This window comes from Gymnoscopelus microlampas (genome assembly GCF_963454915.1).
Source record: "Gymnoscopelus microlampas genome assembly, chromosome: 2".
NCBI classification, from domain to species: Eukaryota; Metazoa; Chordata; class Actinopteri; order Myctophiformes; family Myctophidae; genus Gymnoscopelus; species Gymnoscopelus microlampas.
The window spans coordinates 38,252,132-38,393,638 of record NC_139939.1 but is presented as its reverse complement, the minus strand read 5'-3'; the positions used below and the strand labels follow the sequence as shown (position 1 = coordinate 38,393,638).

Genomic DNA, 141,507 nt, shown 5'->3' with positions numbered 1-141,507 from the left:
TGCACTAGCTACAATGAATGTAGTACTAAAGTGACTTGCATAATGTATTCTTCCATTTGGGTGGACATTTGCATGATTTCTATATATCGTTGTTGTCGGGAAGACATAAATGAATGCCCTACTTCATCATACAAGAGTGTCACACAAAAGTAGGGAAAATGGCAGATCTATGCGTTGTGAACTTGTACATCGGCTAATTTCACTACTTTTTAAATAATAGTAATACAGCAATGATACTGTGTAAATTATGTGATAAAGATATCTGGAAGGTCTAGATGTGTTGTCTGCATGTTCCATAGCGTAGATATTTGCCATGTCTCCGTGTGCTATCTCTCTATAGTCTCCACTGAATATTCAACTAGGAAATGGTGCAAAGCTGTGTGTGTGTGTGTGTGTGTGTGTGTGTGTGTGTGTGTGTGTGTGTGTGTGTGTGTGTGTGTGTGTGTGTGTGTGTGTGTGTGTGTGTGTGTGTGTGTGTGTGTGTGTGTGTGTGTGTGTGTGTGTGTGTGTGTGTGTGTGTGTGTGTGTGTGTGTGTGTGTGTGTGTGCGTGCGTGCGTGCGTGCGTGCGTGCGTGTGTGTGGCAGTTGTATCTGGTTTGACCGTAATGTAACCTTCTGATCAGTGTTTGGATCTATCATGTATTGTGCAGATCCAAATAAAATAATTTGTGTGTGTGTGTGCATGCGCACGCGTGCGTGCGAGAAAGAGAGAAACATTGTGATTTTGGATTGTTTACTGTTTATGGATTGAGTGACTCATTTACATGTTGATACGCATGTTATAGTGTTTGTGAGAGACAGAGGTGTATGGATGATGACAGGGAAATTGATTAAAAAATCACTGATCAAATATTTTATAAAAACACACCAAAAAAAAGCCTCAACGGGCTTAAAAAATACTTTACTCTCAAAACAAACAAACCAAAGTAACAAACAAAAACAACAAACGTCAACCACACCTCCAGCTGGGCTGTGCACTGTAGTTTGCCTCCCTCTCTGTCAGCCTCTTTCCCCCACAACGGAGGGGGGAGTGAAAGAGAGAAAGAGGAACGAGTCTGGTATGCCATTTGTTTCCAGTGCCACCTGCATGTCTGTTGCTGTGGGATTTGTACCTCCTCAATCACTGACACATGCGGATTACCTGTTCTTAAGGCAAAAAGCCAATACAAGCCACATCTTGTGTGCGAGCAATCAGGCACTCAGATGCAACATATCTCTTCCATTGTAGATAGATCTGTGCAGAGATCGCCAGCTACAATCGTGGCAATTACACTTGTACTTTTTGTGTTATGTCAGTGTAACACCTTTCATGGTGTAAAATCACACAAATTCTAAAACACAAAGTTGTACGCACGACCACAAACATGCACGCCCATATGTGCGCGCACACAGAAGTGAGAGTGTTTCCAAAAAGATTGTTATGCAGTGACATAATACTTGACTCCACTGACACTGTAAGTTGGCCATGTAGCTTGTTGACAGAGCCCATGCAGTGCCCTAGGCTGATACTTGGTAGGCAGATACAAACTCAGGTGCATTCTCAGGTTAAAAGGTCAATTGATAGTTGAAAGAAAGGAGGGGGATAGAAAGAATTTAAGAGATATATCTTTATATACACAATATTGTTATAAAGTGTATACTGTATATACACACACACACACACACACACACACACACACACACACACACACACACACACACACACACACACACACACACACACACACACACACACACACACACACACACACACACACACACACACACACACACACACACACACACACACATATACACACGCACGCACGCACACATACACACATATATATATACATGCATGCATGCATGCATATACACAAACATAAATAGAGAGCAGGAAATGATGCTGAACAATGTTGATAATCTCCCTCAACAGATGACTACTCACCTGGATTACTCTTTATCACAGGTGCAGGTGGAACTCTGCTCCGAAGGAAACGCTTCCTTTTTCATGACCCCCCTTTTCTTTATTCGGCTTTTATGGTTTTTGTCCTGGTCTGTTTGTGGTTTATGATGTAAGCATGTTTGCACTAACTTGCATAATCGCTCTATTGTCATGAACAAAGTGCACGATTTGGAGCTCAGGGAGTTTATTGAAAATGAGCATACTTCAGCTGTGTCTCCACTGACAGGCCTGCATTCAAAAAGATTTAAAAGTTCCGGTTGGTAATCTAAACATAAACAAATCAAATCAAATTTATTTAAAGCACATCCTACACGTTAAAACACATCCTCACAGACATATGGTGGGCCATTAGGAGAGCTGTCCACCATATATTGTTTCTTAACTGCATGAGACACATTGCGGGACAGTGGAAAGGTAGGCAAAGGAAGACAGAATGCCCATCAGCATTTCATCGCAGGCCAGCAGGAGGGAGGATAGTGTCCTTAACCACTTTAAACCTGGCGTCCGTATTTTGGGCATGTCAAATTAGGCGGCAATTCTCAAAGAGACAGGGAAATGATGCACCACTGTATATTTACTACAAACGATAGAAAACGTACCATTCACATGTGAAGATTTGACCTTAGGTTTGCATGGTCAAGTACAGAAGGGAAGACTAAGCACAAGAGAAAGAACAAATTCAGCATTCAGAACAAGAACACATTCAGCATATATGCATGTGCAATTGTGCATGTGTTCATGCACGTGCATGTGTGTATGCCTACATTTGCAGTATGTTTGAGTGCACAGGCGAGGGTGCGTGCGTGCGTGATGATGTGGACTATGCCTGCTCAATCACAGGCGTGTGCACAAGCTCTCATGCATCCAGTGCCTGTCACACATAGACAGAGGCTACAGTAGTACAATGGTTCTGCATGGGTGTGCCTGTATCTGGGATTACAGTCAGAATAGACCTAGAATGCACAGACCTGTTCCACTGGCTTCTATGGCAGCAATTCGCAGAAACCTCTCCTCTGGGATGAATGACAGGCAGGGTCACCTAGTGATTAGACAGACTGTCTTGTAGCCAAAAGATTACAGGTTTGATCCCTCCACCAGACGTAATATCTATCAACATTGTGGGTGGACCTGGTCATTGCATTTATACAGTTTCCCTGAGCAAGAGAATTAGCCAAATGTGTTTTGAATGTCACTGAACTCAGATCTGCATGCTCAGTGTAAGAGTATCAGCTAAATACTGAGAAATTAAAAATTACATATCACTACGACATCAGCATTAAACATCCCACCACGGGCAAAGTCAGCAGAAAAAGTCTCTTGAAGCCCCTTTCCCACTGGACAAAAACCTCACTAACACCCACTAAAAAGGTTACAATTTATTAGCCCAATTGGCAGTGATGGAAACATGACCCCTGGGTAGACATGCACATTGTTGTCCCTTTTCCAGTGCGATGCTGCTAGTTGCAAGATGCAACAATTTTACTTGCGTCCATGTTGTTGCCCCCCCCCCCCCTTAATCACACCAGAGATATGAAACCTGGCCCAAACCCTTAGGTTTAACAAAAGCCTGCGATTTTCAGTTAAATTCTTTGATGTTAAATATGATATTTGCAGACAGTGTTTACAACAAAAAGACAATGAAGGCTACTTCTCTTTGCAGATATAGATATACAGCTAAGCTTATAATCTTAAACCCAATAACTTTCTACATCTGATACAATGTGCAAATAGGCCTGAACTAAAGATTTATTAAATAAAATACAATGAAAATATTAAAAAAGAGTTTTCGTTGAAATTGATGTTCACTCATCTGTTAACCACTTAAGCCCATATACAGTATGGTATAAATAGTATGGTGAAAATAGCCATCTACAAGCTCACAACACATCGTGATGCAATGCATTATGAGCTTAGATCTTCCATTGTCTCTATTTTACTTTTATTATTTATTATTTATTATTATTATTATTATTTACAATTCTGACATTTTTTCAACATTTTTAATGACATGCCCATAGAGATGCCATGAAATCACTAACTTAATTGTTGTCCGGTGTGTTGAAGTGGGACTAAAATGGGCTTGCCACAGTACAGTAGCCTATAACTAAAGTTATTGTTTTAAAAATTGTTCTAACTCAACTGGATGGCAGAGTCCACACCACAACTATAACAACGACAGTGGGGAGCGATATGGTTAAAGTGCTTAGTGTGGACAGCCCTGCAGTATCCTCATCAGATGATAGTGTGTTTGTTTAATGCATGAGTTTTTCTTCCACTGATGCACAGTTTTCATGGCGCACTTCTAGGTCACTGATGATCTACTTTATAAGCTTAATGACCCTTAATTGATGCCAGGTGCGTTTTAGAAAGTCAGACATAACTTGTGTGTGTATTGTACATCCATTTTTGTTGGGGGGGGGGGGGGGGGGGCACATTTGAATGGACTGGTGGATTTGCACACCAAATGTTGTCCATTTCACTTGTTTTGCATGCTGTGCGGCTGCTCCTTAACCCAGCACCCTTTGTCATGAAAGCCCTGTGTTTGGTTCACTGTTGGCTCACACTTAAAAACCCATTGGGTGCTAAACCACTGTAAAGGATTGTTACCACAAATATACAATGCTGGAGAAAGTTAAGGTGCTTCACAGTGCTAAACAATCTTTAGAATGAGTGTTTATAAGGTTTTATCAGGATGAAAACGTGAGTGAGTGTGTGTGTGTGTGTGTGTGTGTGTGTGTGTGTGTGTGTGTGTGTGTGTGTGTGTGTGTGTGTGTGTGTGTGTGTGTGTGTGTGTGTGTGTGTGTGTGTGTGTGTGTGTGTGTGTGTGTGTGTGTGTGTGTGCGCGCATTCGAGAGGGGGAGGGGGAGGGGGGGGGGGGGGGGGGTGAGGACAACCGGAGGCAAATGAGTAACCTCGAATCCTATCATTACAAATCCCTCAAAAGCCAAAAGATCAACATATCGGACATACTAAAAAGTAATTTGGCCTAAATAATATGTTAGTATGGGATTTCGGACGGGCCTGCTGCATCTGAAATCCCATACTAACATACTATTTAGTATGCCAAATGACTTTTTAGTATGTCCGAAGTGAAACTACTGCTTAGTAGAGGTACTAAATAGTAGGCTGAAATTGCATTCTGTGTAGTAAGTAGTACGTATGGGTTTAGTATGGATTTCAGCCATACTAACGTAACCATGGTCCCCTTGCACAATACACAAAATGGCTCCTTGAATGACAATTCAACTTTGACAATTCAGTTAGTTGACTTGACTGACATTATTCCTCAAATTAATTAGTGTACATATAAATATAAACAAGAGTGAGCTATCTATTGTACTCCTCATATTGTCACACAATATCTTGTGTCTGAGACCAGAACATCCTGTGACCCACATTTGGGATCCATCTGACCCACTTGTTAACAAACACAGGACTCTGGGATTGTCTAGGATTGTCATTCTCCGACCTCTCTGTCCTTCACTGTGGTGATGTACTTTGCAGCTGGACATTTCTCTCACCTTAAGTTTACGTTTATAGCAGAGGAACAAACACTGTTTCCAAACCACGAGAGTGAAAATACATTGATATCATACTTGATGGATTGTATGGTGGTAACTGGCCTACTGATATTATTTTACAGTTCATACTATTACAACCCCCCACACACACACACACACACACACACACACACACACACACACACACACACACACACACACACACACACACACACACACACACACACACACACACACACACACACACACATCTTGCCCCCCTCGGGTGCATTATAAGCTTGAGTGACAGAGACCCTCCGAGCAGAGAGCAGATGGAAGCTCAGATCCGGAAACACACTCGGCCTTCCGTTCACTCTGACGTTCTGATGGACAAGCATGACGTCAGACCCCACCATACCCACACATACACACACGCACGCATGCGTGTCAATCAATCAATCAATCAATCAATCAAACTTTATTTGTACAGCACATTTCATACATCAGGCGCAAAAAAACTGCGCTTCACAGAAGGAAAATCATGTGTATGGTGTACAATATACATAAACACAATTTGCAAACACAATACACAATATTCCTTCTACCTGGTGATTACTGCCCCCCAGGTAGTCCTGCCACAGCTTTCCATGAACCTCCTGCTTAAATTAGGCTATACTCTGTCGTATGATGGTTATAAATATGGTGTATAAATCAGACTTTCCTCTCTCCTCTCCCGCCCTTCCTGTAGCCGTCTGACCTGTCTTGCTGCCTCGTTTGTCATCTCCAATCACTTAGTGTTTGAGCGTCTCTGACAGACAGGGGTATTAGCTGCCTCTGTCTGGTGTTGAGAGCTGGGCCTTCCTGCTCAATAGAGAAACTATGTAGGAACGCCACGGGAAAGCATGTAAAAACACACACTGACACACTCCCAGCAACAGCTGTGCGTGCGTCATTGAATGTGCGTGTGTGTAGTTAGGGTTAGGTGTGTGTGTGTGTGTGTGTGTGTGTGTGTGTGTGTGTGTGTGTGTGTGTGTGTGTGTGTGTGTGTGTGTGTGTGTGTGTGTGTGTGTGTGTGTGTGTGTGTGTGTGTGTGTGTGTGTGTGTGTGTGTGTGTGTGTGTGTGTGTGTGTGTGTGTGTGCGCGCGCGTGCGTGTGCGTGCCCATGCGCGTGTGTGAGAGAGAATTCAACTTATCTTGATTTATTAATTTTCTTTGTATGGCTCTAAATTCTCTCTCCGCTCCACCTGAATTTCTATTTTCACATACTTTATCTGATCCTTTCACACTGTTTTGTGTGTGTGTGTGTGTGTGTGTGTGTGTGTGTGTGTGTGTGTGTGTGTGTGTGTGTGTGTGTGTGTGTGTGTGTGTGTGTGTGTGTGTGTGTGTGTGTGTGTGTGTGTGTGTGTGTATGACAGAGAGAGGGAGAGAGAAACATACAGTGGGAGAGAGGGGGGGAGAGAGCAAGGGGGAGAGAGAGAGAGAGAGAGAGAGGGAGAGAGGGAGAGAGAGAGAGAGAGAGAGAGAGAGAGAGAGGGAGAGAGAGGGAGAGAGAGGGAGAGAGAGAGAGAGAGAGAGAGAGAGAGAGAGAGAGAGAGAGAGAGAGAGAGAGAGAGAGAGAGAGAGAGAGAGAGAGAGAGAGAGAGAGAGAGAGAGAGAGAGAGAGAGAGAGAGAGAGAGAGAGTGTTGTGGAGCATGTGGAAATACAGTATGCAAAGCTGCAAAGTACACATTAAAGTCTAAGTTCTGTCGTTTCTTCTACTGAAATATTTGGTAACATTGTTCTCAAAGCAATTGAATGTAGAAATAGTGTGCATAACATTGTTCATATGTATTAAATTAAATGATGTGGAAACAGAAATGTGCATTGTATTGTATCCGGAAAGTTCAAATTCAACCAGGACATTTTCCCAACTTTTATCTGACTCTTGTGGTCTGTATCTAATCTTTCAGTGAACAGCATGCAAGAGACCACAGAAACTATGAACCATGGTGGAGCAGTGGATAGGATACAGGCCTTGCACACAGAAGGTTCTGATTTCAAAACCAACAAGGAATATTTTCCAACTTTTACGTGGCTGTTTCACCTTTATCTAACCTTTCAATGAAGAACATGCAAGTGAACAGAATTAGGAGGAATTACAGTGGTGCAGTGATTGAGATACAGGGCTTATAACCAGAAGGTTGCTGGTTCAAATCCAACAAGGACATTTTTTGAACTTTTACCTGACTCCTGCGCCTTTATCTAATCTGTTAGTGAACAACACGCAAGTGAACAAAGTCAGTAAGAATCACTGGGGTGCAGTGCTTAAGATACAGGGCTTACAGACGAAAGGTTCCCAGTTCAAATCCAACTTGGACATTTTTCCAACTTTTACCTGACTCTTGCACCTTCAAATCCCACACATGCTGATTTGCCATTTCCAAGATTTGATTTCCAGGACTTGAGTCTTGAGGGCGCGCTCCCACCGCACTTTTATTTTACCTCTGGGGCAGAATCTGCCAATGCTTTGTCAATGCAAATGCGTGGATTCTTGGAAAAAATCTGCAAGACCAGGAATCCACGCATTTGCATTGACAAAGCATTGGCAGATTCCGCCCCAGAGGTAAAATAAAAGTGCGGTGGGAGCGCGCCCTGAGTCCCAAGACTCAAGACCCAAAAGAGAAATTTGATGTCTCCGCGGGAGTAATTGGTTCGACTCAAGACCTAAAAGAAGGTGAACTGACTGTAATGATTTAAAATGTCATATACTAGAGTCTCGGGGGGCTACGCCCCCCTCGACCCCAGCCGCGCACGGGGCTCTAGGGCTGTGATGGCGCGCTTATTTTGGGGTACCAAAATGGTGGGATAGAACTTTCCAAAAGTAAAAAAAAAAAAAAAAAAAAATGAAAAAAATGTTTATATGTCTTTTTTACGTGGGGGTCCGCGGACCCCCCTGGAACATGGCGGACCCCTTCGGCTGTTTTTTTTTTTTTCATGAAGGTGTTTGCTTGTTTCTGGCGCAAATGTGGCAACACTGATATTCAAGATGGGGGACCCCCGGGTCCCCTGGGAGTGTCGGGACCCCCGCCAAACATCGCGGACCCTTTTGGACCCCCGCGAAACATCGCATGCAAGAGGTTGCACATGAACTCTGCAGCCGCACTGAGGCGCTCCAACACAAACACTCTGATGCTCCCCTAAATCCATTCCAGGGTTTGAAAATACCCACTTGACAAAGGGGTGACGTGCATCACCGTTCCAATGACCAATAAACTCCACTTCGGGATTTCGCAAAGACCCACAAAAGTGTGCAGTAGTCCACACACACACACACACACACACACACACACACACACACACACACACAGCGTGCTGAGAGCTAAAGGGAACTAACCTCGCATCACCAGTCTTTCCAGTTTCCACCTCGGAGGAAATAAAAGGTAACACAAATGGTGTACACAAAATTTGGTCCGCCTCGCGGTTTGGGTCTCGCTGGGCGGTGGTCGGCGATGACGCTAAGGAACAACATGGCCGACCGTAATGTTGTGAGTTTGTGTTACTTACTTACTTACTTACGCCTACTACCCCTTCTGGGGTATAGGCCGTCAACAAGCGATCTCCAGGCATCTCTGTCTTGAGCTGTTCTCTCCAGTTGGTTCCAGGTCATCTTCATGGTCTTGGTGTCTGCCTCCAGGTCTCTGCGCCAGGTGTTTCTCGGCCGACCCCTTTTCCGCTTGCCCTGCGGGTTCCATGTTAGGGCTTGTCTGATGATGGTACCTGCGGGCTTTCGCAGGGTGTGGCCTATCCAGCGCCATCTGCGTTTCTTGATCTCTTCTCCTGCGGGCAGCTGGTTTGTTCTCTGCCAGAGTTCGTTGTTGCTGATGGTGTCTGGCCATCGGATGTGGAGGATCTTCCGCAGGCAGCTGTTAATGAAGACTTGTACTTTCTTAGTGGTAGCAGCTGTAGTTCTCCATGTCTCTGCTCCGTATAGGAGGACTGCCTTAACGTTGGTGTTGAAGAATCTGACTTTGGTGTTGGAAGTCAGTTCAGTTGAGCTCCAGATGTTCCGTAGTTGCAAGAATGCTGCACGTGCTTTCCTGATTCGTGCTTTAACGTCAGCGTCTGTGCCACCCTGCTTGTCAATAACACTGCCCAGGTAGGTAAAGGCTTCGACCTCTTCCAATGCCTCGCCCTCCAGCGTGATTGCATTGGTGTTGTTTGCTGCATTGGTCTTGAGGATCTTGGTCTTGCCTTTGTGGATGTTGAGTCCCACTTGCGCCGAGGTGGATGCCACGCTGTTGGTCTTCTCCTGCATCTGTTGTTGGGTGTGCGACAGTAGTGCTAGATCGTCGGCATAGTCCAAGTCGTCCAGTTGCGTCCAAGGTGTCCACTGAATCCCGTACCTTTTCTGTGCTGTGGATGTTTTCATTATCCAGTCAATGGCCAGCAGGAAGAGAAAAGGCGAGAGCAGACAACCTTGTCTGACCCCGGTCTTCATTTGGAATGCCTCTGTGAGCTGCCCTCCGTGGACCACCTTGCATGTCAGTCCCTCATAGGAGTTCCTGATGATGGAAACGATTTTGGTCGGCACCCCGTAATGTCGGAGAAGCTTCCAGAGGGTCTCTCTGTCTAGGCTGTCAAAGGCTTTCTGTCAAAAGAGTTTGTGTTGGCCGCAATTAATTATGCTGCGAGGGGGCAGATGTGTGCTGAGCAGTGTGAAGTGGCCTACAGACTGCGCGTAGTCATTCTGCGCGTTGTGGCGTGTGTTGATAGTGACATTGATATGTTGTTTTTGTGTTTATTCCCACACAGTGGCAGGGTTTGTTTTTGGGTTTTGCGTTTAGCAATGTATTATAGGATAGAATAGAAACCCCATTCAAACTTTAAAATGTTCATCCTAATATGGACATGTTTGCCTGAAAAGGGATCTTTGAAATGTTTCATTGTTTTATAATAGTACTCCTTTAAAAGTTCAGAGATTTATAATGGAGGTCGATGGAAGATTTTGGGACCTCAAAAAAATACTTTCACCTAGAAACTCCATTCACAGTTCAAAAATTCCACCTTACTGTGGGCATGCTTATGGGCTCAATTTAGTGCCAATATTATTTTGTACTTGTAAAAAGATTTTGTATTTGTAAACAAATTTTGTATTCGTAAAAAAAATATTTGTATTCGTAAATAAAAGATTTGTATTTCCATTCTCCATTATCTCCATTATAAATCTCTGAACTTTTAAAGGAGTACAATTCTAAAACTATTAAACATTTCAAAGATTCCTTTTCAGGCAGACATGGGGTTACTAGCAGTAAGTATGTAGGATTAGTAGCCTGTGTAAATGTCAGTTTCCGCATTGACAATGCATTGGGCGCTTAAAGTTAAATATCTCCAAAACTACAAATGATTTCAAAGAAAAAATCTCAAGCATGCATGCCCACAGTAAGGTGGAATTTTAAAATTGTGAATGGAGTTTCTAGGTGAAAGTTCTTTTTAGTTTATTTTTTAGGTGCCAAAATCCTCCATCGACCTCCATTATATATCTCTGAACTTTTAAAGGAGTACAATTCTAAAACGATTAAACATTTCAAAGATTCCTTTTCAGGCAAACATGTCCACAGTAAGATGAACATTTTAAAGTATGAATGGGGTTACTAGCAGTAAGTATGTAGGATTAGTAGCCTGTACTCGTTTCCCTTTGCCGCATCCACAATGCATGGGGCGCTTAAAGTTAAATATACAAATGATTTCAAAGAAAAAATCTCCTGCATGCATGTCCACAGTAAGGTGGAATTTTGGAACTGTGAATGGAGTTTCTAGGTGAAAGTGTTTTTTTGAGGTCCCTTAACCCTAACCCTAACCTTCCATCCGCCTCCATTATAAATCTCTGAACTTTTAAAGGAGTACAATTCTAAAACTATTAAACATTTCAAAGATTCCTTTTCAGGCAAACATGTCCACAGTAAGATGAACATTTTAAAGTATGAATGGGGTTACTAGCAGTAAGTATGTAGGATTAGTAGCCTGTACTCGTTTCCCTTTGCCGCATCCACAATGCATGGGGCGCTTAAAGTTAAATATCTCCCAAACTACAAATGATTTCAAAGAAAAAATCTCAAGCATGCATGTCCACAGTAAGGTGGGATTTTTGAACTGTGAATAGAGTTTCTAGGTGAAAGTGTTTTTTTGATGTCCCAAATTCTTCCATCGACCTCCATTATAAATCTCTGAACTATTAAAGGAGTACAATTCTAAAACTATTAAACATTTCAAAGATTCCTTTTCAGGCAAACATGTCCGCAGTAAGATGAACATTTTAAAGTATGAATGGGGTTACTAGCAGTAAGTATGTAGGATTAGTAGCCTGTACTCGTTTCCCTTTGCCGCATCCACAATGCATGGGGCGCTTAAAGTTAAATATCTCCCAAACTACAAATGATTTAAAAGAAAAAATCTCAAGCATGCATCCACAGTAAGGTGGATTTTTTGAACTGTGAATGGAGTTTCTAGGTGAAAGTATTTTTTGTGTTTTTTTGAGGTCCTAAATTCTTCCATCGACCTCCATTATAAATCTCTGAACTTTTAAAGGAGTACAATTCTAAAACTATTAAACATTTCAAAGATTCCTTTTCAGGCAAACATGTCCACAGTAAGATGAACATTTTAAAGTATGAATGGGGTTACTAGCATTAAGTATGTAGGATTAGTAGCCAGGGCCGGATTAGCACTATGTGGTGCACCAGGGCGACATCAAATTGAAATGCCCCCCGCGCGCTTGCGCGGGCGCCGGAATCGTGCACTCGTGCGAAAAATTGGCGGATTTTGTTATTTTATTTTCAGTTTTTGGTTACTTTATTTCAGTTTTAAGGTTAGGGTTATGTTAAGGCTATGTTATTTCATATTTATTAAAAAAAAAAAAAAAAAGTTTTGGCCTATGGGTAATCCGGCCTTGGTTAGGAGTAAGTTTCAGGCAATTTAGAGTTGATTGGTAGTACTTTTTAGTGACATTTTTTTTTCCGCCATTGTGTTACTACCGAACGAAAGTTGGTCACTACCGAAACGAAAGTTAAATCCGAAAAAATCACTAAGTGTGGAGGCCAAAATCGTCCCCCCAAAAACCTGTTAGGAGTACGTTTCAGGCAATTTAGAGTTGATTGGTAGTACTTTGTAGTGACATTTTTTTTCCCACCATTGTGTCACTACCGAAACGAAAGTTGGTCACTACCGAAACGAAAGTTAAATCCGAAAAAATCACTAAGTGTGGAGGCCAAAATCGTCCCCCCAAAAACCTGTTAGGAGTACGTTTCAGGCAATTTAGAGTTGATTAGTAGTACTTTGTAGTGACATTTTTTTTTCCACCATTGTGTCACTACCGAAACGAAAGTTGGTCACTACCGAAACGAAAGTTAAATCCGAAAAAATCACTAAGTTTGGAGGCCAAAATCGTCCCCCCAAAAACCTGTTAGGAGTACGTTTCAGGCAATTTAGAGTTGATTGGTAGTACTTTGTAGTGATATTTTTTTTTTCACCATTGTGTCACTACCGAAACGAAAGTTGGTCACTACCGAAAATAAAGTTAAATCCGAAAAAATCACTAAGTGTGGAGGCCAAAATTGTCCCTCCAAAAACCTGTTAGGAGTAAGTTTCAGGCAATTTAGAGTTGATTGGTAGTACTTTGTAGTGACATTTTTTTTTTCACCATTGTGTCACTACCGAAACGAAAGTTGGTCACTACCGAAACGAAAGTTAAATCCAAAAAAATCACTAAGTGTGGAGGCCAAAATCGTCCCCTCAAAAACCTGTTAGGAGTACGTTTCAGGCGATTTAGAGTTGATTGGTAGTACTTTGTAGTGACTTTTTTTTTTCACCATTGTGTCACTACCGAAACGGAAGTTGGTCACTACCGAAACGAAAGTTAAAACCGAAAAAATCACTAAGTGTGGAGGCCAAAATCGTTCCCCCAAAAACCTGTTAGGAGTACGTTTCAGGCAATTTAGAGTTGATTGGTAGTACTTTGTAGTGACATTTTTTTTTCACCATTGTGTCACTACCGAAACGGAAGTTGGTCACTACCGAAACGAAAGTTAAATCCGAAAAAATCACTAAGTGTGGAGGCCAAAATCGTCCCCCCAAAAACCTGTTAGGAGTACGTTTCTGGCAATTTAGAGTTGATTGGTAGTATTTTGTAGTGACATTTATTTTTTCACCATTATGTCACTACCGAAACGAAAGTTGGTCACTACCGAAACTAAAGCTAAATCCGAAAAAAACACTAGGTGTGGAGGCCAAAAAAAAACATTGTTCCCCCAAACACCTGTTAGGAGTACGTTTCAGGCAATTTAGAGTTGATTGGTAGTACTTTGTAGTGACATTTTTTTTTTCACCATTGCGTCACTACCAAAACGAAAGTTGGTCACTACCGAAACGAAAGTTAAATCCGAAAAAATCACAAAGTGTGGAGGACAAAATCGTCCCCCCAAAAACCTGTTAGGAGTAAGTTTCAGGCAATTTAGAGTTGATTGGTAGTACTTTGTAGTGACTTTTTTTTTTCACCATTGTGTCACTACCGAAACGGAAGTTGGTCACTACCGAAACGAAAGTTAAATCCGAAAAAATCACTAAGTGTGGAGGCCAAAATCGTCCCCCCAAAAACCTGTTAGGAGTACGTTTCAGGCAATTTAGAGTTGATTAGTAGTACTTTGTAGTGACATTTTTTTTCACCATTGTGTCACTACCGAAACGAAAGTTGGTCACTACCGAAACGAAAGTTAAATCCGAAAAAATCACAAAGTGTGGAGGCCAAAATCGTCCCCCCAAAAACCTGTTAGGAGTACGTTTCAGGCAATTTAGAGTTGATTGGTAGTACTTTGTAGTGACTTTTTTTTTTCACCATTGTGTCACTACCGAAACGGAAGTTGGTCACTACCGAAACGAAAGGTAAATCCGAAAAAATCACTAAGTGTAGGGGCCAAAATCGTCAACCCAAAAACCTGTTAGGAGTACGTTTCAGGCAATTTAGAGTTGATTGGTAGTACTTTGTAGTGACTTTTTTTTTTCACCATTGTGTCACTACCGAAACGAAAGTTGGTCACTACCGAAACGAAAGTTAAATCCGAAAAAATCACTAAGTGTGGAGGCCAAAATCGTCCCCCCAAAAACCTGTTAGGAGTACGTTTCTGGCAATTTAGAGTTGATTGGTAGTATTTTGTAGTGACATTTATTTTTTCACCATTATGTCACTACCGAAACGAAAGTTGGTCACTACCGAAACTAAAGCTAAATCCGAAAAAAACACTAGGTGTGGAGGCCAAAAAAAAAACATTGTTCCCCCAAAAACCTGTTAGGAGTACGTTTCAGGCAATTTAAAGTTGATTGGTAGAGACTTTTTTTTTGGTCCCTAACATTCATCGAGCTCTGGACTTAGTAATTTCTTTTTCGTTTCGGTAGTGACACCATTGTGTCACTACCGAATCGAAGTTAAATCCAAAAAAATCACTAAGTGTGGAGGCCAAAATCGTCCCCCCAAAAACCTGTTAGGAGTACGTTTCAGGCAATTTAGAGTTGATTGGTAGTACTTTGTAGTGACTTTTTTTTTTCACCATTGTGTCACTACCGAAACGGAAGTTGGTCACTACCGAAACGAAAGTTAAAACCGAAAAAATCACTAAGTGTGGAGGCCAAAATCGTCCCCCCAAAAACCTGTTAGGAGTACGTTTCAGGCAATTTAGAGTTGATTGGTAGTACTTTGTAGTGACTTTTTTTTTTCACCATTGTGTCACTACCGAAACGGAAGTTGGTCACTACCGAAACGAAAGGTAAATCCGAAAAAATCACTAAGTGTAGGGGCCAAAATCGTCCCCCCAAAAACCTGTTAGGAGTACGTTTCAGGCAATTTAGAGTTGATTGGTAGTACTTTGTAGTGACTTTTTTTTTTCACCATTGTGTCACTACCGAAACGGAAGTTGGTCACTACCGAAACGAAAGTTAAATCCGAAAAAATCACTAAGTGTGGAGGCCAAAATCGTCCCCCCAAAAACCTGTTAGGAGTACGTTTCAGGCAATTTAGAGTTGATTAGTAGTACTTTGTAGTGACATTTTTTTTCACCATTGTGTCACTACCGAAACGAAAGTTGGTCACTACCGAAACGAAAGTTAAATCCGAAAAAATCACTAAGTGTGGAGGCCAAAATCGTCCCCCCAAAAACCTGTTAGGAGTACGTTTCAGGCAATTTAGAGTTGATTGGTAGTACTTTGTAGTGACTTTTTTTTTTCACCATTGTGTCACTACCGAAACGGAAGTTGGTCACTACCGAAACGAAAGGTAAATCCGAAAAAATCACTAAGTGTAGGGGCCAAAATCGTCCCCCCAAAAACCTGTTAGGAGTACGTTTCAGGCAATTTAGAGTTGATTGGTAGTACTTTGTAGTGACTTTTTTTTTCACCATTGTGTCACTACCGAAACGAAAGTTGGTCACTACCGAAACGAAAGTTAAATCCGAAAAAATCACTAAGTGTGGAGGCCAAAATCGTCCCCCCAAAAACCTGTTAGGAGTACGTTTCTGGCAATTTAGAGTTGATTGGTAGTATTTTGTAGTGACATTTATTTTTTCACCATTATGTCACTACCGAAACGAAAGTTGGTCACTACCGAAACTAAAGCTAAATCCGAAAAAAACACTAGGTGTGGAGGCCAAAAAAAAAACATTGTTCCCCCAAAAACCTGTTAGGAGTACGTTTCAGGCAATTTAAAGTTGATTGGTAGAGACTTTTTTTTTGGTCCCTAACATTCATCGAGCTCTGGACTTAGTAATTTCTTTTTCGTTTCGGTAGTGACACCATTGTGTCACTACCGAATCGAAGTTAAATCCAAAAAAATCACTAAGTGTGGAGGCCAAAATCGTCCCCCCAAAAACCTGTTAGGAGTACGTTTCAGGCAATTTAGAGTTGATTGGTAGTACTTTGTAGTGACTTTTTTTTTTCACCATTGTGTCACTACCGAAACGGAAGTTGGTCACTACCGAAACGAAAGTTAAAACCGAAAAAATCACTAAGTGTGGAGGCCAAAATCGTCCCCCCAAAAACCTGTTAGGAGTACGTTTCAGGCAATTTAGAGTTGATTGGTAGTACTTTGTAGTGACTTTTTTTTTTCACCATTGTGTCACTACCGAAACGGAAGTTGGTCACTACCGAAACGAAAGGTAAATCCGAAAAAATCACTAAGTGTAGGGGCCAAAATCGTCCCCCCAAAAACCTGTTAGGAGTACGTTTCAGGCAATTTAGAGTTGATTGGTAGTACTTTGTAGTGACATTTTTTTTTCACCATTGTGTCACTACCGAAACGAAAGTTGGTCACTACCGAAAATAAAGTTAAATCCGAAAAAATCACTAAGTGTGGAGGCCAAAATCGTCCCCCCAAAAACCTGTTAGGAGTACGTTTCTGGCAATTTAGAGTTGATTGGTAGTATTTTGTAGTGACATTTATTTTTTCACCATTATGTCACTACCGAAACGAAAGTTGATCACTACCGAAACTAAAGCTAAATCCGAAAAAAACACTAGGTGTGGAGGCCAAAAAAAACAAAAAAAACCCAAAAACCTGTTAGGAGTACGTTTCAGGCAATTTAAAGTTGATTGGTAGAGACTTTTTTTTTGGTCCCTAACATTCATCGAGCTCTGGACTTAGTAATTTCTTTTTCGTTTCGGTAGTGACACAATGGTGTCACTACCGAAACGAAGAAAAAAAATCTTCCCCCAAAGACCTGTTAGGAGTACGTTTCAGGCAATTTAAAGTTGATTGGTAGTGACTTTTTAAACTTTAAATTGCCTGAAACGTACTCTTTTTGGGGGAACATTTTTTTTTTCCTTTCGGTAGTGACACCATTGTGTCACTACCGAAACGGAAAAAAAATTACTAAGTCCAGAGCTCGATGAATGTTAGGGACCAAAAAAAAAGTCACTACCAATCAACTTTAAATTGCCTGAAACGTACTCCTAACAGGTTTTTGGGGGAACCATTTTTTTTTCGTTTTGGTAGTGACACCATTGTAGTGACACCATTGTGTCACTACCGAAACGGAAAAAAAATTACTAAGTCCAGAGCTCGATGAATGTTAGGGGCCAAAAAAAAAGTCACTATCAAACAACTTTAAATTGCCTGAAACGTACTCCTAACAGGTTTTTGGGGGAACAATTTTTTTTCCGTTTCGGTAGTGACACGATGGTGTCACTACCGAAACGGAAAAAAAATTACTAAGTCCAGAGCTCGATGAATGTTAGGGACCAAAAAAAAAGTCACTATCAAACAACTTTAAATTGCCTGAAACGTACTCCTAACAGGTTTTTGGGGGAACATTTTTTTTTTCGTTTCGGTAGTGACACAATGGTGTCACTACCGAAACGGAAAAAAAATTACTAAGTCCAGAGCTCGATGAATGTTAGGGGCCAAAAAAAAAGTCACTACCAATCAACTTTAAATTGCCTGAAACGTACTCCTAACAGGTTTTTGGGGAAACATTTTTTTTTTCGTTTCGGTAGTGACACCATTGTGTCACTACCGAAACGGAAAAAAAATTACTAAGTCCAGAGCTCGATGAATGTACTACTAACAGGTTTTTGGGGGAACAATTTGTTTTTCGTTTCGGTAGTGACACCATTGTGTCACTACCGAAACGGAAAAAAAATTACTAAGTCCAGAGCTCGATGAATGTTAGGGACCAAAAAAAAAGTCTCTACCAATCAACTTTAAATTGCCTGAAACGTACTCCTAACAGGTTTTTGGGGGAACATTTTTTTTTCCGTTTCGGTAGTGACACCATTCTGTCACTACCGAAACGAAGTTAAATCCGAAAAAATCACTAAGTGTGGAGGCCAAAAAAACAATTGTTCCCCCAAAACTCTGTTAGGAGTACGTTTCAGGCAATTTAAAGTTGATTGGTAGTGACTTGATTTTTGGTCCCTAACATTCATCGAGCTCTGGACTTAGTAATTTTTTTTCCGTTTCGGTAGTGATACCATTCTGTCACTACCGAAACGAAGTTAAATCCGAAAAAATCACTATGTGTGGAGGCCAAAAAAAAAATGGTTCCCCCAAAAACCTGTTAGGAGTACGTTTCAGGCAATTTAAAGTTGATTGGTAGTGACTTTTTTTTTGGTCCCTAACATTCATCGAGCTCTGGACTTAATATTTTTTTTTTCGTTTCGGTAGTGATACCATTGTGTCACTACCGAAACGAAGTTAAATCCGAAAAAATCACTAAGTGTGGAGGCCAAAAAAAAATTTGTTCCCCCAAAAACCTGTTAGGAGTACGTTTCAGGCAATTTAAAGTTGATTGGTAGTGACTTTGTTTTTGGTCCCAAACATTCATCGAGCTCTGGACTTTGTAATTTTTTTTTTCGTTTCGGTAGTGACACCATTGTGCGGGAAGTACTTAATAGCCAGGGGGGCTGAGCGTCGGGGGAATCCGCCTGACGCATGCACGCGCGCACAGCGCACAGCGCGCGTGCATGCGTCCCGTCCGCGCGCGCGCGATTTTTTTGCGGGTTCGGGTCGAAAAATGTGCGGGTTTGGGTGGGTTTTGGCACTTTATTTCCTTTACTTTATTTCGGTTTTAGGGTTAGGTTAGGGTTACGTTATTTAATTATTTTAATTAAATTTAAATGTAATAAAACACATTTTTTTTAAATCCCTTCCCATCACCAGGGGGGCTGCAGCCCCCGTAGCCCCCCCCTTCCCGCGCCACTGGCCCTTACAGTTTCTGAGACAAAAATACTTGAAATCGAGTTTTTTCATTTTCCCATTAAAGTGGATGTGGAAATTTAATGCACTAATAAATTAATATCAATTAAACTATGTAACCAATCTCTTAACAAAATACACGCGCACGATTCCCTGTGAAGCCTGTCATTTTGACATATGGCATGTGGGATAATGAGTGTCCTAGTCTCACACTCAATCAAACTCTGCAGCCGCACTGAGGCCCCTGGACATTACCTGTTTGCTTTCTAAACTCGATCTAGCCTTTGATTGCCTTTCAATAAAACCATATTTGATAGACATAGGTATCACCTACATGTTACTGATTATAGGGAATGTTATATTATTGTAATCCGTTGTTTATTTCCTGAGCAATGGAATTATGTTGCAGCTAAAACTCTTGGGGTTGCAACATGGCAACCCTGTTTGCCATGTTGCCATGGAGACCTATGGAGCTTTATGATTGGGTAGTGGGAAAGGCCTCACGTGATTGGCTCAAACCCGAAAGTGCAGAGTGCCAAAAATAAAGTTTTGCAACTTGTAGAAAGTTTTGCAATCTGTAGAAAGTTTTGCAATCTGTAAATAAACTATCGTTCATTGTAAATATAATTCTACAATTACAACATGTTTAACACATGTTACAAACACACCAAAAATATATATAGCAAAAAAAAAAAAAATATTTTTTTTTATGGACATTCTTACGAATAAAAATCTTTTGCTTACAAATACAAAACTTTTTTTTACAAATACAAATCTTTTTATCACAAATACAAATCTTTTATTTACAAATACAAACATATTTTTTTACGAGTACAAATTATTTTTACGAATACAAATACAATTTTTTTTTACAAATACAAAATCTTTTTACAAGTACAAAATAATATAGGCACTAAATTGAGCCCATAGCATGCATCCTTGAGATGTTTTACTTTGAAATGATTTGTAGTTTTTGAAATATTTAACTTTAAGCGCGGAAAAACATACTCTCCACCATTCCTTCGGCCTGGCGGAGACAATAAACAAACAAACAAACAAACAAACAAACAAACAAACAAACAAACAAACAAACAAACAAACAAACAAACAAACAAACAAATACATAAACTAGAAAATGTGCTCCTCGGAGCACAAGTCTCCGCCATCAGACCCACATTGGTGAGGATTTTTGGTAAGGAATTTATTCCAAGATTGGAACTTTTTCTGCTAATATCTCCTGACTAAATGTTAGCTTGGCTGATGGCACTGATGTCACTTCGAAACATGCAATGCAATGTTTCGAAGTGATTCACCTATTTATAGGTATGTATTTCGTCATGCGTCTCGCTAGCCAATAAAAGCACACCCTTTCAACATATTGTCGCGTGTCACGTGAAGCTTGACCAATGTTAGCTTGGTGGAACCAAAGGAAATCAAACGAAAACATACTCTCCACCATGCCTTCGGCCTGGCGGAGACAATAAATGAAAAAATAATCTGCATGAGGGTGATATTGGTCATTGCATGTACTCCTACGGGCTGGGGCGGCATCTGTCAGCGGGGAGTGTTGGGCGGGAGGAGTAAGACGAAGGCTCTACGTCCTCCCGGTGGGGGTTCCTCACTGGCAGGTGAGTCAATATGATACAACAGCAGTGACAACACATAAATGTGTGTGGGGAGGAATTAAAAACATTATTGGCTACTCTAAATTAATAATACAAATAAAAAATAAAATATAAAAGAATATACGTATATATAATAATTTGGTAGAGAATCATCCCCTAAACCACAGTGTAAGAGACGCTTAAGCACAATATTAGAAATGTATTAATTGCTGTAAATCCTGTTAATGTCATCCAATTACATAAGAGCACAGAGTGATCTATTGAATGATGGGTTACTCAGGGTATAGCCCAGAAAATTGCATGCCTTGTTGCAACCCCTCTGGTAGTGGCAGGTGGATAGGCAAGGAGGAGCCAGGTAGGATAAACCTCTCAGAGCCCCAGGTCATCTTTCTGCACCTTGCAGCCCAGCAAGGTATTTACAGCCTCCACACACTCAGTCATGCAGCCCACTTTCTGAGCATGAACCCAGGACACTGCCTTCATAGCCAAAAGCTGCCACTCATCCTGGGCTTCCATCTTGAAGCCATGGAGCCAGATTAGAGCTAATATAGTGGCCCAAACTTCCTCGGTCACTGGTAGAGGCTTTGGCTTTTCCAACTCCTCATGAGTCTTCCCAAGCACAGTAGTCAGCTCTGGAACTAGGGTCCAGAAACCAGTAGCCTTCTGGAGGGTGATCACCTGGAGCAAGGGGTCTATGGGAGCCAGTCTGGGCTGAGGGGGTTCTTCAAGAGCTAAAAACATGTCCCCGTATTCACTTTGTCCATATTCGTCACTATCATCACACATCATCATTGGTGATGACTGAAACTTCACCACCGTGTCAGTAGGTGATGACATCGTAGGTGATGACATGCACTGACGCAGAGATGAGCAATTACTACCACAGATCAACCAGTCAATTCCTGGAACTGGAACATTTCTGCGTAACAGAGGTCCTTGTACAGCCTCCCCACTTCCTTTGTTGACAGCGATGAAGGCAGTGAAGGCACTGCTCACTCCTGATTGGATGCTAAGTTCCACCACCTTCTTCTTCACTGCTTCATCCTGCTGCTCCTGCTCCTCTCCCTGCTCCAACTCTAGGGAGCGAATCAGGGTCCGAGCCCCCAACCTGTGGACTGTCAATCGAGTGTCCTTGGTAGGTTTGAGACTGAAGCCAAGCTTGTTCTGAGAAGTTTGATCTGCCAGGCTGTACTTCACTGTCACACTGCCTTCACTAGCCCCGGAATTCTCTCCAGTGAGCTGGGCATAAATTAGCGACCTTTGGCCCTGAAAAAGGGTTGTGATGGGTGGAGACAGAGGTGTTACAGACACTCCCTTTGGCAGGTCCCATGAAACAGAAATATCCACCACAGCTGGCTGCAGGGCAAAGCGAAGGGACTGCATCACTTTGGGTTGCAACCTCTCTGTTCCTGTGATGAACTGGGCATGACCTCCTCCCTGCTTGGCCATCCCAGTGATGAGAGCAGAGCTGGTCCCCTCCCCAATCCCGAAAGTAAAGCACCTGTGAGAACAAGCATTGCTTCTCACCAGATCTAGCACTTCCTTGGTATTCTCCACCTCACCATCAGTAAAGACAAAGAGCTGTCTGGGCTGATTGGGAACGCATGGCTGCTTGTAGATGTGTTTGAGAGGCCTTAGGATTTCTGTCCCACCCAGATCAGCAGACATAGTCTTGACCTCCTCCAAAGCTTCATCCATGGTGGTCTGGCTGTACTCCACACTCGCAGGAAAGATGTGGTCATATTCATCTCCAAAGCCAAATATGTTGAAGTAGCAGCCCATTGGCAAGCTTTTCAGTAGCAGTAGCAGTGTGTCCCTGGCACTGCCAATGCGATTTTGCCCCTCAAGCATGTTATTCATGGGACACTGCATGCTGCCAGAACGATCCACTAAAAACAGGAACTCACCACATGAAGCCAGTGATGACATCACATCTTTAGAGAACTCGGGGTACAGGCTCAACATGATCACTGGGTCGCCCATCAGAGAGCCAGGCTTGGCAGAATCCTTTCCTGCCTCTACAATAGCAGCGGGCTGGTGGGCATCTTGCACCTATAATTGACGGCCAAACTCATGGGGCTACACATGTGTGTGTGCGCGGTCTCCACGCACACACATGGCCCAACTAACTCCACATTTTACCCCAAAATTCCTCAATATTCTGCCTCTGAACCGGCTGCTTCCCATACCGTTACTCTACTTCCATGATGTACAATAAATATGAAACGCATTATGCCCCAATACTATGCAAATCTCTTCCCCAGCGCGAAATTCACTTCCGGGTGCTTATTTTGGTCTGACATCAGAGAACCCACATATTTGGGCATAACTGATATAGGCAGCTCCATATATGGAGATGTCTGACACTATCTGACATCACCATAATGACAGGGGCACAGCCATCACGGTCCCATATTTGGGCATAACTGATATAGGCAGCTCCATATATGGAGATGTCTGACACTATCTGACATCACCATAATGACAGGGGCACAGCCATCACTATAAAGGACCTGGATGCCCTGGCCAATGCCAGTGTCCTCAGCGACGCTACCAATGCCACACACGTCCACGTGTCCTCAGCGACGCTACCAATGCCACACACGTCCACGTGTTGTTGCCTTGCAACTCTACTGCACGTAGCCCCTACCCCCTCTACTGCACGTAGCCCCTACCCCCGCAGAGCACACAGAACGACACAGAGACAACAGGAAACTTTACTACGCAGTACACAGAACGACACAGAGACAACAGGAAACTTTACTACACAGTACCCACAACTTCGCACGCAGCCATGGGACCACGCAAAAAAGCTATGCTGGGCAAACGCACACGCAATGCCACTCGCCAGCGTGTGGCTCGCGCAAATGCAGCCGCAAACGCTCTTCAATGTCACAAATACTCTCAACCACAAACTGCATACCACAACATCCCGGCTAATTCCTTTTTGCCCACACACAACTGTCTCCACTTCTCAGCTAACCGCAGTGACAGCAACCGCGCCAGCAGAAGGACAACTCGCTCCTTACAGACGCCCCCCGCCAAAAGTAAGTGCTTTGATTTACCCCATAATCCCTCCAATGCATTCTATCACCCAATCTCTCACATTCCTTTTCCTTACATCTACACAGAATATTACAATTACTATGTTACGCACACATTTCACAACTGCCTAATCATGCATGCTGTCCATCTCTCTCTTCGCAGAACGCCGCTATGAGGACCATCAATACACAACACACTCTCATCCATCACAAAGGACAAAACCAAAGGATAAACACTTCAGAAGAGCGTGGACACAGCCACAACAACTCACAGAAATAGTTGCCTTTCCCACACCTGCAATGGATTGTATCTGCACTTCATGCAAGGCCGTCATGTTCCCCTGGGAAACATCAAAACTTTCAAAAGATCCTGTCCCACTCAAAACCTTCAGTGCCTGTTGCCATTACGGAACAATCCAACTACAGCCATTCAAGGACCCCCCTCCTGCACTTCAAGCTCTGTTTGACAGGACCTCTCCAGAATCCCAACAATTCATGGCCAACATCCGACAGTACAATGGCTTAGTGTCTATGGCTTCTAAGAATGTCACCGGTAAAATCATTGCATTCAAAGGACTACCTACACAGTGCAACGTCGCGCGGACGCTAGATGTGAGGGCCGCGCAGCGGCCCGAACTTCTAGTCTTTATAATAAACCAACAGTTCCACGTCTCTGTCAAACTTGTGCCCATCACCCAGACGGACCGTGGCCTGGGTCTGCTCTGTGTTGAGGTACTGAAGAGGGTCCAGGGAACAGTTGCACTCTACTTTAGAGACGGGTCGAGTAGAGGCCACATGGGCAGAAAAGGACAGACTGTAGGGGACTAGAGAAGCTGGAACAGAGGTCACTTGAGGCTGACCACTCCTTCCACTGCCACCTTCACTGCCTTGAGGTTGGTAGCGGGGGTTGAGCACAGCAGGCAGACAGAATCTCAGCCCATCATCAGCCTCCACAGCCAGCTCAGTAACATACGTCAGCTTGATGGAGGCGCTCTCCCCCGGAGGCAGACTGCCCACCTTCATCGAGAATACATCAGGGCTCTGCTCGCTCTCCTCCAATAAGAAGGCCTGCTGGCCTGAGCTCAATGCATCATCATACTCCTCTTGAGCCTCCTGTTTCTCCTTCACTTCAGCCACAACCTCTGACTGTCCAATCCTTGCGCTGAAATGACAGACAGCAGCATCGCCAGGAAGAGGGAAGACAAAGACAGCCTCTATGGGGCTCTCCTCCTTGTTCTCATACTGCAGAATGGAGGTCACTGTAGCCACATGGTCCCTCACCTCAACCTCCACATCAATGCCTTTCAGAGGAACTGCTTCATTCTTGCAAGAGACCAGACCACATTCCATGGTGTTGTTTGCACTGTTCATGTAGCTTCGTCGATGCTTCTCTCTCTGTTAGTAGTTAATCTCTCTCTGAGTTGCTGCTGGAACTGCTCTACGGAGGCATGTCGAGCCTCTCTTATACTGTTGGCTGCAGCCCTAATGTCACTACGGTGATGTCAGATAGTGTCAGACATCTCCATCTATGGAGCGGCCTATGACAGCTATGCCCAAATATGGGACTATGACGTCAGTCCTGGACGTGACGGTTATCTCTATATATGGAGTTTCTGGGAAGGGTTCGCTGATGTCAGACTCCTTTGTAGGTCAATTGTCTCTATTTATGGGGATCTCCCTATATAGGCTAGTACTGGCAAATATGCCCTGAATGTTTTCTAAAGCCGCCCCACGGATTTCCGATTGACATACGTAAAAATCCGAGAACATTTCCTTGCATAATGCCGCCAGTATTCGCCTGTGCCACCCTTTTCGTCTGCTCCGCATGTTTCACCCGTCGTACATTACCCGAGGTATTGATGAGCCCACTGCCCCCTGAGGCCATTTGGATAAGGTTTCTTTACAGAGTAGTGGTAAGCCCGCCGCCCCATGAGGACATTTGGATGAGGTTTCTTTACGGCGGTTGAAATATATATTTTTGATAACTTTCCATATTCTAAATGACGCTTTGCATGGGGTCGGCCGCCGCCCCATGAAACTCTGAAGTTCTCATATCCATGTGTCTAACTGTGGGGTAGTGGACCATTTTTCCACTCAACCACTTGACCTCCTGAGGTAGTGGACCATTTTTCCACTCACCCCCCTTGGCCTCCTGAGGTAGTGGACCATTTTTCCACTCACCCCCCTTGGCCTCCTGAGGTAGTGGACCATTTTACCACTCACCCCCCTTGGCCTCCTGAGGTAGTGGACCATTTTACCACTCACCCCCCTTGGCCTCATGAGGTAGTGGACCATTTTCCACTCACCCCCCTGTGCGGCCTAACTGGGTTGTAAGGCCAGCTAGTCGTCTTTGTATGTGATCCGTGATCCGCGATTAACTGGTTTGAAAGGCCAGCTAATCGTCCTGGTCTATGTGATCCGTGATTAACTGGTTTGTAGAGGTATTACGAACAGAACTTGAAACCTTGTTTTGCAATGCGATAGGATTGGTCTGAAACGATATAGGAGCTCAGTTTTGACGAATACCCTACAGTACATGAAGAGCAATTACATTACAGTCATTTAGCAGACGCTTTTATCCAAAGCGACTTACAATAAGTGCATTCAACATAGGTAGGGAACGAAAACTACTAATCACCAGAAGTCTTAAGTGCATTTTCTGCCCTATTTAAATGTATAGATTGTTTGTCAATATATTGCCACGCCCACGGCCCCACCCATATTTGGGCATGCTTGACAGGGAACTCCATATTTGGGCATAAAAGGGACACAGACAGACAGATACAGAAATCTCCATATATGGGCATAAAAGGGACACACACAGACAGACGGACAGACGGACAGACGGACAGACGGACAGACAGACGGGTACAGTGGGTCTCTGACAACGGGTACAACGGGTATTGCATAACCGAATGGGGCATCCATTTCTAACTTGCATTGTTCTCGACTTGTTCCTGTGTAGGCTGGTGCCCGTTATTATATTAACACAGCTGTATTCATATCAGCTGTGGCAATAACTTATAACCCAAATAATTAAGATCTGTTTATTACTCTCCGCCAGGAGAGTATTGTTATCACTGCGTTTTCACTTTCTAAACATGACACACCGATTGGTCAAGCCTCACGTGACACGTGAAATACTGTGATCTGATTGGCTAGTGACGCCACTGGGCCTATATATACATGGCATCACTCTGACAGTGTCTCCGCCACTGTCAGAGTGAGGTAAGACGGGAACCATGAAATGGCTGCATGGCTGATGCATAATTGGCAGATAGGACAGATAGGACATTTATATAGACAGGAGGGATATGACATAGGACACTTATACAGACAGGAGGGATAGGACACTCACACAGACAGAACGGAAGAGGACACTTACCCAGACAGGTTGGATAGGACACTTACATATACAAGAGGGATAGCGACCTATAAATACATGTGTCACTGTGATAAGCCAGATTCCAATACCGAAAATCCGGCCACTAGCTCACTCCCAGACCTTCGAACCGGAAGTAGTCAAGTAGTCGCGGTCCAATTGTTCCTATCTGTCTTATTGGACAGATAGGACAGATAGGACACTTATATAGACAGGAGGGATATGACACTTACATAGACAGGACGGATAGGACAGGAGGGATAGGACACTTACACAGAATGAACGGAAGAGGACACTTACCCAGACAGGATGGATAGGACACTTACATATACAAGAGGGATAGCGACCTTCGCGACCTTCGAACCAACACAAGTCTTCTGGCGGAGAGTTGTGCTCCGAGGAGCACTTTTTCTAGTTTTTATTATTATCATTTATTATAAATGTATTATTTCCCCCAGGTACACATATTATAACTCTTGTTATGATTATGTCAAAACAGTGCACATACCTATGACACGAATAATATCCATAATAAAACACAAGTAATGAACTAAGAATGCCTTCCAAACCACCTCATGTAGAATGTTACTAAATATTCCAGCAGTCCGTTCTACCTGTGGAAATATGTGTTTGGGTGTCTTGCGGTCTGCGGTGTTGTGTGGGTTTGGCCAGTAGACTGCCATTCATGCATTCAGCTCTGTGGATGATTCAAGTGTCAAGAATGATGGAGTGGCCTACAGCAGCGTGCCAGCTTCAGCTTGCCATGGCTGGATGGCTGAATGACTGACTGACTGGTTGGCTGGCTCAGTGAGTGTTTTTTTTTTAATACATACAAATGAAACGAATCATGATGTGGACAAAAGGAGTATAAGGTGTCTAAACTCTGCAGCCATTCTAGTTTGACTACATTGCAGAGCATGTCGTTTGTTGGTCTAAATAAAAACAAATATCGTAAACAGTATATTGTATAGATATCAATGTTTTGATGTATAAGGCAACTCAGCCTAAACTTCCGTATGGTCCCATGAAAAGTTACTCTTCATCTCAGTTGCCTTTTTTTCTCCTCCTTTTTCTTAGTTCATTGTTAAGACTAATAGGGATAATCATTACTTCAACACATTATACATTGACTGGCAAGCATTTAATTGACGCTTTGTCCCAGAAAATGTCTCAAGGAGACGTGCTAAAATGTTCAATAGTTTCATGAACTGTTTGCCCGTGATAGACTTTTTCAACGACTGTGTGTCTATTGTTCATGTCACAGGCAGGCCTGCACGGGGAGACAGATTTTTAGAAAATGAGTTGCTGTGTTGATGGCGGTTGGTCTTAAGGAGGCCACCCACCGGGACAGAAGGGGCTGTGGAATGCTTTTTACCAGATTGCTTGTCTTGTCTGCGTGTGTGTGTGTGTGTGTGTGTGTGTGTGTGTGTGTGTGTGTGTGTGTGTGTGTGTGTGTGTGTGTGTGTGTGTGTGTGTGTGTGTGTGTGTGTGCGCATGGAGGCATGGTTTGACACATGTCACAAGTGGCACAGATATATTTGTTTGATGTGTATACCAATATTTCTCAAAGTAGGGTCCGGGGACCTCGAGGGATCTTCCAGGGGGTCCCCATAGCAAAACGAGGAACAGTGTAAACACTTGGCTCTTTGGATCGCTGGTTCTCAGAGTGGGGTCCTAGCGGTCCTTGAGGAGGTTCGAGGGGGTCCCCAGAAGAGCTGGGAACAGTTTAAACATTTAAGCCCTATTTTATTTTTCAAATCATATTAGAAAATAGCTGATCTACAAGTTCACAATATGTCACAATGTAAGTTTCGTTAGCTTGTAGATCTACAATTTCACCCCAAAAAAGAGGCAAATCTCCTCTTATGGGGATCCCTGGCATCAAATATTTTCCAATTTGCGGGTCCGCAGCCAAATGCATATCAATTTAGAGGTCCTTGACATCAAAATGTTTGAGAACTCTGACTTATCTGACTAGTTTGGGATTTGGCCATATCCCCTCCAAATCTGTCTACACTAGAGTACGTAGAGTAACACATTTCACTGTGTATGCAAATATGAAGTGACAAATACAGCAAAGGAGTGCGGACTAGATGATGATGATGATGAGTTGTATTGTCTTGATGATGAATTGAATTCGTAAGAAACAATGGAAACAAGCCATCAATACCTTTTTGTGTCATTCTTTTAACATTGCTTGCGTAATTGTACTTGCTGTACAGACAGACAGACAGACAGACAGACAGACAGACAGGGACGGACGGACGGACGGACGGACAGACAGACAGACATCCCGGAAATTCAGTTGTCAATGGCAGTTACAGCAGTAAAGAAGGAGATATAGGACAGATACGGGCAAAAAATAAAAGTAGATATAGCTAACAGTGCAGTACAGTACAGTCAGTGTATGGGCAGTCTTGACAAAATTAGAAATTAGGGCAGCAGAGCAAAGAACAGATTAACCCCCCAATAAGTCCAAGAGCAAAAAAAGAACACCACAGCTATGAGACATTAGTCCTAATAACAATGGCAGAGCAAAACAATAATGGACTAACCCCCAAAAGAGTCCAAGAGCAACAAATAAAACAGTTCTGAGACATTAATCCCTGGAACGAGCATTGAAAAGCCTCAGGGCTACCAGCACAAAGGACTGACTGAGTCTTTAGTTGTTCTGTGTGGGGAGGATAAATATTTCAGAACCACTGAGCCTAGAACCACCCCACTATCACCTTCTGGAGGCGATGGAATGGTTGGCCAGATTACGTTTTCCCCCAGGCCGGGCATAACACCCAGCAAGTTCAGAACTAAAAGAAATGTGCTTAAGCAGGATTTCTAAGGAGTAGCCAAACATTATTACTTTCTGTACAAATATAATTAATATGATTACACACATTATTTTGAAACAATAAATATAGTATGCAGAAAAACAGAGGTGGAACAGGCCTGCCTGTTGAAGGGGATTTCCTGTGATGAGCAATATTACCTTACCACCACTAGATGGCGCATTGTATTTAGGTTTGACAGCATATTGTGCAGTGCTGTTCCTACCAACATGGGGAGGGACAAGGGAAGAATATACACCGCTGTTGGAGAAGTGCTGATCATGATGAAAGTACAAGTGTGATGGAAGGCAATAGTAGCCACAATGCAAAAAAAATAAAAATAAGTATAAGGCTACCAACGTCTTCTTCAGCGTATTGTCATCCACTTTCTCAACAGATCCAAATGGCACACAGCCAACTTTGAAAGTGAAAAACAATCATGATCATTTGCTGGTGTAAATAAATTAGAAGAAAAACATATTTGTATTTGATTTAGTATTTTTTCAGTTCCCCCATTTTTTCATTTAATATTGTATTTCATTAGCATCCATTGTACTTTATTTTTTTAACCACTTAAACCACAGCATCCATTTTGTAGGGAAAGCTTTTGCTGAACATAGCAGATCCACAAGCTCATTGCAACGCATTTTGAGCTTGTCGATTTTCAGCGAAAGCTTTCCCCACAATAACAGAACACAGAAAAGACACTAGAGCCCTGAGGGATTCCGGTCACCCATATGGCGTGCATGCAGTGGTTAATCTAAACCTACACCCTATTCCTATACAGCAGCCACATGACCTATAATTAGGCAGGCCCCAGTGCCCACAGGGATCAACAAGGTCGTCGTCTTATCTCACATCATCTAACTGCAAACATTGTGTCTATACACGACAAATCCTACATCTGCAACCAACCACCTTCTACAATCCCTCGAAACATCACGATATGTTTGTATTGGCTCTCCGACGCATTCACTGTCAGCGACGCATCAATGCCAACATACTGGTGTGTCCACTTTACAACTGGCGCAGGTGTTTGGGGACCGATGCCTCCCTGTGCCATGTCAAACACTGTATTGGCCCTGTGTATATTTGCTGTGATCGGCAGATTGACAGGCATGGAGGGCGTGTGACTGTGAAGACGATGTGCTCTGGTGCAATTGAAAGAAGTGGCTGAGTCAGCCTAGCCCCGGTATGGTAGGTTTACAGGAGGAACGCCAACCACCTGTGTGTGTGTGTGTGTGTGTGTGTGTGTGTGTGTGTGTGTGTGTGTGTGTGTGTGTGTGTGTGTGTGTAAGGGAGTGAATGGAAAATGATGTGTGGGTGTACGAATGGGTGCGTAGTCTGTGCGTGTGGGCATCCACGTGCCTGCGTGTGCGTGTACAGTGGTGGAAAAAAAGTAGCTTACTCAAATGTTATACTTAAGTAAAAGTATCAATACTGCATTGTAGAAATATACTCTGTTACAAGTAAAAGTCCTTAATTAAAAATGTACTCGAGTAAAAGTACAAAAGTATTGGTATCAAAATGTTGCCTACTTAATCTTAAAGTACCAAAAGTAGACAGTAGCTTACTCATTATGCAGAATGTCCCGTTTCACAAGTTTTGAAAATAGCAGATCTATAATTGCCTTGCTTCGATGCTAGGCAGTGTGAGCTTGTAGATCGGCTATTTTCAAATGGCCGAAATGTGTATAAAGGGCTGAAGTGGTTAATGTATGTTTTGTAATGATAATCAAAATCTACATAGTCACTAAATAAAGTTTTCAAATAATTGTAGTAGAGTAAAAGTACATTTGCCTTTGAGATGTATATGAAGTAAAAAAAAAAGTAAAAGTACAGAAAATTGGACATACTCCAGTAAAGTAAAAAAAAATCCTCAAAATTGTACTTAAATACAGTACTTAAATGTACTTAGTTACTTTACACCACTGGTGTACGTGATGGTGTGGATTGGATAAAGGGAGTTGGAGAAGAAGTTGAAGAGATGAGAGGTGGGTGTATCCTGGTAAGGTGAGTGGTGGTGACAGATGGTGGGTGGGGACCACAAGGATGCTACAGCAACCGATATGATTCTGAATGGCAGTCCAACTGTCATTATATAGATATACATGTTCGGTAGGTATGTATAAGTGTACACAGTAAAACCCCTAGTGTTAACTGTGAGTCTGAGAGTGTCATGCGTCCGGGTCCACAGGGGAAAGGCCCCTATAGGGGTTTTACTCCTCAGTGGTGCATCTGGCTTGGCCAGCACTCCAACAAGCACAGTTAGTTGTGTTTGAGGTTTGGAAGCCGGGTGGAGAGGGTAATCTGCTGTCGCTGGACTTGCGGCTCGTACAGGTTGGTTACTGTGGTCCTCTGCACGCAAAGCTCCTCTCAGTCAGATGATGAGGCATGAGAGAAGACACATCACATGCGTGCCTGCACCTTCACACATGTCATGACCAATGGCTAAGCATGAGTGAGGGACATGTGAATGGTGAGAAAGGAAAAATAAAGAACAATTTCACTTTCAAACATGTTTGGGGTCATTTTAACGTATACTCTGGCTTTTGTGAGCACCCCAGACAGTTTTTAAGTTGCTTGATTCAGTATGTAGATATTTGATATTAATTTAATCAGACACGCCCCCCTTCCCATACAAACTTGTAACTTCAAACTCCATTTTAATCATGATAGATTGATCAAAAACACCAGTCCTTGGCTCTGGTGATTGATATTGGCCTTCTAATGTGAGAGGGGCTGTGTTTTTTTTAATGGCGCTAGCCGCTCTATACCTGTAGGTATAGAGCGGATCCTGCTCTATACCTGACTTTGTCCGTGTTCACCGTCAACGTTCTGATTGGTCAGGTGCGTCAACAAAGTGATTGGTCAAGCTTCGCGTGACACATGGCTATAAACACATTATAAACACATATCGATGACAAAATGTATCAAAGGCGCCGCTACCTTCACACAGGGTGTGATTTTTTTCTTTTCATTTAGTACAATAAAATACAATTTAAAAAAGGAATCGAAAAACATGGCCCTCTCACGTATTAGGCAGTATGAGTCAGCACCAGAGTCAGCACTATAGTCAGCACCATAGTCATTAACATAGTCAGCACAATAGTCATTAACATAGTCAGCACCATAGTCATTAACATAGTCAGCACCATAGTCATTATCATATTCAGCACCGGTTCTACCATATGAGCACTTTGGGCACGTGCCCAGGGGCCCCTGGCATGAAAGGGCCCTCCATGTTTTGGGGGAAAACCGCAAAAATATCACCCATTCTCTTGATTCTCTTGATCATGATATAATTATCCAATCGGAATTAAAAGTGGTCATGAAATGGCTTCATTGCTAAAGTTTTTGCTAAGTTTAGCTCAGAAACAAGGTGTAATCACACCGTTCCCTCCGAGCTTCGATGAATTGAGTACAAAGGACCCCAATGGAAACAAGCCATAGTGCTTTCTTGGGTTTAAAATCCTCTTAACAGACCTTGTATTGAACCGTACTTGGTAGCACTTTACAATAATGACCCGTTATAAAGCATTTATAAACGTTTATAAGTAGTTTGTAGACTATTAACAAATCATTAACAACCTGTTTGTTGACATTCGTAAATGATTACTAAAACCTTTATAACTACAGTTACAAATCATTTATAAAGTATTAGTAAGTAGTGAACTATTCATCAATAAGCCATTTATATACAACTGTAAAAGATTATTAAATCATTTGTAACGACCCATTCTAAAGCATCTATAAACGTTTATAAGCAGTTTGTAGACTGTTAACAAATCATTAACAACCTGTTTATTGACATTCGTAAATGATTACTAAAACCTTTATAACTACGGTTACAAATCATCTATAAAGGTATTTTATGACTATTCATGAATAAGACATGTATAATACATCTGTAAATGATTATTAAATCATTTGTAACTGATGTTACATAATATATACAAGCTATTGGTAGCTTGTTCATGTTTAACATATGCTTTGTTAAACATTCCTAAAGTATCTATAAATCCTTAATACATGTTATTATGTGCCCTATAGTAAAGTGAAGACAGTTCATCATTTACAACTGTCTGTTAATGTGTTTGTTCATGTTTAACATGCTTTGTAAAACATTCCTAAAATATCTAAGACTATGCATTATTATACTCTACCAGGAAGGCTGTACTTGTCAGCCATCTGTTAGCTGAATGGGTTGAGACGCAGTATTCATGATCCAGAGGCCATGAGTTCAAATCCCACTGATGTCATTCCTATGATTCTTTCCTTTGCAAACTGGCTTCCAGAAGATCAACTGAAAAGTACCAGGAAGGCTATATTTGTCATCCAACTGTTAGCTCAATGGGTTGAGACGCAGTATACATGATCCAGAGGCCATGAGTTCAAATCCCATTGATGTCTTCCTATGATTCTTTCCTTTGCAGACTGGCTTCCAGAAGATCAACTGAAAACTACCAGCAAGGCTGTACTTGTCAGCCATCTGTTAGCTCAATGGGTTGAGACGCAGTATTCATGATCCAGAGGCCATGAGTTCAAATCCCATTGATGTCTTTCCTTTGCAGACTGGCTTCCAGAAGATCAACTGAAAACTACCAGGAAGGCTATATTTGTCATCCAACTGTTAGCTCAATGGGTTGAGACGCAGTATACATGATCCAGAGGCCATGAGTTCAAAACCCATTGATGTCTTTCCTATGATTCTTTCCTTTGCAGACTGGCTTCCAGAAGATCAACTGAAAACTACCAGGAAGGCTGTACTTGTCAGCCATCTGTTAGCTCAATGGGTTGAGACGCAGTATTCATGATCCAGAGGCCATGAGTTCAAATCCCATTGATGTCTTTCCTTTGCAGACTGGCTTCCAGAAGATCAACTGAAAACTACCAGGAAGGCTATATTTGTCATCCAACTGTTAGCTCAATGGGTTGAGACGCAGTATACATGATCCAGAGGCCATGAGTTCAAAACCCATTGATGTCTTTCCTATGATTCTTTCCTTTGCAGACTGGCTTCCAGAAGATCAACTGAAAACTACCAGGAAGGCTGTACTTGTCAGCCATCTGTTAGCTCAATGGGTTGAGACGCAGTATTCATGATCCAGAGGCCATGAGTTCAAATCCCATTGATGTCTTTCCTATGATTCTTTCCTTGAGTGGGTTCGATTCCCACTCCGAGTCATGTGTCCCCGGTAACTTGGGGCAACGGATAAATTGACTGATATTCTTCGTGATGCTTCCCTTTGCAGATTAACTTCTAGAAAAACAAGTTAAAACCACCAGGAAACCTGTAACTCTCAGCCAACAGCATAGCTCAACTGGTCTGTCCAATAACTTGACTTGACTTGAGTGGGTTCGATTCCCACTCAAGGCAAGTGTCCCCGGTAACTTGGGGCAACGGATAAATTGACTGATATTCTTCGTGATGCTTCCCTTTGCAGAATAACTTCTAGAAAAACAAGTTAAAACCACCAGGAAACCTGTAACTCTCAGCCAACAGCATAGCTCAACTGGTCTGTCCAATAACATGACTTGACTTGACTTGACTTGAGTGGGTTCAATTCCCACTCAAGGCAAGTGTCCGTAGAATAACTTGTAGGAGTGTGCTGGTTCAAATCCAGTACAACCCAGGACCGAGCGGTCCTGGGTTCGATTCCCACTAACGTCAAGTCCCCGGTAAATTGGAGCAGCGGACAAATTGACTGATATCCGTAGAATAACTTGTAGGAGTTATTGAACCAGCACACTCCTACAAGTTATTCTACGGATATCAGTCAATTTATCCGTTGCCCCAAGTTACCGGGGACACTTGACTCGAGTGGGAATCGAACCCACTCAAGTCAAGTCAAGTCATGTTATTGGACAGACGCTCTACCAGTTGAGCTATGCTGTTGGCTGAGAGTTACAGGTTTCCTGGTGGTTTTAACTTGTTTTTCTAGAAGTTATTCTGCAAAGGGAAGCATCACGAAGGATATCAGTCAATTTATCCGTTGCCCCAAGTTACCGGGGACACATGACTCGGAGTGGGAATCGAACCCACTCAAGTCAGGTCAAGTCATGTTATTGGACAGACACTCTACCAGTTGAGCTAAGCTGTTGGCTGAGAGTTACAGGTTTCCTGGTGGTTTTAACTTGTTTTTCTAGAAGTTAGTCTGCAAAGGGTAGCATCACTAAGGATATCAGTCAATTTATCCGTTGCCTCAAGTTACCGGGGACACTTGACTCGAGTGGGAATCGAACCCACTCAAGTCAAGTCAAGTCATGTTATTGGACAGACGCTCTACCAGTTGAGCTAAGCTGTTGGCTGAGAGTTACAGGTTTCCTGGTGGTTTTAACTTGTTTTTCTAGAAGTTAGTCTGCAAAGGAAAGCATCACAGTAAAGACACCAGCGGGATTTGAACTCATGGCCTCTGGATCATGTATACTGCGTCTCAACCCACTGAGCTAACAGATGGCTGACAAGTACAGCCTTCCTGGTAGTTTTCAGTTGATCTTCTGGAAGCCAGTCTGCAAAGGAAAGAATCATAGGAAAGACATCAATGGGATTTGAACTCATGGCCTCTGGATCATGAATACTGCGTCTCAACCCATTGAGCTAACAGATGGCTGACAAGTAAAGCCTTCCTGGTAGTTTTCAGTTGATCTTCTGGAAGCCAGTGTGCAAAGGAAAGAATCATAGGAAAGACATCAAGGGGATTTGAACTCATGGCCTCTGGATCATGAATACTGCGTCTCAACCCATTGAGCTAACAGATGGCTGACAAGTACAGCCTTCCTGGTAGAGTATAATAATGCATAGTCTTAGATATTTTAGGAATGTTTTACAAAGCATGTTAAACATGAACAAACACATTAACAGACAGTTGTAAATGATGAACTGTCTTCACTTTACTATAGGGCACATAATAACATGTATTAAGGATTTATAGATACTTTAGGAATGTTTAACAAAGCATATGTTAAACATGAACAAGCTACCAATAGCTTGTATATATTATGTAACATCAGTTACAAATGATTTAATAATCATTTACAGATGTATTATACATGTCTTATTCATGAATAGTCATAAAATACCTTTATAGATGATTTGTAACCGTAGTTATAAAGGTTTTAGTAATCATTTACGAATGTCAATAAACAGGTTGTTAATGATTTGTCAATAGTCTACAAACTGCTTATAAACGTTTATAGATGCTTTAGAATGGGTCGTTACAAATGATTTAATAATCTTTTACAGATGTATATAAATGGCTTATTCATGAATAGTTCACTACTTACTAATACTTTATAAATGATTTGTAACTGTAGTTATAAAGGTTTTAATAATCATTTACGAATGTCAACAAACAGGTTGTTAATGATTTGTTAATAGTCTACAAACTACTTATAAACGTTTATAAATGCTTTATAACGGGTCATTATTGTAAAGTGCTACCCAGTACTTCCCTGTGCTTGTTTTTGCAAACTGTTAATAAAGTATTCAATCAATCAATCAATCAATCAATCAATAAGCTATGGGATTGCTGGACTCACACACACTGCACTGATAGTCATTAACAAAGTCAGCACCATAGTCATTAACAAAGTCAGCACCATAGTCATTAACATAGTCAGCACCATAGTCATTAACATAGTCAGCACCATAGTCATTAACATATTCAAGTAACAAGTAGTTATTTCATGTGTTAATATAAGCGCTACTGTATACATTAAAATTTCATATATTTTTTGTAAATATCCCAATTTTGACTGACTGTCTAGGGAACTGAATATGAAAAAGACACCAGTGTTAGCATCCTACCATCTTGTTTCTTTGGGAAAATATATTGCTGATATTTGCAGTTATCTTTTTATCCACTTGATGTCAGCAGATACACAGAATTATACTACTGTTGTCAAATTTTCCTCTTTATAAATTCAACAGTAGAGAACTCCATTACAACCATTGCTACCAATAAAATAAAAAGAGTCTGGCCCTGAACATATGTTTTCCCCCCAATATGGCCGTAGGCCAAGCTATCTTGTCTGTATGTATGTACTCTATGCATATACTGTATGTTTGTAAAAAAGAGTAGACCAATTATAGACCGATCATAGTTCATGCTGCTAAGTGCATGGCAAAACATACCAAAACTGAAACGCCTGGTGCCCCCCCTATGAATCTCTGACCAGTTACAGAACACCAACATTGTTCTTGGGAAGCTCTTTTATTAGGTGGATTATTTATGAAGATCATTATGTCCATTTGGGTTAATGAGACTGTCCCCACACTAATGGATATTCCCAGAAGCAGCCAGCCTGCAGTGTGGTTTCCCCACTGAACACCACGTTGTCATTTGTACATCTCTGTTCACAATCTGCACACATAGCAACTTACTATTGATAGCTAAAGACTGTACAGGGAGGGCACGCGCACGCACACACACACACACACACACACACACACACACACACACACACACACACACACACACACACACACACAGTTACTGTATACTGTACCTTTTTTTTTTTTTATTGTATACGTTTTTTTGACAACCTATTTTTTATAGGATCACTTGTTCCATGTTTTGACATAGGGGAGTTAGGGCTGTCACAATCATAAAATGTTACTTGCCGATTAATTAATGAATAATTGCCATTACCAATTATGTTTTTGCCATTAAACATTGGAACATAAAAAATACATTTTACTTTGCCTTCTAGGCTTTGTAAATCAAAATTGCACAGGGCAGATACGACAAATATCTTATTTAATTTTTTATTTTATTCGTACTCACAATGAAAATAGTAATATATATAGTACACATGACCTTTGTGGCCTCTTCCACCTGCTGGACAGAAATCCGTTTTCTTTCTTTGTTTAGTAATTTGTTTTGTGAAAATGTGGTCTACACTGTTGTGTGTATGTTGTTGTATGTGGCCTATAAGCACAAAGTAAGCACAGTGACTACTGTGGCACCAATAACAATCCTCTCTGTGTGTGTGTGTGTGTGTGTGTGTGTGTGTGTGTGTGTGTGTGTGTGTGTGTGTGTGTGTGTGTGTGTGTGTGTGTGTGTGTGTGTGTGTGTGTGTGTGTGTGTGTGTGTGTGCGCGCGCGCGCGTGTGTGTGTGTGTGCGCGCGTGTGTGTGTGTGTGCGCGTGTGCGTGTGAGATAAGGGCTAGTTTATGCATTTTATCTAACTATTTTCAACAGTTTTCAGGCCAAGGACCCCTTAACTGAGATAGACGAAGCAGGGACCCCCGTAACACATACCGGTACTACTACTATTATTGTACAAAATTGTGAGGACCCCCCAGGGTTCCTGGACCCCCTGTTGAAGACCCATGATCCAAACAGTTATCTTACGCATCATCCCCATTCTTAGAATCCAGAAAAAGGATGACGATCATCATTGGCATTAACCATGTCGTTGTTTTATTAACATAACTTACACTGACAAGAGTTTTGTTGTCAATCTTTTTCTTTTCTTTTTTACATCAAGTGTACTGTCTTGTAATCCAGTGCAGGAATGGAAAGAAAAATGGTCAAATGAAACCAAAATGAAAGTGTTCAACTACACTGGTGTGCAGCATGAAGAATCCCATCCTCTTCACATTGCTCCTCTATAGTCATTGTATTATTGTATACGGTAGGTGTATATACATCTATTATGTGTATACTTTATCACAGTTACAAAAATAAGATACAATACTGTGGAAGCATGACTATACATACAAGGTGAAAACAGAACACACAAAAGCTGTACAGTCCTCATTGAGGGCAAAGATACACACACAGTTTAAAACAGTTTAAAAAACAAAAATCAAATGCACGGACACTTTCAAGCTGTAACCATTGTATTTTTTCCCCCTAACCCACAGAATAATGCTTTCTCTTGAATGTTGTGCTTCATTACAAATAAAAGAACAAACATTAAATATGGGTTTCGCATTAACATTAATATCAGAGTTGCACCAGTGTACCAGATGAAAAACTTTGCCATTTGCCAATAATCTCTAAAACAGTGATACTTCTATTCTTGGTGTGTAATTATCAAGTGAGACAGATGACATAATGTATAGCAAATCTTTGGCAGTATACAGTAAGCCAATCATTTTCACACTGGTGCAACCCTAAATCCTGAGTTATACTTCGGTGCGCAACTAAGTATAAATCAGGTGTAATTCATATACTCTAGTTTCTTTTTTATTTATACTGATTTGGTCCTCTGTATCAAAGGGACATCTACGTGTTTCCAGTGTTCAAATAAATAGTGTCAGGAACAGCAGAACATAATATACACCTAAACTTTGGAGGCGCTTGTAGGTCCTTTTCATATTCCCTTTCCTGTACATAACGTGTGCAATTGCTGATACACACCCATTACCCAAACACACATAATCACAAGATATTAAGCTATCATGCAATTATACTCATTGTTATTTTTTTTTAAATTATTGCCCCACACTCACAGATTATTTTGCAGAAATGTGATACATTTACAAACAAAGCCATTCGGGATTCATGGAATATGTCCCTGAAATGGTAGGCATAAAGTGTGGAAACAGCAGCGTTCAGGTGCACAAGTGATGAAGATATCATGTCATAATCAGCAAGGAGAATAATTGCAGAAGCTGTACGATCCCTTGGGAACATATTACATTTTCTAAGAGAACATACCAGGTCAATGGAAATGAACCAGGGTGCTATCTTCACTGGCATTATTCCCATGTAATACTTGATGAAAACTGTTCACAGTAATGCCCTGTGAGTACTATGGGTAAAGTACTATGGGTCAATCTCCTTAACTTACAATTTCAAGGCGTTAACAGCACTGTGTTACACCCCCGTAATTACATTAACCACTTGAACCCCAGCATGTCCATTCTGGGGGGAACAAAAATAGCAGACATACAAGCTCAAAACGTGTCATTTTGAGCTTGTAGATCTGCTATTTTTGGCGAAGAGATTTGGTGTAGGCGGAAAAAGAATACAGTTGTAACTCAAGTCTGTTTCATTAACACTAGAGGGTTTAATTGGTTAAGTATAAGATATTACTGTGTACTCACTCCACCCTTCTCCACATACAGTAGGTTACTAAAGTAGGGCCACAGTGAAATAATAAATGTTATCAGTGTACTGTATATCAAACAATTAATCTGACATCAGACACGGATAAGGAAAGCTCATGGCACCTCCCATGTGCCAGCATTATAGATGAGATAAACTGAATGTGCACATTTTGAACATCTGATTTCCAATTGTCACGTTGTTGAACAAAAATATCACCACTAACACTAAGTGAAAAAAAAAGTGTTATTCTCTTTTCCCACTGAGCCATTATTTGGGAACCTCCCACAGCATCCTCCTTCAACACATCTTTGTATTGAACCGAGAACATAGTCCGCTAAGTCTAGTTTTTATAATCGTATGCCCTGGTTTACAGATGGCTAAATTACAGAGCACTACTGTACTGAACTGTAGTAACAGACAATCATACACAGCAACAAGACCTACGCCTTCCGCTGCAGAGAAAACAGCTAAACCCAATAAGCAGTATAGTTCCTATAAGTTATATTATAGCACGATACATCAACCATATTTTTCACAAGTATTTCCACATTGATTAAAATACATATCAGACATTTTAAACTTATTTCATATAGAGACCAAACTGAGGATTTCTCTTTACATATCTTCAAAGGTGTTTCAAATATGTGTTTAGTCTTTTCATGACTTTAGTTCTAGATTAATCACTGGCTCTATTACATTATCTCACATAGCCTACCCATGAATATAACCCCGCCCACAATACCAAAGAATGGTCGAAATGGCAAGCTTTTACCCCCTGCATAGCGTCAAGTGGCTCTGTGATTGACATCTGTTAGCTGTCTTGAAGTATTGAAACCAAAATGCAAATCTAACTCAACTAAGTTTGGTATTTGAATATCACCTAGACAATCCAGTGCATCTGCTGTACTGATTAGATTTTCAGATCTAGTTCAGTAAAGGAAAAAAGCGTACTACAGGTTTGTTAAATTATCATCATTTTTTTCAAGCACATCATATTTACACAGAAACCTTAGGAGCATGAAATGGACATTAACGGTTTCTCTTGGAGAAGCTATCTGCATGCCTGGGGAGAACCTCCTTTAAAGACAGCAGCAATTTCACAGAACACAGTGAGCTCAAACTGATTTTGATACGATAAAACATCAAACATTTGAAAACATGCTGAAGCTAATTTCTCTAATAAATATGAAGTATAGTATATGGACCGGATTTTCCCACTTAATGTCAGAATGAGGAAGACATGTGCTAATATAGCTAGAGGTTTCCACAGAGTACAGAGGAGAGAGAAAGAGATTTAAATACCTGCTGAGTAACAGCCAACATAAAACAGGACATAATATGGATAAAATTACTACTGGAGCCTGAGGGCCGTGGGGTAACACAAAAAGAAAAGAAAAACATTTTAAATACAGTAGTACAACCCCAAATTGGCATTTTGAACCATTGGGTTTGATGTTATTGTCCACAATCGGTGTTCGAGACGGCTGTCATCAGTTAATTTATTCCTCATTTGCTTTTCAAAGTTTGCTTTCATTCTCAAATTGGTGGATTAATCTCAAGTTGGTGTCATTTGTATCTTTTTATATTACCGATTTGTGTATCCCCCTCTCCTATCGGAACATGGGTGGCTGGCAGGAATGTTTAAGGATCAGGAAAAAACTAGGGGATTCTAATTCTGGGGGATGTGACTGAGGATTGGAGGCTAGGAATTAATTGCTTTTTGTTGCCGTTTGCGTAAACGAGGCATGGTCGTCATCCTGACGGACCGGGCTTTGATTGCCCTTCTTAGGGCAGCGCCACCAGGATCTCCACGTAATTGACGGGGAAGAAGCCTGAGGCGCCGTTCAGCATGCCTTCATACCAGTTGTCGTCGATTTTGTTGGTCAGGGTGATGATGTCGCCCTCCTTGAACCCTAGCTCACCCTCATTCTCAGGGTCAAAGTCATACAGCGCACGACAGCACGGTTGGTCCATCGGTGCTGGATAGGGTAAGAGAGAGAAAGAGAGACAGAGACGGAGAGAGGAAAGAAAAGGGGAGGATTAGACTTAGATTAGAGGAGAGGGTATCACATGATTATATAGATGAAAGATGCTCAAATAAGAGACAAAGTAGAGATGAAGTGTTATTTCCTGAAGTGAAGGGCTCACCTGGGGACCTGGCTGAAACGGTAGAGACATAGAAAGAGAGAGATAGAGAGCGAGAGAGAGAGAGAGAGAGAGGGGGGAGAGGAGAAAAGATGATGAAGATGATTATTGATAAGTTATCATTTGGCATACAAAGTTAACGAATAGAAAATCAGAAACTTGAAGGGCGAAAAGCAGGCAGAAGGTTAAAAACCAGGGGTTAGAATTTCACGTATGTACAATTAGTGATGAATAAGCCCAACAACAATTAAAGTCCTACTGTGTAACATTCATTTTAGTAAACTGTTTTGGTGACACCTCTTGTACAGTAGCTCTGTTATCATTACAGTGTTTGTCCATAGACTGCTGAAAAAGGAACGCTGCATGGTACTAGTGCCCGAGAATATTTTGGAAAGCAACAAACGGCAGAAATGGTATTTATTAACACTATAATACATGAATAAATGGTGTCCGCTACATTTCCGGTCATTTTGGCACGAGTGTCACGTGCGAATAAAAACAGTGCTTAATAGTGTTTAGAGAACTTGTATAAAACATATGGTGGAATGGTTATTTGAAAAAAGTTACACAGCATGACTTTAAAGGGGATCAAATAATAAATAATGCATTGCAGACTAGAGTTGCAGCCACTGTAGATATATAGATATATTACGCATTTAGCCTGCATAGGTATATTGTGTTATTTGTGCCGCACATACAATAGGACCAAATAACTATACTTTAAAGTCTCCAGACCACATATTGCACTGGTCTGGTACGTATAAAAAAAAGAGATTTTTCCAAACATTTCCTTTAATGTGGATGGAGTACTGTTGGTGTGATAGTTTATGCAGGGTCGAGGCTACAATGGTTACAACTGTAGCTGCACTGCAAAATAAAAAAATAAAAAAAGATGAGGCCAAAACAATGACTGGAAAAGAGTTCAATACTGGTATCAATCAACACCACAAAAAATAAACACTCATAGAAGACAAGAGTGACTCTCAATTCACTCTTGGCTCACCTGGAGATCTTGCTGCAAAGGAAGAGAGGACAGAAGAGAGAGAGAAAGGTAAAAGAGGAAATTTAGTGTTTATGCTTCACAGCACACAGAATGCAACATGGATGACGCCATGAAAGGACAGATGGATGGGCAGATTATTACATGGAAATATAGATGTGAATGGCAAAGAGACCCAGATACAAATGTTCTGATGAGATTAAAGTATTATTTCTTTCCTACTCGCTTCTTTTGTTCAGTTCTTAGGTAAAATTGTGTCTCTAACCCAAGCCTACTAAGAGCGTCTTAGTAGCATATTAGACACATGGAGAAGCAGAGAGACAGACAGACAGACAGGCAGTGATAGAGTGAAGGAGATATTGATGTATCTCTCCAGGATTCACTCAGGGCTCACCTGGGGACCTGACTGCAAAGGGGGTTTGGAGAAGAGGGGGGGTGTAAAAACAGAGAAAGGACGAATCAAGGGAAATAGAACAGCAATCATAATTTGCATTGGATTGCTGTTAAGATGTGATGTGATGAAGAAAACATGTACACACCAAAGACGGAAAAAAAAGGGATGGCAGTTAAGATGTGATGCGATGAAGAACACACGTACACACCAAAGAAGAAGAAAAAAAGTTATGGCAGTTAAGATGTGATGCGATGAAGAACACACGTACACACCAAAGAAGAAGAAAAAAAAGAGTACATTTGACCCATAGGCTCACCTGGTGACCTCGCTCCTATAGAAATTAACAAATAAAAAAATCATAGAGGGAAACAGAAGAACACATGTTTGCGTTCAGTTGTTGCAGACGGATGGACAAACTGTTGAGTACAAAATTCTATTCAAAATAAAGGTTAGGATAAATGGTACAGGGAAAAGAACAGAGACATATAGTTATAGATACTTAACACTGGCTTTATTCCACTGTATTAGCCACAAATGTATCTCTATATGTTATCTTATTATGTTTTTTTCATAAACTAATGCCATATTTTATACAGTATCGCACAAAAGTTGCAAAATAACAGGATATTTTTTCCATTTCCTGAAAGGTAACATACAAGATTTCTGCATAAGTAAGTAAGTACGGTACACAGAAAACGGCTGCCCACATCAAGAATTATAACTATAACGATGACTATAATGATATGATGATGATGTGAGCATGGGCGATTTATGATTTTGCCGGTGTGTGCTCAAAGACGAGAGGAGTTCCAATATTCCAACACACTGTTACGAGAGTTGTCGTCCTGAGACACATTCTATTCATACTTTCGTATGAGTCAGCATCAATCTGACGGTATTCCGAGGATTGTCAAAGAGGACTTTTTTAACATCAGTGATGTCCTCTCAGCAATGCCATGTTAAAATGTGAGTGACGTGTTGAATGTGATGGCATGTAACTTTTAATTGGCAGTGTTGTCCATCAAATTGCTCTGAAAGTGATCCAAATTACATTGTTTGCCACTGTTGTTGTTAGTTGTGGCATTGGCTCTGTGACAAAGATTTGTAATAATATTTTTTATATTTATCGTTATAGTATTGTGTTTGCATTTGTTCTCATTGTTCTTTTGTTAACTGTATTTGTATGCTAATAAATTTGTCTTGAACAATCACTATATATTATAATATTTATATAATATTTCTCCTGAGGCTCACCTGGGGACCTGGCCTGGCCACTGTGGAATCCTCCATTGAAGTTCTCAATGCTGGAAAGGTCCATGGACATACGAGGTTTAGGAATAAACTCTTTCTTAGGCTTGTCAGAGGCATCCTTTATCCTGCAACATGGGATACAAACACAAACCCTCATTTATCCTGCAACATGGGATACAAACACAAACCCTCCTTTATCCTGCAAACATGGGACACAAACACAAACCCTCCTTTATCCTGCAACATGGGATACAAACACAAACCCTCCTTTATAATGTAACATGGGATACAAACACAAACCCTCCTTTATCCTGTAACATGGGATACGAACACAAACTCTCAGCAAGCAAACAGACATGAGAATGTATTTGATTGTAAAAGCTGCTGTAAAATGACTTTACTTGGATGCATCCAATGATGGCGTCCAACATTTGGGATCTTAGTTTGAACACATCATGTTATGGCTGTCATTCATTCATTACATTTTTACCATTTTTTGGTCAAATTTTTATCAGTATGCAAATTCATTCATCCCTACATATTTCTGTGTTGTTACTGCTATTGTACCCTACTGGCTCACCTGCCAGAGAGAAGCCCCCCATTAAGAGGATGTAATACTACCGTCCTACTCCTCCTTGTTCAACACCCCACTCTCCGACTGGGTATGCTTATTTTTATAACATGAATTCTTCTAGTTTTTAGGACTTCTTATTCGGGTCGATAGAGTATTTTATGCACTGTTTGTTTTGATTCTTTCATGAATTCTGCTGTATTTTACTAGGAGAAACATCATTTCATTTATTTTCTAACACTGCTTGCAGATGGAAAACAAATGACAAATAAAGCAATCTTGATCTTGACAGGCGCAGCCACAGCCCGGAGTACGTGCCGTGGCAAAGATCACCCTCCCCGCCCGACATCCCTCCCCCAAACATGAGCCAATTGTGTTTGCATTGACGCTCAGCCAAGCTGAAATGCACTGCCTTGGATTTGAACCGTTAGACTCTGCAGTGGTTGGCAGGTACTTATAACTGTCATGATGTTGGACATAAGCTTGTCCAAGAACTCTACAATTATTTTCTGCAGCACAAATTGTTGGGGAATTATACAGTAAGTCCACAACCATCTGTTTTGACCTACTGTACTAATGGTAAACAACAGGACCAATTGTTTTGTCTTAATATTGCTAATACTCCATTCACACTAGTTGGAAGCATTACTCAACAAGGCTCAGTGTTGTACTACGGACAAGCTACTGTAAGTTCTAGATGATACAATGACATGCAGAAGAAATAATTCCTTTCCATTGATAATAGACCCTTTTCAAAGCAGCCATTTTGACAGGTAAACACAGCTGATGGTAATAACAATTGCAGGTAATTAATTGTGGGTGTGTTTAATTTAGATGTTACAGACATCCCACCTCTCCCGGAAGTTCCGGGAGTCTCCCGGGAATTAGCGTCCGCTCCCGGACACCCGTGAGTTGGTCATAAATCTCCCGCAAATGCCAATCAGGCGACCATATGGTGCTATTTAAGAGAAAACAGTTTCTTTTTACTGCTCAGCGCTCAGATCCGGTCTAGAGCCTGCCTACTGGCTTTGTAATTTGCACACATTAAGCACACAGACCGGATCTACAACCGGCAATACCCCTTGACCTCGTCTTGTTTAGTTCTCATTTGTCACTGAACTGTCAATCTGGCAAAATGTATCAATGTCATAGGCGTCTACTAGTGACTGCAGCCTTTGGTCTGAGTCACGCGAGAGAAAAGAAAATCTGAGATACGGTCGGTATTATTTGAAGCATTACCTGTGTCTTGGTCATCGTGGTCCGTCCCCCCCCCCCCCCCCCCCCCTCAGACATCCCATCCAGGGTGGGAAGTCTGATGTTACATAGACAGTTAACTTCATGCTAGCACACATTTTGAACTAAAACCTTTAGTTGTCACCAGTACTGACCGAATCTCCATCTTGCCGGTGAGCTGTGTGAGGATCTCAACAGACCTGCTGTGATATTCCAACTGAGCTTGGACCAGTGCAGCCAGCTGGCTCACTTGTTCAATCTGCAAAATCAAAAAGACTGTTAGATATGGTACACGTTTCTCACAGCTGTTCATATACGCATCACAGGAGTCTGTCACTGATCGCTTAATGCTGTGTTTCATGACAGCTCAACATCTCATCGGGTGTACTTGAACTGGAATGACTCGCGGTTCCTTACATCAGCCTCTAGGAGGTTGAACATGCACTGCTCGGCAAGCTCCTTGGAATCATCGAATTTCTCCAGGGCTTGTTTCATCTCATCATCTGTCATCTTGGCCTGGCGCTTCTTCTTGTAGTCAAAGTCCAGACGACGACCCTGCATTTTCTTCAGGTGGTGCTGCAAAGGAGATAAAATGGTCATCCAATAGCATAAGCAGTGGTGGAAAAAGCACTCGAATGCTTTACTTAAGTAAAAGTATCAATACTGCAATGTAGAAATACTCTGTTACAAGTAGAAGTCCAGAATTCAAAATTTACTTGAGTAAAGGTAGAAAAGTATTGGTATCAAAATGTACTTAAAGTACCAAAAGTAGAAAGTACTCATTATGCAGAATGTCCCATTTCAAATGTTTGAGACTGCGCCCCTCCGTCGCGGTCCAAAACTATACTTTATCGGCGAAAAGAAAGTAGTCGGCGGTTGTTGGAAAAAGTTGGAGTGGGTATTCGGGCTGCATTAGAATGTGACAACGGCCAGCGTTCCCAACTCTTCTAATGTAGAGTGAAAGAAGCCCCGCCCAGTAGGGCGAGGCTACTGAGAGCGGAGGTAGAAAGGCTGCACGCTGAACATACAGCATAATACCTCCATGTGCGTTTCGTAGTATACACACTCAACGAGCTGATGAACCACCGTAGTGTCATCATGTGCTCCTCCTACCTGGATTTCCCTGAGGTCTTTGTCATGGAGGTTCTGCAGCGGGTCGATGAAGTTCTGTTTCACCTCCATGTCCAGGGCGTCCTTCACCTCCCCGAGCTCATGCATGGCTTCCCCAACATCGATCAGGGAAAGGCCTAAAGAACACACAAGATAGAAGGAGATGATATAGGAGAAGATAAGGGTAAAGATATGAAGAAAAAAAAATACAAAAAGAGAAGGGAGGAGAAGATATGAGAAAACATCCATGCTGATCCATATAGACAGAAAGTAGTGTTCCTTTCATTCACTGCCAAAATCCCCTCTCTCAATAACATTGACATTTCAGACACTCCAAAGAATACTTTTTTGAAAACCTTACAACAAATTACAATGGCAATTGTGAACTTCATTGTAAACTGTCTTGTCCTGACAAGCTCTTACTTTTTGCATAACATTGTTACTATGCTACTTCCTCGCTTGAACGCAGAAAGTAATGACACAATGTTGTCGTCTATAGCTCATAATTCTGGTAGCTTACAGCAGTTTCTCTATCAGTACTCAAGCAACATACATTAAGCATTCCTGCACATTACCAAAGTTGGATTCCTCTCCAAGCTCCCTGCCGAACTTGGCCATGGCGTCTCCCAACACGCTCTCAGTTTGAGTATAGCCCGGCCCTTTCTCCTGACCCCGCATACGCGACATGGAATTCATCATGGTCATCTTGGCTCTAGTTGCTGGAGAAGCAAAATATCAGTTAGCCAACTTCACAGCTGGCCCAAACAATCCGCCCCAAACCAACCACACTGACTCAAACGAGCCAACACAAACCAACCACACTGACCCAAACAAACCAACACAAAGCAACCCAACCACACATTCAGACCCTCTATAGTTTAGGTTAGTGAGACTGTTCTGCAACTGGAAAGTCTCGGGTTCAATCCCCATAATAATGAACTACCCTCCATTCTAAGTAATAAATTACTGTGGATTAGACTGGCAACTAAATGCTTTAACTCTAATATGGACGAACCAAACAGAAATTGTCCTACATAACTGAGTCCATTTGGTCTCACCTGGATTGGGCTGCAGGTACTCATTAGTCCTGGTCATGATGTCCATCACTGCCCTGGAGGTGCTGTCCACCTTCTATAGACCACAACATGAAATATACAGTAGAATGGACCAAACTGAGTAGAGATAAAGGGGTAAACACATAACTAGAAAGCATTCCGTAGAATGCACACCTTTATGAGCACAAATAACAGTATAACATTTTATGGGACATGACAGTAGTAGTAATATTGTGCATTTACACAGTGCTCTAAGCCAGTGGTTCTCAAACTTTTTTGGCTTCAGTACCCCCAGTAGGATGCTATGAATGAATGATAACCTTCTGAATTAAAGACTAGCAATTGGCGCCTCCTGAGCAGATTTATTTTAAACTGTGGCATAACTTTTTCAGTATGTCCAGTTTTTGTCAATATGTTCACAATAAAACTGCATACGGGCAAATGAGTATTGCTTTCGATTCAAGAATAGTTGTGGTTGTCAAGTGTTTGTTTGTTTTCTATTTAATTTGATGTAACACTTTACAGATCAGGAGGTTCAACATTTATCAATGTTTTATCATTAAACATAACAGTAAAATAAATGTTTCCCATTTACACTTTCTCTCACATACCACCTGAAGTACCTCCACATACCCCTAGGGGTACCCCCATTTGAGAAACACTGCTCTAAGCTTTTGAACTTTCAACATTCTTGCCTTCTCCATGTCAGTGAAGTCATTATCCATCTTTGTTCCTTCTGCGCCTCCACATTTTTCGCTCACAATCTGTAACAAACACACAAACACACACAAATAAATAAATAACCATCTATAAGTTTCAAGCACTGTAATTCTCAACATATTATATGATCTACAAAATAAAACGTTTCTGTAATCAATTCCCAAAATTGCTCCACTGGAGCTGTTGGGCAGCTCCAAAATATGACCGTGTGACATGCTTGAGTGTGAATCAGGGTGATGTGGTAAAGGTGAATTTGTGCTTTTGTCAACTTCTTCCATAAATAAACCAGATCAGGGTTGTCTCTCTAGATAAACCGAGAGCTGGTCACAGTTTTTCCACAAATGACATGCTTGTTTATGTTAATAAACAATAATAAACAATAGTTACATATGTGAATTTGTAAATAGCTGCTAAATATCTTTTTTCTCTTTTTTCTTTTTTACCACTATATGAGCATTTTTGTCAGTTTGCTATTGGGCAAACTTACTTTTTAATGCATCTCAGCTTTATTTTTTGTCATTCTGGATTTTTTGACAGTACAATGGAGAGAGACGTCTTCGGGCTCAAAGGTCATGAACTTATGATATCGCAGGTCCCTGCCTATGGTGTGTGGTGTGACAAATAAGTGGCTGAACTATATAACTGGCCTTAACTAAATTAACCTCTGTCTAGAAACCCCCTTCCATCAACACTGATGTTGGATAACTGTTCAGCAACACCAGAAGGCTCCATTACTCAGCAACAGACAGACACGAACAGAGAAGCAGATAAGGAATGAGCATGGGTAGCAATCTGCTTAATTTGTGGTGCTTACCCGTTGCTAGGACCACAGCTATATGTCCAAACTCAACAATGGGCCTCAACTACACTAAATTAAACGCTGTCTAGATATTCCCCCCCATCAAGGCAAGGCGAGTTTATCTTTTTATGCCCATATATGGAGATGTCTGTATCTGTCAGTCCATGTCCCTTTTATGCCCATATATGGAGATCCCTAATGTCATCATCAGTATATGCCCATATATTGGAATGGCAATTCCACACCCCCTCGAGTCCTTGCTGCTGCACACACCGAGTTTGAAGTCTGTCGGTCCCATATATGCACGTGACCATATATGGGCATACCGGTCGGATCTGTGGCTCTGGACAACCGTATCTCTGTATCTGTCAGTCCTTGTCCCTTTTATGCCCATATATCGAGATCGTTGATGTCATCATTACATGGGCATGCCCCCTTTTGTGCCCATATATGGAGCTGACTGATTTGTTTGCGGCTCATGCCATGACGACTCATTGATGTTAGACACACTACATTTTTGGGAGTACAGTAGCTGCATTGGGAACTCCTTATATGGTTATGGCTGAGTCAGAGTAACGTCAGCAGTCCGCCCGCCCGCCGGCCCACCCACCTACCCTCCCATTAGCCAATTTTAATATAGGATAGCACATCTCAACAAGACAACAGAGCACCAAGGTCCTTCAAACTACACCCCCTGGGTAACAGAAGTATTTTTCCCATTCAACATCCCTTGATTTGTTCAATGACCTTACTCAGTGCTTGTATTGGACTATATAGTCCCCCTGGTGATAAGATTATGTAAATTTGTGTCGTTGTCATACTGTAATGATGGTAACATATTTTGTTGTTTTCCATATTCTGATAAACACTGACAGTGTTGGGTCACTGTTCAGCAACACTGGAAGGCTCCATCACTCAGCCACAGACAGACATGAACAGAAAAACAGATAAGGATTGAGCGTGGGCAGCAATCTGCTTTAAGCTGTAGTCCCATAGCTATATCCGGCCTCAAGATTGACACGCATGCACGTACTCACACATGCACGCACATGCTGTGACACTGGCGTCAGGGTGAAGTGATTGCTTTGGTCTCGCTATATTTTTCTCCAGTCTGTGCGCTGATAAGCGGTGCCACCACGCAGTGCTGGCCATAAGATGTGCCACCAGATAGCGGTGGCCTGTGACATAACCTGGTGCCCTGGAGGATAGGAAGCATGCTGTTTCAACCGGGTAAAATATAGCCCTGAGAAACACCAACCATAAAAACCGGTTTATGACATCCTCACTTATGAGGGGATGAGAGGTTTAAGGGAAAGTCACAGTTCATGAGCTAAGTCAGGAGAAAAACAATATGCAAAATCTGATGTCAATCTTGAGTCCCTATTCAAGTAATGAATAAATAAATGAATAAATACATTCAAATACAAATAAGCTTTCCTTTATTATGTTATTTTTTGGGGCCTTTATTTAATAGACAGTGTAGACTGTAGAGAGACAGGAAACACAGAGAGGGTAGGGGAGTGACATGTGGCAAATGGTACGTCTGTCCGGAAATCGAACCGGGGACTCACTGTCAGACATTAGAGCCCACGTGGTAACCACCCAAACTACTCAGCTATCGAGTTGCCCCAAATGAAATTGTATTTTTGAGCCAATCTGTATCGTAGAGTATGTTAATACAATATAGCTTAAAGCGTACATCTGCAGTGGTTGGAGGTGGTCGACCTTAGACCCATTGGCTAAGCCACCTACTGGTTGGCAAGTATGTCTGAAGGTCCTAAGCCCAATATCTCCACCTGCCAAGCAGGGATTCCCTCTTGCATGAGCGGTAAGGGGATTGAATGTAGGCTGCTGTATAAATTGAAGTTTTACAGAGTATCGCTGCTACAAAAATAAAATAATCTCAAAGTATTTTCCTGATTCTGCTTATGATAAACTAAAAGGATCATTTATAGTACTTATCAACTTGCCTTGTTTCACAGATTCACTCACACACGGCTCACTTAGCTGTCAGTTAGACATATTTCCTTTGTCATCAGTTCCAAACAACACTACATATACTTTTCTCAAATCCACCATGAGCCAGTTTCCATGGAGACAGGCACATTTTCAGGCTTGGCAGATGGGATTTGTGGGTGTTGGTCTTACTCTTCTATCATCTATTCTTCCCATAATTTCATCCGTCCTTTCCTCTCACTGTCAACCATCCCCCTCCCCAAACCCCACACAATCACAATCACAACAACATCAGCTGAATCAGTCACCACAAAACTACACATAAAAGACGAAATTGGCATCAACAAACAATTGTTGATTGTTGCTCAAAATGTTAGTGGGATCCTTATATCATAGGATGGGTTCTCTAAATGTGAGGTCACCTGGCTACACATGTTAATGTATAGTACTATCCATATTTGTAGTATAACTTGTGGAGAGAGAGAGAGAGAGAGAGAGAGAGAGAGAGAGAGAGAGAGAGAGAGAGAGAGAGAGAGAGAGAGAGAGAGAGAGAGAGAGAGAGAGAGAGAGTGTGTGTGTGTGTGTGTGTGTGTGTGTGTGTGTGTGTGTGTGTGTGTGTGTGTGTGTGTGTGTAACTACCATCGTCAATGTAGCAGGTGCAGTGGATGCATTTGCAACTTCTGTGGACAATGTAGCTTGCATACAAGAAGGCACTACTCACCGGTGGAATCTACCAACAGGGGTGGGACTTCCAGGCCCATGAGAACAACAACAGAGAGCTCTTTAACACCAAGCAGCAGTGCAAGACTAAGAACTTTGTTTCCTCTGGTGATCCAGCCTAGGACCAATCTGGGAACCCATCGCCAAATAAAAAATCACACCCTGTGTGAAGGAAGCGGTGCCTTTGGGGCGGGGCGTAACTCATTTCAGTTCGTCCCTATTGGTGGTCTGAGTCCACTTACCAAATTTGTACTTGGTAGCATGCTGCAAACTGGAATAATGGCTGTTTAAAGCCCAGCCAATGGGCAGACAGAGGGGGCGGGGCTTAAGTAATTACAGTTTGTCCCTATTGGTGGTTTTAGTCCATGCACACAATTTGTACTCCGTAGCATGCTGCGAACGTGAGTTATGGCTGTTTAAAGGCCAGCCAATGGGAAGACAGAGGGGGCGGGGCTTCAGCAATTCATGCTGGTCCCTATTGGTGGTCTAAGTCCACATACCAAATTTGGACTTGGTGGCATGCTCCAAACTGGAGTTATAGCTGTTTTAAATCCCGTGCCCTAAACGGGCGGACGGACATAACATACGCGGGGGGTCCCTGGAACCCGCTTGGATAACTTCAGCAATTCATGCTCGTCCCTATTTGTGGTGTAAGTCCACATACCAAATGTGGACTTGGTGGCATGCTGCAAACTGGAGTTATAGCTGTTTTAAATCCTGTGCCCTAAACGGGCGGACGGACAGAACATACGCGGGGGGTCCCTGGACCCCGCTGTGATAACTTCAGAAATTCATGCTCGTCCCTATTGGTGGTGTAAGTCCACATACCAAAGTAGGAGTTGGTGGCAGGCTTCAACCTGGAGTTATAGCTGTTTTAAATCCCGTGCCCTAAACGGGCGGACGGACAGAACACACGCGGGGGGTCCCTGGACCCCGCTGTGATAACTTCAGCAATTCATGCTCGTCCCTATTGGTGGTCTAAGTCCACATACCATATTAGGACTTGGTGGCATGCTGCAAACTGGAGTTATAGCTGTGTAAAATCCCGTGCTCATCATCCCGTGCTGATACGGACGGACGGACGGACATACGGACAAAGTCAAGTGTAGAGCGGTTGGCACCGCTAAAAATCACACCCAGTGTGAAGTGGGCGGTGTGTGGTCATCACAACATGACTCACTTTAAAAAAGGGATAATTGACCTGTTTTAAAGTCCATACTGCTATTCATAGGGCTGCACATGTGTCATGTGTTTCGCTAGCCAATCACAGTCCTGAATTTGCAAAGTCAGCCAATCACATTACAGTTAGTGGTGATGACACTAGCTGTAATGTGATTGGCTGATATGAAAAAAGTATCGATTTGCATTAACAATGGAAGGGTTAGGGGGTACACAAATCTTTTGGTCGGTGTCCAAAACTCACTTATAGGGGGCGGCTACACCGCCCCAAAAAGGAAAAACAGCGCCCTCTGCTGTTTTTTACTCTTTCACTTGGCTCTGGGGGGGGCTCAATGAAGCACCCGTGTGCAAGGAAACCGAGGTTTTGGTCTGCCTTCAGCCTTTCACTTCCAGTGGTGCGACTATGTTTTCATTCCCACTAACAATATTTCTACACGGAACACTAACACTACTTCTCCCAGAGAACATGGATAGTTTTGGTTATAAGCCCACTTGTTTCTATGATGAAAGAGCAAGTTAAAATGTGAATATCTTTCCGTGGTTTTGTCTGCTCCGAGGACGCTATTGTTAAATGAGTTTCCATTTGTTTTAGTGGGAAGCGAGAGCACAGACAGTAAATCCCGCCCACTACATTTGATTGGGTAAAGCGCGGCCTGCTTCCTGATATGAAGGCACGCCCACTTATAGGCCAGTGCGTACACGTTATGACGAACCCCCCCGACAGATTCAAGCGGAGAGCAGAATCTGTTCTTGAGAGATTAGCCTAGGACATACCCACGGACTGGTTGTTGGAGGGTTTCGACAAATTGGGATGCCCAAAGACGAGGCAGAAAGGCTGGCACAAGTATTGTGCTGTCTCTGCTGCCATGTATGGCAGCGCCGCCGCTACCTGTGCCCATGGAGTGCTGAGTTTCACGGGTGTTGTATCATGAGGACATATATCCATGAGTTTGTGAATGTAACCTCTAGCTGCACCTAAACTATTTGTGTCCCTGTATGCTTTCCCTGTGTGTGGACATAAATAAATTGTTAAACTGTGTGTATGTGTGTGTGTGTGTGTGTGTGTGTGTGTGTGTGTGTGTGTGTGTGTGTGTGTGTGTGTGTGTGTGTGTGTGTGTGTGTGTGTGTGTGTGTGTGTGTGTGTGTGGGGGGGGGTTGTATTTGTGATTATAACAAGCTTCTCTACACAGCAGAATCCTATAAGGGGATTGTTGGGGTTGGTGGACTTGGGGGTTTGATGGCACAGACAGCAGCTTGTTCTCTCAACTTAGACCCTGTCTGTGACGAAAAGGATTTAACGCACACACACACACACACACACACACACACACACACACACACACACACACAAACACGTACATATACACAATGTTTACAATAGCAAATCATCATAGGATAATGGCATGAAGGCAATATTGGTGTTCTCTCCTCCGCGTCATCAGCGCCCATACCCTAGGTGGGGTTGGCGAAAGGGCCTCTCTGTGTGGAGTTTGCATGTTCTCCCCGTGTTCCCTAGGGTAGGTACCCTCACAAAACATGCAGTAATCCTGGTCACTATACTGCCTCCCCCTGGCCAGCCGGGGCGCTTGATGGAGGGGAAAGGAACTGGTTGGAATAACGTGTTCCTTCCACGCGCTACGTCCAACCAGGGAAACTCTCCTCTGTCAGGTGACAAGAAGGTCAGTTGGCTCTCATGCATTGAAGGAGGCATGAGCTCGGCCCTGGCCTCCCTAGGTTGGCAGAGGGAAGGTAGTGCCCAGGATTACATAGAAAATTGGCACTGGGTGTAAAAAATAGGGTTACAAAATCGTGGGATCAAAATTTATAGAGAAAAAAAAAAAGAATGTGTGGATGAGGCCTATTTCTTACCAGAAAAAAACACCATATTCCATGAACAACAGCCAATCTGGAATCACATTTTGAAGGGCCTCTATAGAGCACACCTCCAAAAGAGCATTCGCTTCTGTCCATAGGGGGCACAATAAATGCAAAAAGTTGTGTCGTCTGTTGTATAAACTATTTCCCCCTTTCTATGTGTCCTGACAGTTGCACCCCACGACAGCCTGGCAAATATCTGTGCTCCAAGGAGAGCACATTTCTAGTTAGAAGTTGCCCAGGATAGCAGAATCCGTTAAATGTCTGAACTATAATAGTAGAACACAGAATCTACGTCCAGTTCTCTGTATCGTCTCTTGACAATACAGAGTATCGTCTCTATAACCGCTGAACATGCTTATTAACACACAGAGGAAAAAAAGATAACACATGATGACATACATTTGACAAATGATTTTATATGAATACACCACACACACCATACAGTACATGCCAACTCTGTTTCTCTGTAATTGCTACTACTGTAAATGAGCTGTCATCGCAAACAGTGAACCATTGCATAATTGATTGCATAATCAAATCTTCCACCAGAACATCACGAGTCCCCACATGAAATATCAATTAGACACAACAGGAGCGATGTGCTGGGTAACGCACAGGCTAAACATGATTGGGACTGTGTGTGTGTGTGTGTGTGTGTGTGTGTGTGTGTGTGTGTGTGTGTGTGTGTGTGTGTGTGTGTGTGTGTGTGTGTGAGTGTGTGTTCCTGTTAGCTGACTTATTTAGTTGTGATGTTCTGTCTATTCGGCAGAGAACAAGACTAGGTCCTAGGGATGCACAATATATCGGTCATCATATAAATATTGACGATAATTACTTAAAAATGCGTTATGAGGTATGATACGTCAATATGATGTGTCAAACATGTTTATGTGTTGGTGGAAAAAAATCTTGGTTGGCTGTTTGTGGCTATAGTAGTATTAATACTGCTGTACTGCGTGATATTGGCATCTACTCAAGAATGTGGACCTAGTCTACGGAGACCTGCCGCGGGTTACGGACAAGGTCAGGGATAGAAGGATGAGGCAGTTTGGGCACTGTGTCAGGCACCCAGAACTGGTGGCCGAGCAAACTGACACTGTTGGAGCCAACCCAAAGGACAGCTAGGAGGGAAAACTGGCACACACCTATGTAGACACACTGTGGTGTGACAGTGGAGCTAGCAACAGTGCAGAGCTCAAGACCTGAGTTGGTGTCGGTTAGTCCTCTCGCATTGCATCACATTGCAAGTAACATATTATTGTAATATTATTACTTTCCCCAGTAACTGTAGTTATTACAATTGCCAAAACAGTAATAATAATTAGTTATTGATCGGAGGAACTTTGAGCTACTAAGTTATAATGAAAGTGATTTGTTTTTGACTGATATGAGACAGTAGGAGGTTGGACACTGGTAACACCAGGGCACCAGGTTATGTCACAGGCCACCGCTATATGGTGGCACATCTTATGGCCAGCACTGTGTGGTGGCACCGCTTATCAGCGCACAGACTGGAGAAAAATATAGCGAGACCAAAGCAATCACTTGACCCTGACGCCAGTGTGAAAAAAGAACTGATCTACAAGCTATCAACACATTGCGATGTAACCCATTGTTAGCTTGTAAATGTGTTATTTTTTAAGCATCCGCCCTCTATCAGAGTTATGATGCAATTATGACGATTGGGTTGGATAGCAAAAGTAATGTAGTAATATAAGTTATAATTACTCTTGATGCCAAGTAATAAGTAATGTAATATTACTTTTTAAAGGAGTAAATGAGTAACTAGTAACTTATTACTCTTCCTGAGAAATTTGCCCAACACTGCCAGGAGCAGCAAAATATTACATTTTTAGCATGCAATAAGTCAGGAATGACCTTAGTGGAACCTCTGTAAACGCCTTCTGAGGATACTGGGCACGTATTTGAAGACCCCAGCAGCATGCTAATTGAAGACTGTGGAGCCACTGTAAACAGCCGCTGATGATTTAATAGAAAACCGTTCACACAGAATAAATTTGAAAGAGCATTTTATTGCAATGGCCAGTTTTGAATGGGCAAAGGCCAGTGGGCAAGCTCCAACACTTGCCTGGCCGACCAGTGGTGTAACTTCCTACGTCAGAGTCAGTCAATCAGTGACTTTTGTGTTTATTGAGATATCCAGTCAAAAAGCGTAAACAATGATTTGCAGCAGAAGGAGCAAGAAAAAGAGAAAGAGAAAGAGAAAGAGAAAGAGACAGACAGACAGACAGACAGACAGACAGACAGACAGACAGAGACAGAGGCAGGAGCCTGGCCATGAAGGGAGCCACAGAGAGACGGTATAAGCCAGTAGTTATCTCATGAGCTAAGCAGATAAATGAATGAATAGCAACTCAATCAAGCAGGGAGGGCCGGTGGGGGACCATTCAACGAAAAAATTGGAACTGCACATGAATGGAGATGAACTGCTCTGGTGGCTGTTCCAACCCAGTGGACTGCACAAACTGTGTTTACGCTGCTAGCCCAGTACTCCTGCAACCTCTTTATGTACAAGAGAGTGAGTTTGTTTGTGCGGTCATTCTTGCATACTGTAGTTCTCCCTTCCATCACAACTCAACTACATCTCTGACCTTATCTGTGTGTCCGAGTCAGTACAGTATACTGTACATGCGGGTGTGAGTTAATACTAACTGTACAAATGTGTGAGTCAGTGTGAGTCAGTGTGTGTGTGTGTGTGTATGTATATATATATACACACGCACACACACACACACACACACACACACACACACACACACACACACACACACACACACACACACACACACACACACACACACACACACACACACACACACACACACACACACACACACACACACACACACACACACACACTTACATGTGTGTCAGTCAGTGTGCATATTGTGACCAGGTGGTAGAGGATAAGATAAACCTAATCTCAGTTGAACCTTCAATTTTGCCTGTTTATACTGCACTGCCCCACACAAGCTCACTCTAGGCACCTCTCATGACGTCACAGATGGTGTACTGTAGAATACTTAATACTTTAAGTGTGGGATGGTTGAAAGTAAAGATATTGAAGATTCAACCAAACGTTTTTCAAAACTTCCCACAAATGACCCACAAACCCACACTGAGCAACTGGTTCAGGTGCTGATGGAGCGAATAACAGCAAATAAGGACAAATTATCAGGGCAGGAGCTTCAACAGTATAAACCCAAGGCTGGCTTATTTTTTCTCATCCTTCACTGTCTTCTTCCCTCCGCATTTCCCCCATCCTCTCCCTAACTTTCCTCCATTCTATTCCTCCTTTCATCCTCTCTCTCGTTGTCTCTCTCTCTTCAGTCTCAAGGACAGGACAAGGTGACTCTCGCAGCATGTGTGATGTGAACCTCTCAATGTTTGACAAAATCTCTCGCTGCTTTCCAGCGAAACAACAGCAGTGACATATAGCTGTGTCAATGGTGACACACGCGCACACACACACACACACACACACACACACACACACACACACACACACACACACACACACACACACACACACACACACACACACACACACACACACACACACACACACACACACACACACACACACACACACACACACACACAGCAGGGAAAGACATACATACCTAAAAAAAATAAAAAAAGGTAATAAATAAACAGTGAAGGCCATGCAGGACAAAGAGGCAGTGCAAAAACCTTTTACAGGCATCAGTGAGTCTTGGCTGCATGGATTGTATTGGATAAGACCAGTGGTGTGTGAAAGCATAGTGAGGTAAGGTCAGTTTAAAAAGTCTACTCAGAGGTAGTGTAGTGGAGGTACAGTATAGGGCCCTATTTATGCCGGTGCCTTAACCGTTGGCATTACCCGGTACCTGTGAATTACGCACGAGGGAGCTGGCACTGTCCCTAAATGGTATCTTGCAGCCGCTATACCCGCTATTCATTATGCCGACTCCGTTATTTGCGCCTGGAGGTGTGCCCGTGGGCGTGTTGCCGTGTTTTCCCTAAAATTGCTATTTTGCCCACACACGTTTGGTAAAGCACATAGCGGATTCTAAAACCACCCGCTGTGCCAAATTCGCGCGCGCCTGCAATGGACATGTCGGGAGTCGGCCGGGCGCACAACGGCACAACATTCGAGGTCTCCCACTCTCCTAATTCTCAAAGAATCTCTGTGGTTCTAATTTTCCTATAATCAGCAGAAGTGAGAGTGTCAATTCCTTGTGTCAATTGTGTTTATATAAGATGATTTTCTATTCAAAGAAGACAATTTGTTCTGCGCACAATGCCATGCTCTCCAAATTACACACTTCAGTTTTATTCATACATTGCGCAGGAAATAATGAATTGATTACAATAATATAACATTCTTTATAATCTGTAACATGTAGGTGATACTTATGTCTATCAAATATGGTTTTATTGAAAGGCAATCAAAGGCTAGAGCGTATGAACCAAACTTCGGGTGTATGGTGTCCAACGATATCGGCGCCCCAGTGCGGCAGAAGAGTTCATGTCGGAATTAAGTGATTGTGAATATGATTGTCATTACAATTTTACTTAATCCACAAATGTGTGACTGTTAATTCCTTGTGTCAATAAATTGTGTTTTTATCAGCAGTTGCCAGTTAAGCAAAGACAAATACAATGTCGTTTGATCTTTGTTTGCTATAACCATACCAGACCATTTCCTTTAATTAATCCAGAACACTTGCGGATTGCTGTAATTTAAAGTTCTCTATAACCAGCAATGTGTGAGTGATAATTCTGTGTATGAAATATAATTGTATTCCAAGGCAACGCCGCTCTTCAATGGGCAGAGAAGGAGAGAGCGTAAGATTGCATTGGGGATAATAGCTTGTGCAGTCCTCTCTTAAAGGCAATGGCATCTTGCAAAGTGATTGGTTTTATTATTGTAACGCCCCAAACCACACCTATGCATAATGTAACGGGTAGTGCAGGTGTTTAAGGGATAAGTCTGGTGTCTAGTGGATTTAGGATCTTTGAACGAAAATAAGGCTCATACTGTATTGCACAGTATTACTGTATTAAGACCGTCTAGGATGAGATCCATGTGCCTTTCTGACCTACAGTAGGATTGAATCCCACCAGAGCCTTCTATCCATGTTAGCCATCACTGAGCTTCCCAAATGATCCGTAAAAAATAAAAGAAGAGATACTCTGGTTCAATTCCTGGCAGCAGTGCCTCCAGCTTGGACGGGCACTCCAACAAACACAATTGGCAGTGTTTGTGGGTGGGAAGCCTGCAAGGGTTTGTTTCCTTGTTGCCATAACACCTATACCGGTCGGCCGGCGGGCTGTTGAATGGGGATTGGGATCTGGGGGCGATGGCATGAATCTCTGTGCATTGTGCTCTCCTGGTGAAACTACTCACTGTCAGGTAGCAACCTGCAGTCCCTGTTGTGCAGAACAATTCAGAAGAATGCAGAAGAATTGGCAATGACTAAATTGGGGAGAAAATCAGACACATTCTGGCTGGTCTATACTATCTATACTCATCACTCTTCTTAAAAGAGAAACAGTCTGATGAACAACTGGCCGCATAAATCTGCCACAGTCAGGGTCAGAGAAGGACTGTTCCTCATTTTTATCTTTGCATCGATTTCTGCAGTCACCACCTACGACGCCATACCAAATCGGGCCAGAATAAATGTGATGAACAAGGAGAGAATTAATAGCCCGGTAACCTTAGCCTGGAGTTTCCTGGTCCGTGCTCCATCCCAAAATCTCTTACATCATCACAGGGGTCAGCCAACAATGCATGTCCTCATCTGCTCTCCTCATTAACCCATTCAATCTGGGAACGCATCTGTGTCATTTTAGATTTGAGCTATAACCATTATTTTATACTTTGGCTATTAAAAAATAGCAGATACAGTATACAAGCTCATAGCGCTACGAGCTTGTAGATCTGCTATTTTTTTTTAAATCTTGAACATTTGTGCAAATTTTTGAATATGTATTTTTGAAAGCAAACATTTGTAACTCAAAACTTTGTTTCTGGAGGTCCCTGGAACAAAATATTGTACAAATGTTCGCTTTAAAAAATCAATATTCAAAGATTTGCAATGATTTTCACGATTTTTCAAAAATAGCAGATACAAGCTCGTACCTCTGCTATTTTTGAAATGCCAAAGAAATCTAAAATGACACAGATGCTTTCCCGAATTGAATGAGTTAAGACAGAGAGAATGAACACAGGACACTGACAGAAATACATTCATATCAAATTATCAGTGGTTTATGTCATTTATTCAACTGTTATTCATCCAGGCTAGGGAATTCTTTGCAAAGAAGCCTGGGAGCTGATGAAGGCTGCAGAGCCAAAACATTTGTTCTTTATAATGGAGAAGAAATTAAATAAGTTAACTCACTCTCGTCCCCTTGAGTGCGACCCGTCACTTATTTATATGTTATTGATCTAAGAGGATATCGCACCAGAGGAGTCAGAGCGCGGTGGTAACAAAAGGTTTATCTAAGCCTGGGAACTGCCCTGTACAACAACCACAGTCTTCTACTGTTGTTATTATTGTTACCAGGGTTATTATTTTTCACAAAGTATAGTTTTACTGTAAACAAGCCCGCCTTTACAGAACACAGCCTTGCTGGACATCTGTGCTGAAAAGTGTCCATATGCTATACACAGTGAAGCAGTGTGGTTATTACAGCTGACACTCAAATTGATGTACAGTATCATCTCCAATGCAACTGTCTATAATGATGTGCAATCATTGCAAACTGGCAATGATAGTAATGAGGGAAGTCAAATGACATGTTTGCCTACAAGGTGTTCATTAACTCCAAAGGTTGAGATGAAATTATACATTACTAGGGCTACTACATCTACATAAACAACAGTAAGTGTTGTAACAGAGGTCCACATTCAGTCTAAAGGAGATTTAGAATGAGATGAACGTATGTAGATGGACACAAGCTCTCGTTGCTTCCTTACGTATATCTCCATATTTCAGGGGGACCAAGATACACTGGGAGGGATCGATAGAGGGAAGGAATGAATGAAGAATATGTCTTGCATCTCTCCAACAGCCAAGTAAATGTAGCATTTTGATAAATTATACTTGCCGCAGGCTGAGATTTGATCCAGCTCAGCTTTCCTGGTAATTAAAAGCGAAATGGGTTGCTGACAACAATTCTCTTGAGAGCCAACAGTACACTCCTTTCTATATATAGAGCCACCACTTACATTACTACAAACACTCCAGTCAGCTGTTATTGGGGTGAACTGAAGTCAACAATGGCCTTTACAGTGGGTCAGAGTCCAGGATGTCATGCTATTAATGGACTTAGGAGACAAGCAACCACAAACACACACGCACGCACGCACGCACGCACGCACGCACGCACGCACGCACGCACGCACGCACGCACGCACGCACGCACGCACGCACGCACGCACGCACGCACGCACGCACGCACGCACGCACGCACGCACACACACACACACACACACACACACACACACACACACACACACACACACACACACACACACACACACACACACACACACACACACACACACACACGCACACACGCACACACGCACACACGCACACACGTCAATGTCAAGTCGATTGTTCACATATTGTAGGTGAACTGTAGGATTAGATTACTCTGCTCATTGTACAGCACGGTTTATCAAAACTAAACCACTTGAGGGATACTGTAATGTAATAGGGCATCAAACATCCACACAAAAGATTGCATCTCCTGGAGTTGTTTAACAGTGAGAAAAATATTCCTTGCAAACAGAGATATCATCTGTATTCAGGAGGGAGTTCTGTGGAGCTATCTCCTTTCCCTCAGATGACCTCGCTCTCTCAATCTCTGGCCACGTGTGACAGGATTCAAATGAAAATTCTCTCAGATATCCATCTCTGAACCTCACAAGCTACTTTTCCTCTATGCATCCTAATAGATCTAATCGATAGTTTTCGATTGATCAGTTACCTTTAGGTAACATTTTGTTATTAATGTCAAATCACTCTAATCCTATGATTTTATTAAGTTTGAGGTTGTACGTAACTAATTCCTCTAGAGCCTGGCCTGTGTCCGAACAAACAGGAACCGCATCTTATGTTGGTGACCTGGCAATGACATTCTAGCAAACTCTGCACGCCTGTGAGGAGATGCCTCTTTAAGAGCACCAGATAAAGAGCCAAGGACAATGTGTTGGCCAAGACATTTGGACGCTGTTTGTCTGAGATAAACTGTGTCGCATCATCACCGTGCCATCTTCTCTCTCAACCTATGAGCTGGCTCCACATGGCCAGCTATCTTCGTCAGAGCTGATGTGGGATAACAACTTCCATTGTGTATAACAACAGTGTAGTGAATTTAGAAACAAAATGGCTCAAATGGCTCTTACAAACAGTATTGTGATCATTGACTGTTTAGCCAGAAAGGAAAATAACTTTGCTGTATATTGTATGCCTCGTGATTGCCTTTCTCATTAATACAGACTTATTTTTTATTATACATCCATATGCCTGGTGTCTACTTCTTTGTCGTGTCGAGTGTCGAATCTTCTTTTTATGGTACTCTGGGTGTTTAAATAGAATATACTTTTTAGGGTATGGAAAACCTACTTTATCACATCCATTCTTCCGGCTAATGTATGCTACTGTACAAATAAAACACAATGATGATAGATGTGTCCATAATTCATATTTATGACACCGTACCTTGAGTCTTTTCAGACCCAAGTCTACACATGCCCTATATGTGAGGAATCTCTGGCTTTACTCATGCGGAGACACAATCTATTTTATTCAATTCTTGAAATACAACAGACAGAAGCTTTAAAGAATACCAAAAAATGTATAAAAGCTTGGTTTGATGTTATGGTCATTATCATAACAGGCATCTCTTATCATAGGTCAGCCACCTACGAGCACCTCGTCATCCTCGTTGCACTGGAGGTTGACATAATCTGGGGCTTCAGGAATCCTGTCAGAATCCTCAGAGTCATTGTCATCGTAGTAACCTAAGCTCACGCTAGACGTCTCCTGTTCTTCTTTATAAACGTGTAATTTAATTCGACATTTGAATATTATGTAGTTAAAAAAGTGTCTCTCATCATGTCAAGGAGGAGTGGCCTATCAGTTACATTAGAAAGCAACGTTAGCATCAGCATTAGCAGGAGGAGTGCAGCACAGCATTGCTCACATGGCGCCCAATGTGAGAGACACGTAGAAACCTGCTGCCATCTCTCCTCTCCTCCCCTGCCCTAACCACCCCTCCCCCTCCATTCCACTCCTTCCTGCCTCCCTCATCGGCTACTCTCTGGTCTAATCCTGGGCCAGGCACATACTGCAGAGGCTAGTACAGGCTACCATAAATACACCATGTGGTGAATGGATTACACCATGACAAGAGCGATTAGCGAGGCTATTAACGGGGAACTTGCTTGGGCTGACGGGCAATAACACGCAGCACCTGATTCCTACTGACAGCACCGATGCATCCAGCTACGTCACTTAGTCCCTCCCTCCCGCTGTGTGCTCATCCCTCTTTCCTAATCCTTAAAACATGGAACTATTGCTCCACCCCTCCTTCACTTCATTCCTTCCTGTCCTCCTTCATAGCCCTTCCTACCAGCTTTGATGTATAAGTTATCTTGCCCTCACTTCCACTCCATTCCTTGCTTCTTCTCCATCTCCTTTTGAACCCTCCATGCCTCCAGTCTCCTCCTCCCTGATTCTGACAGCATGTAACTTATCCCTCGTTTGCGCCATTCTCTGCCCATTACTTCCTCCTCTGCCTGCCCCCCCCCCCCCCCCCACCTCTTTCTGCCACCTCTTTCTGGCAGTATGAGATGTGAAAAGTAAGATCACCATATTGACCATGCTCATACAGTGGCCATTTTGTCCTTATCATGGCATACTCTGGTTTGGGAAACTGGTATGACATAAGAACAAAATGTCTGCCATGTGATTATGTTCAATCTCGTGTAACGACAGAGGAAGAGCGATATTCCACTCTTCTCTGCCGGAGCAGTGATAGCTCTCTATGATCAGATGACCGACTGTGGGGTCTTTTTTAGTCCTCCTCTCCTCTATTTCTTTTTTACCCTCCTCTGAATTGCATTTTCCATGCCCTGTCCGTGATGCTTTGTATTGCCTATGTAATTCCCTGTCTCCCTACCCCCACATATTGGCAGAACGGAGTGCAGAGTGTGTTTTAACACTCTAGTTGAACCCATCTCTATGTCTATTACTCCTTTGTTTTCTTATCGATCCACACACCACTTTCTCTTGTTCTTATTTTCTGCTTCACTTTCCCACTCCTTCTGTTTACCAAACGACTCTGAGGCCTCTGTGTTCTTAAGTTACCTTTGGAGAACCGTGTTCTCTTCTCGCATTATGCTGCATAGTGTGTACTGGCAGACAGTTACTCAGCAATATGCCTCTACAGCCACATTCATCTTAACTGGGACCTGCACGCTCATGGTTAGCTGATTTTCTGCTGAGCCTGGGGACTTAACGTTGTTAGGGATCTAATTATGCATCGATATGGACGAATGCCTTCGGCTTGGGAGCAAGATCTATGATGGCGTAGTCCTTACTGAGATGACCTGTACTCTCCGAGAACCTGAGGAATGACCGTTCTGTAAAGGCTCAAATCCTGGTGTGTTCATATACTACATAGAGTCAGTGTGGGAATGGTTCTGCCACTTCCCATACTATATAGAGTCAGTGTGGGAATGGTTCTGCCACTTCCCATACTATATAGAGTCAGTGTGAGAATGGTTCTGCCCACCTCCAATACTACATCCGTTTTAGGGGAGTTGGAAGTCTGTGGCAGCGTTTACCATTGGAACAATATACAGTATTCCCTAGCTAAGCCTTGATGTGACATTTTACCATGTATATACACTTTTTTTAGGATACAGTATACAAAACATAATGTGGAACTCAAGTGTATCAATATTTTCTTACGCCCCTCCTCTGTGTGTGTGTGTGTGTGTGTGTGTGTGTGTGTGTGTGTGTGTGTGTGTGTGGCCAGTGGCTGTTTTAATCTGTTTTTTAAGCCTTTGCATGGGTCTTATGTAACAGCAGAGATCAGTCTGGGAGCTGGGAGCAATGTGTGTACATTTTAACCCATCCATGTATTGCTCCAAAGACAAGCAAGGGGGGACCAGCTGGCACGGAATTTGTTTGTGTTTGTGTGTGTGTTTGTGTGTGTGTGTGTGTGTGTGTGTGTGTGTGTGTGTGTGTGTGTGTGTGTGTGTGTGTGTGTGTGTGTGTGTGTGTGTGTGTGTGTGTGTGTGTGTGTGTGTGTGTGTGTGTGTGTGTGTGTGTGTGTGTGTGTGTGTGTGTGTGTGTGTGTGTGTGCGCTTGCATGCTCACGCATGTGTGCAACCAACCACACGTGCCTTTTAAGCATGCCAGAATGCTTAACAGTTTCACATGATATGTAACAGCAAAAAGACAATTGATGACCGGCTATATTAAAGCAATGAGTGTTACCAAACTAAATTGATACAAGAAGAGTTGCACGCACTGTAGGTTTAATGGAGGTAATGTGTTTGGAAACCTCTACAATGAGAATGTGTGTGTATATACAGTATGATTTGATCTGTCGTGACCAATTAGAGCAAGCGTTCCATTAGTTGCAAGAATTAAACATCTCTTTTATCCCTGTTTAGTTACAACTAGAAAAGGGCGCTCCGCAGAATGCATATCTCCACCAGGCTCAGTTGCTTGGCCAGGGCAGTGTAAATCATACATGTAGGTTGCAGCCGTCAGGACGTGAGGAAGCTGGGGGGATAGCTTTTCTATGCTGTACGGTGCAACTTTTAATTTTCACATTTGTGGCGGCCCTATGAGCAGAAATGCAATTCCAACGATGTTGCCTTCATGATATAGAAGGCAATTACAGGCAAACAGTAAGAGATATCAAAACACCTAATCCCCGCACAAAATGGCACACAGTGCAGTGCAAGTGTCATTGCGAGTATACAACTGACACATTTTCACACCTTGTGCCCATGTTGTGTAAGTACTTTGATTGAATGCTTATTAGTCAGAAATGTAAACAGCACAAGGTACAGTCAGACAATAAGGCTAAAAGGATAACACAAAAAAGTCCTGGGGACTTGTTTCCATTGTATACAAAATAGTATAAAATAACACAAATAACACAATACTACAGTATCATCAACTAATACAAAACACTATGTACAAAGGAGAAAAAGGGCAAAGTTAACTGGATAATAACGCATTAATGCAACATTATCGGCACTATTTATTATGATTATTATTTTGATGTGCATTAACGCAAAACAACAACAACCACCAAGATACAGCGATGGGACCTGCTAAACACTCATTTGAAATAGAATGAATTATGTCAAAGCCTCACCAAATGCCCAATTTTAGAACATGGAGGGGATGGAGCATCATCCTGATTTCAATGATTGAACTTTCCCCTTATTTCCCTTCAAAACCCTGTTGTATCTGCTTGCTGTTTGCAGTTGAGAATGTATGTGTGTTGTGTCACTTAAGGATGCACATTTAACAACCTTTAGCCTAAATTCGGCCACTTTTTGCTTTGTTGGAATGTGGTCTGGAATTCCATGGTCATTGTAGATGTACTGTACTGTTACCCCCCCATCTCTCTCCCCATTTCCTGTCAGCCTACTTTCCCTATCCCTCTCTAAATAAAGGCATACAAAGTATATAAAAAATATTTTAAGAACATGGAGGGGATGGAGCATCATAAAAAAAGAAAAGAAGAAGAAGATGTACTGTTACTCCACAATTCATTAGGACTACACTTTGGCACATAAATGTTTTCATCAACAGGGTATCTGGACAATATTTGTAATTGTTTTGGGTTGTTAATTGATTTCCAATAAGCATGCATGTGTCCACTCAATAATGTGAATTAAGCACATTTAAAAAAGTTCTTGATTCAGCTTATATGTATCATTCTTATTAATGAGAGAGTATGAATGATAAGAAAATAGTTGGAAAGCATCCACCACTGTGCATCTTTCTGCACCACAGTGTGAGGAGAGCAGTGAAGAGAGAGAGAGAGAGAGAGAGAGAGAGAGAGAGAGAGAGAGAGAGTGCGCGCTAGAGGGCAAACGTAGCCTACACTTTATTGCCTCTCATCTTTAAAGGATTTTGTGTAATTATTACATTATATAAAACATATACATTAACCACTTCAGTCCTATATTATACATAGGCTATTTGAAAATTGTCGATCTATAAGCTCACAACACGTCGCATCGCGGCGCATTGTGAGCTTCTGAGCTAAATTGTAGATCTGCAATTTTCAAACATTTTAGTACTTTTACTTAAGTAAAATATCTGAGTACTTTCTGAGACTTTTTCTTTCTCTGCTCAATGTAGGCTACAGCAGTAACAGGTCATCATAATTTATTTCGGGGCTCCGGCACACCATGTCATGCTTTTAATAGGTGGTTAATAAAGAACCTAAGTAAGAAAACTTAACTAAGAATGAGCATGTGGTTATTAAGTTGATATTGTATATCAAGATATCACAGATGTCTCTTGGACATAAATATGTGGACACATTACAGGACATAGGAAGGCATGTTTCTTAACTGCATGTCCAAATAGGCTTCTGAGCGCTTAGTTGACATGATCACACACACAGCATGAGCAGATCCATCTCCTCAGCAGAAAACCGTTTCCTTCTCCTTCAACTTGTCAAATCCATCATTTACAGTAACTAGCAATAGCAATTGCAGGTGCACCTGGCATAAAACTCACCCATGATTAATTAAGAGAGTAAATGCAACCCCTTTGCACCCTCTGCGTTATTTTGCACCAGATTATGCACCATTTAACAAGCAAAAGTGGGGTTGGACAAGTGTACTTGCTTGGGCCATGGGCCATGTGCTTTAGTATAATAATAATATTGTACTAATCAATCCTAAAAACAACCGGGAGCCAGTGTAGTGAAGCTAGAACTGGAGTAATATGTTCTCTCATCTTAGTTTTAGTTAAAACTCTGGCTGCCGCATTTTGAACAAGTTGTAATCTGTCAGTTGTTTTCTTTAGCAGGCCAGAGTAAAGTGCATTGCAGTAATCAAGCTGAGAGAAAACAAAAGCGTGGATCAACGTTTTTTCATCGTCCAACGACAGATAGGCTCTGATTCGCGCAATATTTCTAAGATGAAAGAAAGCAATCTTGGTAACATGATTAATGTGTGTATTAAAATTCAATTCAGAATCAATAATAACCCCCAGGTTCTTTACTGTAGTGTTACTTTCTACAGTCAGGTTACCAAGTCTACTTATTATTGATTCTCTCTGCTCACTAGAACCAATTATGAGAACTTCTGTTTTATCCTCATTTAGCTTAAGAAAGTTCTCGCTCATCCAGCATTTTAATACTGGATAGACAGGTCAACAATGGGTCTAGAGCGCAGGGGTCGTCTGGAGCTACAGAAATATATAGCTGGGTATCATCAGCATAGAAATGGAAATTCACTCCGTGATCGGTGATGAGTTCTCCCAGCGGCAATATATACAGGGAGAACAATAAAGGACCAAGAATTGAGCCCTGTGGAATACCAGAACAGATGTATAGAGCTAACTGTACTCCTCACTACCTTTAGCATGTAATGTTCACTAAAGCCACTTGATGCAGTCTACCACTCAGCCCTCCGGTTTATAACTGGGTGGGTTTCTTACCCATCACTGTAGGCTTTATGAAAAGGTTGGTTGGCCATCATTGGCTATAAGACGAGAACAGCACTGCACTATCTATATCTACAATGCCTTACTCAATAAATTACCTAACTATCTTAACAGCCTATTAGAACCCAAAGTTGGCCATCACCACACCCGTTCTCAGGATTACTTTATTTAAGAAATTCCCTCTAATTCTGAACTGAGTAAGACAGCCTTTCGTTACTATGCCCCTCACATGTGGAGCTCTCTACAATCAGTTCTAAAATTGGAGAACTTGATCTCACTCGATCGCTTTAAAATACTTATGAGAACTACTCTGAGTTCTAACTGTACTTGTACGCTCTGAAATGTTTATTATCCTGTAATGTATTGTGTTTAAATTGTATGCTTGTACACTGTAATCAGGGCGTCATTGGAAAAGAGAGCTGGCTCTCAATTGTCCTTCCTGAATAAATAAAGGTGAAAGAAAGAAAGAATGTTGGTATTGTAGTAGTCACTAAATCTTAGTCTATTCTTGTACTTAATGTACATTGTGCCAGGGCGCTGCCCTAACCAGGTTTCTGAAACTGTATTGTGCAGCTTGGACATACAGTACAAGTGATGGGAGACACAGATCATGTTTCTCTCCTCTGCAGATCTCATTAGAACTTCACGGCTCAGACCATGCGCTCCCTCTCCACAGCTGCACAGGGACAGTGATGACAAGGTGTGAAAGACTCAATTCTCTCTTTCCCTTCTGTGTTCCTGTCACCTGCAAAGAGCCTTTCTCACATGCTTGTCATCTGTCCATGTGTCCACTTGTTTCATTTCCTCTCACACTGCTTCATGGTCCACCTCTCCTGCAGGCATCACTACTGAGCCTGATCTCACGGCAAAGTCGTAGTGATAGCAAGAAAAGTACTTATACCTTACAGTAATTAGTACTGTATACTGTACGACAAGTACATTTTTTTAACGTTAATCTAATCATAACCATGACCAAAGGTTTAGAGTAACCTTAACCAAAATAAATTACCCTATAACTTAAAACAGGCATCTACCTTGCATCTAAAAATCGATTGGTACGCAGCGATATCCAATCGTCTGGCATCACAAGACTACTATTGTTTCTATTTCCACTCAAACTCCTTCCATCACCATAAACCTGTCCAGTCCAGTCTCACACTACTATCATCCACTCTCCCTCCACATAGTACTACCTTTAGCCACCATTTCCTGTTCTCTCATTTTAGCTAGCTCTTTATCTTTTTCTCTGACCTAGTCTGTTTTGTTTGCTTGTATGTGTGCATGCATGTATGTACGGTATATATGAATGTACAGTATGTATGTATGTATATATGTATGTATATATGTATGTATGTATGTATGTATGTATGTATGTGTGTGTGTATGTATGTATGTATGTATGTATGTATGTATGTATGTATGTATGTATGTATGTATGTATGTATGTATGTACTGTATGTATGTATGTATGTATGTATGTATGCATGTATGTATGCATGCATACTGTATTGTAAATTATATTATGCTTAATTTTGCTCCCGTTTCATCCTTTTATTTATCCCTTGTATCACAATGACTGTCCCATACATCTCTCCCTCTGTCAGCCAAGAACAGAGGGTTGGGTTGGAGTACTTACTCCTTATCTTATGGTTGTCTTATACAAATCTCCTTCTGTTTCAGACCTCCTTTCTTGTGTCACAATGCTATCCATCTTTTCGCCCTTCACCAGTTTCCCCGCATTTTGTCCTCTCATCCACTACCCCCCCGTGCCCACAAGATCTGTGCAAATGCACCATAGTGTTCAACTTCACACCATTGTATCATACTCGAAATAGTCAGTGCACTAAACTTTGACAACTACTGTACATCAAAATAACATCAATCACACTTTACTATCAGTTTCAATATTATCACACACCATCCCTTGTAAATACTCTCCTTCCAAGGTTCTCAGTCACAAAACAAACAATCACTCTCACTCGTGCCATCAAAAACTCTTCCCAAATCAAAAATTGTTATGGGTACAGATCTTTCTTCTACAGTGGTACACAGAGGCGTCGATAGGTCTCTACTAGGTTGGGGGCTTAGCCCACCAGGCAACGGCCACATGCACGCTGCATGTGCCCCCCCCCCTGCGCGCGTGCGCGCAATTTTTTTCGCGGATTTCGGCAGATTCGGGTACTTTTTTCCCCGTTTTTTGTTACTTTATTTCGGTTTTAGAGTTAGGGGTAGGGTTAGATGCTTTGGATAAAACATTGGTGGCTATAGCCACCGATGCCCCCGCCTAACGACACCACTGGTGGTACACTAACCTGAAACGATTTTCATGTACATAATAGCTCATCTTTCTCTGTTTTTAAACGGCTTTACAGGAATTTCCTGCTGGGGGGCAGGTCAGCGACCACTGACTGACTATAGGTGATGATACAGTACACGTGCAGCCTCAGACCTAAGTTAGATACATTTAAATGCTCTTATCCCTTTCATCCCAAATTCTGCTTCTCCTTTAATACTGTTTCTCTCCTTTTCTTTTTTCTTCTGCTGCCCTCTCTGAAAAGCCAGATTTTTGCTGAGTGGGCCTAATTGTTTTTCTACATTTTGTTTTCTTTCCTGATAAATAAATAAACTTGAAACTCCTTAAGCGATAAAAGTGGAAGAGTACATACCAGTGGTGTGTTCTACCGTAGTACGCTGTATACGGAGTGTGGCCTGCAGATTTTTTTTAGGTGCCATCGTATACATCCAAAAAACATTCGAGACGTCGTATCTGATACGTTGATACGTATCGGATACGCTGCACGCAGGAGGGGCTGGGCAGCAATACAATCAGCAAGAATGTGGTCTGACTAGTCTGACTATGAGGTGAAGGCTTATCATGTGTGTGGCTATTGTTCTTGAGGTGATAATTAATGGCTGCTGGCGAAGGAATTCACACATTAACTCAACGACCTGCCTAGAAAATCAGTACAAAGCATATTGCGTGCGGGCGACATTAGAAAATCAGTACAAAGCATATTGCGTGTGGGCGACACACGCGTGCAAAGCGTGTGTGCAAATTTTTCACATTTAATTAATTATAGACGAACAGAATCACAACTATCTACACTGTAGATAGTGGTGATGAGGACAATGAATCTACCAACCTTCTCTATCTCTCTCTACTCTGCTCATCAATGACAGAGGTGCGTCTCTGTCTAAGGAGGATTTGCGGGGAATTTTGCAAATGTTCCCCCTTTGGATATGAGCTGAGCCACCAATCTTAATAGCGAGGCTTACATTATTCAGCCACGCACACGCACACACACACACACACACACACACACACACACACACACACACACACACACACACACACACACACACACACACACACACAAAATATATTTATGTCCACATAAGAGATACAATACAAGGACACAAACATTTACAAGGTGCTGTAAAAAATATACAGTCAGCAAATCTTGGACAAATACCCACACACCCTTCAGGGGGCAGGGGTACAAGTGACAGCATCTTTGCCTTATTTGGCGGCTATCGATAATTGAAGAGATTCCACAGAATTTTGCAAGCTGTTTAGCTGCATGCGTTTTTGGCATCCCAAGTTGTTGGAAGCCTCTTACAACCAACCTATGTACATGTCCCCACACACACACACACACACACACACACACACACACACACACACACACACACACACACACACACACACAAGTGAGGCTGTTAGTTCACACACACACACACACACACACACACACACACACACACACACACACACACACACACACACACACACACACACACACACACACACACACACACACACACACACACACACACACACACACACACACACAGCTAAGGAAGGGGTGAACGGAGGAGGGCCAATTATTAGAGGAAGAGGAGAGAAGAGAGAGGAAGAACGCAAGGATGGAGAGAGAGAGAAAACAGAGAGAGGGAAAGGACAGAGTGAGGGCGGTGGGGGTGGGGCGCAAACATGACACGAAAACAAAGATCATCAATCAGATTCCATTCTCAGGACACTGAGTGACGCACAATGTGAGTCACACTCACGACACTCATTTGCACTCATGACGCTGTTGTTGCCCGAGGTTAGATAATCACATACGTAGCTTTATCTATTCACAAAGTCAACAAGAAAATGACATTTGATCAGCACTTTCATTGAATGAACAGATTGACCTTACTGCCAATCTGTTCAACTGCCCAGGCAAACCTTTATTTAAAATTCTCGGAGAGATCATTGAGGGAGACCCTCGTTTGCAATGACGCCAACGTTAAGAAACAACATAGGAACAACAAAAAGACAATGACAACAATCAGTTAAAACAGGTAATGAACTGTCATTGGGTAAATTCCTAAAATGGTACTAGGGTCTTCAGTTTAAGGTCATGTTGCAAGAGGTTCCAAGAACCAATGCTGAAAGCAGTCTTTCCCAGATCAGATCTGGCACGAGGAACCTGAAGGACTAGCAGGTAATTTTACTATATGGTTCTGGTGTAACATGGATGTAATGTATGATGGTGATTTTCTGACCAGGGCTTTGTAAAGGAAAAGGGGTACCAATGATTATTGGGTCTCTCAGTCAGAGAGGTCCAGCCCACCTTATCATACAGGACACAGTGATGAGTATTGTTGTCACCAGTAATAAACCTCAGAGCTGAGTGGTAAACAGAGTCTAAGGGCTTGAGTGTGGAGGCAGCTGCATGACAATAAATGATATCCCCATAGTCCAAAACCGATGGGACAGTCCTGCTGGGATTCCCTGACAGTGTGGCCTGGGCACTGGGTTGGCTGAAAACACGGCATGTCTACTGTAGCCAGTGGCGGACAAGCACACGACCATATATGGGCATAGTCGGATCTGTGACTCTGGTCAACCGGATCTCTATCGTTCCTTTTATGCCCATTAATATAGGATTCAAAATAGGGCTTAAGTAGTTAATTCATAATGTACTTTTTCCCTTCCAAAAGTATCAAAAAATACAATAGATACTCAAAACATTGATACTCAAAATATTTTTTAAGTGCAGTACAGTACTCAAGTAAATGTACTTCGTTACTGTCCACCACTGTAGCAACTGTGTTTGGTGATAGAGTTTGGTCCATGTTTCACACAGTTCCTTCAGCAGTGAGGACGCACACTGTACTACACATGAAAGCAGCCACACACCTTTTCTGAAGCGTCATCACTCTAAGCTGCAATCTTCACTTCAGAAGGGAGGCGGACCATGGTGGGGAGATAATGATAGAGGCCAGCCTTGAATTCAGAGAGCACACTATTCAACAGGCAGACAACGTGTATATCACAGAGGCTTTATCTTAATACTTCCGTAATGCTCACCCCTGAAGCAATACGATTGTATTCATTTTCTTTGTGTGTGTGTGTGTGTGTGGGTGAGAGTGTGCGTGTGGGCGACGGTTGTGTAGGCATGTGTTTGTGGTGTGTATGTGTGTGTGTGGTATGTAAAGCTTTTGTGTTCATACTTTGTGTGGTGTGTCTATATAGACTCCAGCTCTGTGTTTAACAACTTGAACCCTATATATTTGGTTGACCCCCCGGGGCTCTATCCTAGCACATGGATTATAAAAAAGAGAAGAAAAAGAAGTAGAGCTCAATGATTCAGCATTTTGCTGTGTATACCAGTTACTGTACATAGACTGTACAATGTAGCCACAAAGCTGGTCTTCCCAACACGTGTACTTTATACACCCAACTAATCTAAATTAATTCAGAACACACTGAAACATCCCAAAATGAATTAAATCAAAATGTACCACAGTAGCACGCAAACAACCCTCAATGAAAGTAAACCACCAGCAATACCACCAGTCAATTTGACGTGAATGGATTTTTTTTTACAAGGGTCCGTACAGAGACAGGTAACCAAGGACAGAGAGAGGAGAAACAAGAGGGGGGTCGGAGTGGAATGCGCATCCTTGCACTCACAAGAAAGCACAATGTGTATGCACCAACTGGCTGAGCCACGAGGCACCCCCAGTGATTGGATTTTAGAGGAGGGCAGCAGGGATGAAAGTGACAGGTTATCAGTTATCTAGATAGTGTTGTGATTCACGACGCAGTGGACTGGAAAGGACGGAGAAAGAATGATGAATTAACACAATGGAAACACGTTGATTGGTTTTATGATAGTGGAACAGAGAGAAGAGAGGATTCCTCATCTGAACTCTACTTTCACAGACTGGAAGAACAATCATCAGTATGACAAAGAGAGACAGAGAGAGAGACGGAGAGAGAGAAGAGAGAGAGATATGGGCTGGGATGGGAATATATTTATGCAATGTAGGCAATATTGAGAGAAGATCTACCAAAAGAGGAGGCAATGTAGGCATTGTTGAGAGAAGATCTACCAAAAGAGGAGTATGGAGAGACCTGCTCGAAACAGTCTCTCTCTCTCTCTCTCTCGCTCGTTGCCTGCGCGTAACAACTACGTACAGTCAAAACAAGACGTGTAATTACGAGTTGAAAGAGCCACAGACACTTTCAAACGAGAGGACGAGATAATCAAGCAAGATGGAGTAAAGGTGGCAAGTTGTCCTACCACAAATCAACAACAATGCACACGCATTTGAAGATGAAACATCTAGTACGGATGCCTAGACTCACAACAGCTATCCACACTTCATGCAGGTGAAACAAGCCACGTTATGAAGGGTTAGTCTGAAGTGGTCACTTTAGTTTAATACCCTTTGATTGTTCGTTATTCTGAAGAAAAAGTGTTCTGATGATGCATTATTGAGAAATCATCTGCACTCAGCATGCACACTATGCACACATTGTAATGTAGCTAATTCATCACTTTGTGTAAGTCAAGATGGCTTGCCAGCGTGCCCATTGTGTGAGGAAGATAACGTTCCCGTTCAGTGTTGGCGGGGGGAGGGGGGCTAGCATGCACTGGAGGATTGGGGGCCCGTCCTAAATAGCCTGCATCAGGGCCCGCTGTCACTACGCTACGCCACTGGTGAAGGCAGTGTGATGAAGGGATGAACACAGAGATCAAGGGTATATGACAGAAGAGAAAGATGGTTCTGTACGGGGAAAGAAAGAAAGGAGACATGTAGGAGATAATGCCAGGACTAAACAACTGCAAACTTGCGTGGGTGGATGGATGTGGGTTGTGACTAGAAGCCTCAAGGTCTTGTCACAGACCAGCAGGCCTAGAATTACAGAGAAGTAGATAATGGCTGTGGCTAGTGGAAGGTTTAAATGCAGTCAGCAGAGAGAACTATGGGGCTACATGATATTGACCAATATGATATTGCGATTATGATGCAACATAGAATAGTACTTTAATTGTCTACATGTGACAATTTATGTCCAAGTTTACTGTATTTTGTTTTCGTAATTTTTCTTTTCAGCACAAAAAAAAAACACAATTTGAGTTTGAGAAGTTAACAGCTAAAGTCATACAGTGTATCTTTCACTGTTGTAGTCTTTATGGTAACACTTCTGGTAGTTACGTGGTCAATAAAGTGTGTTCAAACCGCAAATCCCAGGAGTCTGTTCGAAAAGCAAACTAGTCTCGCCCCGGAAGCACTGGCCAAAAACAAATAAAAAGTGGAGAGTGGAGAGTCTCAGAGTGGATAATATTTTGGTACAACAATGTTGTTTGAAACGGTATGCATTTACTTTAAGATTCCAAAGCAAGGAGTACCTGTGTCATTTTGACATGAGTGTTGGGGGCAGACACTCGACTTTAATACAGACCGCCTCTAATCACCGCACACAAAATAGGGCATATCTTTGAATGCAATGACTTGTACTGCAACATTGTTTATGGGGCCGTCCGAAATTGTGGACTTTTGCAATTTAGAAATCAGAGAAGGCAATATTTCCATTTTGATTGACACATTAGTGTGCAGAACAGACTACGTACTAGGCGCAGGCCGGGGCAATAATATTGTCTCGTTACTGACTTATAATCTACGTACTGTATGTCATGTCATCCCCTCTCGCTGTTTTTTTTTCTTCCAAATCCTCCAGGCTCCAGCCATAGCAGCGACCAAACCCCCGACAGATGCTCCATCTCACCTGCAAACAACAAATCACCACGCATCTTCTCCAACAAGCCTTCAGAGCAACACACAGCTGGGCTAAAACTAAGGACAGATTTATACTTAGTTGTGCGCCTGTGTTGCACACCGAAAATAGCAGATCTACGCGATGTGTTGTGAGCTTGTAATAGCTAGTTTCTGTAGTATAAATCAGTTAAGTATGAATCAGTGCAGTATAAATCACACTTATCCTTTTGCTCTGAAACAAGCTCCATTAGCACACCACCTCTTCTGTATCTAACTAAACAGCCCACCAGACCAGGGCAGGGGAATAATGGAGGCTTAAAAAAATGAAAAGAAAAAAAAGAAAAAAACGAGGCGCATGAATAGAAAAATCAATACTGCAGCAACAACAGATCCCTCATCCTTTCAAAAGGGGTATACCAAATGCTACCTCAGACACTCAAACAGATCCAGTCCTCCTGTGCAAAAAAAATAAAAAAAATACTAATATAAATATGATTTAGTGGCAGACGTGACTCAAATTAACATTTGAAAACCACCTCGGTCGACTCGAGTCACATTTCATATACCCAATATCTGGCTATTCAGATCTGGCCGTGGTTTGATTGGATTTCCTGTATGCAAATTGTGTCATGATAAAGAGGAAATGGAAAACTTATGGTTGCAGTTGGCTAGGTAACAGAAAGATGTGCGTATGTAACATCATGACTCACTTTACATCATTATTCATAATAATTAGAGCTACTAGAAGCTCGCCCCCGCTACGCGGGGGCTCGCGTCTAGCCCGCGGCCACGCCCACGTTGCGCCCGCGGCCACTTGGCAACTCATATAAGTGGCGTAGCGTCATGAGGGTCAGTGGGGCCGTGGCTCGGTCAGTGAAGACCCTGTAGTGCGGATGATATGTGGCATAGAGGGGCAGATTGTAAATCCCCAGAGGAAACATCCGTGGGCTACCATTGGTTCAGCGATGTGTGCGGTCGCCCTGCGGCCCCTCCTCCTCCACCAATGTGCAGTATTGAGAGCCCTGACGTCACAACAATTGGAGCGATGGGCACTGCACTGTGGTTGGTTAGGGTACACCTAGGGCCCAGGTAGAACCCAGTTAAAGCCTGCATGGGCAAACCCAGTTAGGACCCGCCTTGGTCCCACATAAACATGGCTAGTTGGGGCCCACCTAAGGGCCAGGTAGAAGCTACTTATAGCCTGCATGGGCATCGCAGTTGGGACTGAAGTGGATGCCGCTGACATTGCTGACATGGGGTCCATATGGTTTAGCCCACCTTGAAACCATATGGGAACTACGCTGGCATGCTGGCTGTAATGCAAACGCTGCATCATACCTGCAGTGTGTAGTTTGATGTTGTGTGTGTAGCAGATATACCTGCAGTGTGTAGATCAATGTCCATATGAAAGTCAATGCCCAGCAGTGTTTTTTTTCCCCAGCAGAGTTTCTAGTGTCTCTGTGTCTCTCTGGAAGAGGTTGCACATGAACTCTGCAGCCGCACTGAGGCGCTCCAACACAAACACTCTGACATTAAGCTGCTTCACACAACAAACATCAGCACCACGCTGCTGTTTGTCCAAAAGACACAATATCTCCTCTCCCACCGACGTCATGTGTTCATTTATCGACAGCCGTACAGACTCCTTTTGACACATTTTACCTCGTTTATCCAGCTCTCACTGACTCTCCACATCGGGCTGTTATTTTGCTGCGATCAAGTCAACGATGTGAGAGATTAGCTATCACAGACGGACGGACAGGGGGTGAAACATAGTCTTGCGCCATGCCTTTCGGCCTGGCGGAGACAATAAAAAAACGAAAGTAAAGGAAATGGCCATTTCTGCAACAGAAGTAGTCAACAAACTATACTATGAAAACATGTGCCACATTGGCAAAGAATGTAAGAAAGAGGCAATCATGTAGAAAATAGCCGATCTACAAGCTTACAAAGCCTCTCGGAGCGAAATTATCTGAAATTACTACATGACCATAATGCAGCCTAACATGCGTTGCACGGGGCGGTCCTGCCATTACGTTAGTTACTGTAGTTGCTGTGGAGCTACATAGTTCTCCAGAAGACACACACAAACATACACCATCTACAATGGACGAACTGAGCAGCAATATTGACATTCACCACACGAACGTGCATTGTTGACAAAGTGATTGCACAGCCGCTGCAGGCATGACAACCACGTTAGCGTTAGCGACATGGCAGCTATCACAGCGCCCTGTCCGTCGTGCTGCAACTGCCTGTGATGGCTACAGCAGTAACAGCAAGCTGTCTGCGATGCCATTGTCTGGAGACTGCTCTTAGCGTGACACGACCAATGAGAGTGAGCGCTGTAGTTGTTGCTAAGATACGGTGGCGTCTCTGCCCCATAGCTTGTAGATCTCTCACACATGATTGGCGTAGGCTGCGTTGCCAGGTCTGACTTTGTGTCTAAGCAATGGTCGGCTTACGTCAGCGCGACGTGGCAACGGACGTGGCAACGTGAAAGGTGATTGGCTGGTGAAAAGAAACACCCGGACGTGAATTTTGTGTTGGCGAAGTGATTTGCATAAGTATTGGAGCATAATGCGTTTGATATTAATTGTACATCCTGCAAGTACAGTGATGGGATGCGAAGCAGCTGGTGTCACAGGCAGAATATTGAGGAATTTTGGGGGAAAATGTGGAGTTAGTTGGGCCATGTGTCTGCTTGGCAATTGAGCACATACACTCGTGTACACTCCATGACTGTGGCCGTCAATTATGGTAGCAAGATTTCATCCCGTGGGGGAAATTCAGTTTTCAGCTTCAACCAACTGAGTCAACTGAGACAATATTTATCCTATTATATTGCATTTAGATTTGTGAAGGAAATACAAAAACAATAAGATAGCAGGATACATATAATATACTCCTGCTGCCCTAGCAGTGACGAACAAACCGACAGATGCTCACCTGCTCACCTGCAAACAACAAATCACTACGCATCTTCTCCAACAAGCTTTCAGTGCAACACACAGTAGTGCTGTATTGTAGATAGCAATACAACAGCAGGAAAATGATTTATTACCTATAAACACATCCCAGCTTTAGTGATAGACCAAAAACAAAACAGAACCTGATAAAGTGTATCTCTACAGTACATTATTTGTGATAACAGTGATATAGTAGATAACAGATAATAGTAAACAGGATGATCGATTTTTTTAGCCTTCCCTGCAGGCACACGCAAAGAGTAAAGATCTCACCTACTTCACTACATTAAATAATGCATCACATTAAAAAGGGCAACTAGGCTTATTGTACTCCACCACAACATTTCCACTGGAATAAAAACTCATGTCACCAGTGCTTGAAAAGGACTTTTGACTGCAATTCTTTACCTTTTTTTTAATTATGTAGTGTAAAATACATCCCTTTCACCCCGCCCCTTTCCAAACAATTCTTTATTCTGGGATGCAGGGCACAGCACTGGCACAGAAATGACTGTGTTTCCAAAGAGCTAATACGGTACAGCGTAACTCATAATCCAACCATTATCCATTTACAATGCCATTAACACAATTACACAGTATATAGCAAACCATAACTGATTTAGATAGGAATAATATATTCTATACTGTATATATAACAGGATAGAGGAAGCTGAACATACTGTATGACCCACATGGCACATGGCTTTTCTAGACAGACACATGGCTTTTCTAGACAGACACATGTGCATGTTCCTGGCTTACTAGTGCAGCTGTGTGGTTCTGAGTCACATCCACCACTGTGTCTATCACTATGCTTTGATTAATCTTCCTATAATCCCTGTCAATCCATCCAGCCTCAGGGCTGAAGGAGCATGCTGATGTGTCTGTCTGTCTGTCTGTCCGTCTGTCTGTATATTTGAGGAGAATGGCTGGCTGACCGACTGACTTACTGAATGACGTCTGTTCTCTGTGGCTGAATCATTTTTTACTAAACATGCAAACACACAAGGCACGTGCAAGTATCGAAAGTCACACGTGTGCATGCTCAAAAGCATACGGTATGCTCATACACAGGCATTAGCCCCTGGAGTATGTAGTATTCATCTTACAATAAATGCAGGGAATCTGTGTACGTACATACATACATACGTACGTACAGTACAGTACAGTACGTACGTACGTACGTCTGTAATCCACGTATCTCGAGAACCGTTCGACTGACCGACTTCAAACTCGACGTGTGTGCTGAGACACATGTCTGCGACGTGTGTCGCAGACGGATGGCAACTCCAGCCTAAGCTTGAGTTGCAAATCCCCCACACCTGTCGAATTCCCCACACCTGCCATTTGATTACTGAATCAGTACCCTTATTTCCACAGTCAGTTTGCAGTCTTAAGACATTCTCCACAGATGTTTACCACTGCACAAGGACTTCCCAGAGTCGCTGATCCCCCCGATATGACCATATATGGGTATAACCATAAATGACCATATACTGGTAACATCGGGGATCTGCATAAATGGGCATAAAAGGGGCAAGGACAGACAGATATAGAGATCTCCATATATGGGCATAAAAGGAACACAGGCAGACCGACAGATACCTCCATATATGGGCACAAAAGGGACACAAACAGACAGACAGGTGGTTACAACGGGTATAACAGGTATTGCATAACAGGGTGGGATGCATTCCCTATTTGCATCGTTCCCGAGTAGGCCGGTGACCAACGGGCACTGTTCTAGCGCAGCAAAAAAACGGATGAGTCATGTGATGCCAGCTGGCATGCTGTGACTGCACCCTTTACTGTAGTGATGCTGATTACCCCCCCCCCCCCCCCACACACACACACAGATATTATTGGACACGCACGCACGCACGCACGCGCACACACACACACACACACACACACACACACACACACACACACACACACACACACACACACACACACACACACACACACACACACACACACACACACACACACACACACACACACACACACACACACACACACACACACACACACACACAGCATAGCATGGGTGCATTATGCCATTAATTGAAGCACATGCGTGCACATGCACAATGACACACAGAAAGCCCTCTCAGCTGGTGGTTTGTATCTTTGCCAGTGATCAGCCCCTCATCTTTCCACTTATCTGTGCCGACAAGCTAATGAGGCTTTACACTAGCCAGCCATTATGAGACAGCTGCCCCATACAGCTCTCCTCTCCTACCAAACTTCCTTCTCTTCCATCCCTCTTTGTATCACAGTATCCTTCCGCTGCTGTTCTTCTCACAGCGCCATGCCATTAGTCTGACTCTGACGGTCCATTGTTCCGAAGTACCATAGATCTAACCCTTAGCTCACACTAACCTAACATTTTTAGGAATAATGGGCCGTCGGACTAATGGGCAGCCAACCGTTCTCACAACCTGTCCTCCTTTCCTACACGTGTTATCTTCTCCCTCAAACATCTTCTTACTCCTTTGTTCTGAAGGCTGCCTGTAAGGCATTACCTTCAACTTCATTCCTTCATCTTGTCCTTCGCTTCTTGCTCACATCCTGTTTCTGTCACCAGTCTAACAATCCCCTCGTCTCCTCACCTTATGCTTCAAACATGTTATATAGAAGTCAAGCTGGGGAATTGGATACAGTACGTTATATCAGATTGCATTACACTTCAGGCATTTAGCTATTTGTTTAAAGAAGGTTACAAGTGCCACCATAGAAAGAAAAGAATCATGAGGTTCCCAGATCACCAACATTAATTTCTCTGTCTTACTGCTATGATATTGAGCCATATCATTATCTAGGATCGTAATTAACAGGGTTAAGGGCTGTTCACACGGAGCACTAACTATAACTATAAAAATATAGTTAAAAAGATTGTTCTAAGTGAATGGCAGTTTACAGCACAACTATAACAAATACAATGGTAAACAATATAGTTATAGTGCTCAGTGTTAATGGACCTTTAATAAGGATTGATCAGGATTTAAATCACTAATTACATGTCAAGGCAATATTGCCATCAAGAAAACATAATGGTAGATTCATATACAAGACCCTCATCTATCGATTTGACCTCCCCATCACCCTCACTGGGTTCATGACCTAGCTCTGTTCAGTGAACGACCCTTGACCCTGGGTAAATGCACTAATAGATCACAGTGGATTGCCTGGCAGATAATAAGCAAGCCCACCCCTGCAATTCATGGAGTTTATTGCACCCTATTTTATCTACACAGAGACCAGGAAATGGCAATGACACAGGCGAGGGAGGCGTGTGATGGAATTATGGTGGGCCTCTAATAGGATTTGGTGATAATGCTGTGACCTCAATGTCCCTCAATCAGAAGTCTGCGTGCGTGCACGGCGGTGTGACTCTGCGTACATGATTTTTGTTCAAGATCATTTTTAGGCATTTCTTTCTATATCTAGACAGTATATTGATAGACAATAAAGGCAAACATGGGGGATGACGTGTGACACGGGTCTAAAATGGAAGCAGGGATAACCAATTAGCTACCAGTGCTGCATGCCCTGTGTATGTGATTTAGTTTAATGCAGTTTTATGATGTAGCCTTGTTGTTACCTGCACATATTTCTATGCCCCACAAGAAGTACAAATGTCTGTGGTTCGATGCAGCCTCATCATTTTTTTGCATTTGTACTCATTTCTGCAGCTGCAGAAATAGGCCATGCAGTTGCTCAAGCTCAATATTGATAGTTTTTACAGTTTAAAAGTTTAACAATATTCAGAAGCAGAAATACGTTTCATATCAACATTTCCAGATGTAGACGTTGTTGACAATGAAAATAAATGAGACTAGGTTCAGTCAAGTACTAGGTGCAATTTTGAAATAGATTATAACTGATTCCCACCCTAGTATCTGTCATTTGTTTTATTCAGTTTCTTAACTTTTTAATTTTAGTTAACGTTTTCTTTATACTTCATTTAACTTTTTCACTTTATAATAAATGTTTTATTCATATGTTTTAAACTTTAGTCTTGCTTTTGTGGATTATGATTTATTATGCTGTGTTGTTGTTCTTGGTCATCCTTGATTGGAAAGCACTTTGGGTTAACATCTAATGTTTTTAAATGTGCTAGAGCTCCCTCCCGCTCCCTCAGGTCGGGTGATGCCAACCTCCTGGACATCCCCAGGACAAAGAAACGAACCTTGGCTGACAGGGCCCAAGTGGCTGCACCCTCCCTCTGGAACTCACTCCCAGCCCATATCAAAGATGCCCACACCCTCACCATGTTTAAAACCACACTCAAAACCCACCTTTTCAGTCTTGCATTCCCTACCTAATCCCCCTTTATTTTTCTCTTTTTACCATTACTTCTATAGTTTTTAACCTTTCAACTAGCTTTTGCTATTTTCCTTTCAACTAGCTTTTCCTTATTTTGTAAAGCGACTTTGTAATTGTAAGCGCTATATAAATTGTATGTATGTATTATTATTATTATACAGATGACTTGACTAGGTAACTTGGAGGGTGTTGAGTTGACAGCGCAGCCAACACACCACTCAGCGCCGGCACTCTCTCAGCTTATACACTCAGTTTTGACACTAATAAACCATGGCATGCATATATTCATAGATAGAGTCATAGATATATTCATTCAAATAGTCACTGGTGATAGATGTTTAGCAAGAGATGTATATTCATTCATCTATTCACTGTACATTTCTGATTATGAATAGACTATATATTATGTTCACTCACTTATTCAGTCATTCAGAGATACAGTGTAGATATCTAGGGCCAGTAGCTCAGTATTTTATATTCTATTCATCTTGGTTTTGGTTCTTGACTCTTATCCTTATCTCTCCTGCGTTTCATTCTCAGTGTTGTTGCTGCTATAACACCTGCATTTTCCCTCCGGGGATCAATACAAGTTTAGCTTATCTAATCTTACAGTATAAACAGGCCAAACTCCAATTAATTAAATTATATATTAAATATGAGCCTCACTTTATCTCTATGGTCGATAGCAAGAACTGTTGTTGTCAGGGTAACATGATGTCATAAAGTGCTATCCCATTCTTCAGATTTATTACACTTCCTGCCCTTGCACCCTCTTGCACTCATGGATTTACAGTATGCTGAACACGCAGCTGGCATTCATTCAAGTCAGTGAGGGACAGGGTGGACATTGAGATTGGGCCTTAAAATGCAGCTCGCACAGGACAGATTGAGTGTCTTAAGGAGGGAAGGAGGGAGGGGTGTCTGGCACACTGAGACAGACAACCATTCACCAATAGAATTAGAACGTCTCTGTGCGGCAGGCGAGGCTCCTCCCTTTTGCCCTGGAGAATAAATGTGTGCGTCCATAGGTCAAGGCTGCCTCTCATTTCTTATTTGCAATATTGCATATCTTGAAAATATCTACTAATCATAATAGTAGAGTACAACTAATAACCAATTTTCTCGTTAATGAAGGTGCATTAGGCAGCTACGTATGTTCTGTTCTGTTCTAGAGCTTGTGTTTGCTGCAGTGTCTGGTGCTCAGAATATATAATCCACTAGTCCTGAATAAAACATCAGTGATGTCCTCAATACTGATGCTGGGAGAGATACAGCATGTGAGAGAAAAAGAGGCTGGGAGGATGAGGGAGAAAAAAAGTGGGAGACAGGGGGAAGACGGAGAAGAGGGAAGGAGAGAGAGAATCAGGGAGATAACTAAACAGAGGGAAGGAGAGGGTAAACATATGGGTGAATATAGATCTCCCACCAGTAGCTTCTTTAGAGGCCATCATTGTTCAAAACAGAGGGAAGAGACAGAAGCAGTCAACCGCACCAACATTTCCTTTCCACGCTCAGAGACCGATGAGAAACCGTGTTAATTATTTCATAAATACATGCAGTCATTCATTTTCACCTCAGCACAGCAATCACTCTGTGAAGTAGACAATGATCAATTGTCAATGATGATGTTAAAATGAATCAGTCTTCTGTAGCAATGTTTACCATTACAGACAAACATTAACACTTCTTCAAGTCCTGGGTGTTTTAGAAGGAACTTCAGACAAGCTCATTTCAAAAGCAGAACTTGATCATGGTTGACATGACATTCATGTTTCAGTACTAACATTAACCAATGGGCTGTAACACAGTGTAGCAGCAACATTACTGTAAGCACAGGGCTGTGCTATAATAGGTAGGGGACAGACACTGCCTGTCTGTCATTAACCTCTGGATGATGTTTACCTCTGGACACTGTGAACCTCAGTACAATTATTCCCTGCCCTCTATGGCTAATAATAACTTGTTGTCACTGTCCAGATGTGACAATGTTTATGTGAGTGTATATATGCTCCAGTCCTATCATTTGTGCAGTGTCTAGTGTCGGTGTGGTACAGCTGATATTTTACATTCACAAAAGCAGCTTCACTTGTATTTCATATTTTAGCACATAAACGAGATATAGGCCTACAACACGATATTTAAAGGTATTGTAAAACAGGATGTCCATATCAAACCATTATAAACATAGCATACTTTCAAAATATGGCAACATGTGAGTGTTTTGCATATGGCAAGTAACCAACAACAAACTGAAACTAGGAATCTTTTTCATAAATATTATTATATATACATTTTATTTTAATTTTATCATAACTATTTTCCCCAGTGCTGCACAACTAATCCCCCTCTGTTGATAAACAATACGGTCAAGTTGTACTTGTCTCTTATTGTGCATCCATTATCACCTCCCTGCCTACCCATCCTCTGTGTGCCCCTGCTCTCCGTCCTGCCCCTGCACCCAGACACCTTCTGCATGGGCCTGATTTGACACCTGCTTCTTGCTCCATTTTTACTATAAAGAAAGGAACCCTTAGCAGTTGGAATGCATTATGTTTGTGAGTATTGTGTTCAGAATTTGCACCCGTGTGATGGAAATGACAGCATGTGTTCCTCATTACTCTTCAATTGTGTGAAGGGAAGTTACTCACTCCAATCAACCATCACGCTGGCCTTATCTTATGTGCACACACAATGCTCATTGTGCATAGTATTTTGCATGTAATGATGATTTACCCAATGAACAACTATGTCAATGCAAATGGGAATAGCCAACTACAACAACGTTTTGACGGGGATGTCAAAGTGGAATGAGAATTGCATATACACTGTGACACGTTTAGTTTGAAATAGCATATTGGGCTTCATGGTTTGGGGTTTTGAGGCACTGTCAAGAGAATGAGGTTAGAATTTCAAGAAATGTTTACAAGCAATTAAGAAAAACTAAAATTAAACTCCTCTCCTCCTTGCAGTCTCATTCATCCGGGTAGTACAGTAACAGCTCAGTACAATTCATGTCAAGTCTATCAAGTTGCTGTATGTGTTAAGGAGTCAAGGGTCCCAAGATCATCATTGTAATGGGCTCTTAGTAGGGATGAGGGATCATGTCTGGTAAAATCAACTGCAGTTCTCTGGCGAAGGACAGCTGGAGGCCGCACAGTACTGTATAACGCCAGTTCTGTAATAGCCCATTTGTAAGGAATGAGGTGAGTAGCTAATTTATACCCACTCTGGTCAGCAAACTGTCACTTCTGCCTCAATATATACCTAAGTTATCGGAAAGCTGCCAAGACATGATTTGCCCTTTTGAAAACTTGGGATAAGAAATTAGTCCTCTGTAACCAGCATGATAGATGTGAGCAAAACATATGGCCCTGTGCTTGTCGGGTGGCTGACCAAAATTCCTGTTTTTTTTTTGTATAAAATAGAGCAGGGGACGACATGGGGCCCCAGGGAGAAGTCTCTGGCCTAATGGAAACGTTTCAGTAAAATAGGCCCTAATGCGGGAACAAAAATATGGTGCTTTTCCCCTGAGGGAAGGCAAACGACTGGAAAATAATTGAGTGAATAAATCCACACAACAGGACAGGAAGGTATTATAACGAGTGGAATGTCCCTTTGATGCAACACTTTTGCACGTTTGCTGCACTGCAGCAAACGTGTTCAGTGGCAGCAGTAGCCTAGAGGTTAAAAGAATGAGCTTGTGACTTGGAAAGCAGACAATCTTGATGGGAAAACAATTTTTGACTCCATCAGCAAATACTATTGAGCAAACCAGTTAACCTGCAATCGCTTGAGTGGAGCTGCTCAGTGCAGATTGTCGCTGTACTGGGCAGCTCCAGTGTCTGTCTGCCTGCGTCCCTTTTATGCCCATATACAGTACTAGAGGTTCGGCCCCTCACATCTAGAGTTGTGGCCCTCACACCTACGTTGCACCGCCGATCCGACCAATATGTCTGAGTCATAGTGTCAGGGGCATTGTCTGAGTACCCGTTGTGCACATCTGTCTGTGTCCCTTTTGTGCCCATATATGGAGATCTCTGTCTACCTGTGTCCCATTTATGCCCATGGAGATCCCTGGTGTCATTGCCTATACCCTGCGTATTGGCATGCCCATATATGGACATATCGGTCGGATCGGACAACCGAATTTATAACGATTCGGTGGTGGACTCCCTCGAGTCCCCTATGCAGAGGCGTCAATTGGGTATGGCAGGGTATTGCAGCTGCCATAGGCTCCAAGGGAAAAAAAATAAAATGTACTTTGCGTTTAAAATCTTGATTTTATCAACTAACTGGCTGTGCGCAGCGGAGCAGTGGAGCCTGTCATCAAGGGGCGGGCCGAGTGTGTGTGTGTGTGTGTGTGTGTGTGTGTGTGTGTGTGTGTGTGTGTGTGTGTGTGTCGAGACTCGAGAGGAGAAACCCAGCCCAATTAAAACACTCGCCCCAAAACACACTCGCCCCTATGTTTTTCGCCGACCGAGGTCGCCAGATATCCCCGGGGCGGTTGTGTTTTGGGGCGAGTGTTTTTGGACGAGGCGTTCTTGCTCGTGGAATACAAGTCGGAAAGAAAATAATCAGGAGCTCAACAACATATAAGAGTATACAAGAGCTATCTGTGCTAGCTGAAAAGTGTGCATATTTAAGCAAGTATTTTAAAACAGTGAAAGCTACCGAGGAAAAAGAAAAAAAAAAGTGATAGACGGTAGACCCCCGCCACGACTCAAACTAACGACCACGTTGTGAATAATTATAAACAAACAACCTCCTGGTGCTTCCAAGTTGGGGGGTAATTTGACCAAAACCGAAGGTATTGAAGAGGAGAATGTTATGGTCATCCGAGATCAGAGGATTTAGCAGCTGCCATTCTGATAATGTTAGGAGCAATGGACCAGGCAATAGTGACACTACGAGCAGGTAGGGTCCAACCAAGTGTTTCTAAATGGACTGCAGTCTGCACAGAACCCTATCCATCAGATCCAAAGTATTATTATCATACTCCTATTACAGAGAAGATTTCATACCCCCCACTTTTTGCAAAAAACATTTTTTACTTGTGTTTAATTTTTTGGATAATAAATCGGTAAAATCAGGCAAAAATAAGAATTAAATAACATAACCCTAACCTAACCCGAATCCTAACCCTAAAACCGAAATAAAGTAACCAAAAACTGGAAAAAAACGAACCCAATCCGCCCAGAACCGCAAAAAAAACTGAATAAATAAAGGTGAAAGAAGAAGAAAGAAAGAGAGGTGTTGAGAGGGTTGATTGATTAGATCAGATAAGAAGCTTGGGGGACAGTAGCCACTATTATAGAACAGTGCTGGAGCCTGAGTTTCCCCATTTAAGACAAATACACAAGTCACATGATTAATCAACAGAAGGTTACACAAACATGGGCATACCGAACCATATAAATAGAGTGGCTGCTCACTGAACAGGATGAAGTGTTCTGCAGGCATCAGTGTTACTAGTTACCAGGGTGTCATTGCTGCGTTCGTCATTTTCCATTGCGAGCTCCGAGAGACTGACGGTAAGAATTGAGAGTGTTTACATGACGATAAATGTATGTGTTTCTGATATGTTTTACAGTTTTGTGTGTATAATGTCAGTAATTTGTCGTGTTGTTGTTTGTTGTTTGTGTTTCCTTTCCTAGGTTTATAACCTACTGGCCTATAAGTGTTAGAGTATGTTTGTATTGTAATGTTAGTATAATAAAACCATCAATGACACAGTTCTGAGTTGTGTTCTACCGTAATACTCGGTTGCTCCAATACCCTTTACAAGGGGAGATCTAATTAGTTGCATTGCTTGTGTGACTGGCTAGATAATTGTACAATAGATACTCTTGCTCTTGAAGAACTGTTAACAGACATTTTGATTCCAGGTAAGACTTGTTAGCAGTCAAGTAGTATACACAGCTTATAGAGTACCAGAAGTTCTAATGCTTAGGTGCATATACACCTGAACCGTACACCCCTGTTTCTTTTCTTTATTTTCAAGATGCATGAATTAATAAAAATGATAGGGTGACTCCAGGTCAAAAATGTCAGGATCAGTGATGAACATGTTGTTTGCACTCTGGCCAGGCTTTGTTTTTCCAGTTACCATGGCAAGGAACATGGATGTAGATCCGGCATTTGGTGACGCAATTGCTTGTCCAACTCGCCAGTGCACCATTACGATCAGCAACAGGAGTTCCCATATACTCATTAATCCCAGGTATTTGTTTATTTTTAATAATGTGTATTTTATTCCTTTTTGTACTATAATTATTATTTATTTATTTATTATCATTATTTATTTATTTGTTTGTTTGTTTGTTTATTTATTTATTTATTATTATTTATTTATTTATTTATTTATTATTATTTTATTTATTTATTTTTTAGCATATTAGCATACTATTTTGGGCATGTCATTATAGGCCAACATTTTCATCCCATCCCCTTTCTCATCCCCAACAAATTGCGAAAATGGTGGATTTACAAGCTGGTTTACTAGCTAGATATATGCTATTTTGGAAATGGCCCCATATTCTTTCCTGAAATTACGCCTCTGTCTCTAACTGTCTTTTTCTATTAAGGATGTATGTTTCGAGTGGCAGTTGTACCAGACCTTTACCGCTCGAAATCGGCTCCGGCCAGGAGGCCATCGTTGAGTTCACGAAGACGCCAAACACTCCGCGTGGCGCTGTCGGTGTCTTTACCTACGCGCTCCAAAATCACAGCAGCAAATCGTGCACCAAGAAGCTAGCTTACATGTTCTCTGTGCCCTACGACTACATCCTGTACAATAACTGGCATGCGGGGGGATTCTTTGGAAAAAACAAAAGTTGTGATCGCAATCTTTTTAAGGAGATGTATAAAGGTGCTCAGGAGGGATTTATCAGAGAGAAACAAGGCAATTCCTTCTCTCACTCAGATTCTGATTCTGATTTTAAAGTCGAGGCCACGATGACAGACACTTACACACCTGTCATGACTGTGGAAATCTATGACCTCTATGATCTAGTGTAATTGATATATTTTGGTTGAAAGAAAAAAAAAATTGTTATGAGGATAAAGCTCTATATTGTATTAGTAATCATTGCTATAGCGTCGTGTTTGTTCAGTAACAGGGGTCTCCCTGTACCTAGAGCTCTTTAATAAAAAAAATATACATTTTCAGGTGGGTTTCCAATTTTAACCAATCAGGAGAGAGCACCCATTTATCAGCTTACATTTTATAATGTTCCAATTCCAATTTGGTCTGCTCATTGCTTTGTGTCATCACTTCCAGTTTCACTTGTTTATCCTTTATCCTGTATTGAGTTCTCTCTTGATTGGATACAATTGGTATGAACAAACACTCTACAGCAATGATTACTATCAGAATACCGAGCTATTTAACACTTACTTCAAATGTTTTAATATTCTTTTTTTATGCCTGTAATCAAAGTATAAACCTTTGCCGCTATGAATGTTGATCTTTTTGGAAAGACTCTGGGCTTTTATTTTGATGGGTTAGGGTTGTACTACCAATGTAATGATTCTGATCTCCAGTATATTGTAATGTTTTTCATCGTCAGTGGTGGAGGTGTGGTACACAAATGAAAATAAATGTACTTTTCGTTTTATTACTGCTGGATTCTTTGTTTCTCTTAACTTTGTATTACACTGCTACTACTACTTCTCAATATTACATTTGTACTGTTTAGTATTCTTAAAGATTAAATATAATAATGTAAAACAATCACAGGTGCATGTTAGCACATCATCAGTCACTTTTTTGTTTGTGTGACTTTTTTGTTTGTGTGAATTTGTGTGCTGAATAATTATCATCTTTACACAATGTTGGTAATTACAGTATAGGACATTCAAATAGGATGTAACTGTCCAGGGTTACCACTGGAATAAATATTGAGTAGAAATGTTTAAATAACAAAGATGTTGTCCAATTCTCCCCCAACTTTCTGGATTGGGCGCGAGAAACAAGCCATCAGGTTTATGAAAAAACAACAGAGAGGGAGGGAGAGAGACGGTGGATCTACATAAATAATATCCATATGCATATGTACATTATATGGATATTTATATATATTCTATATATACATGTTATATAGTATTACAAGAGAGAGAGGGAGAAAGACGGTGGCGCTATATAAATAATATACATATGAATATGGATATTATATGGATATTTAGATATATTCTATATAATGTTATTATATAAATACATTACACATCAAAATTATTATTGCAATAAACTGTTAGATATCATAATATTAGACATTACAATAATATGTATTATTATTATGTATATCTTATCATACCATCATACTATAATTCTAGTAAGGCGCGTAGTAGTGAGTAGGTAGGTGAAGATACCCGGTTCTCCTCAGTGGCTGGACCAATTGATCTGATTTTGCACACAGCCATTGACCATTACCATCTGAACTTAACTGTGAAGCCTGTTTCTCAATTTCATCAAATCTCAGCTTCTTATTAGCGTTTTTGTGCCAAACACTGTCGCCATGGTTACGGGGCTGCCCAGCTATGGGACGAACTGCCTCCCGGGTTGCCAGATCATGTGCGCATATCCCCCCACGGATGCGCTGCGCCGACCGGGTATGGTCTAGTACTATAATAAATATTGTATTAATGATGTTATATATTATATTATATATTATTACATATAATAATATATTATTATATCATAATGTTATATGCTGTATTACAGTACATAACACATATTTAACATATCAATTATATCTACAACTCATTGGCTCCTCAATTATTACATTTCATTTCATCATTTTAGAAGATGTAATGCATAGATAGCATAGAAACCACATATATGAATATATAAACTGCGCGCGTGCATGAGGTCACCCTACTGCTGCCATACCCTAGCTTTTGCTGAACTGACGCCACTGCCCCTATGCGCGCGCCGAGTTTGAAGTTGGTCGGTCCCATACATGCAAATGACCATATACAGTATGGACCATATATGGGTTTGTTTAGGGTAATGTCTGAGTCAGTCCTCCCAGTAGCCCATTTTAATATAGGATGGAGATATCTATATACGTATGTCTGTCCTTGTCCCTGTTATGCCCATATATGGAGATCCCTGATGTCATCAGTATATGGCGCGTGCATCGTCCTAAAAACGATGAAAATGTCAAAACTATAATAACAACAATGGCTTGGAACAGGCTGAAACCTTGCCCAGATTTTCAGTCATATAGATACGTCATAGACTACTGACATCACAGGCTGGCCAGATGGAGTCCGAGATCCACATAAAGCCATGCCATTCCCATGTGGATCTTGAGATCCACAGGATTTGTTTTTCATATTTTTTTATTCAAACTTTCAGGTGATAAATCCACCCTAAAATACTCTGCTTCTCCCTCCAGATGATAAGTGATTGAACTGCCACTGTTCACCTTCATCCATTCTCAAGGTAACGTTTGTTTACACTGCAAATCAATACAGCAAATGCGCTACTGGCATTTATTTCTCCCCCATCACTAAGCCAATGCTCCTAATATTGTATTTTTGAGTGGTGCCAACCACTCCTATATCTGACTTTGTCCGTCCGTATGTATGTATGTATGTCCAATAAACAAACATTGATGACAACACGGTGATGACAATACGGGGCTCATCAAAGGCACCACTCTCTTCACACAGGATGACTCAAACTAACGACCACGTTGTGAATAATTATAAACAAACAACCTCCTGGTGCTTCCAAGTTGGGGGGTAATTTGACCAAAACCGAAGGTATTGAAGAGGAGAATGTTATGGTCATCCGAGATCAGAGGATTTAGCAGCTGCCATTCTGATAATGTTAGGAGCAATGGACCAGGCAACAGTGACACTACGAGCAGGTAGGGTCCAACCAAGTGTTTCTAAATGGACTGCAGTCTGCACAGAACCCTATCCATCAGATCCAAAGTATTATTATCATACTCCTATTACAGAGAAGATTTCATACCCCCCACTTTTTGCAAAAACATTTTTTTACTTGTGTTTAATTTTTTTGATAATAAATCGGTAAAATCAGGCAAAAATAAGAATTAAATAACATAACCCTAACCTAACCCGAATCCTAACCCTAAAACCGAAATAAAGTAACCAAAAACTGGAAAAAAACGAACCCAATCCGCCCAGAACCGCAAAAAAAACTGAATAAATAAAGGTGAAAGAAGAAGAAAGAAAGAGAGGTGTTGAGAGGGTTGATTGATTAGATCAGATAAGAAGCTTGGGGGACAGTAGCCACTATTATAGAACAGTGCTGGAGCCTGAGTTTCCCCATTTAAGACAAATACACAAGTCACATGATTAATCAACAGAAGGTTACACAAACATGGGCATACCGAACCATATAAATAGAGTGGCTGCTCACTGAACAGGATGAAGTGTTCTGCAGGCATCAGTGTTACTAGTTACCAGGGTGTCATTGCTGCGTTCGTCATTTTCCATTGCGAGCTCCGAGAGACTGACGGTAAGAATTGAGAGTGTTTACATGACGATAAATGTATGTGTTTCTGATATGTTTTACAGTTTTGTGTGTATAATGTCAGTAATTTGTCGTTGTGTTGTTGTTTGTGTTTCCTTTCCTAGGTTTATAACCTACTGGCCTATAAGTGTTAGAGTATGTTTGTATTGTAATGTTAGTATAATAAAACCATCAAAGACACAGTTCTGAGTTGTGTTCTACCGTAATACTCGGTTGCTCCAATACCCTTTACAAGGGGAGATCTAATTAGTTGCATTGCTTGTGTGACTGGCTAGATAATTGTACAATAGATACTCTTGCTCTTGAAGAACTGTTAACAGACATTTTGATTCCAGGTAAGACTTGTTAGCAGTCAAGTAGTATACACAGCTTATAGAGTACCAGAAGTTCTAATGCTTAGGTGCATATACACCTGAACCGTACACCCCTGTTTCTTTTCTTTATTTTCAAGATGCATGAATTAATAAAAATGATAGGGTGACTCCAGGTCAAAAATGTCAGGATCAGTGATGAACATGTTGTTTGCACTCTGGCCAGGCTTTGTTTTTCCAGTTACCATGGCAAGGAACATGGATGTAGATCCGGCATTTGGTGACGCAATTGCTTGTCCAACTCGCCAGTGCACCATTACGATCAGCAACAGGAGTTCCCATATACTCATTAATCCCAGGTATTTGTTTATTTTTAATAATGTGTATTTTATTCCTTTTTGTACTATAATTATTATTTATTTATTTATTATCATTATTTATTTATTTGTTTGTTTGTTTGTTTATTTATTTATTTATTTATTATTATTTTATTTATTTATTTTTTAGCATATTAGCATACTATTTTGGGCATGTCATTATAAGCCAACATTTTCATCCCATCCCCTTTCTCATCCCCAACAAATTGCGAAAATGGTGGATTTACAAGCTGGTTTACTAGCTAGATATATGCTATTTTGGAAATGGCCCCGTATTCTTTCCTGAAATTACGCCTCTGTCTCTAACTGTCTTTTTCTATTAAGGATGTATGTTTCGAGTGGCAGTTGTACCAGACCTTTACCGCTCGAAATCGGCTCCGGCCAGGAGGCCATCGTTGAGTTCACGAAGACGCCAAACACTCCGCGTGGCGCTGTCGGTGTCTTTACCTACGCGCTCCAAAATCACAGCAGCAAATCGTGCACCAAGAAGCTAGCTTACATGTTCTCTGTGCCCTACGACTACATCCTGTACAATAACTGGCATGCGGGGGGATTCTTTGGAAAAAACAAAAGTTGTGATCGCAATCTTTTTAAGGAGATGTATAAAGGTGCTCAGGAGGGATTTATCAGAGAGAAACAAGGCAATTCCTTCTCTCACTCAGATTCTGATTCTGATTTTAAAGTCGAGGCCACGATGACAGACACTTACACACCTGTCATGACTGTGGAAATCTATGACCTCTATGATCTAGTGTAATTGATATATTTTGGTTGAAAGAAAAAAAAAAATGTTATGAGGATAAAGCTCTATATTGTGTTAGTAATCATTGCTATAGCGTCGTGTTTGTTCAGTAACAGGGGTCTCCCTGTACCTAGAGCTCTTTAATAAAAAAAATATACATTTTCAGGTGGGTTTCCAATTTTAACCAATCAGGAGAGAGCACCCATTTATCAGCTTACATTTTATAACGTTCCAATTCCAATTTGGTCTGCTCATTGCTTTGTGTCATCACTTCCAGTTTCACTTGTTTATCCTTTATCCTGTATTGAGTTCTCTCTTGATTGGATACAATTGGTATGAACAAACACTCTACAGCAATGATTACTATCAGAATACCGAGCTATTTAACACTTACTTCAAATGTTTTAATATTCTTTTTTTATGCCTGTAATCAAAGTATAAACCTTTGCCGCTATGAATGTTGATCTTTTTGGAAAGACTCTGGGCTTTTATTTTGATGGGTTAGGGTTGTACTACCAATGTAATGATTCTGATCTCCAGTATATTGTAATGTTTTTCATCGTCAGTGGTGGAGGTGTGGTACACAAATGAAAATAAATGTACTTTTCGTTTTATTACTGCTGGATTCTTTGTTTCTCTTAACTTTGTATTACACTGCTACTACTACTTCTCAATATTACATTTGTACTGTTTAGTATTCTTAAAGATTAAATATAATAATGTAAAACAATCACAGGTGCATGTTAGCACATCATCAGTCACTTTTTTGTTTGTGTGACTTTTTTGTTTGTGTGAATTTGTGTGCTGAATAATTATCATCTTTACACAATGTTGGTAATTACAGTATAGGACATTCAAATAGGATGTAACTGTCCAGGGTTACCACTGGAATAAATATTGAGTGGAAATGTTTAAATAACAAAGATGTTGTCCAATTCTCCCCCAACTTTCTGGATTGGGCGCGAGAAACAAGCCATCAGGTTTATGAAAAAACAACAGAGAGGGAGGGAGAGAGACGGTGGATCTACATAAATAATATCCATATGCATATGTACATTATATGGATATTTATATATATTCTATATATACATGTTATATAGTATTACAAGAGAGAGAGGGAGAAAGACGGTGGCGCTATATAAATAATATACATATGAATATGGATATTATATGGATATTTAGATATATTCTATATAATGTTATTATATAAATAAATTACACATCAAAATTATTATTGCAATAAACTGTTAGATATCATAATATTAGACATTACAATAATATGTATTATTATTATGTATATCTTATCATACCATCATACTATAATTCTAGTAAGGCGCGTAGTAGTGAGTAGGTAGGTGAAGATACCCGGTTCTCCTCAGTGGCTGGACCAATTGATCTGATTTTGCACACAGCCATTGACCATTACCATCTGAACTTAACTGTGAAGCCTGTTTCTCAATTTCATCAAATCTCAGCTTCTTATTAGCGTTTTTGTGTCAAACACTGTCGCCATGGTTACGGGGCTGCCCAGCTATGGGACGAACTGCCTCCCGGGTTGCCAGATCATGTGCGCATATCCCCCCACGGATGCGCTGCGCCGACCGGGTATGGTCTAGTACTATAATAAATATTGTATTAATGATGTTATATATTATATTATATATTATTACATATAATAATATATTATTATATCATAATGTTATATGCTGTATTACAGTACATAACACATATTTAACATATCAATTATATCTACAACTCATTGGCTCCTCAATTATTACATTTCATTTCATCATTTTAGAAGATGTAATGCATAGATAGCATAGAAACCACATATATGAATATATAAACTGCGCGCGTGCATGAGGTCACCCTACTGCTGCCATACCCTAGCTTTTGCTGAACTGACGCCACTGCCCCTATGCGCGCGCCGAGTTTGAAGTTGGTCGGTCCCATACATGCACATGACCATATACAGTATGGACCATATATGGGTTTGTTTAGGGTAATGTCTGAGTCAGTCCTCCCAGTAGCCCATTTTAATATAGGATGGAGATATCTATATACGTATGTCTGTCCTTGTCCCTGTTGTGCCCATATATGGAGATCCCTGATGTCATCAGTATATGGCGCGTGCATCGTCCTAAAAACGATGAAAATGTCAAAACTATAATAACAACAATGGCTTGGAACAGGCTGAAACCTTGCCCAGATTTTCAGTCATATAGATACGTCATAGACTACTGACATCACAGGCTGGCCAGATGGAGTCCGAGATCCACATAAAGCCATGCCATTCCCATGTGGATCTTGAGATCCACAGGATTTGTTTTTCATATTTTTTATTCAAACTTTCAGGTGATAAATCCACCCTAAAATGCTCTGCTTCTCCCTCCAGATGATAAGTGATTGAACTGCCACTGTTCACCTTCATCCATTCTCAAGGTAACGTTTGTTTACACTGCAAATCAATACAGCAAATGCGCTACTGGCATTTATTTCTCCCCCATCACTAAGCCAATGCTCCTAATATTGTATTTTTGAGTGGTGCCAACCACTCCTATATCTGACTTTGTCCGTGTGTCCGTCCGTATGTATGTATGTATGTCCAATAAACAAACATTGATGACAACACGGTGATGACAATACGGGGCTCATCAAAGGCACCACTCTCTTCACACAGGATGTGATTTTATTAACCATTTAAACTCTCTATAATTAGTAAAATAATACTTAAGTTGACCAGGGTCGACTCTGTACTTGGTACGCTGTTTTACTCCCTCTACACCAAATCTCTTCGCCGAAAATAGCAGATCTATAGCCTCCACAAGTTTCCTAGGGAGCTTACTGGGTTAACGAGAGTGCGCAAATTATGGGCATCACTTACGGTTGTCAGCTATTCAATTAATTTGAGTGATCTGTGTCAGTCAAAAGACAGAAATAAAAAAGGGTCAGATTAGTTTGGCGTCAACCTGCGTGATTGGTGATCGTGAAGATGACGTTAAAAAGTGGCCGTGTATCATACAAGACATGACTTCTTTCAACAATGCCAGATTTCATTCAGACAGCAGGATGTTCATGTTGCAGGAGGCTGCTCCTGTAGTCATGCAGCTGCAGTTCTGTATAAGGTTAGTAATGTAAACAGGATTACATACTTGTCCTACATATGTTTTAGATCTCCCTCCACACAGCTTCAAATGAATGATCAATGCGTTATTATCAAGCCCCAAAGTTGCTTAACAAGCATAATTTAATCCCCATGCGGAGATTCAGGTGTCATAGCAAACAGCAGTAATGAAACACATGAGTTAGGCTACAGCTATGAGCAAATGTCAATAACCCAAGTAAAATAAATAAGAATACAAATTAAATAAAGAATAAAACACTAGAGACCACGGGACGGGATCACCCCAGGTACGACGCTTAACTGGTGTACACTGCAAAATCCCTTTTAGTCTAATCCCTTTTAATTTTACTTTGAGTCAACAACCGCGGCCACTTCAACATCATCTTCACAAGCACTTGCGAAAGGAATTGCGGAAGGTAACGTCAGACAAAGTAATATGAGCCTTTTTGATATCTGTCAGGCCACATTGATATACATGGATATCAGTCAAATGAATTCTCATGGGATGCTGGAAACTCCTGGATAGAGCTTGTAGATCTGCTATTTTCTGCAAATGTCCCCAGAATAGGGATGCTAGGGTTCAACAGGACTGGATTGTGTACCCATGCACCTGTCTGTCTGTCCATCCATCTACTATAGGGTTAGTATCGACTATCTGTCCAGTGATGACTGGTGCATTTCTATCTGCTCTGTTTCTCATTCTTTTTCACCACAAACCAGAGTTTAAAAATGTCTCTGTTTCAGGGGTCAAATCATCACAGTACTGTGGGTGCTACATGCAATCATAGCAATAGTTTTGTGTTTTCAACCAAAAACATAGTTTTACATTTGTTCCTTTACGTTGCTCGCTCACTTATCTAGGTCAGTGGTTCTCAACCTGTGGGTCGGGACCCCCAAGGGGGTCCCCACATGATTTTTGGGGGGTTGCCAGATGACAGTGAAGTGACAATTTAAGGACTTTTAAGACCTTTTTAACCATTTTTTTTTACCATTACAGCATCAAAGTAATCAACAAACTATACAATTAAAGCTGGTCAAACATTGGCCAAAGTGTCAAATATTATAAGAGGCAAAACATTTGAAAATGGCTCACAACACCTTGAGCTTGTAGATCTGCTATTTTCACAATATTTATCTGGGGGTCCCCAGTTCAAATATGATTATTTTGGGTGGTCACGCCTGAAAAGGTTGAGAGCCACTTATCTAGGTCTGTCTTTGTGCCCGATGTTCTCTCTCCGTCTCTCATTCTCTCTTTCCTCCACTCCACCCCATCTGTCTCTCCCTCTTTAGCTTCTCTTTCCCCCACACCTCCATCCCTCTCTCCCTCACTCTCTTATCTGCCAAATGGATCTGTTGTGCTCTGCACTGCAGTAGGACTAACAGGCATCAAGCCATGGCTGGATGAGTCACCCTCACACAATCTGCTGCCCTAAAGCCCTGCAGGCGTCAGCCACATACTGGGGCCCCTGTGCTGCTCCCCATAGGCTCACACTGCTTTGAATTAATCATACAGGCACGCAGGGAAGCACTCGCACACATACAGTATACTGTATGCATGGAAGGACTGCACACACACACACCACATGCTTTTAGTCACCAACGCAAGCATATTGTATTCATAGATATACTACATAATAATGAACACAGGAAAAAAATAAAATTATATATATATATATATATATATATATATATATATATATATATATATATATATATATACATATACATATACGTATACGTATATATACATAATATACATATACATATACATATACATATACATATACATATACATATACATATACATATACATATACATATATAGAGAGAGAGAGAGAGAGAGAGAGAGAGAGAGAGACAGAGAGAGAGAGAGAGACAGAGACAGAGACAGAGACAGAGAGACAGAGAGAGAGAGAGACAGAGAAAGAGAGAGAGAGAGAGACAGACAGAGTCAGAGACAGACAGAGTCAGAGACAGAGAGATATTTATCTCACACCTCAACAGTCAATACAGCATTATCACTACACTCACAAACTGACCTTCATGTTATTATTCTGGACATTTCAGCCATTCACGATAAGCATAAGCAGGAATGATACTGTCTGTAGTCCATTGACCTCTGTATAAACGATAACAGATAAATGTGTACGACTGTGTGTGTGTGTGTGTGTGTGTGTGTGTGTGTGTGTGTGTGTGTGTGTGTGTGTGTGTGTGTGTGTGTGTGTGTGTGTGTGTGTGTGTGTGTGTGTGTGTGTGTGTGCGTGCGTGCGTGTGCCCGGCAGCTATCATTGACGCACAGTGTTGTCGCTTTGTTTACTAGCTCATTGCCATGCCATCACGAATACGCTAGACTGGAACTGACACATGTACTGCATTGTGTGTTGAAGTGTGTTTCTCTGCACTTGCCAGTTGATTGTGTTAACGTTAATGTTGTGTTAGCTCACATTGAGCCCAGCTTTCAAGTGAATGTCATTCAAGAATCTCACATCAATGTCCCAACAACACTGAATATTAAAATGACAAACGAGTGACACTTCACACAGTTCACACTGATAGGAGGAAATCGACTGGTTGTCAGGGAATTTTGACTGACAGGGGAGTTCACATGCACGCGCTACTGGGAGCTTAGCTCCGCTCCCAGCAGGGCTCATCCAGTGTACACTGTAAGGACGAAGGAATGGTCCATGGTGGGGGAGTGCTTTAACACAGAATTAGCAAACAAACAAAAATGTTGTAGAATAATAACAGGTAAATAAATCCTAACATATGTCAGCATTTGTGGACAAGGTTCATGTCTATCAAAATAACAAACATAAAATATGTGCACAATTAACCAAAAATAGGCAACAAGAACTGACACAAGGGATTGTGTTGTTTGTTTGCACTTTTATGCTTTTATTTTTAATGATGTACCCACAATTCAGTCTTTGATCCAATCTATGATTTTATCTATGATTGCTACTTGTGCATCTCCTTTTAGTCTCAAATAAAAACCGTTTACTACTACTAAGGGATGAGGAGTGCGGGTGAGGTAGAGTATGAAGGGGCGGAAAATGGGTGGTGAGTCTACAGTTATAACTGGGGGGTCATTACACAGAGTCTAGGACGATTTGAGCGCTCTGGGGTGTTGTGTCGATTATAATGATACAGGGCTGTTCTTTATAGCTTATGGAGATTCATTTAATTCTCTGCTGAGTCAAATGATTATTTCTCACCCGTCTGCCTACGAACACAACAGCATATTCAAGTACCTCTAGAATACCCATTTAATCGTCTGCAGGCAAGTGGCTAAAGCACACACACACACACACACACACACACACACACACACACACACACACACACACACACACACACACACACACACACACACACACACACACACACACACACACACACACACACACACACACACACACACACACACACACACACACACACACACATGCACGCACAGCAGAGGCCTTAATCAATTATGAAACGGCAATTATGTGGAAAAAACATAGCAAGGCACCCGAGGCAAAGTTCAACATTGTTGACATTACTGTACTTGAGCCTCGCTGCACCTAATATCTGTTCCCCCGAGCACTGGGAAAATATAAAAATAGTCTATAGAATAACATACTGTAAGAGGGATTTACAGTATTGCAGCTGCCACTGAGATTGTCTTTGAGACAGTCTTTGGTGACACTGGTACTGGGGACATGGTACAGGGACATACAGAACACTCAGGTATGGTAAAAAAAAAAAAAGTACAAGTCAACACAGGCAGAACAGGGACAAAAACTCACACTTATCAATCAGCAAATCAAACATCATATCGATTCAGAGGCAGGAAATCAAAAACGGAAATGGGCAAGATGTATGGTAAAATCTGCAAGGTAAAATGTACCTGGCCATACAGTACATCAAACGCACTACCTGCCTGGTCAACTGATATGACTTAAGAACATCATGATATACAGTATGTATATTGCACTGATATGGACATTCTGGGCAGATTCCGATGCTTAAAATAACTATTTGGCCAATAGCCGATACCAATACTATTTATTTCTTTTTTTTGTTGTTATTCATTCCTCCTTTTGTGCCAGGGAAACAAATACATCTTCCTTATAAACATAACTGTTCCAGAATTTGCAGATGGGAAGATAACCAACACACCACCAACACACCAACATAGCTAGGGCAAAATGTATGCATCACAACAGCAGATAAACATCGGCTACTGACATCGGTGACAGTTAACGTATTTGCAGATATGCCAATGGCAGTCAACGAGTCAAATATCGTCCAATACCAATATACAGCTGCTATACAGTAATTGACATTGACAAAATGATCTATGGGTGATATCTGTACAGTACAGGTAGACTTGGAGCTCATGGCATACTGTTAGCAAACCATTACAGCGAACTTGAACAGTCATGGGCTTGTATCCCTCTCTGTAATTTACCAAGCACAACCAGCCCAACTGTAAAACTGTGCATAACCCCACAAAGATTTGCATTTCACCCGATCTCATTATTTTTTATATATGTATTTTTGGGGCATTTTGTACTTCATTTTCCAGATAGGTCAGTGTAGAGACAGGAACCCAAGCACAGAGAAAGAGAGACATGCAAACAAGCATACAATACCTGTATGGTCTGTGCTCTAACTGGCTGAGCCACCAGGCGTTCATTCTGACACACTTAGTCAATCTTTCCTCGCCCTCCACAACAGTATGTTTTTTAACAGAACATATTTATAGGTTCCTGCTGGCAGGGTGCCTTAATTAGAATGAGAGGGACTGTGCAAGAGATAGTCTAATGACTTGCTCTAATCTATTATCTACATCGTCCTTCAGATTTCCTCCTTAGTCATCGCCACATGTGGATGGTTAAGGCAGGACAAGACCAGCCCAACAACAACAAAAACGTGCATATACTTTAGTAAAGTATAGTAGGCTTTAACTGACTGAAATGTGCCCACATAACATGTTCCCCAAATCACAGGCTATTGTTAGAGTGGATAAAATTGCAGATACTATCAGTTCACAATGCCTACAAATGTTTGTGTGGAACTGGAACGTGCGCACGCACACACACACACACACACACACACACACACACACACACACACACACACACACACACACACACACACACACACACACACACACACACACACACACACACACACACACACACACACACACACATGCCTGTTCTGTCTCTTCTGCTGTGTGTTGAGAACTATTTGTACATCTCTTCTCCATCTGTTCCAGTGAGGCTCATTTGACTCATCATAGCTCCTGCTTAGGGCAAAGTGGAGTGGACTGATTTCGTAATAGCTTTCACCTCTAAACAAATACCAGACACAAGCCACTGCATCTGGGGGAAAAGAATCGGCCTGGTTATACGGTCAATGCTGTTAAGATATGACTGGATAAATTTCACAGTCGAGGCCAATGGCCTTATCAGAAAACGGATCATTATAATTATAATTGTGATTTATGACTGGCGGTATATGCAGAATAATGACTTCATGGTCACATGCAATGGATTGGTTGGTTGGTTGAAAAAGTAATTTCCGGTGGAGCTTCTGGGTTTTACCCTTCATGCCCTGTGCCTTTTCCCTGCTTTAAATATGACACCTGTTATTAAGGGACCATGCTGAGATCCAATGTCCTTGAGGTGTGTTTTCTGTAAATTTAACAGTGATGGACTGTATGTGTGTACAAGAGAAAAGTGAGATTGTGCATGCAATACAAGTGAAATACATATTACATAACAGTGATGGATGGACTCTACAAGAGCCAGACAGAAGAGTTCATAAACTGTAGGTCTGCACTCCGCATTCTAGAAGTATGTGTGCAATAAATGGCAAAGAATAAATGAAGTTGAGTTTGTGTACTTGCACATGCACACCAGACAAGATATGAGATTGACTGTGCATGTGTGTTCTAAATTACTAGGTAATGGAGCATGTGGGCGTCTGTGAGAAGGGGAGATAGTTAGCTAATGTGCAGGTGAGAGTGCGAGTGAGGCATGATTGAATGATTGAATTTGAGTCTAAATGTTTGTTTGTGTGTGTGTGTGTGTGTGTGTGTGCGTGCGTGCGTGCGTGCGTGCGTGCGTGCGTGCGTGCGTGCGTGCGTGTGCGTGCATGCGTGTCTGAGTCCTATAAAACCTCATAGAAAATAAGATGACTCATGAAACTGGCTCCTGAATACTTGAACAAGGGCATCTTGCACAAAACGTCCGTGTGGCAATTAAAAAGTCAATTTTATCCCAGTCTCTATTTTTCCTATAAAACCTCTCACTGCTTTGCTACGGTCCTTTTTATGACAGAGTTCTGCGTCATAAAGCCCAGACTGAAGAAGCGATATTGACCTGGCTGTTACACAGGGAAATGGAGATAGCAATATCTGTCTCAAGCAGATGCCAAACTCTCACCGCAGCAGGTTGAGGTAGTTACTGAAGAACTTTGAATGGTTCTCCGGAAACAAGTCTGCAAAATGCCTAAATTGCAAACAATTAGGCCAACATTCAGTGAAAATAGGGTTAGCAGAAAATAGAGGGAAAAAGGAGGGGGGGGGGGGGCAAAGATGGTGCCATGGCACCGTGGGCTATGGACAGGAGGAGAGGAGAGGGCATATAGAGAGAGGAGAGGATGGTGCTGTGAGCCAGGAGAGCAGATGGTATAAGGTATGGAGAGACAGCCCATCCCTGAGGCAGGTCTGGAGCCAATGTAATACAGTACCAAAGTCCTAATGTCAAAGCCATGCCTCCTGGGTCATAGACATTTTCCCATTCAAAAATCCCATACACTTTTTAAAAATTACATAACATAATAATTGTGTTAAATAAAATGAGTCTAGGTATTGTATTCATACTAGAGGTTTGGGCTATGTGGCCCTCACACCTATATCGCACCGCCGATCCGACCAATATATCTGAGTCATAGTGTCAGGGGCTTTGTCAGAGTACCTGTTGTACTCGTCTGTCTGTGTCCCTTTTGTTCCCATATATGGAGATCTCTGTATCTGTCAGTCCTTGGCCGGGTTTACCAAAGAGATGCTGCGTAGGGACTGCGTGCGGTCCTTACGAAGGGTCTTACGTGCGGGAGCCTCTCTCCACACAGGCTACGCAGTACCTTAGCAGGCACGTAAGAGCCGGATTTTCCTAAAGCGATTTCAGGTTGTGCGTAGCCTACCATCCCGTGCACCAAACATACACTAATATAGGCCACAACATCCTGAGTGTTCTTTTAACTCTGAGTGTAAAATTTTACCCTGACATAAGGTGAAACTATTGATCATCTGACTCTTGATTCATTCATACATCTGCATTGACGTGCAGTCGTGCATGCATAGAGTATATTAGAGGTGTGTGCACTCACTATGTGCTTTGGCCTAATGAAGACCTGCATGCTCATCAACAATAACATGTGTATACCTGGAGCTGCTATTGTATATAAGGTTCACTTTCATGTTACATTCCCTTCTGTGTTAACCAACACTTGTCTCCACAAATGTATGTCCCTTTCCTGTTCAGCCACTTCATGTAGTTAAATGAATGCCACCCGTGTTTGACCCCGGTGAAGCAGTTGACATTCAGTCGACTCCTGGCTATTATTAGTGTGGTGATTCACTCCCTGTATCCTCCTCTGTCACAGTAAACTCTCCTGGAAATGGACAGAGATAAACACAGGCAGGGGCAGTCGACTACCGCCATTTAGAGGCAGGGCTCTTTAGATAAATAATGAGTGACTGCTGAAGAGAGAGGGAGAGAGCAAGACAGACAGAGAGAGAGGAAGAAGGAAATGGAAAGGTAATGTGAGAAAGGGAGAGCGAGAAGGAGAGAGAGAGATAGGGAGAGAGACAAACAGACAGAGAGAGAGAGAGAGAGAGAGAGAGAGAGAGAGAGAGAGAGAGGGAGAGAGAGGCAGAGGGATATGGAAACGTACACTAATGTGAGAAAAACAAAAAGCAAGCAGCAGAGGCTGGTTGTCAGAGATACAGTCCAAATTGACAGCACTGTGAGCCAGCCCAGCTAGAGGCCTTCTGCTGGGCATGGTAGTGAGCTGACTTGTTCATTTGAGCATGTCACACACAACCTCCCTCCGAAATGGACCAACCCCCCCCCCCACCCCTCCACATCTTTCAGGCACAGAATACAAATCAAAGCTACAGAAAACCCTTGAGATGAGCCCTTTAACCATCTACATGCCTGACTAGGTGTGCTACACCAGCAGTGGTTCTCAACCTTTTCTGGTAAGGGCCCACTCGAAAATCTCTAAGGCGTGTGCGGCCCACCCATCTGACCACTTAACACGGCAGCCTGTTAAGTGGTAAGATGGGTGGGCCACGTGCACTTTCAGAGCATGTTTACTTTAATGATCAATCAATGGTGTACAGATGAAGTTCATTCATCTGTACCAAAATGAAAACTCATTTTCCAAGGTATTAAAGAAAACATATCCTGACCTTTTTTTTTTACATTCATTTTGTAGCATTAATGTTATTTTATAGTTTAGTAGTTTTTGCCAATTATTTGGGGGGCCACTTGCAATATCCTCTCTGCCCACCAGTGGGCCCCAGCCCACAGGTTGAGAACCAGTGTGCTATACAGGACATAAGGCACCTGCTTGTGAGGGGTACAGAACAGAATACAAACCAAAACGCCAATTAGAGACCAGGCAGAATCTCATTGTGTTGCTGAAGGATCTAAAAATGTGTCTTCCTACTCTATAATCTATTATTAGCAACTTAAATTAACAAAAAACTATAAAATAATATACAGTTAACGTTTCTGACCACACGCTAGCATAGACGTAACCTTTCAATGACTAGTACCAAATAGGCCTATGGCTATTAAAGATGACCTCTTAATCTGAACATGGAAAATAAGCAGCCTAATGTAACGAGGCAGAGAGCAGCCTATTAGCTAAATGCCCAGAACATTTCTGTGATGCCTGCGGCCGCATAACATTATCAATCTCGGTCACCTTGAATTGATTACCCCTGCATAGCATTTCAGAGAAAGACTGATGATTCACATTGAGCTCGGAGGCCAATAACACGTAGTTCTACCAGTCTCTGAGCAGACCGTGAAAGATGCGCGTGTCGTGCATTCAAAGGGCGGCGAGGTCATCTGTTACGGTAGGTTAAAGAAGGATTTGCTCTGAACTGTATTATGTAACACACATCCCATGATGCTAGAGGGAGTTCCAATATAGTCGCAATTAAACGGTTCTGCGAATACCGTGTGCAGAGCACGCCGAATGTCATCTGAAGGGTAGCGGGAGCTTTATGCACGACAGCCCGAAATCATCATCAGATGCATAGCCTATCGCTATCACGTTTTCATGTGTCAGCGCTAGCTCTGGTCCAGAGCGTTAGCGAGTTCTCTCTAACGCTCTGTTTAGGAGCGGTGCTCCTCCCATGGACTGAAAATTCTGAAAACTGTAGTAAAAAAATAAAGGAAACTATTTCGCTACTTATCAAAAGAAATTAATGTTTTGTGTTGTTGAAGGACTATTCTCCAGGGTGGGAAGCCTCTCAGGACCCCACCTTCTCTGTATAATACACTTTTTGGGCAGAAAATAAAATATGTCCGCCAGACGGAAATGATTGTATTTACTCCACTGCGCCCTCTACAGATCTGGTCAATATAAATTACCATTGACCAAAACCGTAGAGGGCGCAGTGGAGTAAATACAATCATTTCCGTCTGGCGGACATATTCTATTTTCTGCCCAAAAAGTGTATTATACAGAGAAGGTGGGGTCCTGAGAGGCTTCCCACCCTGGAGAATAGTCCTTCAACAATACAAAACAGCCTTTGTTTCAGTGAGTAGCAAAAATAATTTTGTTTATTTTTCCTTTTTTGTTTTTGCTAAAGACGGAGACCTCGCAATGCAGTCAGTGGAATGTTCGGTCTATGAGCAGAGCACTGCGGCTGGCAGAGCTTTAGAGAGAACTCACTAACGCTCTGGACCAGAGCTATGTCAGCGCGTAACGGTCGACGAGTATCCCGTTTTCTGCTCAGAAACACATCAGCGTCGGTAAGCCATAGACAGACATAATACATAGACTCTGTGCCAAAAACAATTTCAAGCAACTCGATGTCACCCATGGAGCTGATCATCGCTGCACAGCAGGTAATGGAGTGCACCCTGCTCCCACGTTACCAGTGCAGCACCACCACCACCGCAGGCTTGCGACATAATTTATGCAAATGATCCACGTATCAAATCATTACCGCACTCTCCAACAGCCAGTTTTTTTTTTTTTCGGCAATAGGCTAGTGTTTCTCCTCCTTACCTGTGAGGCTTTGTGGAATTGCTTCTTGAATCCCGCTACAGACATGGTTACTCTCTGGTTGGGATGTCAACGAACGGATGCTGGTGGAGGACTAGGCCTATGTAACGGAATGTCGGTCCTATAATAATGTGGTGGGTTGATGATACAGCAAGGCAAGCCCCTTTCTATGTCTGTTCGTAACCAGAAGGAATCTCCTGTGAGCGGTGTGTGAGGTAAAGCCGTGATCGGACGACTGAGCGTCGTACACAGCGTCCCCGTGACGTAGGTTCGGTCGTGACCAGGCCCCTTTTAAAGAGGCCGCCGATGGTGAAGCCGACCGTGGAGAGAGACCGATGTTATCGTCACGACATCCTTATTAAAATGTACGATGATAATGTGGTTCATGAAGGTACGGATACAGGACAGTGCAGGTGGGTATAATAACCTCTCCCTGATGGGTGACTATTCTTCTCTTTGAGACAGTGAAACATAAGCACAGAGAGTCGCAGGAATATCTCCTACGTAGGCTAGGCTACTGAGAGGACGGACGGAGCTTCAGCACCGTGGAGTGGACAGCGCCCAACAGTGGCCCTTTTTACACCGAGCGGCAACTATTCCTAGTCAGTAACCGAAGTGGCTTTAGGGCAGTGGTTCTCAACCTTTTCAGGCCGCGACACCCCAAAATAATCATATTTGAACTGGGGGAACCCCCCAAAACTGAGGGGACCCCCAAAATAATCATATTTGAACTGGGGACCCCCCACCCTGACAAGCACTTGAAATCGTAGGAGTTGGGACATTACATTTAGTTTGACTCTGTTCCGCAGATACCTATTGTGAAAATAGCCGATCTACAATGATGCGAGCCATTGTTATGAGCTTGTAGATCAGCTGTTTCACAAATGTTTGCCTCTTTCTTATATTATTTGACAATTTGGCCAATGCTTTGATGCAGTAATGGTCCTTTTTCATTTAATTTTTTTAGGTATTATCTTTTGGTATTAAAAATATCTTAAAAAAATAAACAATATTTACATTTTATCCAACCAGATGCCCCTCTCACCCATGCAGCGTGAGCAGATAACGTGGTTCAATGTGCTGGATGACTTTGACAAGGCAACCCAATCATCAGAAGAGTGGGTAGGCCATACTGAACCTGGGACAGTAGCAAGCAATGGTATTAGCTACAGGCAGAATCTTGACAAACTTGTTTATCTCCGCCAGGCCAGTACAGTAGACCAGCAAAGAAGTTCCTCCATCCCCAAATATTGCAAAAATGAATAAATAAAGGGGAACACAGACGGACGGACACACACACGGACACACACACACACACACACACACACACACGGACGGACGGACAGAGGGTAAAACATACTCTCTCGCCATGCCTTTCGGCCTGGCGGAGACAATAAACAGGGTTTTTATACTCCATACCATTGGCCTGTAATTGCTTTAAACATATGTGGGTGGGGCACATTTAGGCTATTATAAAAATACATATCATATATCATGAACATCCAATCATACTTAAATTGGAATCACATGTTGAGGGCATGCTCTATAGAGTACACCTGAGGTGTATAGAGCACACTTCCAAAACTGTTTTCAGGGCACCACAAACGCGACCAGTTGCACCGTCTGTCATGCTATTTCCCCCGCAGCTTCCCCGTGTCCTCCCGACAACTGCACCCTATGACTTGAACTGTGGTGCCACTATATATGTCTATGAATTGAATACCAAGGCCCTCATTGGAAACAAGTCCGCAAGGACTTTTATGAACGGACCTGTTAGACAAAGTATTTTAAATGTAAATGTGTTGTTTTACATTCTTTTGCCTAATAAAATATTCAATCAATCAAAAACACAGCCCTTGGAAGGCAACCAGGCCTGGCGTAGTTCTAGTGCTAGGACTTTAAACGTGTCCCAGGGTTAGTAGTCAGGAAACTAGTAAAAGAGTACAATGGTCAGAGACAAGGAGGACACACAAAATTCATGTGATTCCAGACAGCAGTGCTATTACCAGTATACTGTATGTAGGTACAAGAGCCAACGAGAGGAGTAGAGTGGGACATAATAAAAAATACGGCATAAAACTGATTAGAGGAAGGTGTGGGAGGGAGAGTAATGCGTAATGTAAAAGTATACAACTTTTAGTGGAGCGACATGTGGGATGACAGGGTAGAGAGAGCTGTTTTTCATATGGGCCTAAATTCAAATCTTAGGGGGGCACCTGCCTGGATATGTGGCAGCTGAGCTCCTCTATGCCAGATGGCATAATGAGTCATTAGTAATAACTGTGGGATTTCTGCAACCAGTTTGAGACGCATCCCTTATGGCTCCTATTTCAAAGGAAATAGCCACGGCTATAAAATCATAGGTCTGTGCAGCAATGGGCTCTTCTATAGATAACACTATGAGCATCCAGCTCCCAAAATGCCCAAATAAAGACATGCATTGATCTGTGAAGGGAACGGGGATAATGATATGACAGCGCAGAGACCATTTTGTGAATGGTGTTCATATTTTTTGCACATGAGCTTACAGTAAGTATCATGAAGTTGCTTAATGTGTTTTATTTATCATATTCCATGCTCTCTTATATGGTAGCCTGTGATATGCTTAAAATTAACAAACAAAACATTTTGGCAAAACGCAATCTCGGATGGCATTGTTTGACTATTAAAATCATTAATAACATGCAGACCAGAACTTACTTTGACAGGAATAAAGCATTTAGAAAAGTGCATGTATCTGTAGCTTTTTATTTAAAATTAAGATTTTCAACTGTTCTTTTTCTTGATACTGATAATTATTCATGCTTTGGTCACACTTTACTTGAGCATGCACATTCATACATTATTTACATAGCACCTTTCATACATAGATTCCAGCCGCCATCTTACACGCCATCTTTGAGAAAATATTTGATAGCATTGCACCAGTGGTAGCTATACGTGTGCTATATGAAAATAATATTATTTACTGGTTTGGAATAGTGGGGATCATGAATGCGTTTGGCACAAGGGGAAAGGGGTAAAGTGAATGTTTTTTTTTAACCTTTTTTATTGATTGAATACTTTATTAACAGTTTGCAAATAGTACGGTGGTACGGGTTAGCGATTTTGCCATGTGAACAATTGCTGGTGAAAACTGCTGCAAATATGTAATGGTAAAATAAATGCTATTATTACTTACACACCTACATTATATTTGATTTATTGAATTTCAAAATACATTTCCTCATCACATATTTTCTTGCACTAGGGGTGCATGTATGCCGTGGCCCACCCACATAGAAAGCTGGCCCACCCAATCAATTTACCAAAGATATTTGTTTTGTTGCAAAATATATATTATATATTTTATAATGACTTTCTTTCTTTCATTAAAATGTTTTAGTTTTTTGTGTGATCGTCTTGCTTAATATGAATAAATAAAGTGAAGGTTCATATTAACAGGACTACACTGCAGTGTGTGTGCACGAATCATTTACTGGTTGCAAGTTGTTGCAAGGTTATTTACAGAGGAACCTTTGTGTAACATCTTGAAAACAGAAGTACATCTTGTGTAATGTATAGTCACTATGTTGTCACTGCCAGTAATAGAGAACATAATAGCCTATGCCCACCGTTTAAAAAAAAAGAGAGGGTAAATAATAAGAGAGAATCATCAGTTTGAAGTAGAATGCTTCGGTTCTATCTACTGTACACAGGTATAGGCTACATTTGAAATGTGTGTTTTGGCATGACACAGAAAGCTACCACCGCTGCAATGCTATCACATCTTTTCTAGCACTAGGGGTGTATACCTTCCCAAAAATCACTATGAGAATTATTTCCCCCAGATGGTACCCATGGCCCAAATTTTGGGTCCTGGCTCACAGACTATAACAGTCATGACAAAAACTACACTTATAATAATGCAATGTGAGACCCATAAAATAGTTAAGACCAACATTAATTTATTTAGATAATTCTGCTGAAATAGGACAATATTGGTACAACTCCAGGAAGCCATCTTGAAAAATGCGGCTATGTATTTGAATTTTCAGTGGCCAGCGCCCCTTTTTCACACGAGTGGACCTTACAGAGTATTTGTGCCAAATGTCATGCTTGTATTACAAAGTGAATGATTATGTAATTCATCTACTGCACTAATATAAGTACTAATCTGAGTCTGTTCCAATATAGGGGTACAGGTAGTACAGCATAAACATATTCACTCACTATATACCAAATACAATAATGCACAAGCGGCTGAGTCCTCAAAAAAGGGGGCTACGGTACCAAAGCATACACTTAGCGAGACAGAATAAAAAGAAAGAAGAGCTTAAGGTAAATATTTAAGTACTGCATGTGTCTATCCCTTATCCAGTCCTTTTGTTGTATGAGGTAAAATGATATTACTTCCGCTAACTAGTATTACAATGACAAAAACTATAAATATAACATTGCAAGTTGTAATGAACAATATAACGTGCAAAAGTAGCTACAATCAGGCTCACTCTTTGATGGGAAGACAGGTTAAGACACATACCAAAACTAGAAAACACAATATTAGGCCTTTTGAGTGTTTAACTATTAAAGCAATGGAATGTCTTATAGACCCTCTCTTCTCAATGAATACTCAATTTTAAGTTCACCCCTCTCTCTTAAAAGGTTGTCATTTAATCTACACATTAAAGACAAAGGGACAACAATAGCCTACAAGGTTTGCTAGATAGGGTCCTCGTCACAATATATATTTATAGAATGAAAAACTTACGTGAGTTGTTCATATTTTGCTTTATATGAATTTGTAATGTGTTTGCACTTTTTGTAGAAGTTGGTTGGAAGTTGTTTATATCTACATGGACGGGGGAAGTTGTCTTACCCACAGACACTATAAATGGGACACTTCTGTTGCCCGCAGCACACAGCGCTGCTGAAGGCTTGACGCCGAAACGCGTTCAATGCTGTCTGCTCTGCTGTATACCATGCCTACTTAATATATATAAAAGTGCCTTAAAAGGACAGTTCCGTGAGTGCTGGTATTCTCTTACAGAGATTTATTGTAAAATCATACATTAATTCATCATGAATTTATCATGAACTGATCTTTAATTGCTGGTCACTAATGGTGAACTTAGCCAAGTGTAATATATCATTAGTTAAGGACGTCATTTCACAGTTCCACTTCTATGCCCAGGATGAGCGAGGAGGGTCAGTCTCTGAATGACCACCAAAGACCGACCCTCCTTGCTACTCCTACCCACCTACGAGCACTCATCCTGGGCATAGAAGTGGAACTGTGGAATAGCACCCTTAACTAATGACACATTACACTTGTTAACTCATAGTGACTTCACATTAGTTAATAGTGAGGACCAGGAATTAATGATGAGTTCATGATAATTCAATGTATGAGTTCATGATTAATTAAATGTTAATTACGCGTGTAAATTTGCATGCTCAAGAAACGTGTGAGCATCAGAATCGTGGAAAAGGGTGATTTAAGTGATTTTGAAAGCGGCATTGTTGTTGGTGACAGGCTGGTCTGAGTATTCCAGAAACTGCTGATGGATGTATAGAGAATGGTGCGAAAAAGAAAAAAATATCCAGTGAGCAGCAATTCTGTGGGCCAAAATGCCTTTTTGATGCCAGAGGTCAGAGGAGAAGGACCAGACTGGTTCAAGCTGATAGAAAGGCATCAGTAACTCAAATAACCACTTATTCCAACCGAGTGATGCAGAAGAGTATCTCTGAACGCACAACACGTAAACACTTAAGGGAGTTACAGCAGCACAACACCACACAAGGTGACACTCCTGTCAACCAAAAACTGATGCTACAATTTCCCTGGTCTGATGAGTCTCGATTTCTGCTGCGACATTCGGATGGTACGGTCAGAATTTGACATCTACAACATGGATCCAATGAATGGATCCATCCTGCCTTGTATCAACGGTTCAGGTTCAAAGTCACCTTTCTTCCCCATTCTGATGCTCGGCTTGAACTGCAGCAGATCATCTTGACCATGTGTACATGCCTAAATGCATTCAGTTGCTGCCATGTAATTGGCTGATTAGGATATTTGCATTAACGGGCAGCTGGACAAGTGTGCTATTAAAGTGGCCGGTACATGTCTCACAGTCTAAAGTGCAATATAATACAAAAATCACACCTGTGTGAAGGTAGCGGCGCCTTTGATACATTTTGTCATCAATAAGTGTTTATAATGTGTTTATAGCCACGTGTCACGTGAAGCTTGACCAATCACTTTGTTGACGTGTCTGACCAATCAGAACGTTGACGCAAAAGCCGGGTATAGAGGGCTAATATCCGCTCTATACCTAAAGGTATAGAGCGGCTAGCGCCGCTAAAAATAGCAGAAATGGCAATATAGCCATTGGAGAAAATCTAATTAAACAATAAATGACAGTTAGGGCCCTTAAGAACCTTGTCATCACACACCCATAGTAGTAGAATCCTCAGTGTTTACTTAACTATGAGAAGGTTAAAAGGGTATATGTACAGAGGATTTTACTGTACAGCAGCCCTGACTCTGTGATGTTGTCTTCGTCGCTCACAGGAACCCCTCCAGTAATTTAAACTCAGACTAGTGTCTCCAGTGTGCAGTCTGTTGATTTGTATTTACAGCCTAAACTGATGAATGTACTGTGTGGTGCGTGTGTGTGCGTGCGTGCGTGCGTGCGTGTGTGTGTGTGTGTGCCTGTGTGTCTATATGTCTGTCTGTCTGTCTGGAGGGGAGGGGGGTATAGATAGTCAAAATTTGTGTAATATGGTGTTGGTGAATAAATTCAATTTGATTTAATTAGCACTCACCAGCTATTGATGCACAAATGCCTTCTGGTGGTGGGGAAGAGGAAGTGTGGGTCTCATGAAGAACATGATGGCATTTCTTGAATCAATGTCGCCATCTTGTGGACAATATTCTGACATGCATGCTGGAGGAAGAGAGGGAGAGTGAGAATACAATATTTCATAAGTACCTACCTACTGTAAATGGATAACAGCACTATTAATTGACAGGTCCAAGCGGCATCTAAATACCAAATACCATATATACTATATATATATATATATATATATATATATATATATACTATATATATATATGACATAATTCTGTCTGTTGTCCTTTAGCGCAAACAAACTATACTATAAAAATGGTCGAACATTGGCCAAATTGTCAAATATTACCTAAGAAAGAGGCAAACATTCAGTTAAAAATATGAAAAGGCAAGTAAATGCTGTAGGTGGTCAATTTCACGGTTATGTTTAGCAATGCAGCAATATTTATTGGCATAATGTGGCTCATAATATTATATGTATGTCAAGCAAAAACAACAGTCTTATATCATTTTATATATATATTTTAAATTAAAAGGCTATGCCTCCACCTAGTGGTTAAAAGTGATATACCATATGTAAGGTTCAAAATGTGCATCACCTGCCATAATGGGTATATCATTCACCTCTCTGGGCTTAACGTCTCATAACGTCCAAAGGTTACTGAAATTACTGCAAACACACAAAAGCAATACTTCATGTTAATACAACACATCATGCTATACTTTGTATATTGCAATGCATAATGCAAAGTATAGCATTGCATCACTTATTTTCTTTGTGTTAAATAGCTCTATATTCTGATAGCAATCCTAGTGTTTGTTTAGTACACTCCCTGTCCCTCCAGTTCTTTAGTAAACAGTCAATGTATTTACAGGTTGGGATACCAATTTTATCCAATCAGGAGAGAGAACTCATACAGGATACAGGATAAACAAGTGAAATTGGAGGTAATGACTCAAAGAAATGAACAGACAAAATTGGAACTGGAACACTATACAATTTAAGCTGATTAATGGGTACTCCCTCCTGATTGGATGAAATTGGCAACTCCGACTGAAAATGTATTTTCTGTTTTCTAAAGAGCGGGAGAGACGGGGAGACTCCTGTTACTGAACAAACACTCTATAGCAATGGTTACTATCAGAATATATAGCTTTAACCTTTTCACAAAAGCCTTTTTATTTTAACCAAAACATATCACTTACCCTACCTTTAATTTAGTATATACCGTATACCTTGAAATGCAACTGAAGATGAATGAGTGTCACAACCCTGCTTAAAAACAAAACAAAACAAAACAACAACCCTGCTTCACATGCACAGTTAAAACACTCACAGCTGACACCTACAGTACATTAACCACACAGTGCCAGTTTTCTACTGCTACCAATGAAATAGCAGAGGGTAGGCTGAACTGGAAAACATGATCTAAACCAGTGGCTTTCAAACTTTTTGTGTCCAAGGCACCCCAAAGGACAAGTCACCTGGGCACACATCCTCCTATAATTCCACAAATTCTGTCATCCAAATCTGTCACCAAAACCTGTTCTGCCCGGTTCTCCTCAGTGGTTGTTGGAGCAATTGATCTGAATTTGCACAAGGGCATTGACCATTATCATGTGCACGGAACAATGACGCCCGTTTCCCAAAAATGTAAGCTGTTTATTGCGTTTTTATGTAAAAGAATTCCGGCTATGTGAGCTATCGTCGGCATGCTTACAGCCCCCGAAGCTATGGGAGGAAGGGGTCCTCCTTGGGGCCAAAAAGGTTTGGAACAATTGCTGTATAGCACAGCACATAACCCAAAGTCTATTACTACTTTGAATGCACACATCCCCTGGTATGGACTAGTGTTCATAAACGTGCAAAATGGCCTCTACAACACATGGATGTTATCACTCATGTAACTCTGTAAATATTTAATTATATATACTAATGCCAAATGAAAAGTTTAACCACTTTTATGCTTTAACACTTTTTCAAAAATTGAAAAAGTAGCAGATCTACTATCACAACGCATTGAATCGCAACGCTGTGTGAGATTTTAGATCTGCTATTCTTGCTATTTTTAAACATTTGTGAAACAAAAAAGAAAATGACATTTAACATTTTTCACTACAATGACATGCCCAAAGTAGGAATGCAAAGTTACTTGAAAGTGGTTAGAATATATATATTTTTAGGGTCTCGAATTTACCTCTGTATTGGGAAACATTAAACGTATTAGATTAAAACTAAAAGACAATTCCTTTTCATAGTTATATTGCAGCGATAATGTGTGGCACACCTGGACTTGTCACACTGTTTGGTAACCACTGATCTAAACAGTAGACATTATAGGACAGTGTTCCACATTTAATTTCCCCAACCTGAATCTTCCAGCTAGCCTCGAATTCCAAGCTGAACATCTTCTGAACACAAGACCACTTGTCAAACCTCTAGGCTACTGCCTCCTCTCCCTGTAACGCACAGGGTGGGTTGGCCAACATACAACATCATTCTCCTCTGGGCTGCTGCTCCACTATAGGCTCAAAGAGAAAGTAAGGATGAGTGATACATCAACATGGCTGTCGGGGACCTGAACGCGGTTCTTTGCACAGTTTTCCTGCTCGCTGGCCTCCGTGTTGGCAGCTCTGATGAAGTGCCCGGTCCCACGGCTCAGTGATCTGTGTGTGAGTGTGTGTGTGTGGCCCGAGGTGAGCGTCCATTTGTCTCCACTCACGAGACCATAAATCTCACCTGTGCTGGGCAGACAGATGGAGGGGGGGTAGGTGAAATGTGAGATCATTCCCCTGAGGATCCAGGACGGAGCCTGCTGCTGTGGGTGTGTGTCAGTGGTTCCAAGTTGGATTGAGACGTTCAGATTTCTATGTTCTTGCGTAGAACATCGGAATGCATGCTCAATAAAAACAAAGTTATAAAAAAAAAAGAACATCAGAATGCATTAACACAGTGGTTCTCAAACCACATAATTGGGGGGGGGGGGGTCCCCAGATGACAGTGAAGTGACAATTTAAGGACTTTTAAGACATTTTTATCTAAAAAAAAAGAAAGAAAGAAAAGAAAAAAGACCATTATTGCATCAAAAGTAAACAACAATCTATACTATAAAAACTGGTCAAACATTGGCCAAATTGTCAAATAATATAAGAAAGAGGCAAACATTTTGAAAATCATAGACACGTCTCAATTAAAACAGTTCTTATTCACTACAAGAACAACTACAAGAAAGTAGTTCCCGGCTACCAGGAAGAGACACTTCCTGGTAGAGACTGTCAGGATTGTTAGCTCAATCTCATTGTAACTAAGACATTCAAAAGAAATTCTTTTTTTTTTTAAAGCCAGATTTAGCTACTACGTCTGTGAACTTCCCATGTGAACTGCTAGCCAAGCTAGTAGCTACTTAGCCTTGCAGCCTAGAATCAAGAACAGGTGGTTTGCGAGTTATGCAGAGCGCTGGTTTTCCTTACAAGCACCACCCGAAGCCCCTCAGTCACTTGCAGTCATACACAGGCGGTGCTTAAAAGCCCCGCACAGCCGTTTTAGAATTCTACTTTTAGCCAAGTCTTTATGAATTGTGTTCATGTCAGTAAGTCATTGATTCCCTGTGGCCTATACCTTTTCACTGTTGACACTTTTATTGCAGAAAGATAGTAGCTCATGACAGACGTGGTGACACACGGTCCATTCCCAGACTTCAGGAGACGGGACATCATTTTCCTGCTTTGGTTTAAATTTGACTGATTTTATATCAGTGATCCACAACTGCTTTGATTATTCATCAGTCATTTACATTTCAGGGTTGAGTATCTACGTTAATCGATAATAATATAATAAACTAGAAAAAGTGCTCCTCGGAGCACAGGTCTCCACCAGGTCAGGTAGGTTAGTGAGCTGCAAGCTGTGTTCATGATTTGAGGCATTTTGTTCAAAACGGAGCACTCCTGCAAACTTTGGAAGCCAATCTTAGCCAATCAGGATGGAATATGAAAAATCTGAAAAAACCTTTTTGTTTCATGACTATAGAGATACTGTGCACCGATTTGCGTGACGTTTGGCCAAAATATGTAGGTATAACAGGCCCATGTGAAAACTTTGGGTCAAAGGTTCTGAATTGGTATCCAGGGAGTGGGTGTGCACAGTTTCGCTGCAATCAAGCCAACGGTGCCGGAGATTAGCTGGTCACAGACGGACAGACACACACACACACACACACACACACACACGGGGTGAAAAACATACTCTCTCGCCATGCCTTTCGGCCTGGCGGAGACAATGAGCGTAGATATTATTATATGTGGCACAGAACACACAGCTTGCGAGTATTTTTTACACTGAGTTAAATGAACGCTGATAATTGCTCTGTGTAGAGGAGGGCATTGTGATTGCACTATATCTATGAGGACAACGTTCAGCACAGTACATGTGTTTATATGTACAGTATGTGTGTCAGTGCAGCTGGAGGAAACAGCCTGGGCTATGTCAGTGCATGGACCAATGGTCATTTGTCACACACACACACACACACACACACACACAAGAGACACATAACCAACACCTCACACACACGCATGCGCACACGCACACGCACACACACAGAGGCCACGGTCAACTGTATGTTTGCGTGCGTGTATGTTTCACCAACCTTAAACCTCCACCCCTCAAATCCAACCCAGCCTCCACACACACACACACACACACACACTTTTCCCAGCCTCCCCCCATCCTCTCACCCCACTCAAACATGCTAATGTACCTGTGCTGTGCTCTAATTGGTCCCAGCGATGCTTGCCCCTGCTCCACCTGCGTTCGGTGGGGAGCCTCAAGTCATGTCCCGCGGTCGGGGCCCCCACTACTGTTTGTGTGTGTGCTGTGCAGTTGTGCACATGTCCTCCCAGTTGTGTGTGTGTGAGAGAGAGAGAGAGAGAGAGAGAGAGAGAGAGAGAGAGAGAGAGAGAGAGAGAGAGTGTGTGTGTGTGTGTGTGTGTGTGTGTGTGTGTGCACAATGCAGGCAGCAACAAGCAGCGGCAGCACTAATGTTATGCAAACAAACACCTCTTTGTTGTTGAGTAATACTTGCGCCTGTCTCTGTGCAAAGAAGGGGAGAAGACCGGAGAAAAGAGAGTGGGAAGACGAGTAACGGGGGTTTAGGGGTGGGCTTGAATTCATTAGTGAGATTACCTGAGGTGTGCTACTTTTTTTCCAAGCGTACGTAATCTTACCAGCCGCCCCATCCCCATCTCCCTTCTTATAGTCTCCAAACTTTAGCCAGGCCTGCTAATGAAGGCTCAGGAAAAGTTTGTCAAGGTGGAGACTGGAGAGGTGCTTTTGTGCTAAGTTCACAACAACCTTTTTCCACTGTGTGTTAAGACACTAAACAATAGCTCCTAATAAAATATATAGTGTTCTGGTGAGAACAAAATTATTTTGACTTTTGGGATTTTGAAGGATGGTGGTGATATGGATGTTAGTTTCACCCGGTGCCAGCTGCCTGCCAGCAAACACCACTGAAATTTCACACAATTATAACATGGTGGTTTGGGCAAGAATAGTTACAATACCAAACACCAATAGATTTCTTTGCAGTGGGCAGCTAAAGTGTTATAGAGGGTACACAGTTGAAGGTAATAACATTAACTCTGGCTATCTTTCATGTATGTCAGTGATGTCAAACTCATTTTAGGTCAAAGAGAAGATTGTGTGCACATCCCACGCCTGCATTTAGGCCAGGTGCTGGACATCAAGGGAAGAATCAGGCAAATATTTGCCTGATGAAGACCTAGAAGGTCGAAACGTTGCAAAAATAAGAAGTGACTTTCTTGGAGCTTGAGAACAGTGTGCAGACTTTCTTCTTCTTTTCCTAAACTCATTTTAGGTAACAGGCCAGATTGGGCAAAATGTGACTTGATGCAGGCTGGATCTGTTGTGCGCGTTTTCCAACAGCTATCTCTGCATTCATTGTTTTCCACCTGTCATGTGTCTACAAAGTATTTAATTTTATGAATTTTGTTTCTTATTAAAAAGACACATTAGCAGTACTTTTTATGATATTAACTTACAGTTGTAGGCTACAAAAAAGTTGTGATGAGATATTAAAGAAAAAATACCTTGAAGGAGTAGTTCACCCAAGCCAATAATTTGATGACCGGCGGAGTCTATTCAGTATAGGATACTCTAAGAGTCTCCTATACTGAGCAGCCACCCGGTTATCGAATTATTGGCTTAGGAATGCGACAAAAACTAAAAAATCTCCATGAATTTTAGGCTTCGTGGGGTGTATAATTTATAGAAAATAAGTAACTTTTTGGGTGAACTACTCCTTTAAAGCTGCAATCTATAACTTTCATGTCCTACCTGAACCCAGGCTCCCTGAGCAAGCGCCATTTTATTTAATTGTTTTAATTACTGTTGAGCTATAATGGAGAGCTCGTTTGAGTTTCATGCAACACCACTTGTGAACCAGTAGTAGGTCCTACCCAACCACAGGATCTAAATGTTATAAAAAGTTATGGATTGCAGCTTTAACACAAAGCACATTTACGGTATAGGTGCTCTGTTATTTCCACCAAACTGGATACCGGTGCTGGAGGTGGCAGAGTGACAAGGAAGGACATGATCATAATTGACTACAATAGAGGATCAGCCCAGGTTAGAAGGTAAGGTACTGACAAGAGAGGCGAGGTTGAGATGGTTTGGACACGTGAAAAAGAGGGGTCCAATGGGAGAAGGATGCTGAAGATGGAGGAGGTTTATGGATACGATGAGAGACGACATGCAGGTGGCAGGAGTCACAGAGGAAGGCGCAGAAACAGATGGAAACAGATGACCCGCTGCGGCGACCCTGATGGGAATTAGCCGAAAGAAAAAGAAGAAGTTATATCCTCCAAAAAGACATGAAGCCATTCTTGGTCATCCAACTCCGCCATTGGCTTCTCTTTCTCATTCATGAATAGTTAATCCTGGACTTAATTGAAAGAAAAAAAGCTTGTGCATTGCTCCTCTGCTCTAAGGGCAGACTTCAATGTGGTAGACTTTGTCCCCTTTACTTTTGGACAAAATGGTGTCAAATCGCCGATGGTTAGTGCTTAGGGTGGTAGGTGCTTATGCACAGCGGGTGGCTAACTGCTTTCTATTGTTTTCTAAGTACACATAACAAGCTGCTGGCACAGCAGGTGGCACAGACTGTGGTAAGGGAGAGTGTGGCGTGAGTGGCGAGACCAGCTGCCGTACACAGACACACAATACAATAATAAATGGTCATGATGAATTTACCCCCGCCACCCACACACACACACAAAATAAAATACAAATAATGAATAATAAGTTAAAACGTTTAAGTGGCCAGCAGTTTGACACCCCTGATGTAGGTGCTCCTATTTACCAGCATGGATGTCTCCTTTACAGTGAAAACTGTACAGTGGCATATGTTATTACCTTCAGCTGTATTTACCATCTATGACACAACAAGATGTCCGCTGTGAACATGGTCCCTCCTGCATGCAGTGCAGAAGCAGAAAATACCAGACTGTTTCATCCCCAAAAGCTGAGACATCACAAACACATGTTCATCTAACATTACTTATCAACAAGACTCAATAAACAAAACAGAATTTCATTGCATAAGCACAAACTATAGCACACAGAGAGATACTGTACAAGACTGCCGAAAAAGTACGATTTATAAGTAAATTTCACCAAATGCATTAATAGGCAATGTTTAGATAAACTCAGAAACGCTGCACTCACGTTGCGCCACGGAATTTAAGGTTTAGCAAGTTCATGAAATTATGAATGATATACTGTAGTGTATTTGCACATACAATTACAAAACATACAGACATTATTTGGTGGTGCTATGGCCATGCTAGAGCCCCCATTCGGTGTAATTATGTAGAATGTCCACAGTAGACAGTGACATTGAAAAGACTCTATGATGATGAGTTGTAGAGGATAGCAGTTTCTCTGATATGCACCATGACAGTAGAGGAGGAGCTGGATTAGAGACCAGATCAACCTTCTCTCCTTCTCTGCCCCAGGAGATCAGGCTAGAGGCTTTGGAGTGACGGCTGCTATGGGACTGTCCACAGGGAGAATGTGAGAGAGAGCAGAGTGTCAAAGAACACAGGAAGAGTGCAGTAAGTATGTAGTAGGACGAGAGAGAGAGAGAGAGAGAGAGAGAGAGAGAGAGAGAGAGAGAGAGAGAGAGAGAGAGAGAGAGAGAGAGAGAGAGAGAGAGATGGAAGGAGTGAGAGTAAGGGAGACAGAAAGGTAGTGAAGATGGAAGGAGTGAGAGTAAGCAAGAAAAAAGTAGGAGCCTTAGTGGGCTCTAGGGGAGGCTGAAGAAGGTCCTGAGAGGATAGATATATACACATCCTTCTGCCCTACCCATCCCATCCTATCCTCCCAGCCTCAGCTTTATCACACAGCATCAAAACAGGCTTCAGTCCCCAGAGAGCCTGGGCCCTTTTTCATCTGCTACCCTAGCTTCCCACGGCGGGCCGCATACACCCATAATCTGCTGCCGTTTCATGTCCGCACAGCACCAGAGGAGGATGAGGGACTGGAGCAAGTGGAGATCAATGAGCCTGGTACAGAGTTACGTACAGTATGTTTTGTGCGGCAAGGACACATACGGTTGTTACTGTTTTATTTACGTTTTCTAATAGTGCCATCTTGATGTAGGGAATAGCAAATAGATTGTGTGGATTCAGCCAATATTGAGAGATGTTGCAGAGTTGTGATAGATTGCTTGTGACCGTGAGCCGGTCAAGCAGAAGTTCGCCGGAGTTCTCAAAAGCTCATTTGTGCCCAGTAAAAATGTACTGTGCACTACTGAGCAGGATTTACGGTGCACTTTTGACTCTTGTAAGTTGTCGGGTTTACATAAAAACAAAGTCTTGTCTAATTCTAATGTGAAAGAGTTTTTGAAGCTTCTAAATACATGGTGACATAGAGATAGAGAACGGTTCAGAAGGTATTGAGTCTGTCAACAGCAGTAAACCAGGTCACAGTTACCATTTTGAGGAACTCCAACTTATCACAGTGGCATCACACCTCATAGTGTAAGACGCGATCTTGCATCCACCTCTGGAAACCGAACAATACCTTGCTCCCCGTGGAGTCGAAAATAGAGGATAAGGCAGAAGGAAACAGTAAACATGTTGCATTATACATTTAACAAAAGCACATTTTGGCTGAGTGTCATATGTACCTTGTTATTTAAGACGGTGCCAAGTGTCTGTGTGCCGATATCAAAGCGGGCTGGTGTACTGGCAGCCATCGGAGGGGGAGAGGCAGGGGAAAGAAACTGTGTCAGTGAAAGGGAACGGAGGCCACAAGAGGCTGTCTTCTAAACCAGGACTGATTGTACACGGATGGTGACTGGCAGTTCTGTGATTTGACTGCTTCTTATGCCTGATTTATACTTAATAGCGTGTGGGAGTAATGCACTAAAAATAGGTGCGTGACACCCATGCTCACCTAAGTATAACTCGGGTATTATTGTTCCTGTTCAAGCACACACACACAGAGCCATATTTAGCATGCAGGGATGCACACATAATGTACATAACACATGCACACATAACACACAGGATCATACACATGTGCATGTGTGCACACACAAACACCACAATCATGGACTGACCTCTCAAAGTCAGCTTCTGGCTGCTCCGGGAACAACCTCTGGTGAGACCAAGTACAATAAATTCAACAAAGATCTGGAAACAGGTGGATTAAGAAGAAAAAGGGAAAAAAGACAAAGGACAGAAAGAATGAGTTGATTGTGTCGGAATGAATAAAAAGGAGAGAAGTTTGCATTTGAAACTCCTGATCAAAGTCACTCCCACCGGAAGAATCACTAATGAGACATGTACTAGAGAGACAGGGAGAGAGAAAGAGAGAGAGACCGAGAGAGGTGGGGAGACAGAAAGAGAGAGGGGGAGGGAGGGGTAGAGAGAGAGGGAGTGAGGGAGCAAGCAGGGGCTGAGAAAGAAGGATGGATCAACACTCCATTCCTGCACAGAGAATGAGAAAAACAGAAAGTGAGAGAGGTGTAAGAATGGAGAGCATGAAGAAGGAACAAAAAGAACCGGGAAAAAGAATGGGCAAATGAAAGAATGCAAGGCAGAAATGACACTTGAGTTTCTACGGAGAGAGAAACAATGTATCCTGTGTTATATGGATAAGTGGGGGGGGTTTGAAGGGTGCGTTCAAGATCGTTTTAACGTCTTCACTGAGGGAGTGTCAGAGGAGAGACCAGGTTAATTAAACCCAAGAGACAGACGAGATAGAGAAAAGGGGGGGGGGGGGCAGACGGCAGAGGAACGGGGGGCACATTTGAATATGTCACCGAAATAGCAGGAGTGAGTCTAAGAAGATAGAGAGAACATGTTGACTATGTATTACACATTAAAAAGGACAGAGAAAGAGTGGAAGAGAAAAAGGGGACGGGAAATTAAGGTGTGTGTGTGTGTGGGGGGGTGGGCTCCTTGCTAATTTGCTCTTTCTCCCTGTCTGTCCCTCCTGTATGGCCCGTGCACTGGAGAATTTCTCTCAGTTATTAATGTTTGTCATTAGTCTCATTATGCTGGAGGACAGAGGGCTCACAGCTCCGAAAAAAAATAATATTTTTTATTATATATATGGGACAAATATTGACAATAGGCAGCTCCTGGGTATTGGGAGGAGAAGGGAAAGATGCAAACTATGTTAATGAATGGTAATTAACCACAGGGGCTTTGTCTCTCCTGGAGCCCCCCCCATGCTAAATTGGTCCCCGAGTTGCAGCGGGGAGAGACACAGTCCTGGACTTAATCCTTTATTACACAAAGATAAAGGGAGACGACATCATTAGCATATATCTGAGAGGAGGGGAACGAAGGAGCGAGGGAGGGAGGACGGGGGAGAGAAGGGGGGAGGTGGGAGTGGTGGTTGGCGTAGAGGGAGGTGGGATTAGAAAGTGGAATTATTTCTTGCTAATTCCTCAACGCAGGGCCCTACATATGGTTGTTAATTGTACATGAAGAAGAAAAGAGGGAGGGAGCGAGAAAGGAGAGAAAAAGAGAGAGTGATGGAAGGTGGGTGTACGGGAGTTGGGGATGGGGGGGTAAGAGGGAAAACAAATGCAAAAGCCAAACAGAGAGCTGGGAAGAATGAGAGAAAAAAAGAGAAAGTAGGGTGATTAGGGCAGAAAGAAAGAAAAGGGAGAGAGAGAGAGAGAAGGGTGATTAGAAGGAGGGGAGAGAGAGACTGAGTGGTCTCTGGTGTGGGACGCCCCAGCTCAAGGACAGGAGACCTGGTCCACGGGTTTGATATTCCAAATGAATAATAAAAGACAGAAGGAAAGAAAGGGAAATGAACAGAGAGACCGAGAGATAAAAGAGGTTGAAGGTAGCTGTGTCAAGGGTGAAACCACACTCTCCGAGTGTACCACTGTGTTGTGTGCGTGTGAGTATGGGAGGGTGGGTTACACACTTGTACGCGGACCCCTCGTTAATGATGTCAACAGCGGGGGTCGCTCGTTAGCGAGCAGAACCATGGGGATGGTCCGACAGTCAGCTGTCAATCACGTGGGGAGCGGGAACCCTGCCGGCCAATGACGAACAGCTTCAGTGGCCATGGCGGACCCGACTGACCGAATGAACTGCTGGAATGAACCCTGCACACAAAAGGCATCATTTAGCAGTGTCAGACAATACATTTACATTTTCAAGAAATGTTTGCTGATGTTCTTCTCCAGTTTGACTTAGGAAATGTGGGAACAGGATTTCACCACCACATACTGACTGGTACGACCCCTTAACACAAGACACAGGACATTTAGGTATTTTGGTTTATATTTTTATTTTTTATTTTTTGTGATTGTGAGTGACTTACTGTATGATGTGTGAGCAGGCAGTGATCCACTCGCCATCATCACAATTTGAATGACATACATATGAAATGTTTGAATTAATCCAAAACACAGACATAATTTAGCAAAATGCATTTACTTATTTTAGGCATTACTCTGACACTGTTACTCAGGGGGAATTAAAATTAGTGCCATAAGTAGGGTCTCAGAGCGATGCAAAATAACAATAATAACAATTGGAAACAATCTTTACTTAAAAACCACACTATTTGTAACATACAGTAATTACCTACAGTAGTGCAACATCGAATAACTAAGTCCTGTGCATTGCCGTAGTGGTTGTACAGCATCTCTCTAAGATCAGTAAGGCACAGCATCATGGCTGAGGCTATTACAGTGAACATATTGCACTGTGCCTGTACTCCTGACTTTCTCAAAGTGTCGACGAGGCACTGTTAGGTCAAGACCCTGCACCCTGAGGTCCATGAGATCCCAAATAAATTAGGGAGGAGAAGTCAAAAAGAGATTGGAAGAGAGAGAGAGAGAAAAAGATCATGTCCAACTTTTAAGCATTTGCGTAAGCACTTGCCTTATCACTCTGGGTCTTTGCGTTTTGGGAAAGAGAGAGAAGGATCAGGGGGGGAGAGAGAGAGAGAGAGAGAGACGAGCGTGGTAAATTAGCTTGGCGCTAAAGGGGGCCCTGTCTGATAGACAGAGTGCGCTAAGTGCTAACTGCAGATGTCGAGGGCTCATTTACAAAAGCCTGGGCTCTCTGCTCACTGCTGCGCTGAGTGAGCTGAGCTGGCCCTGGAGTGAGTCGACAGCGCCGTTCCCTCACACATGTATATTGGTGCTGTTTCTCCTTGGCCTGGCTTGGATCGCCACGGCCTGGGCCCGGCCCTGGCCCCCACTGAGAGGAGGGGGAGGAGGAGAAGAAAGGAGGGAGAGGAGAGAAGTGGATGACAGTTTTTTTTTCCCTGAGCCTCAGCCCGGGGAGTCAGGCGTTTTCGCTGACTGGTGTTGCGAGCGCGGCCAGCTCTTCTGTCAGCACTTTCCTCTCCTTCATCTTCACGCACACAGCCTCCATTAGCTGGCCAGCAGAGGGGATCTGCAGGGGGAAGGAGAGGTGGGGAGAGGAGAGGAGGGATAGAGAGAGAGAGGGATGAAAGAGACAGAAAGAGGGGTGTAGGGGAGGTGGCAGGGGGAGATGGGTTAGAAAGAAAGAGGAAAACAACAACAGGAAGAAAAAAGGCTGTGTTTTTAATACCTGGCAGTTTTTCTTGTCTCAAAAGACGGCCTGTTTGCTGGTTTTCGGTGGGCCAGACAAGGGAGACTCACTGGCAGATTGGGCCCGAGGACTTTCTAGAAACTTTTGAGGGACTGTCTTATATCAAAAACCCCTGAACTCTATGTTCAGGGGTTTTTGATATAAAAGCATTTCTCAAAATAGATTACACAGCAGCTGCTTTACAAAGGCATAACAATAAGTCTAGCATGCCACTTTGTTCCGTCCTCAGCTTCCATGGATGATCACTCAAAACACTTAATTTGCTGAATCAGTGATACTACGTGCACAGTCTGTCCATTGCATTGCCTTGGGACCTGTCATCCCCTGTACCATGTGTGTTAGTAGGAGCCAATGTCTCGATGGGAAAGTGTTGAGATATTCCTGCAGTGGTGTCACCAAGACAAATTTGGGTGCAGTTATTGGACAGTGGAAATAAACAGACATACGGTAGAAGATTATTTTCCAAGAGGACTGTGGTTTCAAACCAGGGCAACACAGGAAGGAAAGCTGACAAAGGGGAGGGCCCTACTTTAAAACCACATCCAGAATCTCTAAAGTTTGGAGTTCTCCCTGCGTGTGGTTTCCTCTGCTGTGTGTGGGGCGGGCGAGTAACAGGAGGAGGCAGGAATGGAGAGAAGGAGAGAGCAATGAGAGAGAGAGTGAGGGAAAATAAGAGAGGGAGAAAGTGAGAGGGAATGGGCCGTCTTCACCTCTGCACTCCTGTTTTTTTATTTTGTTTCTTCTGAACAGACACAAGGACTTCCTGGTGATTAGTGCAGAACGATCAAAGGCACACATACAGGCAGGATCAGACATAAATATTCACACTTCTACACAGAGCTGGGCAAACAAACCCTCAGTGACTTCCCCAAGTCACATGGTCAGAGATGAGACGTGGACCGACCAGACTCACCATGGCATCGGAAATATTACACCGTCTCTCGGATGATTTTTAAACTTTTACAGAAAGGATTGCAAAAACATAAGGCACTGTCTGAAATATCTGGAGAGAGGCTGGCGCAATTCAAAAGCAGTGGAACAAAGTAAAGTTTTGTTTTTTTTAATCTCTGCCAGGAAATCATGCATTCGCCCCTGTCTGTGTGTATGTGTCTGTCTGCAGCTAGTCTTGCAATCTGCTAGGCTGATCAGCGTAATATTTGTTGTGCAAACTGACTGCAGGAAAAGGACCTTAATTCTTAAATATTTTTCAAATCAGTCAATAACTATGTCAACTGTAACCCGGGGCCATGAGATTAGAGTCCTAACTAGCTAATTACTTCTGTCCCTCCAACGTGTGGGATGTACCAGAAGTAGCCAATCACAGACATGCACATTTTGTGGTCCAAGCCACCACAACTCAACTCCCCCTTTTACACCTTCCACATGGAGTCTAAAACATTATTTTACACATGAAATCCTCTTCCTGCCCCCTAGTTACTGTCCTCACAAGACTGCTTTAAAAAAAACATGGTTTCAGTTTGCCCTTGCATTCTGTCCATTAGAAATAACCCCCTCACCACTGGTTCGTTTCCACCTGACTAAAACCCAATATGGACCCATCGTTCTTTGCAATTTTAGACCTATCTCTAACTCCCATTTCCGTTTCAGAGAATGTTGTGTATAAACAGCTTAGTGAGTATTTGAACACCAACGCAGTTAGGGGTTAAAGTGTCTTGCTCAGGGACACCGCAATATGTTGAGCTTTAGGTTAGGGTTTAGGTAATCAACTTGGCATTTTGGCACAGATGAAGTATAGTCTGATTTCAAGATTTTGATTATTTACGGCTCAGTCTAGCATCCTCCAACATCACAGACTTTTAAACACAGGAGAACATCCTGAGATCCTCAGGCAGGGCCCTTCAGGTCATTCCAAGAAAACAACAGCCACCTAGGGCCCCTGTTAGGATAACCTGCCTGAGGATATCAGGCAAGTAAATTCAGTGTTCTCTTTTAAATCACTTCTTAAAACATACTTATATAAACTTGCTTTTACTACCTCATTACAGTCTATGTTGTCTAGATACCACATCGCCATACACCGATTTTGCACGCGGGGGTGTGTTGGTCTTGAGATGTGGTTTGCCGCGATCAGGTCGCAATGCTATTGCGCTTCAAGTTAAGACCAGCTTGTTTTTATTAATGTAATGCCCAAAACACACCCATGATTCTTTCAGGGCCCTTCGTGCAGGGCCTAGACACATAAACATAAACAGCACCATTGTGCTGGACACACCCCCACGGCGCAAATTAAGACCATATACCATGGCACAATGTTCCGCTGTTAAAATAGGGCCCTTAATGTCCGTGCACATTCTTTCCCCCCTATTCTCTATCAATTTAGTCATTATGCCAATTAACCCTCCTCACACATTTCTGTGTTGCCACTGCTATCACACCCTACTGGCTATCCTGCCAGTGAGGACCCCCCTCCTGAAGGATGTAGCGCCTCCGTCCTACTACTTCCGTTTAATAACCCCCGCTGACAGGCACCACCCTAACTCATGTGAGTTGCTAGCGCAGCGGCGGCAAACCCCGCACGGTTTGCCTTCCCTAAACACGGCCAATTCAATTGGGTTCGTACCGACGCTCCGCCTCTAGCCGGATGCACCGCGGTGGATTCCAAACCCTACACTCCATGCTGGTGGACCGATACTTCACCCCTGCACGTCTGCGCACATTCAACACTATGCGAGCTGTCTTAACTAGGTCTTTAGGCCCTTTCACAGAGTTTAGACTGCTGATGATCGTTAAAGCAGAGAGAAAGATGGCGAGCGGTAGATAATGAATGTAACTGAGAGAGAGAGAGAGAGAGAGAGAGAGAGAGAGAGGGAGGAAGACAGTAGAGACGACCATGGCTGTAGCCAGCTATGAGGTCACCAAGGTCTGGACCTCGGTAATTATTAATTATTATAATCATAATCATTTAATATTACAAAAATATAATTTGAAGCAGTATAACATTATAAATAATCAGGGGTTGGAAATGTCTCCTTTGAGTGTTTGCCTGCGAGCTGAGCTGTGTGTGTGTGTTGGTGTGTGAGCTGGCTCGACCCCTCCCACCAAGTACTCCACTGACTGGTGTGAAACACTGACAGATATCAAGCATAGCGTAGGCAGCCTACTGCGTGTGGTACGGTGTAATCCGTCAACTCCATGGTCACCTCTCACCACAGGAACTCAGTCAGACCACAGGGATTAACCCATTAAGACCTGAGAGGCAGATTCTACAAATGCCGTCTAAATCAGTAGTTCTCAAGCTTTTTCGTGTCAAAGACCACCAAAATGATATATATATTTGGCCACGGACCCCGATCTGAAAACGTTTTGTGCCAGAGACCCCCAGAAGAGAAGATTTGTGTACAAAATAATAATATTCAAAGTTTTTAAAACGCAGATGTACAAGTGAGATTGTATATCTGATATGTTTAAATAGCCAACGCTAAAATCAAAAATTACACAAGGCAAAAAATTGACATATTTTTTTGTGAGGCAAAGTTTTATTCTATTTGCTAAATAGCATGAAAGCAAGAAACACTAGCTCTGTTTTCTAAATGATAAGCAAAATATGTAAAATGATCATGTTTTGGTATTATCGTTCTAAACCCATGTTCATGCTGTTCTATACAGCCAACCAGTTGAAGCAAAATGTACGAGATTTTACATAAGATATTTGTGAACATGTATTCTATTGTTAGTTTGACCAAATCAAATAATTCTGACATTAAATATCTATTATTATTATTATTATAGGGCTTGACTTTACCAACCACATGATGCAGACACAAGCCAAGCTAAATCAGTCATGGTGACGAGAACTTTAATCTATGAAAGCATTTTAAGTAATCCACAAAACCTGCATCATGTCAGATGATCGTAAGCATTTGACTTCCGCTCTGTGGATTTCAAAATAAAAGGTGTTGATTGGCTATTTTTTAAACTTTCTGAAAATGTGCATATATGACGTGCCCGAAATAACGACACAAGGTTGAAAATGGTTAAGTCTGTCTATGTTTTATAAATATCATACACACACACACACACACACACACACACACACACACACACACACACACACACACACACACACACACACACACACACACACACACACACACACACACACACACACACACACACACACACACACACACACACAGACACGCACACTCACCTCTTCATTAGAGAGAAGAGCATGAGACCCTGTGGGCTGAGAGGAGTGTGTGTGTGTGTGTGTGTGTGTGTGTGTGTGTGTGTGTGTGTGTGTGTGTGTGTGTGTGTGTGTGTGTGTGTGTTATTTGTGTATCTGTGAATTTGTGTGAGTCGGTGTCTGGGTGTATAAATGGCTCTACATTATGTGTGTGCCTGTGCATCTGTGTGTGTGTGTGTGCGCGAGTGTGTGTCCCAGTGCTGGGCGCATCAAACACACAGCCCTGGTCCTCAAAGAAATACTCCAGCACTGTTACTGCTGAGACATCTCCCTATGTCTGCATGGACCCCCAGAGACAGAAAGAGACACACACACACACACACACACACACACACACACACACACACACACACACACACACACACACACACACACACACACACACACACACACACACACACACACACACACACACACACACACACACACACACACACACACACACACACCTAATCAGCTAACTCCACTTAGAACGCTACTAACTAAGCAAACAAACTCACTAAAATAGAGACAGAGCCACAAGCAGCATCATTAGAAGGAAAACAACACTAACACATGTACACACATTGTATGGATGAGGCACCGTACTGTTGTAGGATAGGACAGCCAGAGGAGGGGCAAGACAGGAGAGGACAAAAGAGGACACTAACGGAAAGGAACAAAGGAAAGGACATGAGAGGACAGGGCAGGACAGGAGAGGATGGGACAGGACCATGAGAGTAGAGGAGATGAGATTAGAGGAGAGGACATGACAGGAGAAGAGGGGACAGGAAAGGACATAAGAGGGGACAGGAAAGGACAATGGAAGAGGGGACAGGAAAGGACATGAGAAGAGGGGACAGGAAAGGACATGAGAAGAGAGGACAGGACAGGACAGGATATATGCTAGATTTTCCTACACAGCCATTCCCTCTATAGGTCCCCTGGGACAGTGCTAGCTAAGCTCAGATACACCTGCTATCCTAAATCCCCATGGGTCCCTTAAGGCAGTTGCTAGCGACTAGTGCTACTCTACAGCTGATTTAGCGGGGCCCCCTGTCCCCTTTGGCAGAGCGAGCTGGCGTCAATGCAAGGCTACGGTGCCTGGCTGGCCCTTTTCTGCAGGAGGCCCCCCCCTGTCCCCCTTGGCAGTGCTACAAGAGCTACGCTAACTTACAGCCATTACTATTCAACAGGCCCTGCAGAGAGGACCTTTTGTTAGCTATGATTTCATTAGCACGCCCAGGTGGTGAACTGACAGCGTAAGCCGGTGAAACTGACAGGGTGCTCCTGTGACCGTTTCTGTTTGTGTGCTTGCATGTCCGAGTCTCTATTTGTGTGCATGTGTATTTTGCGCCTGTGTTTGTGTATATGCAATGCATTCGTGTCCGAGTCTTTGTTTGTTCAGCCTGATCGCCAGAGAATTAGTATACATTGCACGGATTTGTGCACGTCATTCCGTGCATAGTCGCCTAGAAACCCCCAAATTCCGTGCATATGTACGGGGAGTCCCACGGTGGGCGTAACCAGTCGCAACCCGGAAAAACCAGGAAGTAGAGCAGTCCCCACAACAAAATTTACGATTCTGTGCCTATCGGTACGTAACTCAAACGCCGCTGAGTAGGCTCAAGGGAATGTCGCTATGTTCAGGACGGCAACTCGCGCGCTTTAGCGCGCTCGGTGGTCCTTCACAAAGCGACAATTCCCTTGAGACTGCGCGGCTCCGAAATGGTTTAGTCACAATGGGGGAGATGCGAGGCGGCTATGCACGGAATTTGTGGTTTTCCAGTAGTCTATGCACGGATTTTGAGAAACGCTGAAAAACGTTCAATGAGAACGTTTCCTCTGGCGATCGGGTTGGTTTGTTAGTGTGTGTTTTGTACCTGTGGTTGTGTGTTGTGTGTGCATGCGATAGCGCGTGAGTGTGTGTGTGTCCTGAACCCGTGTGGCATAAATATGTGTGATCATACATGTGTGTGTGCACGTGTGCCTCTAAGGTGAGGGTCTCTGAGCAAAAGGTGTTTTTATGAGCCAATTAAATGACATTGGTATTCTTTGGCCGCGGGCGCACCTTGAGGCTGGGAGCGGGCTCAATGCTACAACACTCCTGTGACCGCTGTCAAGGTAGTGTGGTTATTGTAGTGGCATCGCGTATGGCATCTTTTCTCTTAACCGATCGATCATCCCCCCCCCCCCCTCTTGTCTTCTCTGTCTCTCTCTCTCCCTAGGAGCAAATTAACGCAATTGATTTCAAGGGCCCAACTTGTGGTGGATGTCTAAATGATGAGAGAACTAGATGGTGGAAGGAGAGATGGGAGAATTAGAGAGAGAAAGTGATAAGATGAGGAAAGAGAACAATAGAGAGAGGGAGAAATATAAATAGATACGGACAAACAGACAGACATGGATGGACTGATGCATACAGTGGATAGAGAGCAAGAAACAACTGTGGAGGGGACAAAATGGAGTCAGAGGAAGTCAGAGATTAATGTAAAAAAATACATGAATTCATACTGAAAGATACTGTTTATGAGTTTTTTCTTACTTACTTAGGCACTTTATAAGTGTTACTCAATTATTCACTGGCCTTCCCGGCCACTCAATACTGTGTCCAGTATAGTAATTACATATGTAAACCCCCCACAAGTTCAACAAGTTTAATTAAATGCATTGCAGATGTAGAGGCTTTACTTTTTGTGTAACTTACCGATGCTGAACAGCATCAGAACAAGACTGATACATTTATTAACAAATGCATTTGTTGGATAGATGGAAATACACACACATCCTGAGGAGAATGAGGTAAAGTTTTTCACCACCAGTAGGTCAGGGCACAAACTTTAACAGAAGAATATAATGTTCTCTGATAAGTCAGGTCCCAACTTCATCATAAAAACAATCCTGTACCATGGTGTGAAAAAAAAAACAGGTGAGAACCATGACTGACTAACTATCAGCCAGTTTGATGCTAGCACTCATGTTTCTCCTGTTCTATCTTTCTGTCCCTTTCTTCCTGCTAGAGATGCTATCTTCAATCTAGGCCACCATTCAAGGTAACAGGGGAAGTAGTTACTGTACTTTTCATGATCACAGAGGGAAGGGGGAAAAAACAGCTCTCTGATCTTTGATCTTCTCACTTTTGTTTGAAAATCAAATTTATCAAACGGGGGAATAATGAAACAACACAAACAACAACACCACGAAGGTAGGGAAAGAGGGAAAAAAAGCACAAAGGCACCCTACTATAAAGACTTGCATTTGATTATCCCCGATAATGAATATGTCACAGTTGCAAGGAGGCGCGCAGGTAAAGAAACCACCAATGCGCCAACGAGACCCTATTCTCTCTCTCTCTCTTCAGTAATTACCTTCCCCTGCAGTGGAATGGTTCCCTCTCTCCCTTCTCCCCTTCAGGCCACAGGAGACTGATATGAAAGGGAATTGGACACTTGGGGCCACAGATACTGTAATTAAAACAATCTCTCCTTTTCTTGATACGTTGTTTGGGCGTGGGTGGGGGTGGGGGGTAACATTCAGGTCTGTGTGCAACCTGCGTTTGTTAGGGATCTGACCTAAATACACCCCTAAGATTAAACACACACAGGAACGCACACCGGGTCTTTGTTTCACGGTTCACACTCATTAGGCGTGGAAAATTAGGTGATTTGGATGATCATGGGGTTGTGTGGGAGGTTTAAATATAGCTGTGATAGCTGTTAGTGATATCTATATAAAAGAAATACAAGCTTTTAGCTAGTCTGTGGATAGACAGTCACAGCAGCATGACCTGTGCTGTGGTGCAGTGTATTGAGTATAATTTATAACAACTGTGTATCTACTGTGTATCTACCAGTGACAGGAATGAAAAAGAGAACACCACCTCTGTATCTCTGAATAGTGACATAATAAACTTGGCACTAGCACCCTTCCAACGAACAACATGGCTCATTGCAAACGTGCTGTGCTGCAAGACAAGCGAGGCTCTGCCTGCACCAACTTCCCCAAAACAAGTTGAAATATTTTGCAGGTCTGCACAGTGACAGAAAATCAAGAGTGTACTTCCTGTTAACAGTGAAGCATTTTTTTCCAAACGCCCGTACTGGTTCTGCCTGCAGCAACTAACCCCATAGAAACACCATTGTAGAGGTATGCCTCTGTAGGGGTACAGTGAGCATGACAACTGAGAGCATACTGGCCACTTTGCAGCATTGCTATGCTGTCAAGGCGCTGTGCTTGAGAGATGAGGCTGACGACAGTGGCTTTGCTTGCAGCAAGCATGAGCATACAAATACATAACACCTCTGTTGTGCCTGTCTGGCGACATACTGTAGTGTGCAGGTCAAATCGAGAGCACACACCTGATGTGCAACATGGCTTCATCAGCAATGTGCTGTATTGTACAGCAGGCCTGGTACAAGTGGTCCTGCCTGCATCAACGTCGACAGACAGAAATGGTGTCTTGTCTCAACATATACAATCCGACCGATATGTCTGACTTATAGTGTCAGGTAGCCTGGAAACCAGAAGAATCTGCCAGTGCAAAAATATATATCTACGCAGTGACAGGGGTGTCAGGGGCTTTGTCAGAGTACCCGTTGTACCCGTCTTTGGGTACAACGGGTTTGTTTATGGTCATGTCTAAGTGACGTGGCCATGGTCTACCCGCCCACCAGCCAATTTTAATAAATATATATATATATATATATACACACACATATACACACACACACACACACACACACACACACACACACACACACAC

At 42.2% G+C, this 141,507-nt stretch overlaps 3 protein-coding genes across 4 annotated transcripts in view; all 3 read right to left on the bottom strand.

Moving 5' to 3' along the window:
* Positions 1-21,119: 21,119 nt before the first annotated feature.
* On the bottom strand, positions 21,120-25,176 carry LOC311055193 (von Willebrand factor A domain-containing protein 5A-like; the record flags this gene model as incomplete). The annotated part of the gene is made up of 2 exons (XM_084071296.1): positions 21,120-22,834; positions 24,484-25,176. 2 exons carry the CDS (start codon positions 25,174-25,176, stop codon positions 21,152-21,154), a joined length of 2,376 nt encoding a protein of 791 aa, XP_083927422.1. The 3' UTR covers positions 21,120-21,151.
* Positions 25,177-39,459: 14,283 nt separating this feature from the next.
* sh3gl2a (SH3 domain containing GRB2 like 2a, endophilin A1) lies at positions 39,460-112,777 on the bottom strand. Of its 2 annotated transcripts, none has more exons than XM_084047584.1 (9): positions 112,581-112,777; positions 50,549-50,617; positions 49,857-49,929; positions 49,374-49,517; positions 48,802-48,935; positions 48,106-48,264; positions 47,844-47,947; positions 45,888-46,009; positions 39,460-43,073 (listed from the first exon to the last, which is right to left on the bottom strand). In XM_084047584.1, exons 1-9 carry the CDS (start codon positions 112,623-112,625, stop codon positions 42,880-42,882), a joined length of 1,044 nt encoding a protein of 347 aa, XP_083903710.1. In that variant the 5' UTR covers positions 112,626-112,777; the 3' UTR covers positions 39,460-42,879. The 2 variants fall into 2 exon arrangements, with proteins under 2 accessions (XP_083903710.1, XP_083903711.1); XM_084047585.1 differs by lacking the exon at positions 39,460-43,073 and adding an exon at positions 44,798-44,964.
* Positions 112,778-131,314: 18,537 nt separating this feature from the next.
* cntln (centlein, centrosomal protein) overlaps positions 131,315-141,507 on the bottom strand; it is a 147,714-nt gene continuing 137,521 nt past the window's right edge. The window contains exon 26 of the mRNA XM_084046775.1: positions 131,315-132,379. Coding sequence (XP_083902901.1) covers positions 132,269-132,379 — 111 coding nt within the window. The 3' untranslated portion in view covers positions 131,315-132,268. The remainder of the gene's footprint in view (positions 132,380-141,507) is intronic.

Bases quoted from the DNA above. Each gene is read 5' to 3' on its own strand.
- sh3gl2a (XM_084047584.1), bottom strand. From the start codon at position 112,625: ATGTCTGTAGCGGGATTCAAGAAGCAATTCCACAAAGCCTCACAG. The intron at 49,518-49,856 runs GTGAGACCAAAT...TTGCTTCTCCAG, and splicing joins GTACCTGCAGCCCAATCCAG to CAACTAGAGCCAAGATGACC. The intron at 43,074-45,887 runs GTGAGCCTCAGG...TACCCTATCCAG, and splicing joins TGGCCAGGCCAGGTCCCCAG to CACCGATGGACCAACCGTGC.